Below are 118,555 nucleotides of genomic sequence, written 5' to 3'. Positions count from 1 at the left end.
CCCTAAACCCTAAACCCTAAACCCTAATAACCCTAAACCCTAAACCCTAAACCCTAAACCCTAAACCCTAAACCCTAAACCCTAAACCCTAAACCCTAAACCCTAAACCCTAAACCCTAAACCCTAAACCCTAAACCCTAAACCCTAAACCCTAAACCCTAAACCCTAAACCCTAAACCCTAAACCCTAAACCCTAAACCCTAAACCCTAAACCCTAAACCCTAAACCCTAAACCCTAAACCCTAAACCCTAAACCCTAAACCCTAAACCCTAAACCCTAAACCCTAAACCCTAAACCCTAAACCCTAAACCCTAAACCCTAAACCCTAAACCCTAAACCCTAAACCCTAAACCCTAAACCCTAAACCCTAAACCCTAAACCCTAAACCCTAAACCCTAAACCCTAAACCCTAAACCCTAAACCCTAAACCCTAAACCCTAAACCCTAAACCCTAAACCCTAAACCCTAAACCCTAAACCCTAAACCCTAAACCCTAAACCCTAAACCCTAAACCCTAAACCCTAAACCCTAAACCCTAAACCCTAAACCCTAAACCCTAAACCCTAAACCCTAAACCCTAAACCCTAAACCCTAAACCCTAAACCCTAAACCCTAAACCCTAAACCCTAAACCCTAAACCCTAAACCCTAAACCCTAAACCCTAAACCCTAAACCCTAAACCCTAAACCCTAAACCCTAAACCCTAAACCCTAAACCCTAAACCCTAAACCCTAAACCCTAAACCCTAAACCCTAAACCCTAAACCCTAAACCCTAAACCCTAAACCCTAAACCCTAAACCCTAAACCCTAAACCCTAAACCCTAAACCCTAAACCCTAAACCCTAAACCCTAAACCCTAAACCCTAAACCCTAAACCCTAAACCCTAAACCCTAAACCCTAAACCCTAAACCCTAAACCCTAAACCCTAAACCCTAAACCCTAAACCCTAAACCCTAAACCCTAAACCCTAAACCCTAAACCCTAAACCCTAAACCCTAAACCCTAAACCCTAAACCCTAAACCCTAAACCCTAAACCCTAAACCCTAAACCCTAAACCCTAAACCCTAAACCCTAAACCCTAAACCCTAAACCCTAAACCCTAAACCCTAAACCCTAAACCCTAAACCCTAAACCCTAAACCCTAAACCCTAAACCCTAAACCCTAAACCCTAAACCCTAAACCCTAAACCCTAAACCCTAAACCCTAAACCCTAAACCCTAAACCCTAAACCCTAAACCCTAAACCCTAAACCCTAAACCCTAAACCCTAAACCCTAAACCCTAAACCCTAAACCCTAAACCCTAAACCCTAAACCCTAAACCCTAAACCCTAAACCCTAAACCCTAAACCCTAAACCCTAAACCCTAAACCCTAAACCCTAAACCCTAAACCCTAAACCCTAAACCCTAAACCCTAAACCCTAAACCCTAAACCCTAAACCCTAAACCCTAAACCCTAAACCCTAAACCCTAAACCCTAAACCCTAAACCCTAAACCCTAAACCCTAAACCCTAAACCCTAAACCCTAAACCCTAAACCCTAAACCCTAAACCCTAAACCCTAAACCCTAAACCCTAAACCCTAAACCCTAAACCCTAAACCCTAAACCCTAAACCCTAAACCCTAAACCCTAAACCCTAAACCCTAAACCCTAAACCCTAAACCCTAAACCCTAAACCCTAAACCCTAAACCCTAAACCCTAAACCCTAAACCCTAAACCCTAAACCCTAAACCCTAAACCCTAAACCCTAAACCCTAAACCCTAAACCCTAAACCCTAAACCCTAAACCCTAAACCCTAAACCCTAAACCCTAAACCCTAAACCCTAAACCCTAAACCCTAAACCCTAAACCCTAAACCCTAAACCCTAAACCCTAAACCCTAAACCCTAAACCCTAAACCCTAAACCCTAAACCCTAAACCCTAAACCCTAAACCCTAAACCCTAAACCCTAAACCCTAAACCCTAAACCCTAAACCCTAAACCCTAAACCCTAAACCCTAAACCCTAAACCCTAAACCCTAAACCCTAAACCCTAAACCCTAAACCCTAAACCCTAAACCCTAAACCCTAAACCCTAAACCCTAAACCCTAAACCCTAAACCCTAAACCCTAAACCCTAAACCCTAAACCCTAAACCCTAAACCCTAAACCCTAAACCCTAAACCCTAAACCCTAAACCCTAAACCCTAAACCCTAAACCCTAAACCCTAAACCCTAAACCCTAAACCCTAAACCCTAAACCCTAAACCCTAAACCCTAAACCCTAAACCCTAAACCCTAAACCCTAAACCCTAAACCCTAAACCCTAAACCCTAAACCCTAAACCCTAAACCCTAAACCCTAAACCCTAAACCCTAAACCCTAAACCCTAAACCCTAAACCCTAAACCCTAAACCCTAAACCCTAAACCCTAAACCCTAAACCCTAAACCCTAAACCCTAAACCCTAAACCCTAAACCCTAAACCCTAAACCCTAAACCCTAAACCCTAAACCCTAAACCCTAAACCCTAAACCCTAAACCCTAAACCCTAAACCCTAAACCCTAAACCCTAAACCCTAAACCCTAAACCCTAAACCCTAAACCCTAAACCCTAAACCCTAAACCCTAAACCCTAAACCCTAAACCCTAAACCCTAAACCCTAAACCCTAAACCCTAAACCCTAAACCCTAAACCCTAAACCCTAAACCCTAAACCCTAAACCCTAAACCCTAAACCCTAAACCCTAAACCCTAAACCCTAAACCCTAAACCCTAAACCCTAAACCCTAAACCCTAAACCCTAAACCCTAAACCCTAAACCCTAAACCCTAAACCCTAAACCCTAAACCCTAAACCCTAAACCCTAAACCCTAAACCCTAAACCCTAAACCCTAAACCCTAAACCCTAAACCCTAAACCCTAAACCCTAAACCCTAAACCCTAAACCCTAAACCCTAAACCCTAAACCCTAAACCCTAAACCCTAAACCCTAAACCCTAAACCCTAAACCCTAAACCCTAAACCCTAAACCCTAAACCCTAAACCCTAAACCCTAAACCCTAAACCCTAAACCCTAAACCCTAAACCCTAAACCCTAAACCCTAAACCCTAAACCCTAAACCCTAAACCCTAAACCCTAAACCCTAAACCCTAAACCCTAAACCCTAAACCCTAAACCCTAAACCCTAAACCCTAAACCCTAAACCCTAAACCCTAAACCCTAAACCCTAAACCCTAAACCCTAAACCCTAAACCCTAAACCCTAAACCCTAAACCCTAAACCCTAAACCCTAAACCCTAAACCCTAAACCCTAAACCCTAAACCCTAAACCCTAAACCCTAAACCCTAAACCCTAAACCCTAAACCCTAAACCCTAAACCCTAAACCCTAAACCCTAAACCCTAAACCCTAAACCCTAAACCCTAAACCCTAAACCCTAAACCCTAAACCCTAAACCCTAAACCCTAAACCCTAAACCCTAAACCCTAAACCCTAAACCCTAAACCCTAAACCCTAAACCCTAAACCCTAAACCCTAAACCCTAAACCCTAAACCCTAAACCCTAAACCCTAAACCCTAAACCCTAAACCCTAAACCCTAAACCCTAAACCCTAAACCCTAAACCCTAAACCCTAAACCCTAAACCCTAAACCCTAAACCCTAAACCCTAAACCCTAAACCCTAAACCCTAAACCCTAAACCCTAAACCCTAAACCCTAAACCCTAAACCCTAAACCCTAAACCCTAAACCCTAAACCCTAAACCCTAAACCCTAAACCCTAAACCCTAAACCCTAAACCCTAAACCCTAAACCCTAAACCCTAAACCCTAAACCCTAAACCCTAAACCCTAAACCCTAAACCCTAAACCCTAAACCCTAAACCCTAAACCCTAAACCCTAAACCCTAAACCCTAAACCCTAAACCCTAAACCCTAAACCCTAAACCCTAAACCCTAAACCCTAAACCCTAAACCCTAAACCCTAAACCCTAAACCCTAAACCCTAAACCCTAAACCCTAAACCCTAAACCCTAAACCCTAAACCCTAAACCCTAAACCCTAAACCCTAAACCCTAAACCCTAAACCCTAAACCCTAAACCCTAAACCCTAAACCCTAAACCCTAAACCCTAAACCCTAAACCCTAAACCCTAAACCCTAAACCCTAAACCCTAAACCCTAAACCCTAAACCCTAAACCCTAAACCCTAAACCCTAAACCCTAAACCCTAAACCCTAAACCCTAAACCCTAAACCCTAAACCCTAAACCCTAAACCCTAAACCCTAAACCCTAAACCCTAAACCCTAAACCCTAAACCCTAAACCCTAAACCCTAAACCCTAAACCCTAAACCCTAAACCCTAAACCCTAAACCCTAAACCCTAAACCCTAAACCCTAAACCCTAAACCCTAAACCCTAAACCCTAAACCCTAAACCCTAAACCCTAAACCCTAAACCCTAAACCCTAAACCCTAAACCCTAAACCCTAAACCCTAAACCCTAAACCCTAAACCCTAAACCCTAAACCCTAAACCCTAAACCCTAAACCCTAAACCCTAAACCCTAAACCCTAAACCCTAAACCCTAAACCCTAAACCCTAAACCCTAAACCCTAAACCCTAAACCCTAAACCCTAAACCCTAAACCCTAAACCCTAAACCCTAAACCCTAAACCCTAAACCCTAAACCCTAAACCCTAAACCCTAAACCCTAAACCCTAAACCCTAAACCCTAAACCCTAAACCCTAAACCCTAAACCCTAAACCCTAAACCCTAAACCCTAAACCCTAAACCCTAAACCCTAAACCCTAAACCCTAAACCCTAAACCCTAAACCCTAAACCCTAAACCCTAAACCCTAAACCCTAAACCCTAAACCCTAAACCCTAAACCCTAAACCCTAAACCCTAAACCCTAAACCCTAAACCCTAAACCCTAAACCCTAAACCCTAAACCCTAAACCCTAAACCCTAAACCCTAAACCCTAAACCCTAAACCCTAAACCCTAAACCCTAAACCCTAAACCCTAAACCCTAAACCCTAAACCCTAAACCCTAAACCCTAAACCCTAAACCCTAAACCCTAAACCCTAAACCCTAAACCCTAAACCCTAAACCCTAAACCCTAAACCCTAAACCCTAAACCCTAAACCCTAAACCCTAAACCCTAAACCCTAAACCCTAAACCCTAAACCCTAAACCCTAAACCCTAAACCCTAAACCCTAAACCCTAAACCCTAAACCCTAAACCCTAAACCCTAAACCCTAAACCCTAAACCCTAAACCCTAAACCCTAAACCCTAAACCCTAAACCCTAAACCCTAAACCCTAAACCCTAAACCCTAAACCCTAAACCCTAAACCCTAAACCCTAAACCCTAAACCCTAAACCCTAAACCCTAAACCCTAAACCCTAAACCCTAAACCCTAAACCCTAAACCCTAAACCCTAAACCCTAAACCCTAAACCCTAAACCCTAAACCCTAAACCCTAAACCCTAAACCCTAAACCCTAAACCCTAAACCCTAAACCCTAAACCCTAAACCCTAAACCCTAAACCCTAAACCCTAAACCCTAAACCCTAAACCCTAAACCCTAAACCCTAAACCCTAAACCCTAAACCCTAAACCCTAAACCCTAAACCCTAAACCCTAAACCCTAAACCCTAAACCCTAAACCCTAAACCCTAAACCCTAAACCCTAAACCCTAAACCCTAAACCCTAAACCCTAAACCCTAAACCCTAAACCCTAAACCCTAAACCCTAAACCCTAAACCCTAAACCCTAAACCCTAAACCCTAAACCCTAAACCCTAAACCCTAAACCCTAAACCCTAAACCCTAAACCCTAAACCCTAAACCCTAAACCCTAAACCCTAAACCCTAAACCCTAAACCCTAAACCCTAAACCCTAAACCCTAAACCCTAAACCCTAAACCCTAAACCCTAAACCCTAAACCCTAAACCCTAAACCCTAAACCCTAAACCCTAAACCCTAAACCCTAAACCCTAAACCCTAAACCCTAAACCCTAAACCCTAAACCCTAAACCCTAAACCCTAAACCCTAAACCCTAAACCCTAAACCCTAAACCCTAAACCCTAAACCCTAAACCCTAAACCCTAAACCCTAAACCCTAAACCCTAAACCCTAAACCCTAAACCCTAAACCCTAAACCCTAAACCCTAAACCCTAAACCCTAAACCCTAAACCCTAAACCCTAAACCCTAAACCCTAAACCCTAAACCCTAAACCCTAAACCCTAAACCCTAAACCCTAAACCCTAAACCCTAAACCCTAAACCCTAAACCCTAAACCCTAAACCCTAAACCCTAAACCCTAAACCCTAAACCCTAAACCCTAAACCCTAAACCCTAAACCCTAAACCCTAAACCCTAAACCCTAAACCCTAAACCCTAAACCCTAAACCCTAAACCCTAAACCCTAAACCCTAAACCCTAAACCCTAAACCCTAAACCCTAAACCCTAAACCCTAAACCCTAAACCCTAAACCCTAAACCCTAAACCCTAAACCCTAAACCCTAAACCCTAAACCCTAAACCCTAAACCCTAAACCCTAAACCCTAAACCCTAAACCCTAAACCCTAAACCCTAAACCCTAAACCCTAAACCCTAAACCCTAAACCCTAAACCCTAAACCCTAAACCCTAAACCCTAAACCCTAAACCCTAAACCCTAAACCCTAAACCCTAAACCCTAAACCCTAAACCCTAAACCCTAAACCCTAAACCCTAAACCCTAAACCCTAAACCCTAAACCCTAAACCCTAAACCCTAAACCCTAAACCCTAAACCCTAAACCCTAAACCCTAAACCCTAAACCCTAAACCCTAAACCCTAAACCCTAAACCCTAAACCCTAAACCCTAAACCCTAAACCCTAAACCCTAAACCCTAAACCCTAAACCCTAAACCCTAAACCCTAAACCCTAAACCCTAAACCCTAAACCCTAAACCCTAAACCCTAAACCCTAAACCCTAAACCCTAAACCCTAAACCCTAAACCCTAAACCCTAAACCCTAAACCCTAAACCCTAAACCCTAAACCCTAAACCCTAAACCCTAAACCCTAAACCCTAAACCCTAAACCCTAAACCCTAAACCCTAAACCCTAAACCCTAAACCCTAAACCCTAAACCCTAAACCCTAAACCCTAAACCCTAAACCCTAAACCCTAAACCCTAAACCCTAAACCCTAAACCCTAAACCCTAAACCCTAAACCCTAAACCCTAAACCCTAAACCCTAAACCCTAAACCCTAAACCCTAAACCCTAAACCCTAAACCCTAAACCCTAAACCCTAAACCCTAAACCCTAAACCCTAAACCCTAAACCCTAAACCCTAAACCCTAAACCCTAAACCCTAAACCCTAAACCCTAAACCCTAAACCCTAAACCCTAAACCCTAAACCCTAAACCCTAAACCCTAAACCCTAAACCCTAAACCCTAAACCCTAAACCCTAAACCCTAAACCCTAAACCCTAAACCCTAAACCCTAAACCCTAAACCCTAAACCCTAAACCCTAAACCCTAAACCCTAAACCCTAAACCCTAAACCCTAAACCCTAAACCCTAAACCCTAAACCCTAAACCCTAAACCCTAAACCCTAAACCCTAAACCCTAAACCCTAAACCCTAAACCCTAAACCCTAAACCCTAAACCCTAAACCCTAAACCCTAAACCCTAAACCCTAAACCCTAAACCCTAAAACCCTAAACCCTAAACCCTAAAACCCTAAACCCTAAACCCTAAACCCTAAACCCTAAACCCTAAACCCTAAACCCTAAACCCTAAACCCTAAACCCTAACCCTAAACCCTAAACCCTAAACCCTAAACCCTAAACCCTAAACCCTAAACCCTAAACCCTAAACCCTAAACCCTAAACCCTAAACCCAAAACCCAAAACCCAAAACCCTAAACCCTAAACCTAAAACCCTAAACCCTAAACCCTAAAACCCTAAACCTCATACCCTAAACCCTAAACCCTAAACCCTAAACCTAAAACCCTAAACCCTAAACCCTAAACCCTCAACCCTAAACCCTAAACCCTAAACACAAAACCCTAAACCCTAAAACCCTATACCTAAAACCCTAAACCCTAAACCCTAAAACCCTAAACCCTAACCCTAAACCTAAAACCCTAAACCCTGAATCCTAAACCCTAAACCCTAAACCCTAAACCCTAAAACCCTAAACCCTAAAACCCTAAACCCTAAACCCTAAACCCTAAAAACCCTAAACCCTAAACCCTAAACCCTAAAGCCCTAAACCCTAAACCCTAAACCCTAAACCCTAAACCCTAAACTCTACACTAAAACTAAACCCTGAAGCCTAAAACCGTAAACCCTAAAACCATAAACCCTAAACCCTAAAACCCTAACCACAAACCCCTAACCCTAAAACCTAAACCCAAACCCCAAACCCTAAAACCTAAACCCCAAACCCTGAACCCTGAACCCTAAAACCCTACACCCTTTACCCGAAACGAAACCCCAAACCCAAAGGGAGATTTTTTTGCTTGTTGCAATGTAGCATCCATTTATTTACATTTCTTACCATACTGCTCGATTCAAGCAATACATATCAGTTCGCTAGCATATTGATATGTGAACCACCCGCTATTAAATTTAAATTTAACTAATTCACTCTCATAAATTTAACAATCCAATGGTTTATAGATTGATTCATATTTAAGAGACTAATTTGAAAGCATTAAGAGGAAGAACTTCTTAATAGCATGTCAGACTTGGCATTAGGTAGGAAATTTCTCACAATAAAATGTAGTATGCATGCAAAGAATTAGCTTAAATTTGTAGAGAATTCCAAAATGATAATAGCATGTCAAACTCGTCCAGTTAAAAAGTGTGGCAAGAATGCAAGAAATAGCTAAATGTTGCTTGAATTAGTGTAAATTATGACCTTTCGTGCATAGCCGCAATAAGCTATTCCAGCAATATATGCGGACGAGCTACTTTATCCTCGTTACTTTTCTCTGAAGAGTTCCCTATAGTAAATACAACAAATAGATAATAATAGGTCATCACATATGTCATGCATCTGATGAAACTGTAAGCAATGAACTGCTAATTGCTAGTGTGCAGTCAATAAGCTACAATAACAAATTAATAACCAAGACAACCCAATTATTTCTTGTCTTTTGTCACAGAGCAAAGTATTCTGCTTTGATCAATTACATTGGTTAAGAGTATGTAAAGAAATATCATAAAGCAGAAGGCATAGAACTAAGATGCTTCCAGCTAACGCTAATTACTTTTGTGCAGTTGAAACCAGAATAAGTACAAAGGAGCCTACCATCAATGGTCATTGTCTGGAAGAGCCCTTGTTTCTTTAAACTCTTGATAGTGAAAGCATTAATGCCACCAGCCAACTGATAAAACTCTTACAAAGCCAAATTTGGTAGAATTATTGATCTTTGATCCTGCTTCAGAAAGGTTTATGTCGATCACTATTTACCTAATCCATGTGTTATCCTGCATATCTACCATGAGGTTTGTTACTTGCAGCAACCAAATGAACAGCAAAGTCAAATGCCTCTTTTGTTGCACCTCTACCAATGTGTATATGAAAGGCATTATACACATGTACATGAGTACAGAGATAATTTCGAAATAGCAAAACACAAAACAGAACACATTGCAAGCAAAAGATATATACAAATATATCTGGTATATCCTAGTAGAATTTGATAGGACCATTGTGGCAACATGTAAATATAATTTTAAACAAGAACAAATGACTCACATGGATATCGAATATGACAAATTGTATGACTTGTATGTATACATTCTAGATCTCCATATGGCCATTCATAAAAATCTAACAAAGTCTTGCTAATGTATAAAAACAATGATATTCACTTTATTCTGCATTTTTATCAGACTGCATGTAGTTCAATATTTTCTCATAACACTTTAATCAAATTAATTTTTGTTCCTAGTTAAATTTTTTTGTTGTTAATGATACTTTGTCTTCTTTCTCTATCTGCCTAATTTCTTGATACTTCACCTAGGTTTAATAGGATATAGGTAGGAGCATTTGCTTTATCATATTTAAGCTGTCTAACTAAATCAGGCTAAGATTTAGAGGTGAAAATATAATGTAACATGGAGATCATCATGTCCATTTCAAAACATGCTTGAAAAGCTTTAATCTTGTGATCCAGTAAAACTTGTGAATGACAACCTGGACAAGGATGCAAAAACAGCAAATACGAAATATTTAATGTTACACTTACAAAATCACCATTGTATACTGACCTTCCATAGATTGTAGCATTTAATATAAGGCAGCATTACTGCATATATCAGATTCACCAACACTGGGCAAACTAACCTGAAATGTAAAGCATAAAAAGTTAAAAATTATTGTTTTTGTCCATTGTTATCTGATAATGTATCAGAAAAGACAAAGGCTAAGTGAATTGCATTTTAATCAGATAATTTACATCATCTGTTTTAAACACACGTTCAGATTATCCATATGAATCATTTAAGGAGTTTTCTTTGTCCAACCAAATTTAAAACCCATACTTTCAGAGAATCTAAATGACTAGCACATTGGTCAAAATGAATTGCACTTGGTAGTACTAGCTACCCATAGGGACATATTATGAGTGGATGATGTGTCACACGAAAGACAACATTTCAAGGAAAAATGAAAAAAGGGAAAAAAAATTTCTATTCTGATGGTCTTAGTCGTGGTTTTTTTTACCACAGCTAATAGCGTCACTTAAAAGACAACATTACACAATGAAGAAAAGAGAAAAAAAATCTTAACAAGAACTGTCATGTCTATTCTGATAATTTTAGACGTGGGTTTCTCACCCAAATAATTAACCATACAATTTTACACATGACATTTGTTTTAACTTTAGCATGATCTACTAGTAGCCATTAACTTGAGTAGAGTAATAAATAATATGTTCCGAGACTCCTCTTCTTGTTATAAGCCTTTGCCACAGAAAAGAACAATAACCAAATACTGCTTCTAACGACTGAAAAACTTTAGATATGTTCCAAATTCATTCTTGTCATAAGAACTTTAAAATTAATTGCAACTTCCTTCTCTCAATTTGCATCTTCTTTCCAAATCTGTAAACCTAACCGACAAATCTCTAGATAAGGAAAACTTTGATATAAAAACTTGTTTCAATTTAAACATGTAATATCAGATCCTAGATTTTTTTTTTTTTATCACATCTTTCCACACATTTAAAGCTAAGTAGAACATCACTTTATTCATCATTTATAAATATTTATTATAATTAATTTATTCATCAAATCATAAGTAGAAAAGTAAACATAGTGATGTTAACTCCAAAAATCATCCAAGTGGTTCTACCTAGCGGTAGAGGAAGGTCAGCTCTCCACTAGAATCCGATTAACTACTAGAGGGGCGACTGTGAAAATAAAAAATAAAGAAAATTCAACAACGCTGAATTAGAACCCAAAAAAGTCAAGTCAAAATGAGTAAAAAATCAAAATTCAATCATCCCATTAATTTATATCAAATACCCGAAGGAGCACTCCCTCAACAGCGGATGGAGAGGCTTTATTCTATGTGATGAGTTTACGTTCTCCCAACAACGGATGAAAGCAAACTCATATCGCACTCCTAATTGCAAATGGAGTGGTGTCCCTCACCCGCCAAAGTGGGACACGTTCCTGCAAACAGCGGATGGAGTAACCGTTCAACCGTCACGTCTAACGACCCGCTAATCCCTATAGGGAATCGCCCTACCTGCCCTTGGGAGGGAAATAACATAATCTCACACTGGTCATGCCTATATTGAGATGAATTAACGTATTTAAAACATCTTATTCAAATATCATCAATATCAAAAAATATAAATTAGCCCTCAATTGACTTAAAACATAGTTCAATCGATCCAACTGAACTCGATTTACTAGAACCTACCTGAACGGATCTGTAATCTTCATTTAACTGGTCTGGACCTACCCTATACGAGTATAATTTGGACTTAGTTATGTTAATTTAGGTTAAACTGATTTGAATAAGTTAACAAATTCAGAATCACCATGAATCGAAATAATCCAACTTAGTCCCACATAGGTTGAGGAGTGGGGGAGCCAAGCGCTCATAAGGCAGCCAAGCCTCCCATACCCTCAAAGGCGCCTTTTGGAGATCTCCGGCTCCGAAAGGACAAAACCCTTTGGCGCTCATACGCCCAAAGCTGACAATACCTCGCACGCCCACGGGCTGCACCGAGACAGACTAATTGGTCCCCTATTAGATTGGCGCTAGAAGAAGGGCCCGAGCGGCCCAACCCACCTGAGCCGTTGGCTCCCTTCGAGGGGGGGTAACCTGATAGGGCCAACTTAGTCCCACATCGGTTGAGGAGTGGGGGAGCCAAGCGCTCATAAGGCAGCCAAGCCTCCCTTACCCTCAGAGGCGCCTTTTGGAGCTCTCCGGCTCCGAAAGGACAAAACCCTTTGGCGCTCAAACGCCTAAAGCGGATAATACCTCGCACGCCCACGGGCTGCACCGAGACAGACTAATTGGTCCCCTAGCACGCCCACGGGCTGCACCGAGACAGACTAATTGGTCCCCTATCAGATTAGCGCGAGAAGGAGGGCCCGAGCGGACCAACCCCCTTGATCTCTTGGCTCCTTGCGAGGGGGGGTAACCTAATATGGCCAACTTAGTCCCACATCGGTTGAGGAGTGGGGGAGCCAAGCGCTCATAAGGCAGCCAAGCCTCCCTTACCCTCAGAGGCGCCTTTTGGAGCTCTCCGGCTCCGAAAAGACAAAACACTTTGGCGCTCAAACGCCCAAAGCGGATAATACCTCGCACGCCCACAGGCTGCACCGAGACAGACTAATTGGTACCCTATCAGATTGGCGCTAGAAGGAGGGCCCGAGCGGCCCAACCCCCTTGAGCCCTTGGGTCCCTCCGAGGGGGGGTAACCTGATAGGGCCAACTTAGTCCCACATCGGTTGAGGAGTGGGATAACCAAGCGCTCATAAGGCGGCCAAGCCTCCCTTACCCACAAAGGCGCCTTTTCGAGCTCTCCGGCTCCGAAAGGACAAAACCCTTTAGCGCTCATACGCCAAAAGCGAAAAATACCTCGCACGCCCACGGGCTGCACCGAGACAGACTAATTGGTCCCCTATCAGATTGGCGCTAGAAGGAGGGCCCGAGCGGCCAAACCCCCTTGAGCCCTTGGGTCCCTCCGAGGGGGGTAACCTGATCGGGCCAACTTAGTCCCACATCGGTTGAGGAGTGGGGTAACCAAGCGCTCATAAGGCGGCCAAGCCTCCCTTACCCTCAGAGGCGCCGTTTGGAGCTCTCCGGCTCCGAAAGGACAAAACCCTTTGGCGCTCATACGCCCAAAGCGGACAATACCTCGCACTCCCACGGGCTGCACCGAGACAGACTAATTGGTCCCCTATCATGAACCACCCGCTATTGGGCGGTATGAATGATATAGCCCCGTATAGGATGATGCGGGGCTATACCGGCCGACAACGATCGAGATTTTGATCGTTATTACCTGGTACAGGTCGATAATGGTCGAAATCAATCGTTACCGGATGTAACAATGCTCCAACGATCAATTTGACGGTTGGAGCCCTTCTCAAGGGTTTTTAAACCCTTCCCCCTATTTCACTCTCATAAACTCTCTCAAGCTTATTTTTTCCCACATTTTCTCTCTTATTCTCACATTTTCACTCTCCTAAACTCAACAAACCAACGGTTTGTGGATTGATTCAAATTTACGAGGCTAATTTGGAAGAATTACAAGAAAGAACTTCTTAATAGCATGTCAGACTTGGCATTGGGCAGGCAATTACTCACAAAAATCAACAAGAAAAACATGAAAGGAACATTATGCTATTAATGCTTGAAAGAAAAACATGAACAGGAAAATTTTTGTTACCTATATTAGAGAGAATTCCATGTGCTGGTGCTACAACAAACGTGGCATAGTTTACTCACATTAGTTTCTTCAGAGTGCAGATTGAATTGGGGATGAATTGGCATTAACCAGAAAGTTGTGTGTTCCCACCTCCTCTGGGTTATCAATGTGTTCATGCTTTACTAGTGCACGTTCATTCCAAATAATTTGAAAACCATAAACGCTTAGTTGAAAGAAAAGATCTACAAAAAAAAAGACAGTAATTCTTGCAAGTAAATTTGGCAACATAGAAGCTCTCAATTTAATCTAAGGCAAGAGATAGGGAGTTTTCACAGACAATGGAATGTAAAGTTACAGAATTGTTTTCATTGATTTCATGTTAAAAGTGGTTACTCGAAGAGTAAAAAACTACAACTATAAAACTTTTACAAACTCACCAACTATATAAGATTGTAAGCATTCGATTTTAGTTGAAGAAGATGCTGATTGATTATACACTATATTGACAAACTTCAAACAACAATATAATTCATGTGAAATAAAGCACAAAAGCTATTTAGGGAAATAGTTTCATTCCATTCATTTTTATTTTTTCAACTCATCATAGTTAAGACAATAGTGCTGCGATATAATTGTTACTAATCATTTGGCAAACATTGTTTAAGATGCACCCAAAGTCCCTTCTGCAATGTTAACTCAGATCGCTAATTGATTATGCACAAAAAAACCAAGATAAACTGAAGGTTTGGAGTTCGAAAAGTGACAATGATAATATATATTCTCTCAAACAAAGAGAAGAAAATTATCTATGTATATATCCATCATTCATCGTCACGATTTAAGATGCACATAGGTCAAACATCACCTTTCTTTAAATAACATAGGTATAAATGTGTCATTTATCAACTTACATTCACAACTGAAAGAAATGAGGGGTGCTATATGATAAATTTAAAATATGAACATTCAAGAATTGCTCACGTTATCTGAAACTATACTATCTCAAAGACGATGCATATCAACTTATTTTTTCTTGTGGCTGAATTTGAAGAAACATGACACCCCAATATAAACATATAACCAAAAGTACTATTATCAAGACCAATTTCTAAAAATAGTGGTTGTTTGTTCAAATGAACACTGAAGTCTTGCATGGCCTTTTTGTCATCAGCTAAACCATGATACATTGGCTAAAGAAAGACAAGTATTGTCCTTTTCTTTTAAGCATTCTGTTGAAGAACTGTAATGGTCTTACCAGGCAACATTCAGCAAAAAATATATAAATATTTGAAAAGTTGCAAAACAAGGATGTAGGTGGAGGAAGTCCAAAACGTTATCCTGCACCTAGTGACATCAGAACCAAGCACATGCAAGAATAAGAAAAAGGTGAATCTGGAAGCTATCACAGAACATATGGTCGAAACTTCAATCCTCCCAAGTTATGAGCTCCAAGTTCCATAAATTGGAATGAGCTAGCTTACATAATTAACTTGAAGGAGGTCATAAGGATGTAAAATATTATTGTTTTGTAGTATCAGATACACAAATTGTTCTGAGATAAAGAAGTATAGCTAACATTTGGATGAATAATTCATTATATACAATGTTTGTAAAGTCTTTCGATGCATCTACCATTATGAAAATATAGAAAAAAGACAATTGAACTACTTGACAAATTGATGGAACAAATTTGAGAGAAAAATGCTGTTTATTAGACAACAAAAGCAAAAAATTGTTAAAAGTTACACCATTATTGTTATAAATTTCGAAATTCTAGTTCTTCTATTGTCCTTTGGCAGTATCATTTGTAAAATGATTTATTTTATTAGTAAATATATTACAAACAAGAAGATCACATTTATAATGAACTACTTGACCAACTCATTGTGTTGATTTTACATTAAAGGATAATAGAAAGATATCAAAAATAAGTAATGCAATTTCAGGTACCCTATGTGGGTCCATGACCCATTTGGATGTATCATGTGTCGATACTTCAGAATGTATCATGGCATTAATGTGCCGATTACAAGGGAAAGAGGAAGAGGAAGGAGAAGAAGACGAAGAAAAGGAGGGAGAGAGCAAGAAGAGTAGGCTTAGGAAGAAAGAGAGTATCTAAAGGGCGATGATTTTAATTTCTTACCGTACTGCCCGGTACGAGCGATACATACCGGTTCGCCGAGAGAATGGTATATGAACTGATAGGGGACCAATTAGTCTGTCTCGGTGCAGCCCGTGGGCGTGCGAGGTATTGTCCGCTTTGGGCGTATAAGCGCCAAAGGGTTTTGTCCTTTCGGAGCCGGAGAGCTCCAAAAGGCGCCTTTGAGGGTAAGGGAGGCTTGGCTGCCTTATGAGCGCTTGGCTGCATTATGAGCGCTTGGCTCCCCCACTCCTCAACCGATGTGGGACTAAGTTGGCCCTATCAGGTTACCGCCCCTCGGAGGGAGCCAAGGGCTCAAGGGGGTTGGGCCGCTCGGGCCCTCCTTCTAGCGCCAATCTGATAGGGGACCAATTAGTCTGTCTCGGTGCAGCCCGTGGGCGTGCGAGGTATTCTCCGCTTTGGGCGTATGAGCACCAAAGGGTTTTGTCCTTTCGGAGCCGGAGAGCTCCAAAAGGCGCCTCTGAGGGTAAGAGAGGTTTGGCTGCCTTATGAGCGCTTGGCTCACCCAATCCTCAACCGATTTGGGACTAAGTTGGCCATATCAGGTTACCCCCCCTCGTATGGAGCCAAGGGCTCAAAGGGGGGGGGCCGCGCGGGCCCTCCTTCTAGCGCCAATCTGATAGGGGACCAATTAGTCTGTCTCGATGTAGCCCGTGGGCGTGCGAGGTATTGTCCGCTTTGGGCCTGATGAGCGCTTGGCTCCCCCACTCCTCAACCGATGTGGGACTAAATTGGCCATATCCGGTTACCCCCCCTCGGAGGGAGCCAAGGGCTCAAGGGTGTTGGGCCGCTCGGGCCCTCCTTCTAGCGCCAATCTGATAAGGGACCAATTAGTCTGTCTCGGTGAAGCCCGTGAGCGTGCGAGGTATTGTCCACTTTGGGCGTACGAGCATCAATGGGTTTTGTCCTTCGGAGCCGGAGAGCTCCAAAAGGCGCCTCTGAGGGTAAGGGAGGCTTGGCCGCCTTCTGAGCGATTGGCTCCCCCACTCCTCAACCGATGTGGGACTAAGTTGGCCCTATCAGGTTAACCCCCCTCGCGGGGAGCCAAGGGCTCAAGGGGGTTGGGCCGCTCGGGCCCTCCTTCTAGCGCCAATCTGATAGGGGACCAATTAGTCTGTCTCGATGCAGCCCGTGGGCGTGCGAGGTATTGTCCGCTTTTGGCGTATGAGCGCCAAAGGGTTTTGTCCTTTCGGAGCCGGAGAGCTCCAAAAGGCGCCTCTGAGGGTAAGGGAGGCTTGGCTGCCTAATGAGCGCTTGGCTCCCCCACTCCTCAACCGATGTGGGACTAAGTTGGCCCTATCAGGTTACCCCCCCTCGCAGGGAGCCATGGGCTCAAGGGGGTTGGGTGGCTCAGGCCCTCTTTCTAGCGCCAATTTTATAGGGCACCAATTAGTTTGTCTCGTTGCAGACCGTGGGCGTGCGAGGTATTATCCGCTTTGGGCGTATAAGCGCCAAAGGGTTTAGTCCTTTCGGAGCTGGAGAGCTCCAAAAGGAGCCTCTGAGGGTAAGGGAGGCTTGGCTGCCTTATGAGCGCTTGGCTCCCCCACTCCTCAACCGATGTGGGAATAAGTTGGCCCTATCAGGTTACCCCCCCTCGCGAGGAGCCAAGGGCTCAAGGGGGTTGGGCCGCTCGGGCCCTCCTTCTCGCGCCAATCTGATAGGGCACCAATTAGTCTGTCTCGGTGCAGCCCGTGGGCGTGCGAGGTATTGTCCGCTTTGGGCGTATGAGCGCCAAAGGGTTTTGTCCTTTCGTAGCCGGAGAGCTCCAAAGAGCGCCTTTGAGGATAAGGGAGGCTTGGCTGCCTTATGAGCGCTTGGCTCCCCCATTCCTCAACCGATGTGGGACTAACCCGATAGAGCCAACTTAGTCCCACATAGGTTGAGGAGTGGGGGAGCCAAGCGCTCATAAGGCAGCCAAGCCTCCCATACCCTCAAAGGCGCCTTTTGGAGATCTCCGGCTCCGAAAGGACAAAACCCTTTGGCGCTCATACGCCCAAAGCTGACAATACCTCGCACGCCCACGGGCTGCACCGAGACAGACTAATTGGTCCCCTATTAGATTGGCGCTAGAAGAAGGGCCCGAGCGGCCCAACCCACCTGAGTCGTTGGCTCCCTTCGAGGGGGGGTAACCTGATAGGGCCAACTTAGTCCCACATCGGTTGAGGAGTGGGGGAGCCAAGCGCTCATAAGGCAGCCAAGCCTCCCTTACCCTCGGAGGCGCCTTTTGGAGCTCTCCGGCTCCGAAAGGACAAAACCCTTTGGCGCTCAAACGCCTAAAGCGGATAATACCTCGCACACCCACGGGCTGCACCGAGACAGACTAATTGGTCCCCTATCAGATTGGCGCGAGAAGGAGGGCCCGAGCGGACCAACCCCCTTGAGCTCTTGGCTCCTTGCGAGGGGGGGTAACCTAATAGGGCCAACTTAGTCCCACATCGGTTGAGGAGTGGGGGAGCCAAGCGCTCATAAGGCAGCCAAGCCTCCCTTACCCTCAGAGGCGCCTTTTGGAGCTCTCCGGCTCCGAAAAGACAAAACCCTTTGGCGCTCAAACGCCCAAAGCGGATAATACCTCGCACGCCCATGGGCTGCACCGAGACAGACTCATTGGTCCCCTATCAGATTGGCAATAGAAGGAGGGCCCGAGCGGAACAACCCCCTTGAGCCCTTGGCTCCCTGCGAGGGGGGGTAACCTGATAGGGCCAACTTAGTCCCACATCGGTTGAGGAGTGGGGGAGCCAAGCGCTCATAAGGCAGCCAAGCCTCCCTTCCCCTCAGAGGCGCCTTTTGGAGCTCTCCGGCTCCGAAAGGACAAAACCCTTTGGCGCTCATACGCCCAAAGCGGACAATACCTCGTAGGCCCACGGACTGCACCGAGACAGACTAAATGGTCCCCTATCATGAACCACCCGCTATTGGGCGGTATGAATAATATAGCCCCGTATAGGATGATGCGGGGCTATATCGACCGACAACGATCGAGATTTTGATCGTTAGTACCTTGTACAGGTCGATAATGGTCGAAATCAATCGTTACCGGCTGTAACAATGCTCCAACGATCAATTTGACGGTTGGAGCCCTTCTCAAGGGTTTTTAAACCCTTCCCCCTATTTCACTCTCATAAACTCTCTCAAGCTTATTTTTTCTCATATTTTCTCTCTTATTCTCATATTTTCACTCTCCTAAACTCAACAAACCAACGGTTTGTGGATTGATTCAAATTTACGAGGCTAATTTGGAAGCATTACGAGAAAGAACTTCTTAATAGCATGTCAGACTTGGCATTGGGCAGGCAATTACTCACAAAAATCAATAGGAAAAACATGAAAGGAACATTATGCTATTAATGCTTGAAAGAAAAACATGAACAGGAAAATTTTTGTTACCTATGTTAGATAGAATTCCATGTGCTGGTGCTACAACAAACGTGGCATAGTTTACTCACATTAGTTTCTTCAGTTTGCAGATTGAATTGGGGATGAATTAGAATTAACCAGAAAGTTGTGTGTTCCCACCTCCTCTGGGTTATCAATGAGTTCATGCTTTACTAATGCACGTTCATTCAAAATAATTTGAAAACCATAAACGCTTAGTTGAAAGAAAAGATCTACAAAAAAAAAAGACAGTAATTCTTGCAAGTAAATTTGGCAACATAGAAGCTCTCAATTTAATCTAAGGCAAGAGATAGCGAGTTTTCACAGACAATGGAATGTAAAGTTACAGAATTGTTTTCATTGATTTCATGTTAAAAGTGGTTACTCGAAGAGTAAAAAACTACAACTATAAAACTTTTACAAACTCACCAACTATATAAGATTGTAAGCATTCGATTTTAGTTGAAGAAGATGCTGATTGATTATACACTATATTGACAAACTTCAAACAACAATATAATTCATGTGAAATAAAGCACAAAAGCTATTTAGGGAAATAGTTTCATTCCATTCATTTTTATTTTTTCAACTCATCATAGTTAAGACAATAGTGCTGCGATATAATTGTTACTAATCATTTGGCAAACATTGTTTAAGATGCACCCAATGTCCCTTCTGCAATGTTAACTCAGATCGCTAATTGATTATGCAAAAAAAATCCAAGATAAACTGAAGGTTTGGAGTTCGAAAAGTGACAATGATAATATATATTCTCTCAAGCAAAGAGAAGAAAATTATCTATGTATATATCCATCATTCATCGTCAAGATTTCTACAAGGCAATTAGAGAGTTCTGATTATTGACACATAGGTCAAACATCACCTTTCTTTAAATAACATAGGTATAAATGTGTCATTTATCAACTTACATTCACAACTGAAAGAAATGAGGGGTGCTATATGATAAATTTAAAATATGAACATTCAAGAATTGCTCACGTTATCTGAAACTATACTATCTCAAAGACGATGCATATCAACTTATTTTTTCTTGTGGCTGAATTTGAAGAAACATGACACCCCAATATAAACATATAACCAAAAGTACTATTATCAAGACCAATTTCTAAAAATAGTGGTTGTTTGTTCAAATGAACACTGAAGTCTTGCATGGCCTTTTTGTCATCAGCTAAACCATGATACATTGGCTAGAGAAAGACAAGTATTGTCCTTTTCTTTTAAGCATTCTGCTGAAGAACTGTAATGGTCTTACCAGGCAACATTCAGCAAAAAATATATAAATATTTGAAAAGTTGCAAAAGAAGGATGTAGGTGGAGGAAGTCCAAAACGTTATCCTGCACCTAGTGACATCAGAACCAAGCACATGCAAGAATAAGAAAAAGGTGAATCTGGAAGCTATCACAGAACATATGGTCGAAACTTCAATCCTCCCAAGTTATGAGCTCCAAGTTCCATAAATTGAAATGAGCTAGCTTACATAATTAACTTGAAGGAGGTCATAAGGATGTAAAATATTATTGTTTTGTAGTATCAGATACACAAATTGTTCTGAGATAAAGAAGTATAGCTAACATTTGGATGAATAATTCTTTATATACAATATTTGTAAAGTCTTTCGAAGCATCTACCATTATGAAAATATAGAAAAAAGACAATTGAACTACTTGACAAATTGATGGAACAAATTTGAGAGAAAAATGCTGTTTATTAGACAACAAAAGCAAAAATTTGTTAAAAGTTACACCATTATTGTTATAAATTTCGAAATTCTAGTTCTTCTATTGTACTTTGGCAGTATCATTTGTAAAATGATTTATTTTATTAGTAAATATATTACAAACAAGAAGATCACATTTATAATGAACTACTTGACCAACTCATTGTGTTGATTTTACATTAAAGGATAATAGAAAGATATCAAAAATAAGTAATGCAATTTCAGTTACCCTATGTGGGTCCATGACCCATTTGGATGTATCATGTGTCGATACTTCAGAATGTATCATGGCATTAATGTGCCGATTACAAGGGAAAGAGGAAGAGGAAGGAGAAGAAGACGAAGAAAAGGAGGGAGAGAGCAAGAAGAGTAGGCTTAGGAAGAAAGAGAGTATCTAAAGGGCGATGATTTTAATTTCTTACCGTACTGCCCGGTACGAGCGATACATACCGGTTCGCCGAGAGAATGGTATATGAACTGATAGGGGACCAATTAGTCTGTCTCGGTGCAGCCCGTGGGCGTGCGAGGTATTGTCCGCTTTGGGCGTATAAGCGCCAAAGGGTTTTGTCCTTTCGGAGCCGGAGAGCTCCAAAAGGCGCCTTTGAGGGTAAGGGAGGCTTGGCTGCCTTATGAGCGCTTGGCTGCATTATGAGCGCTTGGCTCCCCCACTCCTCAACCGATGTGGGACTAAGTTGGCCCTATCAGGTTACCGCCCCTCGGAGGGAGCCAAGGGCTCAAGGGGGTTGGGCCGCTCGGGCCCTCCTTCTAGCGCCAATCTGATAGGGGACCAATTAGTCTGTCTCGGTGCAGCCCGTGGGCGTGCGAGGTATTCTCCGCTTTGGGCGTATGAGCACCAAAGGGTTTTGTCCTTTCGGAGCCGGAGAGCTCCAAAAGGCGCCTCTGAGGGTAAGAGAGGTTTGGCTGCCTTATGAGCGCTTGGCTCACCCAATCCTCAACCGATTTGGGACTAAGTTGGCCATATCAGGTTACCCCCCCTCGTATGGAGCCAAGGGCTCAAAGGGGGGGGGCCGCGCGGGCCCTCCTTCTAGCGCCAATCTGATAGGGGACCAATTAGTCTGTCTCGATGTAGCCCGTGGGCGTGCGAGGTATTGTCCGCTTTGGGCCTGATGAGCGCTTGGCTCCCCCACTCCTCTACCGATGTGGGACTAAATTGGCCATATCCGGTTACCCCCCCTCGGAGGGAGCCAAGGGCTCAAGGGTGTTGGGCCGCTCGGGCCCTCCTTCTAGCGCCAATCTGATAGGGGACCAATTAGTCTGTCTCGGTGAAGCCCGTGAGCGTGCGAGGTATTGTCCACTTTGGGCGTACGAGCATCAATGGGTTTTGTCCTTCGGAGCCGGAGAGCTCCAAAAGGCGCCTCTGAGGGTAAGAGAGGTTTGGCTGCCTTATGAGCGCTTGGCTCACCCAATCCTCAACCGATTTGGGACTAAGTTGGCCATATCAGGTTACCCCCCCTCGTATGGAGCCAAGGGCTCAAAGGGGGGGGGGCCGCGCGGGCCCTCCTTCTAGCGCCAATCTGATAGGGGACCAATTAGTCTGTCTCGATGCAGCCCGTGGGCGTGCGAGGTATTGTCCGCTTTTGGCGTATGAGCGCCAAAGGGTTTTGTCCTTTCGGAGCCGGAGAGCTCCAAAAGGCGCCTCTGAGGGTAAGGGAGGCTTGGCTGCCTAATGAGCGCTTGGCTCCCCCACTCCTCAACCGATGTGGGACTAAGTTGGCCCTATCAGGTTACCCCCCCTCGCAGGGAGCCATGGGCTCAAGGGGGTTGGGTGGCTCAGGCCCTCTTTCTAGCGCCAATTTTATAGGGCACCAATTAGTTTGTCTCGGTGCAGACCGTGGGCGTGCGAGGTATTATCCGATTTGGGCGTATAAGCGCCAAAGGGTTTAGTCCTTTCGGAGCTGGAGAGCTCCAAAAGGAGCCTCTGAGGGTAAGGGAGGCTTGGCTGCCTTATGAGCGCTTGGCTCCCCCACTCCTCAACCGATGTGGGAATAAGTTGGCCCTATCAGGTTACCCCCCCTCGCGAGGAGCCAAGGGCTCAAGGGGGTTGGGCCGCTCGGGCCCTCCTTCTCGCGCCAATCTGATAGGGGACCAATTAGTCTGTCTCGGTGCAGCCCGTGGGCGTGCGAGGTATTGTCCGCTTTGGGCGTATGAGCGCCAAAGGGTTTTGTCCTTTCGTAGCCGGAGAGCTCCAAAGAGCGCCTTTGAGGATAAGGGAGGCTTGGCTGCCTTATGAGCGCTTGGCTCCCCCATTCCTCAACCGATGTGGGACTAACCCGATAGAGCCAACTTAGTCCCACATAGGTTGAGGAGTGGGGGAGCCAAGCGCTCATAAGGCAGCCAAGCCTCCCATACCCTCAAAGGCGCCTTTTGGAGATCTCCGGCTCCGAAAGGACAAAACCCTTTGGCGCTCATACGCCCAAAGCTGACAATACCTCGCACGCCCACGGGCTGCACCGAGACAGACTAATTGGTCCCCTATTAGATTGGCGCTAGAAGAAGGGCCCGAGCGGCCCAACCCACCTGAGTCGTTGGCTCCCTTCGAGGGGGGGTAACCTGATAGGGCCAACTTAGTCCCACATCGGTTGAGGAGTGGGGGAGCCAAGCGCTCATAAGGCAGCCAAGCCTCCCTTACCCTCGGAGGCGCCTTTTGGAGCTCTCCGGCTCCGAAAAGACAAAACCCTTTGGCGCTCAAACGCCCAAAGCGGATAATACCTCGCACGCCCATGGGCTGCACCGAGACAGACTCATTGGTCCCCTATCAGATTGGCAATAGAAGGAGGGCCCGAGCGGAACAACCCCCTTGAGCCCTTGGCTCCCTGCGAGGGGGGGTAACCTGATAGGGCCAACTTAGTCCCACATCGGTTGAGGAGTGGGGGAGCCAAGCGCTCATAAGGCAGCCAAGCCTCCCTTACCCTCAGAGGCGCCTTTTGGAGCTCTCCGGCTCCGAAAAGACAAAACCCTTTGGCGCTCAAACGCCCAAAGCGGATAATACCTCGCACGCCCATGGGCTGCACCGAGACAGACTCATTGGTCCCCTATCAGATTGGCAATAGAAGGAGGGCCCGAGCGGAACAACCCCCTTGAGCCCTTGGCTCCCTGCGAGGGGGGGTAACCTGATAGGGCCAACTTAGTCCCACATCGGTTGAGGAGTGGGGGAGCCAAGCGCTCATAAGGCAGCCAAGCCTCCCTTCCCCTCAGAGGCGCCTTTTGGAGCTCTCCGGCTCCGAAAGGACAAAACCCTTTGGCGCTCATACGCCCAAAGCGGACAATACCTCGTAGGCCCACGGACTGCACCGAGACAGACTAAATGGTCCCCTATCATGAACCACCCGCTATTGGGCGGTATGAATAATATAGCCCCGTATAGGATGATGCGGGGCTATATCGACCGACAACGATCGAGATTTTGATCGTTAGTACCTTGTACAGGTCGTTAATGGTCGAAATCAATCGTTACCGGCTTTAACAATGCTCCAACGATCAATTTGACGGTTGGAGCCCTTCTCAAGGGTTTTTAAACCCTTCCCCCTATTTCACTCTCATAAACTCTCTCAAGCTTATTTTTTCTCATATTTTCTCTCTTATTCTCATATTTTCACTCTCCTAAACTCAACAAACCAACGGTTTGTGGATTGATTCAAATTTACGAGGCTAATTTGGAAGCATTACGAGAAAGAACTTCTTAATAGCATGTCAGACTTGGCATTGGGCAGGCAATTACTCACAAAAATCAATAGGAAAAACATGAAAGGAACATTATGCTATTAATGCTTGAAAGAAAAACATGAACAGGAAAATTTTTGTTACCTATGTTAGATAGAATTCCATGTGCTGGTGCTACAACAAACGTGGCATAGTTTACTCACATTAGTTTCTTCAGTTTGCAGATTGAATTGGGGATGAATTAGAATTAACCAGAAAGTTGTGTGTTCCCACCTCCTCTGGGTTATCAATGAGTTCATGCTTTACTAATGCACGTTCATTCAAAATAATTTGAAAACCATAAACGCTTAGTTGAAAGAAAAGATCTACAAAAAAAAAAGACAGTAATTCTTGCAAGTAAATTTGGCAACATAGAAGCTCTCAATTTAATCTAAGGCAAGAGATAGCGAGTTTTCACAGACAATGGAATGTAAAGTTACAGAATTGTTTTCATTGATTTCTTGTTAAAAGTGGTTACTCGAAGAGTAAAAAACTACAACTATAAAACTTTTACAAACTCACCAACTATATAAGATTGTAAGCATTCGATTTTAGTTGAAGAAGATGCTGATTGATTATACACTATATTGACAAACTTCAAACAACAATATAATTCATGTGAAATAAAGCACAAAAGCTATTTAGGGAAATAGTTTCATTCCATTCATTTTTATTTTTTCAACTCATCATAGTTAAGACAATAGTGCTGCGATATAATTGTTACTAATCATTTGGCAAACATTGTTTAAGATGCACCCAATGTCCCTTCTGCAATGTTAACTCAGATCGCTAATTGATTATGCAAAAAAAATCCAAGATAAACTGAAGGTTTGGAGTTCGAAAAGTGACAATGATAATATATATTCTCTCAAGCAAAGAGAAGAAAATTATCTATGTATATATCCATCATTCATCGTCAAGATTTCTACAAGGCAATTAGAGAGTTCTGATTATTGACACATAGGTCAAACATCACCTTTCTTTAAATAACATAGGTATAAATATGTCATTTATCAACTTACATTCACAACTGAAAGAAATGAGGGGTGCTATATGATAAATTTAAAATATGAACATTCAAGAATTGCTCACGTTATCTGAAACTATACTATCTCAAAGACGATGCATATCAACTTATTTTTTCTTGTGGCTGAATTTGAAGAAACATGACACCCCAATATAAACATATAACCAAAAGTACTATTATCAAGACCAATTTCTAAAAATAGTGGTTGTTTGTTCAAATGAACACTGAAGTCTTGCATGGCCTTTTTGTCATCAGCTAAACCATGATACATTGGCTAGAGAAAGACAAGTATTGTCCTTTTCTTTTAAGCATTCTGCTGAAGAACTGTAATGGTCTTACCAGGCAACATTCAGCAAAAAATAAATAAATATTTGAAAAGTTGCAAAAGAAGGATGTAGGTGGAGGAAGTCCAAAACGTTATCCTGCACCTAGTGACATCAGAACCAAGCACATGCAAGAATAAGAAAAAGGTGAATCTGGAAGCTATCACAGAACATATGGTCGAAACTTCAATCCTCCCAAGTTATGAGCTCCAAGTTCCATAAATTGAAATGAGCTAGCTTACATAATTAACTTGAAGGAGGTCATAAGGATGTAAAATATTATTGTTTTGTAGTATCAGATACACAAATTGTTCTGAGATAAAGAAGTATAGCTAACATTTGGATGAATAATTCTTTATATACAATATTTGTAAAGTCTTTCGAAGCATCTACCATTATGAAAATATAGAAAAAAGACAATTGAACTACTTGACAAATTGATGGAACAAATTTGAGAGAAAAATGCTGTTTATTAGACAACAAAAGCAAAAATTTGTTAAAAGTTACACCATTATTGTTATAAATTTCGAAATTCTAGTTCTTCTATTGTACTTTGGCAGTATCATTTGTAAAATGATTTATTTTATTAGTAAATATATTACAAACAAGAAGATCACATTTATAATGAACTACTTGACCAACTCATTGTGTTGATTTTACATTAAAGGATAATAGAAAGATATCAAAAATAAGTAATGCAATTTCAGTTACCCTATGTGGGTCCATGACCCATTTGGATGTATCATGTGTCGATACTTCAGAATGTATCATGGCATTAATGTGCCGATTATAGGGGAAAGAGGAAGAGGAAGGAGAAGAAGACGAAGAAAAGGAGGGAGAGAGCAAGAAGAGTAGGCTTAGGACGAAAGAGAGTATCTAAAGGGCGATGATTTTACTTTCTTACCGTACTGCCCGATACGAGCGATACATACCGATTCGCCGACAGATTGGTATGTGAACTGATAGGGGACCAATTAGTATGCCTCGGTGCAGCCCGTGGGCGTGCGAGGTATTGTCCGCTTTGGGCGTATGAGCGCCAAATGGTTTTGTCCTTTCGGAGCCGAAGAGCTCCGAAAGGCGCCTTTGAGGGTAAGGGAGGCTTGGCTCCCCCACTCCTCAACCGATGTGGGACTAAGTTGGCCCTATCAGGTTACCCCCCCTCGCAGGGAGCCAAAGGCTCAAAGGGGTTGGGCCGCTCGGGCCCTCCTTCTAGCGCCAATTTTATAGAGGACCAATTAGTCTGTCTCGGTGCAGCCCGTGGGCGTGCGAGGTATTGTCCGCTTTTGGCATATGAGCGGCAAAGGGTTTTGTCCTTTCGGAGCCGGAGAGCTCCAAAAGGCGCCTCTGAGGGTAAGAGAGGTTTGGCTGCCTTATGAGCGCTTCGCTCACCCACTCCTCAACCGATGTGGGACTAAGTTGGCCATATCAGGTTACCCCTCTCGCATGGAGCCAAGGGCTCAAAGGGGTTGGGCCGCGCGAGCCCTCCTTCTAGCGCCAATCTGATATGGGACCAATTAGTCTGTCTCGATGCAGCCCGTGGGAGTGCGAGGTATTGTCCGCTTTGGGCCTTCTGAGCGCTTGGCTCCCCCACTCCTCAACCGATGTGGGACTAAGTTGGCCCTATCAGGTTACCCCCCCTCGGATGGAGCCAAGGGCTCAAGGGGGTTGGGCCGCTCGGGCCCTCCTTCTAGCGTCAATCTGATAGGGGACCAATTAGTCTGTCTCGGCGAAGCCCGTGAGCGTGCGAGGTATTGTCCACTTTGGGCGTACGAGCGTCAATGGGTTTTGTCCTTTCCGAGCCAGAGAGCACCAAAAGGCGCCTCTGAGGGTAAGGGAGGCTTGGCCGCCTTATGAGCGCTTGGCTCCCCCACTCCTCAACCGATGTGGGACTAAGTAGGCCCTATCAGGTTAACCCCCCTCGCAGGGACCCAAGGGCTCAAGGGGGGTGGGACGCTCGGGCCCTCCTTCTAGCGCAATCTGATAGGGGACCAATTAGTCTGTCTCGATGCAGCCAGTGGGCGTGCGAGGTATTGTCCGCTTTGGGCCTTATGAGCGCTTGGCTCCCCCACTACTCACTCGATGTGGGACTAAGTTGGCCTTATCAGGTTACCCCCCCACGGTGGGACCCAAGGGCTCAAGGGGGTTGGGCCGCTCGGGCCCTCCTTTTCGCGCCAATCTGATAGATGACCAATTAGTCTGTCTCGGTGCTGCCCGTGGGCGTGCGAGGTATTGTCCGCTTTGGGCGTATGAGCGCCAAAGGATTTTGTCCTTTCGGAGCCGGAGAGCTCCAAAAGGCGCCTTTGAGGGTAAGGGAGGCTTGGCTGCCTTAAGAGCGCTTGGCTCCCCCACTCCTCAACCGATTTGGGACTAAGTTAGCCCGATCAGGTTACCCCCCCCTCAGAGGGAGCCAAGGGCTCAAGGGGGTTGGGCCGCTCGGGCCCTCCTTCTAGCGCCAATCTGATAGGGGACCAATTAGTCTGTCTCGGTGCAGCCCGTGGGCGTGCGACGTATTGTCCGCTTTGGGCGTATGAGCGCCAAAAGGTTTTGTCCTTTCGGAGCCGGAGAGCTCCAAAAGGCGCCTTTGAGGATAAGGGAGGCTTGGCTACCTTATGAGCGCTTGGCTCCCCCACTCCTCAACCGATGTGGGACTAAGTTGGCCCTATCAGGTTACCCCCCCTCGGAGGGAGCCAAGGGCTCAAGAGGGTTGGGCCGCTCGGGCCCTCCTTCTAGCGCCAATCTGATAAGGGACCAATTAGTCTGTCTCGGTGCAGCCCGTGGGCGTGCGAGGTATTGTCCGCTTTGGGCGTATGAGCGCCAAAGGGTTTTGTCCTGTCGGAGCCGGAGAGCTCCAAAAGGCGCCTCTGAGGGTAAGAGAGGCTTGGCTGCCTTATGAGCGCTTGGCTCACCCACTCCTCAACCGATGCGGGACTAAGTTGGCCATATCAGGTTACCCCCCCTCGCATGGAGCCAAGGGCTCAAAGGGGTTGGGCCGCGCGGGCCCTCCTTCTAGCGCCAATCTGATAGGGGACCAATTAGTCTGTCTCGATGCAGCCCGTGGGCGTGCGAGGTATTGTCCGCTTTGGGCCTTATGAGATCTTGGCTCCCCCACTCCTCAACCGATGTGGGACTAAGTTGGCCCTATCAGGTTACCCCCCTCGGAGGGAGCCAAGGGCTCAAGGGGGTTGGGCCGCTCGGGCCCTCCTTTTAGCGCCAATCTGATAGAGGACCAATTAGTCTGTCTCGGTGAAGCCCGTGAGCGTGCGAGGTATTGTCCACTTTGGGCGTACGAGCGTCAATGGGTTTTGTCCTTTCGAAGCCGGAGAGCTCCAAAAGGCGCCTCTGAGAGTATGGGAGGCTTGGCCGCCTTATGAGCGCTTGGCTCCCCCACTCCTCAACCGATGTGGGACTAAGCTGGCCCTATCAGGTTAACCCCCCTCGCAGGGAGTCAAGGGCTCAAGGGGGTTGGGTCGCTCGGGCCCTCCTTCTAGCGCCAATCTGATAGGGGACCAATTAGTCTGTCTCGATGCAGCCCGTGGGCGTGCGAGGTATTGTCCGCTTTCGGCCTTATGAGTGCCTGGCTCCCCCACTACTGAACCGATGTGGGACTAAGTTGGCCCTATCAGGTTACCCCCCCCTCGGAGGGACCCAAGGGCTCAAGGGGGTTGGGCCGCTCGGGCCCTCCTTCTAGCGCCAATCTGATAGGGGACCAATTAGTCTGTCTCGGTGAAGCCCGTGGGCGTACGAGGTATTGTCCGCTTTGGGCGTATGAGCGCCAAAGCTTTTTGTCCTTTCGGAGCCGGAGAGCTCCAAATGGCGCCTCTGAGGGTAAGGGAGGCTTGGCTGCCTTATGAGCGCTTGGCTCACCCACTCCTCAACCGATGTGGGACTAAGTTGGCCCTATCAGGTTACCCCCCCTCGTAGTGAGCCAAGGGATCAAGGGGGTTGGGTCGCTCAGGCCCTCTTTCTAGCGCCAATTTGATAGGGCACCAATTAGTCTGTCTCGGTACAGCCCGTGGGCATGCGTGGTATTATCCGCTTTGGGCATATGAGCGCCAAAGGGTTTTGTCCTTTCGGAGCCGGAGAGCTCCAAAAGGCGCCTTTGAGGGTAAGGGAGGCTTGGCTGCCTTATGAGCGCTTGGCTCCCCCACTACTCAACCGATGTGGGACTAAGTTGGCCCTATCAGGTTACCCCCCCCTCGGAGGGACCCAAGGGCTCAAGGGGGATGGGCCGCTCGGGCCCTCCTTCTAGCGCCAATCTGATAGGGGACCAATTAGTCTGTCTCGGTGAAGCCCGTGGGCGTACGAGGTATTGTCCGCTTTGGTCGTATGAGCGCCAAAGGTTTTTGTCCTTTCGGAGCCGGATAGCTCCAAAAGGCGCCTCTGAGGGTAAGGGAGGCTTGGCTGCCTTATGAGCGCTTGGCTCCCCCTTTCCTCAACCGATGTGGGACTAAGTTGGCCCTATCAGGTTACCCCCCCTAGCAAGGAGCCAAGGGCTCAAGGGGGTTGGGCCGCTCGGGCCCTCCTTCTCGCGCCAATCTGATAGGGGACCAATTAGTCTGTCTCCGTGCAGCCCGTGGGCGTGCGAGGTATTGTCCGCTTTGGGCGTATAAGCGCCAAAGGGTTTTGTCCTTTCGGAGCCGGAGAGCTCTAAAGGGCGCCTCTGAGGATAAGGGAGGCTTGGCTGCCTTATGAGCGCTTGGCTACCCCATTCCTCATCCGATGTGGGACTAACCTGATAGAGCCAACTTACTCCCACATCGGTTGAGGAGTGGGGGAGCCAAGCGCTCATAAGGCAGCCAAGCCTCCCTTACCCTCAGAGGCGCCCTTTGGAGCTCGCCGGCTCCGAAAGGACAAAACCCTTTGGCGCTCATACGCCAAAAGCGGACAATACCTCGCACGCCCACGGGCTGCACCGAGACAGACTAATTGGTCCCCTATCAGATTGGCGCGAGAAAGAGGGCCCGAGCGGCCCAACCCCCTTGATCCCTTGGCTCCCTGCGAAAGGGGGTAACCTGATAGGGCCAACTTAGTCCCACATCGGTTGAGGAGTGGGGGAGCCAAGCGCTCATAAGGCAGCCAAGCCTCCCTTACCCTCAGAGGCGCCTTTTGGAGCTCTCCGGCTCCGAAAGGACAAAACCCTTTAGCGCTCATACGCCGAAAACGGACAATACCTCGCACGCCCACGGGCTGCATCGAGACAGACTAATTTGTCCCCTATCAGATTGGCGCTAGAAGGAGGGCCCGAGCGGCCCAACCCCCTTGAGCCCTCGGCTCCCTGCGAGGAGGTGTAACCTGATAGGGCCAACTTAGTCCTATATCGGTTGAGGAGTGGGGGAGCCAAGCGCTCATAAGGCAGCCAAGCCTCCCTTACCCTTAGAGGCGCCTTTTGGAGCTCTCCGGCTCCGAAAGGACAAAACCCTTTGGCGCTCATACGCCCAAAGCGGACAATACCTCGCACGCCCACGGGCTGCACCGAGACAGACTAATTGGTCCCCTATCATGAACCACCCGCTATTGGGCGGTATGAATGATATAGCACCGAGTAGGATGATGCGAGGCTATATCGGCCGACAACGATCGAGATTTTGATCGTTAGTACCTGGTACAGGTCGATAATTGTCGAAATCAATCGTTACCAACTGTAACAATGCTCCAACGATCAATTTGACGGTTGGAGCCCTTCTCAAGGGTTTTTAAACCCTTCCCCCTATTTCACTCTCATAAACTCTCTTAAGCTTATTTTTTCCCACATTTTCTCTCTTATTCTCACTAAATTCTTACAGTGACTTTTCTTTAAGCTGCAAAGAGAAATAACCTCCATAAAAACCACAGTCGTAATCAACTCTGTCCAGATCACTGCCTGTGAAGCAAAGAATTCAATGAGTTTCATATAAGAATTTAGTCTCTAATGATTTGCAATGAGCGTAAAAAACCATGGAGGGTTCAATGATATTGGAAAAAAAATTTTAATTAAAGAACCTGGGAACCTCAGGATATTGAATAATTCTTAACTATTAGCATTGGTAGTGGAGCTAGCTTTTTATTTCATGTAGATTTATTTTGGAGATAATAGTAGAAAATTCAATCTGGGAAACTCTTTGATGTAGTTGACACCTTAAGTAAACAGAGAAAGTACTACCATTAACTAAACAAACCTGAGAATATACATAATATCCCATATGAACAATCAGAGATTTCTGAGTAACAACTTCGATGCGATTCAATAGGAATTTACCAAAAGTTCAAAATGAGCAGACAACTCATGACAGATGTGATCAAGTGGATTCGTACAATGTGTTGGAGGAATCCACACAACTGTAATCCTTGTGCTCGGATGGTGCAATGTTCATGACTCACTGAAAAGTGATCTAAAGAAATAATATTGCTGTGCTCGGATGGTGCAATGTTCATGACTCACTGAAAAGTGATCTAAAGAAATAATATTGCAGTCGACTACAATAGAGATTCAATAATCTTTAATCACTAGTGGCTATTTTTTCTTCAAAGTTATGGCCACTTAGTCCCTATTTGTTAACCACCATCCTATAATTCCATAAATAATACCGTAATCAATCTCCCTTTCCTATTGAATAACAGATATTCCTTAACTGTGCTAGATTAAACTACCACATTATCACGGCCTTCGCTGGAATTGCCTAAGGCGTGAGGCACCCTTGCGGCCAAGACGCGAACTTAGCTTGCGTTGCCTAAGTCGCGCATCGCCCTTGCGATATTGCTCCGCAAAGATCAGCCCACTTGCAACCTCTCACAGGTTCCGAAGGACCTGTAAAAGAGAAAGTTGATTAGTTCGAAAGAACGAGCGACGGACAAGTCCCGACGTCTCGCGAAAAGGGGAAGCTTTACAAGCAATTCAACAAGCACTTTGCGTGCACAAGAGAAAAGAGGGAGAGGGGGAAAACAAGGGCTTTAGAAGGTTGAACGAACAGCTGCAAGCCCACAAACAACTGCTCACCGGGTCCCGGGCGCGACAACAAATTCCCGTCAAGGCAACGTGTGAACTTGCGAAAGAGTGTTCAACGTCAGGTACTATACCGAAGCCCCATCCAATCCTGTGCCACCCGGGGGGTTCAAAGGGGCTGAGATGGCTGACGTTTTAGTGAACGGAGGCGAACTGCGAAATACAGCCCGTGGCACACGAAAACGGAGTTGTTTTAGGCTATTTTGGAGTTGTTTTGCTCAGTTCGGTGAGCGGTCGCTTTGTAGCACTGCAACTTGTTCGAACTTACATTTTTACAAGCAAAATGACTCAAAACCAAGGCAAAACATGCTGCCGAACATCTGTACATGCAGATGAGAGCAACGAATGGTTCGTTGAACGAAGTTGTTGCGGGTGCGCGACGAACGTTCGTGACAACATGGACCGCCCTAAAGATTCAACCTTCAATCAATTCTTAGTCCAAAGGAACAACAACTGAAAGAGAAACAAGACACCTTCAAGAATTGGTAACAACATGACACACGCCTTCAGAGATACCTGAATAGTCTTGGCATCGTAGTCATCGACCCACTTTCCGCCGACAAGCCCCTACGTCCTCAAAAGTTTCCTCAATCGACCAACGACCTCTTGCGGCTCCTCGCTCATCTGGCAACCAAAAAAAAGGACCATTAGGAAATTTACGGGAAGAAGTTTGATGGAAACCCAACGATAACCTAGAACTCAAGTCCTTTTAGAAACCAAAACAATAGAAGAATGGAAAAAAAAAAGAAAAAAAAGAACGAAGAAAGATGGTCAAGAAAGAGAGGAGCCCAATATCTAGCGATTTGCGAGGAGAGGGACAAGAGGAGGCGATGTCTTGCTGCATCCAAATTCAGCAACATGAATAATTGGAGCACATTTTGCAGATCCAAATTCAGGTAACAATTAATCACTATAGTCAGGGACGTCTTGAAGCATCAGGGATGATCAGAAACAACTGCAGGAACTACAGCAAACTCCCATAAGGTGCAGTTTTGGCCTTCCCAACAATTAATCACACCTAATATCACTGTAGTCAGCAGCAACAGTTAATGTTATTCGTTCGACACTCGATCAGAGTATGCAATGAGCAGGGTTTATAATAAAGATCCTGCTCACTTTCCTTACGAAATATTGATGAGGGAATGGACCAATTTTTTCATTGAATGATTAACACGTTCCTTTTATTTCTTTTATTAGCATGTTCCTCTGTTTTGCTAGCATGCTCTTCAAGGGCTTGCTTCTTGTTGCAATCTCATCTAAGTAGGTTACAACAACTTTCTTTGGAAGAAACATTAAAAAAAAGAATAATCCAAAGCAGCTCTTAATAAAATTTTAGCTTATCATGGCGTTGATGGAAGGTGTAAGAAAAGTTGAGATATCTTATAGTTATATGGTAAACAGTCAATGACTCCACTAAACATAGCATCATAGTTCTATCCATTTACATCAAGACTCCTGTTTAAGCAGGCTGATAAGCTACCTCCTAGGCACCAGAACAAGCATCTGTCCTCCAAAAGTAACACATACAAGGTAAATTGAAGAGCTTATAGCCAAACCCAGTCCAGGTGAGTACCCACATTGGTGCCAAAGATATCTATTGAAGCAATGTCTGACAAACTTTGTATAGTTTTAACAATGCAATAAATGCCTCTATATGTATCCAACTCAAAAGGGTCAAATTTAAAACAGTTCATATATCAAACAAAACCATCCTAACTTATGTTTCATATTCCACAAAGTCTACACTCTACAGAAACACCTAGGTCTTCTCAAACCTGAGCCTTGAGAGCTTGTGAAAACTTCATAATCAAGTATACAACGTGTGACAAAGAATTTATATACGTGAACATGTATCACTTGAATATCACTTGTAGGATATTATAGGAGATCAATATTCATGATACCTTGGCAACAAGGACTCGAAGGGTAAGAAATGCCTCTTTCCGGAGATTTGCACATCCACGGTGTCCTCTCAGTGCCTCAAGTTCAGCAGCCTTTAAGAGAACAAGAGAAATTATTTTGGACAATTATTTACAACAAAATAACCAAAACAAACAGATCCGAAGAGTGACACAGATAAGTAACTGAAATTAGATTACCAAAACAATGCAACAATAAAATAAACTGAATAAAAACTAAGCATATACGACTTACTTGGAGAAGAAGTGATAGCCAATGCCCTACTGCAGCTTAAGCATTTTGAGATTGGAGAAATGCTAGCAAACATTCTAGCGATTCTACACAATTCCTCGAGAGAGTATTATGATACACAAAAGAACCATCAATAGGTTTGCATGTAGGCATGATAACCCTTCGCTTGCATGAACAGCAACTAACAGCAACTTACCTGAATAAATATCACATTCATTTACTGGTTGTGGCCGGTGCCCTCCTTTGCTTGCCATAAAGAATTTCCCACACTCGCTAAACTGATCATAATATTATAAACAGATTAGCTGGATTTATCAAACACTAACGGATAAACTTTCCCAGCCACTTAATGGCAACCAATCCAATTATCTCTTCTTCATCCATAAGAAGCACAAACAGCATGATCATAACAACACTATGACCAAATAATCTACTCCACCTCAGGTCCCCCTATCAATGCAATTATGCCATTGACAGAAGGTTTCCTTGCCAGTGGGCAGAAATCCATCACGAGGCAAAGGAACACTCGATGTCCAAAAGAACCAACCTACTGACTCTTCTCCTCCGGACCAAGAAATCAAGAATCTGCGATCAAACAGCCATGATAGGGCTGGAAGCAAGAAAAAGCATCACTGGCCTAATGAGAGAAAAAAAAACCTCCTCGTCAATTGCCATCTTCATTGCAAGCTAGGCGGCAGCAGAGCTCGCCATGAAAATCTGTGGCCAAAAGAATCTATTCAAAAGAATCCTTGTACCGACACTTCTCTGCACCAAGGATCAAGAATCTGCGATAGAATGGCCACCATAGGACAGGAAACAAGCGAAAGCATGCGATCACCATCGATGCAACTATAGAAAACCCTCCTTGTCGATCGCCACTTTTGTTTTTAGCCTCTACCAAGGAAGCTAAGCTGGCGATGGAATCTACAGCTAGGTTTTCGCCACCGTCGAGGAAGGGGCGGTCATGAAAATAGACCAAAAGAATCTTTCTCAAAGAATCACCGTACAGAACCATCTTTGGACCAAAGATCAAGAACTTATGATGGAACAATGACAATAAGGATGGAAGCAAGCAAAAGCATGCCATCGTTATCGAAGACCGATGCAACGAGAGAAAACCCACCTCCTCCTCGTCCATGAAAACTAGGGTTGCGATGGATTCAGCCACCACGCTGTCGCCACCATTGAGGAAGTGGTTGGGCAGCCTGAAAATTGACCAAAAGAATCTTTCCTAAAGAATCCTCATAATGACCCTTAATACTTGGTCGTCGTTCATATAGAGAACAATATCCCTTGCTATCAACCACACTAAAATATATGTCATCTCTAGACAACAAGAGAAGGGAACAGTAGCTTTCAAGATATTCCTTGCTGCCATATATAATCTGAAGAAAATGAAAGATGAGCAGTGTTCAAGCATGGAAAGTTAATTCTGCAAAATAAGTACCACAGCTAATTCCTCAGCTGTCACTGTCCTTTTATTTTCTGAAAGCTCCATCCAAGAACACTCCAGAATCGATGGATCCTGTGGGAAACCAATAACTAAAAATGTCTCCGAGTTCTAATTTTCTGACACTTACTAAGACCTGAGCTTTCTGAACAAATTCAGAGATATCTGTGTGGTCAAAGTCTTCAATATCAGGTACAACGTATGTGACTTATTGGGGCTTTATTGAGCAACTCACTCCATTCTTCTTAAAAATTAAATACTAAACTAAATTGGATACCTCAGAATCAGTAATATCAAATATAACATAGAGTAGTCAGAGGAGATATAACAGATAAACAAAGACCTAGATATCTATTTAGCAGCAGAAGTTGTTTATAGGAACCGGATCACAAACCATCCAGTTTTTCTTCCCATCAGGCTTTTGGACAACTGGTGGCAATGTCTTTTTGGGAATCTTTCCTAAACTCAAGCAATAATCCTGCAAGTTTTCTTCTCCAATTTAGCATCAAATAACTCCTTACTGCTTGGTAATCCCACTCTGGAAAGATAGCAAACATAACAAAAAACAAATATTCAAACTAATGAACAAATAAAGAAATGCCAACTTCAACAAAAGTAAAAGAATGTCCTACTGGTTTCATAAAACAAATTAACCTTTGAGAAAAATTCGATGATCCTCGCTAAATAAGATTAGAGTTGAAACTTCAGTTTTGAGCGTCAGAACAAGCTTGACCAGAGCCTTATATCTGGGATGTATAAGTCGTTGAAGGTCTGCTTGTGCATCCTTACCAATCAGTCAACATTGCACAAGGGAACATATAGCTTGTGCCATTTCATGCAACTAGTATGTACTAATCTAACCGAAGACTTGTATGGTAAAAAAAAATCATAAAAGGGCAATCCCTAAATACAAATGAACTTCAAAATATTTCTATACCAAGCTATCGATGACTATTTGGGCCAAACGATTAAGCTAACTGATCTTCACTAGCCTTTAGCCTTGACAGATCAAAGCCAATGGCTTTAAAAAAATTGAGATCATCTGAACCTTTTCTAGAGGAGTGAATGACACAATGACATTTCAAGGTTTGAGATATATCCTACCATTTATATCTAGCATAATGACATTCACTTTTGAAAATTTTCATGTCTGGAAAAGATTTCCAACATTAAAATTGAACATAAAGATGCTTGATAGCCTCTATTTCTGTGCCATGCAGTCACTTCATCAATGATATGACAAGAGATGCACGTTACACATCGTACATTCACATTTGACCGATAAAGCTAGATGATAAACAGTATGACCTTTCTATGTTGCACCACAATATCTCAAATAGAACATGGGTCAAAGATGTCAGATGCACCAATGAGGACTACAAGACAGGCAATTTAAGGATGGAAAAATAGAAACATAAATCTCAGTAAAATGCTTTTCTTGTAGTGTTTAATGACCAATCACACTTTATCAAGACAACCAGAACAGTTTAAGAGGACTCTAACAGTTGTAAAATACCTTAACTTACTCATATGAAAATGATACTGTGTACCTTGGTTAGTCATATGTGCAAAAAAAACCTAATTTGAAACCCAAAATTGCAAAAATTAGTTTACAAAACCTGTAGTTAAGTTAAAATCCAAAACATGTTCAGATGCTTCAACAATACCTACATTACACTGGAGGTATTTCAAGCTTACAATGATGGCTTGGGTGGTCAACCTATAAAGCACATCGTATGCATGCATCAGCAGCCACATACTTCTGCAAAATCACTAGAATTCCTATTTGGAACTCTATTCAACCTTGTGATATTATCATTCTTATAGCATCTGACAGTCTAATGTGTCATTAATGTGAATTCAGAAAGTGCACCAAATGTGGCCACTTGCTGTTCATAAGTGGAACAATGATAAAATATTTTGGAGACACCCAAAATTCCTTTCCTTACCTAGCCTTAAATGTTTAAATGTTTCAATTACTTTCCCACTATCCACTGATATATTTTCTTAGATGAACAATATATTTGATTTGTTTAAACATCCCACTATCCACTTATATTTTCTTAGATAAACAATATATTTGATTTGTTTAAACATCCCACTATCCACTGGTATTTTCTTAGATAAACAATATATTTGATTTGTTTAGACAACCAACAAACCCATATTTCATCCATGATCGAGTCTTGATGTACCATCAAGAATGAACTTGTCACCAAGCCAGTGTCATCAAGATCCACTTCCTCCAACAGCTTCTCTGTTAGAAAAAAAAAGGTACACTTTTCTATATAACCACACATTTATAAACAAGTCTGTGTGCCAATCTACAACAAAAAGAGGACGAAAGAACTTGTACCCATAATATTATTTCTTTTTAGTTTGCATCAGAAAGAATCTAAAGTATAATATAAACTTCAAAACCAAAATATTACAAAAAAACATACCATAGTAACTGTACATTTGAACTTGTTTAATGTGTGTCTATGCAGAATATAATTAATGTTCCTTGTTTCGCATGGCTGGCAGATCCATTTCTTTCCACAGCCCATAACCAAAGAAATGCCTTACAAATTGTCTGTTTCCTTCTTTCAAAAAAAAGGAACGAAGAGGAGAATACAGAACAACTCTACTCTTGCTTAAACATGAATAAATTTAATAAAGACATCGCCAAGGTCTGTTTCCACTCTCTCTATAATTTGTTAAAATTATAAAAAAATAAAGCATGCCCACCCAGTTTCTAAGATCAACAAGACCACCAAAGCGGTAATGTTCGTGATATCAGCTTAGAGTAAAACCAAGAATGAAGAACCAAAACCTTAATTCCCAACTTCATCACAATCTAATTCCTCCATCAATTTTAGAGAGAAAGAATGAACAGAAAAGAACATAACACTCAATCATTTTCTAAAGCCACATGAACCACAAGACCCTAGTAGTGAGACACAAATACAGATTTAGGGTTGGCATGAGCATCCATAAATAGAATAAGCTAAAGCAAAGTGGAGAACTATGCAATATTTCAAAAGACCTAGACTCAATCATGAGACTAGAAAGTCCAATTAGTTTTATTGATATTGTTAAGTGCATAAAGTCGCTTCTTTTTTAACGAAATAAACAAATATTACAATTTAAGATAAGGATAATTTTAAGTAGCACTAATTGAATAAGTTGGTAAATAATCCTTTCAAATGGTACAAAAGCTTATAATAACAAAACAATGTACTACCAGCAAATTAGGAAATGAAAAGGATGAAAAGAAGAAGACCTTGTTGAAGTTGTAACATCACCATCTATAAATGTGCTTAGATAATTAGAAAATAGAATGATATAACAACAAATTGACAAACAAATATTTTCTTCGCATTTGACATCAGATACAAAGACATCCTTTTGTTAGAATTTAGCTCCCTACAGGTTGTATTCCAGCATTACACCACTATATAATGATGCGTGGAACATAAAAATGACCTCAAAATTAATACTAGTCAAGCTATAGGATGAACTGTTGCTAAACCAATGTTTGTGAACAAGTGTATACAACCAAATGAGTCAATTAATACTATCATAAGTAACATAGTAGAAAATTACAAGATCCATTATATCATACTCTGAAAAGTCCCATTAATTTGTTGTTACCCAATTTATCATGAAAGAGAAAGCCATACAATATAGTTTTTACAAAAAAGAAAACAAAGAACAACTAAAATCACTCAAGTTCAAGATGTGATACTTACTGCAAGACATAGTGTACACCTAAATCATCACAAACACCTGATTTTCCTGGCACTTGATGCCTGCCAAAAAAATATATATCAAAATCAGAACAAAAAACCAAATAAAAAACCTTAACCCCAGATATAAACCTTAAAAACACCAAAAATCTTATATACAAGAGTGGGAAAGGTAAAATCTAGACGGACCAAGAGAAGTTTCTTCGATAAAAAGAATCTGATTTTGGTCTTCCACTTCCTAGCAATAACAAGAAAGGTGGGTCCCCTGCCGAGACTTTTGGCGTTTGACAACATGGTCCAGCACGGTCCTTATCGAGCCATTGTTGAGGCACTCCATGATGGACCTCTACCTTCTGGCGACGACCTTATTGGCATATATCTTGATCATACCCTAAACCAGGTGAGGAGCTGCAACAAAAGGTGGAAGAGGGAGGGGGAGGGACGAGAGATCGGGGAAGGGATGCTGTTACTGCCGTTTCACCGATGGAGAGGAAGACACAACAGCCGTTGTTCACTGAGGAAAACGCTGCAATGTCAAGAAGTACCTGGAGGATCCGGAATAACCTATATTGAAGATGAGGTGGTGGAGAGAGGATCTGGGATAGGGGACAGAATTTTGGAAGGGAGGGGGAAAGGAATCATTGAAATAACTTAGGAATCCGATTTGACTACTATTGAATATTGTCTACAAATCCACACACAAAACAAAATCCACAAATCATTGAATCTTGTCTACTAATAACCTTATTTGACAACCATCGAAATACCCTAGGAAACTTAGCATCTATGCCGATCACTTCCCTAACTGTGTCTGCACTGAACTATCATAACAATGTTGACACCTTTATACTGTGTATTCACACAACTAAAAGACGTCTTTAGACGCATAAAACTTGAAGAAAAACAAGAGCACCGTTAAAGGATCAGAACAATATATGTAGGCCTCGAAAGATACCTGAATGGTCATGCCATCGTCTGCGTCTATCCACTTTCCACTAGTAAGCCCCTGAGTTCTCAGAGACCCGATTCCATCGTAGTCAGTCATGAACAGCCCGCTGCAATTCCATACTCAACTGACTTCCAAACAAAATGCCAAGACTCAGAAGATATCATGAATCGACACCACATGGCAAGACCGAAGACGAGGAAAGATCCTTTCAAGAATCGAAACGACAGGAAAAGGAGGAAAACGAGGAGGCAAGATTGAACAAGAGAAAAGATAGCTTCAAGAATCAAACTATACGGCAAGATTGAAGACCAAGCGAAGAAGAAAGATGGATCCGAAACGAGAGCGACCAAGAGCTAGGGCAAGATTGAAGACGACGAAAAAAAAACCCATCAAGAATCAAAACTAGAGGACAAGATTGAATACCAAGCGAAGCAATTGATCCGAAAAAGCAGGGCCGTGAGCCGGGGACTGACAAGAGCAAGAGAAACGCTCGAGGAGAAACCTAATAGCTTGCTTAGCGGCAAGGTGGAAGACGGAGGGGGAGCGAGGAGGGATCGGGGAAGGGGGGGCGACGGCGAAGGACGAAGAAGAGGAGAAAGAGAGAGATACCGGGGGGCAGAGACGCCGCCTCTGCCGTTACACAGATGGAGAGAAAGACGCAGCAGCCGCCGTTCACCGAGGAAAACGCTGCAGCGACAAGAACTAGCCGGAGGAAGACACCGCCATTGCTTCCGCTGTTCGCTGATGGAGAGGAAGACAGCCGCCGTCCGCCGAGGAAACGCCGCTGGGATAACAGCCACCGCTTAGGGCACGGGAACGCCCGCGGAGTGTGTCGGGGGGTGACTAGTGTTAGTTATCTTGACCCAGGTTTGACCCAGCATCGTTGAATCAGGCCGAAGCCAAAGCCCAGCACTGATTGGTCCCAAACGAGCGCATGGGCCAAGAGCCCGCCCAGCCGACTTATCGGGTGATCGGGCATCAAGAATTTTTTTTTTTAATTACCAAAAATAAAAGAATAATTAAGATTTAAAGTAATTGACACGGATACGTTTGTAATAATTAATGTCTGTCTGGGCCCAATATCGAATTGGGCCCAATATCGAGTTGGACGTACTATGTTACTACACCGCAATCTCCATACAGAAAAATCCAATTATTTGAACTTATATATCCTCGATTACCATCAACGATTTGGATACGTCGACAATAGTTAGGCTCAAACAGATTCTCCTTGAGTCTCGTTATAATTGGATTCTTCCGAATAACTCTTTCTCTCTCAATCTAAATGATTTTAGCTAATGATTTGTTTGAGCAATAATTTACAAAATAACCGACTATACTAGATCTGAAACTTTCAAACTTATAAGTTTAGTATCAAAGAGTGGGGTACTCATACAGGACATCCTTGATGTCTCACATCTATGGATTAGATACACCACTGAGATTATGGAATAACTATCAACCATCCAATATTTCATGAGTGGATCAATTAGTAAACTCGTACTCCAATGAGCACTTAAATTGTATCCTTAGTGTCCCCACATGAGCAGGAGACAAACTACCTCCTCCCCCTCTCCACATAACCTGGAGTTTTGAAGAGTATCGTCGTAGTCCTACCGTGTGGATTTCTATTAGAGATGAGGACGCTTGACCTCGTTCACCCTCTCATAGAGATCTGTATGGACTGTTCTTTTGCTGCGCATGTGATGTCACCCTCAAGATTTCCTAATAACCCAAACCCCTAACCTCTAACCTCTAAATACTAAGCCCATAAAACCCTAACCAATAAACCTTAAACTCTAAATTCTAAACCCAAAATGCTAAACCCCTTCATTCAATTTTTTTTTCACTTTCGACTACAAATTTCACTTGTTTTTAATTCATCCAAACCCCAAACCCATAATTCCTAAACCCTAAACCCTAAAATTACATTTAGATCAAGATCAATCGACAAAACATCATGGACGGCCAAAATCCATCTCAAATGAACTATCATAACTAATCGACAGTCCCTGATCGATCTCTAATAAGATGAACGGGTATGATCAAAATCAAGCTGGAAGCGTTCCCCACTTACCGGGCTTTCGTTCGGCCCATTCAATCGGTATCTCAAGCCCAATAACTAGGTGGGAGCCCATCTAAATAAGATGCGCGCTTCAATTAGAATTCTCTAGAACGTCTCTCGATCCCGAAAAAACCCCGTGGGCGGGAAGGCCTAATGCTCGTCTTATTTCGCCTTAACCCTACCGCCTCGACCTCCTTCGCAACCCTAAGAAGGATGCCTCCTTCCTTGCCGAGATGGCCGACTTCCTCCGAAGCGCCCCCGCCGTCGCCTTGCAACCCTCTCTCGAGTACGCTCTCTCCTCACATCCCCGACAGCATGTCACCCTTTTGACTCAGAGCGCCCTTGTCTCTAGTGTTTTGACTTTTGCGTCCAAGAACTTGGGTCGGAGTTTCCTGTTCTTCTTGATGGTTTATTTGATCGGGTTGTTTTCTATTGTTTGCCCAGTTATGCCTTATTCCTTTTTCTCCTTTTGCTCGATGCGGCGGTGTAGTGTAGAGAAGAGAAGAAGGCTGACTCGGATGGGGGTTTTGGGAGTGGCGGTGCCCCATTAGGTGGGCATGCGATCGGTGATTCTGCGGCAGAAGGGATTCTAATGTGCCTACAAGAACTTTGAAAGAAATGCCATCTTGGGTCTGTGGATCAGGTCTGTGCTTCTTGATAATTGTTGGTTTTTTACCTTTTAGTTTATCTAGACGACCATTATCGACCTGTACCAGGTAGTAACGATCAAAATCTCGATCTTTGTCAAGATTTTGATGATAGGACCGAGATTTTGGGTCTGTGGATCAGGTCTGTGCTTCTTGATAATTGTTGGTTTTTTACCTTTTAGTTTATCTAGACGACCATTATCGACCTGTACCAGGTAGTAACGATCAAGTGTTCCTTTGCCTCGTGATGGATTTCTGCCCACTGGCAAGGAAACCTTCTGTCAGTGGCATAATTGCATTGATAGGGGGTCCTGAGGTGGAGTAGATTATTTGGTCATAGTGTTGTTATGATCATGCTGTTTGTGCTTCTTATGGATGAAGAAGAGATAATTGGATTGGTTGCTGTTAAGTGGCTGGGAAAGTTTATCCGTTAGTGTTTGATAAATCCAGCTAATCTGTTTATAATATTATGATCAGTTTAGCGAGTGTGGGAAATTCTTTATGGCAAGCAAAGGAGGGCACCGGCCACAGCCAGTAAATGAATGTGATATTTATTCAGGTAAGCATTATCTTGATTGAAGCTTAATTAGACTTTCGTAGTTCTAATGCTTGAGTGAATATTCTTGTCCAATTTAGTTTAGTCTCCTTTCATTTTTTTATGGCATGTTATACTTAGGTTTGTATCACATGATATTAATTTAGTAATCTCTTTTTAAGTAATAGAAGCTATATAATCGATTTGCATTTTCTTTCCATAATGCATTTTCATTACTAAATCTATTACATCTGTCATCTGATATGTTTTACATGTCAATACATCATCTTAAATAAAACTTTTGGTTGGCTTGACGAATATGCATTCATGAATCTAAGATTTATATTTTTCCCTAAACCCGAATATGCATTCATTAGCAGGCTTTAAAGCAGCTGCAGATGGCCTAAAAATTCCCCAAAATATAGATTGGTTTGATGTTAGATAGTTGTTGGTTCATTCCTTACTCAAAAGCTTGAAATAAAAGTTTACAAAGATTGTGATCTATAAGTCAAAACACCCAAAAGTTTAGTTGCATAAGTTGGAAATATGATTGTTCTTGTGTCGGCAACCTAACTAGGTTTATAGCTATCAAATTTGGATTGAATTAAAATATCCTCCTCTTTTGGTTCTATTATAGGATCCAATGACAAGGATGACCTCTGGTATTTATTAGCATCAATGTCATCATGGAACGAGGTGGCACTTTTATTACAATATGCAATAAGCCAACTCTGTTTTTAGACAGAAGACATTGTCCTTTCCAAATTGGATTAATTCTTCCTGAATAATGTCTTTTTAGCTTATGGAGATATTTTTGCAAAAGCATATAATTTGATAATTTTATCCAAAGCTGGTCTTTATGTTCTTTTAGAACTTCACTCATGTTTAATTATGTACAAAATTTGCTGTTATTTTACCTTGGTATCCATAATTTATATTCTCCTTTCTGAATTTTGCGTATTATTTTCCCAAAATTGTTGTAGGCTACTTTCTAATACTCTGTGAGTCTATATTCACGTGAGATTTTCAGCGAGAATTTATTAAACATGACATCTAGATCCTTCCTAGAATTATTTTTGTGCATGTTTTTTGTAGGAGGTAGATCCTTTACTAAAAAACCTACTTCGTTTCATGAATCCGCAATTTAAACCTGCATTTGTCTTATAATCATGTGTCCCTGGCCGCTATTATGATTTCATATGGCTTTGTTTTTTTCCTTAATTTTAATTTCCATAAGCTAATTATATTTTGTATTGTATGATGCCTATTGATGATTGGTCTTGCTTGATCAAAGCTTTGGAATCTTTATGAATTTGTAAAGCAGTATTTCCTATGTTAAAGGAAGATCTTATTATCTCTTTTCATGTTGGCCGAGTGGACATTTGTGTTGTCTACCATTTAATTTTTGGTACGTCCTTAAACTTTGAACATTTCTCCACTAGCCATTGTGATTTATTCTCCTTGTTGTATTCCTTATGTGCATAATATTTTATTCTAGAACATGTGTTTTTTCCTTAATATAGGCATTCCAAGTACTCCTAAAACAACTTAAAAGTTATTTGTTGAGTACTCATGTATGAAACTATACTTACAACTCAGCTCATATATGAAACTATAGCTAGTGGTCCATCATCGATGGAGGAGTGTAACTAGCAATCACCAAGGTCACATCTCCAAGAAGCTTGAGGAAGCAACCAATATTTGATTGCTTCCTTAGGGTTTGCTAGGGGCGAGTTGAATTTGGAGATGTTTAATCTTTGACCATATGATTTAATGATCTTATAATATAAATTTTTAACCATAGAATTTGGAGATGTTTGATCTTGGCTGAAACATGCTAAGAAGGGGAGAAGATAAAATGGGGATATGCTGCCAGCGAGAGTAGGTGTGACAATAGTTGTTGCTTGTAAAGGGAGAAGATAGTTTGGAGAGGAGAAAGTGCGACGACTCATATGAAAGGGAGAAGAGGGTAGAGAGAGGGGGTTACCACCAGAGGGGAGGGGTTGTTGGTCGTAGTTTGTCGATTGCTATTCGCCAAGCACTGTTGATCGCCAATCACCATTCACTACTGATTGCCAATCATCCTTCATTGTCGATTGCGAGGAGAGTCGCAAGGAGGGCAAGCCAATTCCTTCATTAGGCAAATCATTTCTTATTTAGGGATTCTCAGCTTCAATGTGTTTAATTTAATATATATAATCATATATATATATATATAATTAAATATATAAATTAGTGGCAAAACATACGCTGTCACTAATATAGATTTTGATGACAAATGAGAAAATATTGTCAATTAAGATATTATTTATCATAATATATTTTTTTATCAAGAATTAAAAACTTTTGTGACATAGTTGGTAATAATATCGTCACTAATATCCAAATTTTAAGGATTTAGTGATAAATTATGGTTTGTCATCAAAATTTTATTTAGTGATAAAACTAAATATCTAATGAAATGTTTTCTTGTAGTGTTCTTGAGCATTAGCTTGGACTTCTTGAGCTTACTAGCTCGGCTTCTTGAGGCTTCTATTACTATCACCTCTCTCTAATTTCCCTCCCTTGCTTAGCCTTTCCTTGTATAGCTGTAGAGGGGTAAAACTCCTTACTAGAGAAGCACTAGAGTCTAACTCTCAGTCCACACAAAGGACTCATAGATTCTCAATTGGAATCTAACTCTGAGTCTCATGTAGGGACTCCTACTCAGTCTTCTCAACTCGAGTCAAACTCCAGTTGAGCTCGGGCTTGTCTTTGGGTTGATCAAACTTAGAGTTGAGTTGTGATTAGGAATTTACTAACAGTTGACATGTAGTTACCATGTGTCATCCAAGTCATCCTCCAACGTATACAAAGATTCAAAACAGAGAAACACAAGCTTCCTTCTCGTTCATCATGGTAAGGAAGATAATCACTAAGTTCCTTCTCTCCCATTATGATATGGAAAGCAATCCTAAACTCTCTTTTCTTCCTTTATGACAAGGAAAGATATTATAAACTTTTTCCTCCCCTTAAAGATATAAAAACACATCCTAAACAGTGAAATGAGAAGAATCTCTCTCAACTCTCCTGAGCTCTACAAAACCCCCTCCACTTTGCTAACTTGAGCATCAGAGGGGTTGGGTCAGAACATCCCCTCGACGTTGGCTGCTTGTGTAGGACCCAGGCGCGTTTAAGGAGCACCTCGGAGTGGCACCAATGTGCACCTCGAGTGACCCCGAACTTCCTCCAACAGACAAATCGCACCTCGAGGTGATGCGGAGCATCAATAGACAAGACCAAGGCGCACCTTGGGACAACTCAGAACATCCTTCAGCAAAACCTCAGGAGTCCACTTGTCACCCCAACCTCACGCTCGAATCACACCCACGCGATTCGCTTAGGTTTCTGGACGGGTCCGCATTTTCGAAACAGAACCAGGCCGTGTTGGCTCTTTAGTCAACGACACTCGAGGTCACAACAAGTTGGTTTCATCATCTCTAATCATGGTTCTCCTTATTTGGAGTTGAATATGAAATTGAAGATGGGGAAACTCTGGTTCATTGGCTTCTTTTGTGAACCGCTTTGTTGAATCAGATTCTACCCTTTGTGTCCTACTTGACTATTTTGCGCCAAATGTCATGGTACTAACCTTCTTTTTAACAATGGTGTATTCATCCAAAGCCTTCTCTTGGTCGATCACCAAGTCATACATCAAAGGTAGTATCGATGGATCAAACACATTCAAGTTCTCCGTACATCTCTATGTATAGAGGAAACCGTATGAGTCTGATAGCACCATGACCGGTATACGATCTCTGGATATTAGATAGATGAGGGACTATAGGTACTTGGTAACTAAGAACAAACAAGTCCAATGGATTGAATTCCCCTGTATCGTCTGGGGACTATAGCGTAGTGGCCTAGTACGTCCGCAGTCGATGAGTCGAGTGAATTATTATGAGGATAATAATTCGTTGAGCTATAAGTAGTTTTGATAGGTATGACTCACGGCTAGCTCGATATTTGGCCTAGAGGGTCATACACATATGGTAGGCATTGCGATGAGTATAGGTTCGAATATGAGATATATGCTGGACCCCTCATCTTATTGGATATCTAATAAGCCTCATAATTATAGGATCATATGGATGAGATCCAATAAGAGCCGATGAGAGATTATTGGATAGAGATCCACTAATCTAAGAGGCTTTAGTAGTTGAACGAAGATCCAATACCCAATAAGGCAGGATCCATTAGGGTTAAGTTGACAGGGGACCTCTATAAATAAGAGGGAATCAGTGGTTCATAGGCTAGAGCCTTTGCTTGCCTCTTTTATTCTCCTCCCCCTCTCCACCTCAGAGCAGACTTGGAGTTTGGAGGAGCGTCGTCGTAACCCTGCTATGTGTATCACCGCTAGAGAGGAGGGTGCTTGACCTCCTTCACCCTCTCCTAGAGATCTATAGGGATATACGATCTCCGTAGGTAACATAATCTATCTCACACATGGTTTTCTGTTTCGTAGATTTTGCGCACCAATCTTCCCACGACGACGAACATATCTTTGGGAATTGAGGATTTGTTTTCTGTTCTTCCGCTGCGCATTTGATGTCGCTGAAAAGACCCTAAGCTTTTATCATAAAAGAAAGAAGGGAATAGGGATTGATCGCTTCGAGGGGATCAGCCTCCTTGATCACTTCAAGGGGATCGGCCTCCTAGGGTTTGTCCATAGACTGGAATAATATTTCATTGATTGATTGATTCATTGATTTCCAAAAAGAAAGGTTTACATCACTATTTATAGAGTTCCACCCAGAGTCCACCAGGACTTAGACTCTAATAATAAATAAATATTAAATAAATCTTTACCTGACTCTAGCTGAACCAAATAGACTCAATAAATAACTGAACTAAATAGACTCAATAAATATTATTGAAAAGCTCAAAAAAAAGGTCCTAACAATTCCTCCCTCTTCAAATCTGCCTTGTCCTCAAGGTTGAGTAGCATCAAACTCGGGGTGCTTCTCTTTTAGCACTTTAGTCTTAGGCTATCTATAACGCATCACAACCCGTTGATCAAGTAAGTATGGTCTCCACTTTCTGACAGTGTATACAACAGGTTGGTCTTTTAGTGTAGTAATTGTTGCAAGAAACTCGTGGTCCTGTATAATCAAATTTTTCTTTGAACATTTGCTATCATAAGTTAAAATTCGTCCATCAACGATCTTTACTTCGAATCTGTCACAGCCTTCAATGTGGTAAGCTAATCGAGCTGCAACTTTCTTGTCCATAAAATTATTAGTGCTGCACGTATCAATCAAAATAGTGACAGACTGATGCTTCAAAGTTCCTCTGATTTTCATAGTTTGTGGGTTAGCATAGCCAGCCAATGTATGCACTGTATATGTGATGTCTTTAATATCTTTATCAGTTTCCGCACCTTCATGATCGAAGTCCAACTCTTCTGCTTCTGGTTCCTCCTCGATCGACTCAATTATCATAAGTTTTCCCTGTTTGCATCGGTGCTCCTTACTCCACTTTTCATCGCAATGCCAGCATAAACCCTTCGCTAATCTTTCTTTAAGTTCTTCTCGGGTTAGTCTGCAAGTGATAGGATTTCGACTGGGAGTAGATGGGGTGTGTTGCTTGCTGATTACCTTTTTATTGACACCTCTGTTTCGACGTTATTCCATGCTGATTTTTTCCTCATGCAGGCATGCAAATGAAATCGCAGCTATCATGGTGCGGGGTTGACGAGCCTTAACTTCACACTGAATCTCCGAATTAAGCCCTTCAATAAATGTATCCAGAAGTTGTCGTTCCGACTAATCTCTAGCTTGATTTGACAATCTTTCAAACCTGCTCTGATATTCCAACACTGTAGAAGTCTGACAAAATTTGGCGAGCTGCCTATCAACATTCTCGTATTCAGATGGTCCAAAGCGAATAACAAGTCTTCTTTTAAATTGCTCCCACGAGCAGACTCCGTGGCATGTTTTGTACCAATCATACAACTGGATTGCATCTCCCTCTAGTTGGATTGAGGCTATTTCCACCTTGGATTCTTCTGGAGTTCTGTGAAAATGAAAAAAATTTTCTGCCCTAGAGATCCAATTGGTCAGATCTCCATCTTCCTATCGTGGAAATTCTACCCTAATGCGTGGGTAGTGTGTTTCACTTTTCCTGTACCTCCCAATCTGTTCAACGTATAACTTGAGCTCCCATCTTGTTGGAACCCTCTAAAGTGCTCCAACAAGCTCTTTTTTGTTGCCGATTCTTAATTCTGGTTTCCAATGCTTCCATTTGTGCTTTCGCTGAATTATCGGCAGTCATTGCGTACAATTGCAAATCGGTAATCCCTAGTTATTATTTCTGATGTCTGGTCCAGGGCATCCGCACTGTGGCCGTTGCGGTCGCTGCAAGAAGGAAGAGGTGCTACCCTATGTTTCAGTCGCTGAGTGAGATGAGAGCGCCGGGGCCTGGAAGGCGACGACTGCAACTGTTGTGACTCACGGCAGCGATCGCCGAATAGTTAGGTTGAGGCTGCGATGATGGCAACCGGCGGCATCGGCAGCGGAGGCAGAACAAGAGGGAGCGGTCGTTGAAGTGGTCGGGGTTGAGGTTGCAGTGGAGAATAGGAATCGACGGTGGCACTGCGAGGAACAAGGGCAATCGATGATTTGCCCTGTTTCCATCACTAGAGCAAGGGGAAGGCTGCGAGTATCATAGCTGGGCGGCGAGCGGTGTCGTCGCTGGCTAGGCAGTAGCAGCGACGGTGGTGGCAACCGGCGTTCGCAGCAGCAAGGGGATCCACGACTGCGACGATGGTTATTGCCCTATTTCGGTCACCAAGGATGCAGAGCAGGGGGAGCAGCGGTTGGGAGGCGAGCGGTGGTCATCGTACGGTGGCTGGCAGCAGTGGTGGGTTGGTTGGAAGGCGACGACGATGACGCTCGAGGCGACGACGATGGTTGGAAACAAGGGCAGCAAAGGTGAGTTGCCCGTGATTGCCCTGTTTTTGTTACAAAGGATGCAGAGCAAGGGGGAGCGACAGCTAGGAGACGTGCGGCGGTCGATGCACGCTCGTTCTTTCGAACTAATCAACTTTCTCTTTTACAGGTCCTTCGGGACCTGCGAGAGGTTGCAAGTGGGCTGATCTTTGTGGAGCAATATCGCAAGGGCGGTGCGCGACTTAGGCAACGCAAGCTAAGTTCGTGCCTTTGCCGCAAGGGTGCCTTGCGACTTAGGCAACGCAAGCTAAGTTCGCGTCTTGGTCGCAAGGGTGCCTCACGCCTTAGGCAATTCTAGCTAAGGCCGTGACATTGTGGTATCAGAGCAGGCAAGCACTTCGAGCGAGCAGCGAAGGAACTTCGCAGCTTCGCCATTGCAAAGCATCGTGTCGAATCAAGCAAGACGAGGCAAGCCGAACCCTTGCCCCAAGCAGCCGCAGGTGGGCTGCATGTGCACACTCGCTCTCATGCTGTTGGAGTTGCTCAAGAGGAGCGCGGCAACGAACATGATGAGCGAGAAGTTGGCTACTCTCCGCGAGTAGAGGAAGCGCAATCTGGAGCGCTAACTGGGAAAAAGAGTCACAAGGAGAGACTCACAATGACGGAAACCCGCCTGGATGTTCTTGAAGCGAGCATGGAGGAACTCTACCATGGCCAACAAAGGCTTGTCGGGGTAGAGAGCTCGCAAGAGGAAGCAGAGTCCAGGATCGATAAGGTCGAGGCCCTAGTCGACCGACTGTGAGATGACACCAAAGACTCCGTGCAACACCTGCAGGAAGTTGTGGCGGAACTCACTTCAAGGGTGGCTATGCTCACTAGAGCACTAAATGCGGGAGGAAGCAACACCCGCGTTGCACCACCACAAAATTTGAGGGCACCCGAGCCTCACGGTTATGGAGGGGCCAGAGATGCCAAGGAGCTCGAGAACTTTCTGTTCGACATGGAACAATACTTTCGAGCTACGAGGCCTGATTCTGAAGAGACCAAAGTTTCGATAGCGACCATGTATCTTAACGGAGATGCAAAACTTTGGTGGCGAACCCATTGGGAGGAGGTCCAACAAGGTCGGTGTTGAGTCGACACATGGGAGGACTTGAAGCGGGAGTTGAGAACTCAGTTCCTACCGGAGAACACCGAGTTCGTCGCAAGAAGGAAGTTGAGAAAACTCCGCCAAAATACTTCCATCTGAGACTATGTGAAGCAATTTTCTGCACTAATGCTGGACATCCATGGTTGCAACTTGATGTTAGTGTTGTTAGTTCCATTAAAATTTGAATTGAAACAACATAAAAATGTAATGTTTCAGATGGTTGTGGTGCTAAAGAAAATTGCCACTAGAGCTTTGCTTTCACATTCTGAGGCATCGGAAGAATTTCATGAAGGAATAATAAGATGCTTTAGGGCGATGCTTCTCAATTTGCAACCTTGCTCAATTAGTTCCTGTTCATGCAAGCAAAGGGTTATCATGCCTACATCCAAAAAGGAACATGTTAATCATTGAATGAAAAAATTGGTCCATTCCCTCATCAATATTTCGTAAGCGAAGTGAGTAGGATTTTTTTATAAACCCTGCTCATTGCATACTCCGATCGATTGCCGCACGAATAACATTAATTGCTGCTGCTGACTATAGTGATCTTTGGTATGATTAATTGTTAGGAAGCCCAAAACTGCACCTTATATGAGCTTGCTGTTGTTCCTGCAGCTGTTTCTGATCATCCCTGATGCAGCAAGACTTCCCTGACTATAGTGATCAATTGTTACCTGAATTTGGATCTGCAACATGTGCTCCAATTATTCATGTTGCTGAATTTGGATGCAGCAAGACATCGCCTCCTCTCGTCCCTTTCCTCGCAAATCGCCAGATATTCATCCCCTCTCTTTCTTGACCATATTTCTTCGTGCTTTTTTTTTTTTTTCCATTCTTCTATTGTTTTGGTATCTGAAAGGACCTGAATTCTAGGTTTTCGTTGGGTTTCCATCAAACTTCTTCGTGCAAATTTCCTCATGGTCCTTTTCTTTCTTGATCAATATTTCTTCGATCTTGTCCTGTCGAATGGGTTCTTGACTTGATTTAAGTTTTTAGGTGTTGTTTTTTTTGGTGGCCAGATGAGCGAGGAGCCATAGGAGGCCGTTGATCGATTGAGGAAACTTTTGAGGACGTAGGGGCTTGTCGGTGGAAAGTGGTTTGATGACTACGATGCCAAGACTGTTCAGGTATCTCTGAAGGCGTGTGTCATGTTGTTACCAATTCTTGAAGGTGGCTTGTTTCTCTTTCAGTTGATGTTCCCTTGGACTAAGAATTGATTGAAGGCGTGAATCTTTAGGGCAGTTCACGTGGTAGTTTAATTCAGTACAGTTAAGGAATATCTGTTATTCAATAGGAAATGGAGATTGATTACGATATTTTTTATGGAATTATACGATGGTGGTTAAGAAATAGGGACTAAGTGTCATTAGTGAAAGTAGAAAGAGGTGGGTGTTTTGGGGGTGGGGGTAGTGCGATGGTTAAGTTATAAAAATAAGGGGGATGGTTTAGTTATGAAAAGAATTAGGAATTGTAATTTAGGGTGGAACTATATGGTATTGTTGGTATTTACTGATCTGATCGTAGCTCCACTAATGGACCACCTACATATTGGGCGATTCATGCCTGGTACAAGAGTACAAAGTAACTACAAGTGCATGATCTTAGAGGACATGGAGGTGTCAGCTTGCTTTGTCTGTGTGTTCGTTTAGGTACAACATATACAACAACTTGTTGGATCTTCTGCTTTCAGTAATTTTGAAAGCATTCAATATTTGATGGAATAATTTTATTGGATTTAATGTTGACAATTACCAATGGATTTTCTTATATTGGATTTAAGTTTCTCGAACAACAGAAGGATGAATCTAAAGTTTCTACCAGTGATAACTTAATCTCCTCTGGTTTTGCAGCACCTTGCTGATTCTCCTTCCAAACAAATCGAGATATTGGACCCAAATCAATCAGCATCTTCTTCAACTAAAATCGAATGCTTACAATCTGATATAGTTGGTGAGTTTGTAAAAGTTTTATAGTTGTAGTATCTTACTCTTTGAGTAACCACTTTAAACATGGAAACAATGAAATTAATATATTCCTTAGCCAATTAATTTTTACTGATATATGCAAGTCTGTAAATTTACATTCCATTGTATGTGAAAACTAACTATCTTCACATCTTTGTGGTGTCATCTCTAGCCTTAAATTAAATTGAGAGCTTCTATCTTGCCAAAGTTACTTGTAAGAATTACTGTCTCTTTTTTGTAGATCTTTTCTTTCAACTAAGCGTTTATGGTTTTCTAATTATTTGGAATGAACATGCACTAGTAAAGCATGAACACATTGATAACCCAGAGGAGGTGGGAACACAACTTTCTGGTTAATGCCAATTCAACCCCAATTCAATCTGCACTCTGAAGAAGCTAATATGAGTAAAATATGCCACGTTTGTTGAAGCACCAGCGCATGAAATTCTGTTTAATATAGGTAACAAATATTTTCCTGTTCATGTTTTTTTTTCAAGCATTAATAGCATAATCATAATGTACCATATATTTGTTGATTTTTTATTAATAGCATACTGTACCATATAACTGTTGATTTTTTTTCTAGTTCACATGTCAAGATTTTCTTTGTAGATTGCAATAGAAGTGATGATATTCTTGTGTTTGCTTTAGTTGAAAGGGTTACAAGATTGGAGTATAACTATCTTCCTTAAATGAGCGTGGGTGTAATATGCCCTCCCACATGCTAAAGAAGAGTTAAAATACATTTAGTTAGCATTGTCTTCCTTGTATATTGGCATTCTTGACATAGAAAGCTAATCGTTTTGCTTTGAGCAACATGCATATATGACCCTTATCGTTGAATGACCAATATCAATTATTATTCTTACTGCAACTCAATCACTAGTTAGGATAAAGAATGCCTCTTATGGTATTGCAGCAAGGTGTTACCAAGCTGGTTTTGCCTAAATTGTGTGATACCCTTGCGTGTCTGTCTACAAAGGGGCAGCTTTCCTAAAACCACTTATGGTCCCTTAAGGATAGAAGATGGGTTAAAAAAAACATTTAACTTTCGATCCACAAGCAATCATTTTAGTAAACACATAATAGACAATGTAAGTTATAAACACAGACTTCGCAAGCTTTGAACGGTGGTTCACCATGGTCCAAAGTCCTGATAAGTGCCCACATGACATTACTACTGAATAAGGCAACGAACCAGCCTTAGATACTACCCCAAAGACCCATCTAGTCATGTGTCACCCGGGTAGCTCCTAGGTGTTGTATTAGTTGACACTCTACATCACTTCGCGGAGCTAAAAAACCCTAAAAATAACTACTTGGATGGCTTGTTTCTAGGTAATTTTGTCTTTACGTGATGATTGCACATAACTTGCATTTATAAGTCTGAAATGATCATAAAAGCCAACCAAATTGGGGTTATCAAATCTACTACAAGCATTCTACATGTGTAAAGCATCAACACAGTCTTATGGATTTGCATTTGATATGTTTTTTTCTTAATTTTGCCTCAACTATTGCACTCCATTTCGAGATGGACGAAAAGCTTGATCGCATGGTGACTCACCTTAGCCTCAGGATGAAGATATGCTCGAGCCCTTGCTTGCTAAGATACTCCCTTATTATATCTTTTCTTCTGCCTCTCCTAACACATTGTAATCATTATTTTGTTGATTTTGTTGTATCGAAAGTGATAATGATGGAAAATAATAATTCGAAATGGCAGACGTCACATGATCTGTATTATACCCTCCTTTATCGATTGGGATGAGATGATCGATCGCATTCTCACTCCAGTCTTGCTGATGAGAATATGCTTGAGCCCTTACTATGATCCTCCCTTTCTCTCTTCTCTCACCTCTCCTTCCCAGAGTCTTGATCACAATTAGGTTTAAACTCGATTGGAATCTGAACTGAACTGACCCGGTAGTTCATTAGTTCTAAACCGAACTGGAACTAGTCCTGGGTGGTGTGGTTCCCATTCCTCGGTTTGGGAAACTAGAACTAGCAATTCCGGTTCCAAACTAGTGGTTATGGATTCAAATCGGTTAAATAGGAAAGAAAACAAAATGAAATCACATTTAAAACTTATGATATAGTGGTTAATTTTTTTATAATTTATTTTTTTATATCAACATTTTTGTCATTGCATTAACTATAATTATACATCTATTTTTTAAGTTTTAGAAATAAAATTATGAATTTCTTTTTCATATTTTTAAATTAGTTTTAATTAAAAATATTAAAAATTTGTCGGTTCAAATCGGAACTGCCCAAATCAGAGTCGAAATTGAAATCGGTGGTAAGTGCTGCCCCCTCCTATTTATTTTCATTGTTTTATTTTGGAATTTTGTAGCTAAAGAGGGTAAAGTAGTATTAAAAATTTTTGCTTCGTCTGCCTGTGGCCCTCCCTAATACCAAGAGGGAGGTGATCCTCCCATTTCTCTTTTCTCCCCTTTCCCTACCATTTGTTATAATTATTTGTTTGGCTTTCTTGCAAGCGAAGTCATATTTAAGAAAAGAAGCAATCAAAAAATAATGTGCTAAAACTTGTTCTCATTATTTACGACACCCTTTGAAGCTACGAGGGAGGAGATGTTTGACTGTAGGCTCATTCATCTCGCCATTGCTGACGAAAACAAGCTTAGGCCCTTGCTCATCAAAATCCTCCCTCATTGTTTCTCCGTTTGTCTCTCTTTCCCCATTGTACTCCTTGTTTTATTAGCTTTCTTGCAGGCAAAGTGACTAAGACAATTGGAAATGATAGAATTTGCCTCATTTGCTACCCTTCGTTGTCGAGATGGCCGAGAAGCTCGATCACATTCTAACTCACCTTGGCCTCGCAATGAAGATGTACTTGAGCCTTTGCTCTTCAAGATCCTCCTTATTGGACTTCACCTCGTGTGTTTTACACCCTTTGTTGTTGAAAGGGATGAGATGCTTTATCGCTTTCTCAGTTGCCTTAGCCTTATTAATGAAAACATGCTCGAGCTGCTCGTCATCCTCCCTTACTCTCTCTTCTCTCGCCACTCCATCCCCTCTTTTCTTATTAGTTTCTACATTTTTTTTTTGCAGCTAAAGAGGGGAAAGTGACAATTGAAAATTATGTTTGTCGCCTCATCCACTTATGTTACTCTCTCTTGGCTACTTTTACCTAAGTTGTGCGGCACCCTTATGTATCCGTCCGCAAAGGTCAATATTCTCTAAACCTCCTATAATCTCTTAGGACCTACAAAAAAGAAAATGAGTTAGAGAAAACGTTTCACTCGAGATCCACAGCTACTTGTTGTGCCTGTTGGGGCAAGAAAGGGGCGATTGCTGGCATCATACAGACGAATATTTGTACTTGATGAGTGAGGCCTAGGAAGGTATCAGACGGGACAAGTATATGCCCCGCGTTCGGCCCTGGAGGGAAAAAGTTGTGGTCATTGAATAGATATCAATAGCATCCCAGGGTTTACATCGATGGAGGCGTCTACTTGTTTGAAGGGGGGTTAGTGCCCTCTTAATCAAATGAGTTGGGTGTCGGAGGTGGCGCCTCCTCACTAGAGCACTCATTGGGAGGAATTATGGATGAATGTTCTTACGACATTCAGGCCCTTTCTATAGTGCCAAAATGTTATTGTGTTGGTACCATTGACCAAAGAGTTAGCATCGCCTAGTTTGGTCCCAAAGGTGTAAGTCCAAAGGGGGTCCGTGCGGGTCTAAGGGAATGACCTAAGTGAGAAGCTGAAGTGACAAGCGAATTCCCAAAGTGCTGCTAGCCTGTTGAAGAGGGTTTGACGCTATCCAAGGGCATGCCTTGACCTTGCCAGAGGTTGCTCTACATCTTCTCGAGGAACAACTTAGCGGTGTTTGAGGTCTTGCATAAAGGTTAGTGTTAGTGGGGATATCTCGATCCGATCCTTTTGATGTTTATGTTAGTAGCGTGGAAAAGTAGAGAGGGTTTAGTAGAGCTTACAAGAGCACAGATAGAGCCCCCTTGTTTGGCTTGGGGGCTTGACTTTTATACTTGAGTAGCTAGTGGCGTGAAGCTAATGGCAGGTTAGGATACTCCTTACCCTACTTGGGGGATAAATAATGGTGATCGATGAGCACATCCTTCGAAGGATGGCTTTAGGATGAGAAGTATCTTTTGGCCTATCCAAGACAAGCAAGGGATGATCCTCTGCGTCGTTTATCTCGAAGGAGTTGAAAAAGTCGAGCCATGTCGTCGAGCTTTAATGCGTGCATGCGGGTTTTCCCTCGATCATGATTGGGGATGCTAACAAGCAAAAGGTGAGAAGTGAGCCTTGTTAGCCTTTTTCTATGGGGCGAGACAAGCGGGGCGGAGGGATTATTCTCACGTCGGCGACTAAAGAGGATTGATGGAAGTTACCCATCCCTTTACTTATGTAGTTTCGATAGCCTAAGTGACAGAATGAGTTGACAATATTGTCAATTTTTTTTTATCAATTTTCATGGCCGAAGTAGTCATATTGATCACCTACCCATCTACTGCTGCATGTTGAAGAATAAGATAGTCTCGAAAGGGTCGTCATGACTCATTGGCATGCCATTGAAAAGTCGCAAGTTCACGGTCACAACGATGGATCGGCTATCCCCTTCAAACCCGACACCTTTTTTCTTGGAGCCAACCGGTGCTTGAAAACTCCAAAACCGTCAGCAAATTTCAATCACTGTAGCATCTAATCAATTTAGTAATATTCTGACAGCAGAACATTGAGATTTTTTTTTTAGTTAAATCTCTGAGCTTTTCAATTGATTTGGATCACCAATTCAGTTACGATGCTTTTGGCACCTCTATACAATATAGTATTTTAATATAAAACTAATATTAGTAAGGTATAAATAGTTAAAATAAAAAATACAAACTAATATATTATTTTTTTTATGATATTTTAAATAGATATTCTTATTGATTTGGGTAAAAAAAGATGCAAAAGAAATTGAGTTTAGCAGAGATAATATTTTTATCACATATAAAAAACACTATAAGACTACACAAAAAAAAAAACTTTATAGCTGAAGAACAATGATTTAAAATCCAATACAATTTACTTATCGTCACATATTTTATTAGTTTGTGAAGAACAACATATGGGAAAAAAAACCTGGATTTCTATGTCAGGTAATTATAATATTTCTGATACGTCCATAAAATATCATATATCTATACGAAACTCTGTTTACCATATAGATCAATAAGATAATCTGTCAAGATCATTTTCAAAAATAAATAAAAAAATACTGATGAATAAAAAAATAATGTATTCTGCTGGAATTAGAATGTGATTATGGAAGTTGCTTCACATATCACAAGCACAAAACATATTATTTTTTTGGATAATTGTCTCAAAAAAACTCTAAATATTATTATTTTTCGTTTATTTATTTCTGTAGAGAGTTTCATTTTATCTCAATGAATGATTTTATCCTTATATTTAAACTATCAAAATTTTACCAACTAAGCTAGCTAATCTTACGATTATTTTTTATTTTTCAAAAATATAAAGACTCTATCATATTATTATAATATTTTAAGATCAAATCATGCCTTCCTCGCTTGTAAAAAAAAAAGTATATACACATAAGGAAATACATCCTATAGAATACATGGATGTAGATGATTGCGTCATCATTGCACATCATTGAAGCTTCAAAATTAGCATATACATAGGTTAACAGTATATATACTATTTGCACATCATATAGGTTATCAAGAAATAGTATTTTCACATCATATATAGGTTAACATTATATATGATTATATGATGCTATATTTCTACCACAACCATGATTATTAGCACAATTAGTATTTGTTTTCCGCTAACCATCCCATCATGTTGACGGAAGAGGTCCTTTCTGTAGTTCCTTGACGTTTGCATCCACCAACAGCAATACACAGCGACAAATTTTTATTCTATTAAACTTGTGCGAGTTTGACTAGTTGATCTGATGTGAAAGGAAATTATTTTGGTAATGTTATAATTTAGAATTTCAATGCCAGATAATTGCAAGCATTGACCGTATAACATAAACACGTAACGCGTAAATTGGAAGAGGCAATCGGTGAGGATATGCATCTATTCCCCGTTCTTTTTTTTTTGGCTAAACGTTCCAGTTTCTTCTGGCAATGAACCACTTAAGAAAGTCTACATTCTCGATCATCATTAGCGTGTTTCTTTCCATCTCGTTTTTCTTCAAAAAAGTGAATCTATTTGACGTTTTATACATGAGAATCTGAAATGTTAAATTAAATATGATTTTGGTTTAAAAGTCTTAGTTAAGATGGGAGATTCTATGTAGGCGGAGTTAAAATTTGAGTTTATTTTTAATTAGAAGAAGACATGAGGTAGAGTTAAAAAGACTCAGATAATCTATGAGTTATCATTCGAGTTTTAGCTTTGAAACTTCTCTATTCTTCTGTGTAATCACTCCTCTATGATTTTTCGATATCCACATCTTTTTAGAGATTTTTCAACAAGTTACTCGATGTATAGCTTCACAAGCAGGCAGACATTTTGTTCCGCTTTGGATATACTTCTGACGCAGTAGGTGGCAGGGGAAGTTGGTGACCGGAGTTTGGTAAAGCTTTCAACTCCAACAACCCTTGTGCTGCGCAAAATTCCAATATGTCGTGTGTGCTGGTCAGCATCAGGCAGCAGTTGAGTGAATCGGTCTTACTTAATAAAGACAAGCCGAAGTAGTGGATGACCAACGGCACTTGGAGTGTGTTGAATGCATGAGGTCGATCGATCAAAGGCGTACCAGACTGGGGTTCAATCTATTAATTTACCAGTCGATGGTAGGTGAGTTCAATGCAATATCTTATGATGCGACATTGCGGTCTCTTCTACTATCCAAGAGCATGATCTGGAGCATGGTGGTAGAGGGAGACGCTATATAAGCCGCCCAAGGACGTGCTCTTGCCATTCATCACCCTTAGCGATCCTGTAACCTTCTCTTCTACGACCTGCAACAATGGCCGCCATCCACGCCTCCCGCAAGACCACAAGATCTGAAGGTCCGGCCACCATCATGGCCATCGGCACCGCCAATCCCCCCAACCTCTACGAGCAGAGCTCTTACGCGGACTTCTACTTCCGGGTGACCAACTCGGAGCACATGCAGGAGCTCAAGCAGAAGTTCCAGCGTATCTGTGAGTCATCTGATTATTCTTCTATGAAGAGTGTGACAGGGAATGAAAGTGTTGCTTGTTCTGTGTGTGAAGGTGACAGGACCATGATCAAGAGGCGTTACATGCTGCTCACGGAGGAGATCCTCAGAGAGAAACCAGGGATGTGCTCTTATATGGGGACCTCCTTCGACGAGCGGCAGGACATCGTGGTGGAAGAGGTGCCGAGGCTCGCCAAGGAAGCCGCCGCCAAGGCCATCAAAGAGTGGGGCCGCGACAAGTCGGAGATCACCCACTTGCTCTTCTGCTCCACTAGCGGCATCGACATGCCCGGCGCCGACTACCGCCTCATCAAGCTCCTCGGCCTCCCGCTGACTGTCAACCGCATCATGCTCTACAGCCAGGCCTGCCACATGGGTGCTCAGATGCTTCGCATCGCCAAGGACATCGCGGAGAACAACAGGGACGCCCGCGTGCTCCTGGTCGCCTGCGAGGTCAACACCCTCATCTTCCGAGGACCGGACGAGCGCGACATCCAGAGCCTGGCAGGCCAGGTCGCGTTTGCCGACGGAGCAGCAGCGGTCATTGTCGGCGCGAATCCAATCCAAGGCGTCGAGAAGCCCATCTTCGAGATCATGTCTGCTGCGGAAGTGACGGTGCCGGAGAGCGACATGGCCGTGGGAGGGCAACTCAAGCAGGTCGGCCTCACCTTCCATTTCATGCGCCAGCTTCCCATGCTCATCGCCAACAACCTAGAGAACTGCCTCCAAGAGGCATTCAAGCCCCTGGGCATCACTGACTGGAACGAGGTCTTCTGGGTTTCGCACCCGGGGAACTGGGGGATCATGGACGCCATCGAGGCCAAGCTGGCGCTCCAGAAAGGGAAGCTCCGCTCCTCGAGACATGTGTTCAGCGAGTACGGGAACATGATGGGCGCCACCGTTCTCTTCGTCATGGACGACGTCAGGAAGCGGTCGACGGTCGAGGAGCGGACAACCACCGGCGACGGGCTCGAGTGGGGATTCCTCTGCGCCTTTGGACCTGGGCTGTCCATTGAGACTCTGGTGCTCCACAGTGTACCGCTCTAGGGTTCTTAGCCGCAAAAGAGCGAGAGAAAAAGATCCAACATTACCTAAAATTATTAATCCTCGTTCTATATAGTTTTGCTTTTTTATTTCTAAGCCTGCAAGAAAATAATGTAAATTATATCTGATATATATGAACTACAATATTCTATTGGATATCTTAAACCAAAAGTGAATATATATATATATATATATATATATATATATATATATATATATAATATGAAAGTGTTGAATAGGCAATAAGACTTTGTTAGCTATACCAAACTAACATATTGAGGGTGATTTATAGATTCATTAAGAATAGAAGCCTTGGAAGGTAAATGCATTCTTAAGTATACTTTCTATAAGCTCCAAGTTAATAATATTATAAGGGTATCCTGAATGGCTGTTGTGCCCACCAATAGAGCTGTCTTGTGTAATATATTTCTTCAACTTATAGTATTAATTGTGAGCCTCCTTCACCTTTTATCATCATGTGAAGTTTTATTTGTCTGTCTTATGTCATCAACCAATTTTATTTTTCGACTGGCTGGCACATTCCTCCGCCCCAAGCACTATTGTAGTTGCACGAACCCAACCTTCCTCCATTGTGCACTTTTGCCTTCTTCGGTGTCACACTCCACGGCGTTTTGCCAACTAGTAAGTAGCTTCTCCTTCTTGACCCTTTTTTTTAGGTCTATATGTGGTAACAATAACTTTTATTAAATGATTTTCTATTTTCCAAACTAGCTTGAGAAGTTTATTTAAAGATATCTTATTTTCTTGGTTTTGTTATATTATTATCAACTTATGATTAAGTAGGTACGAGTTACAACATCATACTACTAGATAGATAATAAGAATACCTCGATTTGCTTGCTCAATATATATTTTTTAAATTATAAATACAATAATATATTTTAATATTTTAATATTTTAATATTTGCAAGTGCTTAGCAAGCATTTCACACATTTAAGGTTTTGGCACCTTTGTGCCTTTAAAGTTTTAGATTGATGTACTCATCTTCTAGATTAGTAGTAGTAATTATGATGATTAAATTAGCATAATTAGTTAGATAATAATTGTTAGGAGAAAAAATTGTTAACATGTTGATTTACCTGATTTGAACTCACACATGTACAAGATTATCCGATATGTCATCAAGGTAAAAATATTGATCTTTACTAAAGTCAAAAAAGGTTTTCGGACTCCGTTTTCACGTCCAAATTAATAATTCAAAATGTGTAAATACGCACATGAGTGGTCTAAAAAGATGTCCTTGTAGTTAATAGTCCCTAACAATTTTTTTCCTAACAATAATAAACCTTCGACTATCAATTTTAGATATATATTTTAGATATGCTACCTGAGGCTATAAATTTTTGTCGTCGGGGCTTAGTCTAACGTATCACAATGCTTATTTAATAAATTCTGCAGCACTAGGAGGACTACTACATGCTTGACAATTTACCTAAGCCAAAATTTTAATGGGCACGAAATTTTAATCTGTCCGTTTAGCGTGCCAAATTATAGTCCACTCTCGTCTGGAATTGGGCTAAACTTGACATATGCTGCTATCTAGGCCTAGAAGAGATACTTTCATGTTGTTATCATTTTACTTATGTCTGTCAGCATAGTGGCTTCTTAAGCAATTGAATTATATATATATATATATATATATATATATATATATATATATATATATATATATATATATATAATGCTGAGTACCGCACACTCATAGCTTCCTTCATCACTGAGCTTTCCACTTGGAGCACCAGGATCCTGTAGCACCTTTTTCTGTCCTGACAATTCATCACTTGGAAGCATAATAATCAACCATCATATTGGTGGAAGACATTTTCCCCCTAAATATCAAGTAAGAAAAATTGTCTCATTCAAATATAAGATATGATTGCATATCTTGATTGCCTCCGGAAGCAAGAAGATGCAGCTGTACTGTTGAAGCTTTGTATTTTCGGCAGTCACCGAAATCAGTTTCCTGAGGAAGGTGCTTTGCGTCACTGGAATTTTTGAATCGAATAAATAGATTCGTCGAAGGCTTGAAAACTATTGTTTACAAACAAACAATATAAGCCTTTTGAAAGTCATGAACAAGTTTATGATGGTTATAAACATCTATATCATGATATTATTGGAGATATAACTGATGATGGTGCACCACTAAGAAGAGTCCGAAAGGTTTATAGAGACAATATATAAGATGGATAAGTTAATGCAAGAAACACATTAGGTATAGATAAAATTTATGTGATGATTAATTAAGGCATTCGAAGGTGAGCTAGGATTAATGAAAAATATATCTGACTGTTGGAAGGTATATTAATCTAAAACTCTGAGGTTACTTCATATGTAAATTCGATATCTAACTGTTGGAAACACATATCTTACTGTGTGTGGGATCATTCCTCCATATGTTCCGATAAAAAACTAGGACATCCAGGTCCCATTTTTTTGTGACAATTTTTCCTCCTGAGTCGTGTAATTTTGTTGTTACCTCCGATGCAGAGCAGAGATTTTAATTTTAATTTTAATTTTTTTTTGGGAGGGGGAAGGGGGTGGAAAAGAAATCGGGTGTGGAAGTTTCCAATCCCTGGATCATCAAACGACCAACTAAAGGAATTATTCAGACATCGTGCAAATAGGCACGTCACGTTGTTGTCTAGCAATATAAGTTGTTGGAATTCTTTGCCCTTTTATCCACCTGCATTCTAAAAATTATTAAATGGCCGTCACCTGCGCTACCCTCCCCAGTAGAGTCTCCGCCTCCGCCTCCGCCTCCGCCTGTTTCCCCTTCAGCTATTCCTTAAATCCCAGTCTTAATCCCCAGCCGAAAGCAAGGAAACCCCCTCCACCCATCACCATCTCCGCCAACCCATCCCACGTCGATCCCTTCCAGCTACGGGACCTCCTCGCCGCCGCCAACCACTCTTGCCACCGCTTCCCGGCCCTCACCCCGGACGGCCGAGCCGAGTCTGCCGATCCGGAGAAGCTCCGCGTGGCCCTCCACCACAGTTCCGTTGTTGTCTCTGTCTTCTGCCGATCGAAATTCTTGGCTGAGGACGGCTGCGGCGAAGGCCGCTATGACGTCTCCCCTTTTACCTTCGAGAAATTGTTCGACAGGGTCATGCCTGCAGAGCGGGACCGACGGTTGGTGGGCTTCGGTCGAGCAGTTTCGGACGGTGGATTGACAGCTTCCATTCACGATGTCGTGGTAAGGTCGATCAAGTGTTTGCTTTTGTTCACGAGATATAAGGGTTCAAAAAAATACAACTTTTAAAGAAAAATGCAACTATTTGTAGTTGTCTGACCGCTTATTTCACTATGTTGCTCCGAACGTTATTAGCAAGCCGTCATTTTTTGCAATCACATCGGATGAGTATTATTCTTTAGAATTTAACCAAATCAAATGTCTTCGTTTGCAATTTTGTTGCCGGTGACAATTGTACAGGATGAAAACATGTTCTCTCTCAAGTGAAACATATTTAGGCATCTAGGTGTTTGATTGTACAAGGAAATGCCATCTTCTTGTTCTGCATTATAACAATCATGTTAAAACCTCAATGAAAATGTCTAAGCTATCACAACACTAATTGAAGCGGGTTCATGTTTTTTTTTTTAATTTGTTCAGTTGCATAATTCATATCTTGACGAAAGACATAATAACCTTCCATAGAATTCGTACATAAACCCTTTTTGTTAGTGTTGTGTTTCTTGTTTTATACTAGCTCTTTATCTTCATCTTTTACTTAGCAAGATCCGAACTAGTTTTGTACTTGCTTCATCATTTGTTATATAATGTGGATATGTAGAGATATTTTATTTGAAGAATTACTATATCAAATGCATTCTAATCTTACTACCATATTTGCATTTCCAATCTCATGGAACGTCATAGGTTACCCTAGATAAGGAACTGTACAACACAAAAATAAGAAAATTTCTAAGCCATGTTAAAAATGAAAAGTAATTCCGTGAAGAAGTTTCTTTTGGCTCCCTTAAGGTTGCAGCTCTATCAAAAGCTTAAGTTGATAGGAAAGGTCCCAACTTATATCTAACCTCTAATGTACCCACGGTGCACATACCAACAAATTTTGCACATCAGATGAGGAAATTTGGGGCTTAACAATGTGGACTAGCCAAGATAACTTTGCAAACCAAATACCAACAAGTTTTGCACAAAGACTCATTTGCCAATGAGTTTAACACTAGGTACTGTAAAATGGGGCAAAGCTAACATTCAAACTGACGACTTACTCCAATACCATGATAAATTATTAGTTGGGTTATCATTATTCCCAAAGGACTTAGCTAATAAGAACGAGCCCAACTAATTTAAACTTCCAATTCTTAGCGTGAAATCTTTCACTTTATAAGGAAGTGAATTTCATTCGGTGAAAAGACCAACTAGAAGTACCAATGATCATTTCAATAATGTTTGTATGGATGTTTTAATGGCTTTAGCAGATATATTATTTTAAAAGGATTCTTGCTCCCATTGTTTGAATGATCAATCAACAGCTTAGTTAATTGAGTTCCAGACCTTGTATCACATTATTATATGGTACCATCTAGACTATTACACTATTGCAAATATTCATGTCATTTATATTAAGTTCCTTTCAGGTTGTCCCTTCTTTACAGGGGCGGGGTATCGGACGAAAGATAGTTGAACGAATCACAAGGTAGGAATATCTAAATTCTAAACTTGTAAATGCTGTTTGAAGTGTAACTTGCTTCAGCATTTGGAATTCTTTGTATGACTTATATCCCACTTCGGCAACTAATAGCATGGATTCCAGACAACTCTGTTATTGTTCAATTTCAGATATAACCATATTCAACAGCGTGTAAGTCATCAAAATCATTGCTTTAGGTTCTGAATCTGTGAACAGCTTTTTGAATGTTTATTGCATGCCCTAAAGTTTTGTTGTCACACTTATATTTTGATAATAGAAACTTACACACTTATAATTTGACAATAGAAACTATTGATAGAAACTTACATATTTATAGTTTGACCGCCATTTGACAACAGAAACTTACACACTTTTACTTTTCCTGTCACAATATGGGAAGTCTCAGATCTCACATGATATTGAAAGCTTTAGTTGCTTGTAATAATTGAATCATCCTAACATTATTTGCCTATCTACTAGTCCATACTGTTTTTTTATAATTTTGAAATTGTTTATCTACAGGATTATTACTGGTAGAGGCATATATGATATCTCAGCCTTGTGTTCAGAAAATGAGAGGTACATCCATTATGTTTCTTTATACTTTGTAGTTTCATCCTGCTCAAGATCAAACATGATAGTTTCTTCTGTTGGAGGGTGGGAGAGTTACATAATCCGATGGATGAAATAGTCTTTCTTCAATTGTTGCTGCAAATGCTTGATCAGTATTAAGAATACATCTATTCTTTTTTGTTGTGTCACTATCCTGATAAACTTTCCAACAAATATTCTTAATTAAAATTTCACTTATGGAAAAAAAAAGACTTTCCAACAAATATTTTTCTGTTAGAATTACTAATTCTATGTTTTGTTCTTGGTTTCTAATTCTGTTAGACTTACAAATGATATGGAGTTTTTTACTATTATTACTATACTGCAGACATGTCTTCTAGAGAGAAAGGAGAATTTCATATATGATGAGGACTTGAGGCCATCCTTTTGTAATGCTTTGATGAATTCCATGAATTATAAGTTTGTCAGATCTCTCTTGGACAATTTTAGGTTCTATAAATTACATTGCATGGTATACAAATGATGATATTGATAAGATGGCTCGTCACACCACCATTAGATAAGCATTGTGTATGCCTAATGTTCAAACAGCAAGATACTAAGTATCACTTGAGTAGCGGATCCTGATAGGCTGTTAAAATTTATTTACATTGGATGATAGCTTTTCTGTATTCTGCTCACCTGAACATAACAGGGTCACTAAATAGGAAATAAAAAATTTGTGCGTTCTTGTTGAGTTGTTTCTCTCTTTATCAGGAGAACAGGAAAATATCACATACCACTTTCTGATGGTTGACAGAAGCTCCTTTCAGGCAGATCATTCGTGCTTTGTTTAGTGTTCAATGGGTAGTGTCAGAGTGCTGCAATTACATGGAGATGCTATATCTCCCGTTGGAAGTCTTGATTGCATCTCAGTTTCAGAATGGGAGATAAGAGAGTGCTTGTACAACGGAACAGTGGTTGGTTTATTTAATTCGACTCAGTTCAGGTCTACTCAAACCAGTTAGGATTAAAACTCATGGACACAAGAAATGCTTTTATTGCTCATCAACACTGAACCCAGTGCTAAGGGTCTTGTTTCTGGAAGCATGTCCACAAAAAATTGCCTGTTTTATCAGCATAGGCTAGACTTAAATCCTTGATTCAAAGGTTAGTAGCACAGGTTATCACTTTCGAAATAGTGAGGGGAAATTATGGAAGTTCATATATATTGCCAATGAAAGATGTTTTCTGAAACAACTTGTGGATAAGAGAGGTGGACATTTGTGTGAAGTAATTAACCTTGTTTGTACCATGAAATACTTGTAGTGTATGCTAGTACAGCTAACTAGAAGTTGGTTATCCTCGGACTAACTAGTTCTTGTGCATCAAAGGATTCTTGTTGAACTAGTGCACAAAACAAAAATATATAGTCATCTTCTTCTTGCAACTTTGTGTAATATCATTTTATAACCGTTCTTTAGGAGTAAATATTCATATTTGCAAAATATCTACACTCAAATGATTGCTGAACTGAGACATATGATCCTGTGTTCAAGTATTTATATGGGGCCAAGGGTGTAGCAGTACCCTTTTGGCAATGTGGTTGGCTCATGCCAATCAACACGTGGATTGTGTCATACCACCAGTACATGTTCTGACCAGGAACATACTGGGAGTGGTATACAAAATAATCCTTGTTTGCATTTTAGTCCTCAGCATCTTTCTCAAATCGATGAGAAATGTGCTTCTGATAATCTTAACTTTAGGAGCTAGAGTAGCACTTGCCTTTTGCCTAATGAGTGACACATTATTTTGTCAGCTATCAAAAGAGAGATTATTAAATAGAATGGCATATTCTAGACATCTGTCTAGCTTAAAGCTGAATGGCATATAACTGGTCCTGGTCTGGCTCTTCACTATAGACTGCTGATTTGGTGCTACAAACATTTTAACAGATGTTGTTTTAAATTAGTTTAGGAGCAATGTATCTAGAGCATTCGGTATTGGCAGACAAAAAATAAAACTTTGGCAACCATCTCTTCTTGTTCCTTTTTATTTTATTGCAGTACTTTCTGTAATTATCTTGGCTTGTTATTATGGGTGATTTTTTATTTGATAGGGCGAACAGATTGAGAATGTATCTGTAGGCACTTGAGTGGTTTGCTTTCTTTTCTTTTAGTGGCCGTTTGTACGTCAAATCAAAATGCTATCATTTGCATATTCAGGACAGCAAAGGTAGCTTAAGAAACAGATCAAGAGCATATACAAATATATAAAAAAATGATTCTTCTGATGGATTTTCTTATTTACCACATTAATAAAGCCACTAAAGTTTCTTTTCCTGCCAAACAAAATATTCTTTCATGTTTAGAATTTCTTTATCAAATCATTTTTGGTTTGTTGTGCTTTATGAATGCAGAGCAATTGATGTGTCTCCTTAATCACTAATTGATGTTCATATGCTTATGTGTAATATCAGCCAACTTGGTGAACTGGATCATCAACTTCTCTAAAATCTTGTATTATATCAACTATTATAATTTTTACATAATAGCCTAATCAAGCTATCATATTTGTCTGTGCTTCTTTTCCTAACATTATGGTTTCTGGTACCTTGATCAGTAACTGAGCAACATTAGTTTGTACATAAAAGAATTGGGATATACTTGTAGCTTTTTTCTGATGCACTATTACAGGCAAGCCTTCCCATTTGGTTGTTTTCACTCTTGATTGTATGGTAATGTGCTAGCAATTATGTTATGTATGGCTTGGGAAAAAGCCAGCTGCAATGTTAGTGTGCAATTTTTGCAGCTTGTTTTTTAAGGCATGCGGATTTGGAGAGGATTGCCTTGGGTCTACTACGATGATGTATACACGAACTGCCACGGGATTCCTGACCAACAATCAAGCAATCCAACCTGCTGGTAGAATGCTACTTTTGGTTCCTCCTGCTCGAGTCCCATGCCATTGTAAATAGAATTCAGCCGGAGAATGTATGAGGTAGAAAGTTATCTTCAACAACTCTTGCTATTTAACTTGTTCTTATTGGCATGCTTTATGTAGGGGGCGAGAAAAACGTGCATGGACCAACTTTTGCCTCAGCTTATCTCTAACTGCTTCTGGTGACCATAAATTGTTGGTAACATCAGTGGGGAGGTAATGAATGGCTATTGGCTGCAAGAAATGATCTTCCTATATTTATATAGCAAAAATATATACAGCGGACAGAAGGAAGGAAATTTGCTTCCTTTTTTGACTTGGTGAAGTTGGAATAGTTTCTTATTTGTTTTCTCCTGCGAGAGCCCTTTCTGAAACACATCGTTTGTTGCAAAAAGGTCCAATTTGCTGCTTTGTTGCTTCCTGAAGTAAAAACTCGGACTGGAATTATTCCGGAGTTCAACTGTCAGCAAGACCTTGGATTGAGGGAGGTAGTTTACAGTGGCATTTCCATTCTTGTCCGAGGAAACATAAAGATTTTATATCAAATCCATGTGGCATGACTGATGGTTGGTACCGCCTTTAAAGAGAGGTCAAAATACGATAATGTTTCTCACAATTTTCTACATGGTTTGTTTTGAATCCTCTCACAGGAGACCGCCTCCCCCACTCCCCACCTTCCCACCACTGCCACCGGTTGTTGTGGACATTGTCCTCGAGTGCTTTTTGTTTATTTTCCTTTTGTTTCGCTTCCTCTTGGTGATTGGTGATGGGAGGAGAAGAGAATAAAGTAAAAAACAAAAACAAAAACAAGAAAACAAAAAGAATAATATCGGTGTCACTTTTAGGTTGACCTAAATCTATTTCGTCGGCGAATTGATAAAAATCGGATCTTTTGCCAGCAGTTCACATCATATTTACCATCCCGAGTTTTCAACTCTTTAGGTTACTTACATTCTCGAAATGATTAATCTCTCATAGACTTGTGTGATGGATGGACTGATAGATATTAGATAGTCTACGCATATCAGTTGCATGAAATATTTTTGGGGTGATAACAATCAAATTTTGGAGTAAATAAATTAAATAATAGTGCAGTCCCACCACAAAAATCAATTATTATTATTATTATTTATAATCTCCTTTTTTATTTTTTATAATTTTATTTTAAAAATATTTCTAAACAACCTTGCAACCTAAGACTTTTCTTTTCCTTTCCACCTTGACCCATTGGAATTAAAGCTATCGAATAGCAATTTCTTTTTTTCAAAAAATGAGAGACCCGCAGCTTGTTTAACGTAATCAATCCTTCCAGCACTAATGGATCACATCTCGAAGAACACTCGCACTGGAAAAAAAATCTTCAGCCAATGCACACGATGCAGGACCCGCCTAAGGTCATACGCACAGATGCAACGCACTAAGCAATAATCACAAAAGAAAAGCTGCAATGAAATCTTTTGCTGCACAATCCATCCAGCTAATAATGCAAGACTCATGTGCTATTTGTTTACGGAAGTCAACAATGAAAGTTTAAGAATAACATCAACACTTATAATGACTCGAGCCGAGCTTGATGGGCTAACTAACCTATCAACTTCGTTTGGTCTAAACCACTGACCAAAATACTGAAATTGATAATAGTACACTCATCAGACCCTTATAAGTCAATTTTAATCTTACTCACTTTCGATGTGGGACTAATCAGGGGTGTTACAATCACCTTTCCTACTCGAGTCCCGTCACCATACCCAAATGCTAGGTCGACTCTGATACCAAATATAATGACCCGAGCCTGATGGGCTAACTAGCCTATCAACTTCATTTGATCTAAACCATTGACCAAAATACTTAAACTGAAGTTGATAGTAGTATACTCATCAGACCCTTATAAGCCAATTTTAATCTTGTCCATATTTGGCAAGATTGTTACAGCACTCAGTATGGATTTTCATGTTTGGCTTTTCAATAAATTCCATCCATCTAAAACAAAATCATCTAAAGAACGTTAAGTAAACAAATAACAATAAGACCACTTGCATGAGTGTAATGATGCACAGCATCAAAAGCCATGAAAAATAGCAAGACATACATGGAAGTCATCAGTTTTACAAGGCTCAAGTATCACATCTATTAGTACTCCCAAGTATTTCTCAGGACGCTTCACATGTAATTAGCAAATATTCGGACTGGGACAATAGAACTGATTATCCACTTGGGTGTAAGAAAGATAAAAGGCATAATGGAACTATAACTCCCACCTCGTTTAGACATCTTTTCTGGGAACATTAACATCCATGCTGAATGTCTGTCAAAAAGACAGATCTCTAGCAATCTACACAATGAAGCTTCACCCGACATCATGAGAATGAATTTTAAAATAGCAAAATTAACTCAAACAACGTTCATATACTTACATAATTGTAATAGCACCATTACTTTCAGACAGCCCATGTAATTTCTAGTACCCAAAACACATTTAGAGACCATGGAGTCATCGGGATCACTAATATCTTGGGTACCAGAACATGCCCTTGATACCTTCAGGATCAGCTTCAAATCCCAAATTCTTGTAGAAATCCACCACTGCAGTTAATAACGGCATGACAACATAATGAATTTCAAAGTTTGTAGCATTATAAACAAAATACCTGAAAAAAATGCCATGCATGTGGTTATAAATGAAAGGAACACAGTACGATATCAGAAACCTCAAGACAAGATCCAAAATCATTGATGGTTACAACCTAAAAATAGCTATTTTTTCAAGGAGACCTCACATTTGAGTTCTTTCATGTATTATGGTTAAACAATTTAATAGTATTGGTCGTCTTTTTTATATTTCTTTTGACAAAATAATATTGGCAGTCAGGAAAGTTAAATCTTGCAGCAGTTGTTATTTAAACTAACATGTTATAAGTCAATATACCCAGAATCTGGAAGCTAAATAGCCACACATCAGGTGGAAACAGGAAATCCTTCATACTTATGCACATTCGTAGAAGCTAACTGAATGATGATAGATATCAACCAAGATGAAGTTTTGCAACACTTCTAGCTTGATAAATTTATGAACTGTACGCAAAAGATACCACTTGTGACCTTTTAACTAGTACCTTTATTATCTGCAAATAAAGTTATATTGCCAATATCTCTTTGCAGCAACACCCGGATTAGCTGCTCCACAAGTGCTTTACCTAGACCCTGCCCCTGAAAAAGCATCAAAGTTTCACAAGCTTTGTGCACATTACAAGGATTTTCCTAGGTAAATACATCCGAAACGAACAATGTAACTGCATATGAAGATTTTGACAAGATCTTCAGTTTAGTATTAACAAAATGAAAATATATGATTGTGCCTCACCTGATAGGAAGGATCAACAAGGACATCCCATATTGTCGCATTAAATGCGTGGTCAGAGGTGGCACGAGCCATGCCAATAAGTTGCTTCTGATCAATCCCCTCTGTGAAATATTTGATTGAAAAAATCACAATATAAAGTTGTTGTAAGTCTACAAACAAGCACAAGGTATCAGCAAAGTTGATTCTGAAAACAGCAAGTACCTGTGCCTGGAGACCTACTTATTAAATGAAGTGTAGCAACCAGATAACTATTTTTCAAAGATGCTGCTATTTTTGTTAGTGGTCTTCGGGGCCATCCTACCTGTCAGATCAAATTATAGGAAGAACAGGAAATATAACTAGTTAGTATAGCCAAACCAAGATAGTTGTTAAAAGCTTTGGTAAGACCTGGTGTATCTGATCCACCACCTATAATATCTCACCTCGTGTTTCTAGTTTAGATTTTTTTTTGTCTAAGTTTGGGCAAAAATAACCTAGTTTTCAATCTTTAGGTTCAAATCTTGAATAGATTTATAAGGACGTATCCAATACACAAAGCTCCTACCAATGTGGGGTCTGGGGAGAACTAATATCCAATACAAGAGGTTGTTTTTTGGCTCGAATCCTGCTTTCAAAGGCATAATCTTATCATTGTACCAAGTTTTGCCCTTAGTATTGTCTCATTATTTTTTATTCTCATTCTTTCATAATAAATTATTATAAATATTATAGGATTTTAAAAATATTTACACCTAAATTTAAGACAAAGTGAAATTTATAATTCTTATCATGGTTTATTTTGAAATATGTTAACATCTTCATAATTTTCATTCAAAATCATTGAAATTCTCATATTAATATTTTTATAATACATCCAAACATATTGTAAAATTGATATTTATTGTTAGTGAAAATTTCAATTAATTAAATAGAGTTACAATGTTTTTTTATTTGAGTTACAATGTTTTATTTTAGTGACAAAAACCTTGTAAGTCTATTAAAAAACATTCTAATGAGAATATTTGTTTGAATATAATTCTTTTTACTAAATAAAATAAATATTATAATATTTTTCAAAAATTATAGACCTAAATTTAAGGTTCCATAAAAAAATAAGGATTTGTCATCCTTTATTTTGAAATATGTCAAAATATTCTTAATTTTCATTCAAAATCACTTAAGAACTCTAAATAAAATATTTCATGAAACCTTAATACATATAATAAAGTTAATATTTAATATTTATGAGAATTTGAATTAATTAAGACTGAATTGCATTGTTTTGAATAGGGTTTCAGTGTTTTTAGTTCAATAAGAAAAATATCTTTTAACCCAATTAAAAACATTGTAACCGATTGGTTTATCATCGATTGAATGTTTGACTGATTTAGTTTAGCTGGGTTTAGCTGTTAGATATCAATAAGGGTATTTTTATTGTCTTGAAAGATAAGAGAAAAATGAAGGATGTTTTCTGAGAAAAACCCAAAACTTGGGTCTTTTCTTGGAAAATCAATGAATTTCTTATACGTTATGAAGTTCCAAATATCAAATAAAATGATAGCTATACTATGTTTATCTACAAAAAGTCAATGGCTTAAAAAGCAAGAGGGAAAATCACAATATTAGGTATTAGAAGCAATACACAGTTTATACTTTATACAGTATATAAGAAACAAAAAAATGAAAGAAAATTAAAAAGGGTTTATGTCTAGAACATAAAAATGAGACAATATTTTTTAAGTACCTTATCACATAAAGCTTGCACATCATATACATCAACGTCTCCAGCTGAAGAAAAGATGATCTGCTCAAATGTTCCGTCAGGTTGGGTCTTTTCAAGAAGCACTATATCTTGTGGAAAGGGGTCTTCTTCCATAAAAGTTGAAGGTGGCTCAACAACTTGTGTTGAGTTGTTATTCTTCAAGAAGCTGCATAATCAAATATGAGTTAGTTGAATATGCACTAAGTTCAAAGAAGCAGAATTTCACATGCAACATCATTTGCTATGTCAAGGAAGGTGATACCTCACAGTCCAACAATAAAAAATAAATAAATATAGCAATACAGTGGTTGTTGCCTACTTATGTATGCATGTTTGCAAATGTTGACATATGTCCCTAATATTTAACTAGGTATGTACAAGCACATTTAGCTCTGTACAAGAATAAATGTTGAACCCCTCCAGAGTTGCCTTAATTAAATATATATCTTTTTGAAACAACTTTCAGCATTACTCAAAACCCCTCAAAAGGAGACAGAGTGAAGCACCAAACATCATAAGCTAGCAATTAATAGAATATTAATTATCCTAGCCAGTAATTTTTCACTTGCCAACCAAACATGACTGCAAACAACCTCATTATTTCCCAGAAGATTAGTAAAACATGAAGAGGCTATATTGTTGATATAAGAATGCCTTGTTAAGATTGCAAGTCAAAAAAAAATACAAGTCAAATTGATCCAAAAATCTATTTTCCCAAATTGAAACATAAAACCATAGTGAAGATGAGTAACAAGTTATAGATTGCAATAAAATTTATTTGATTCCAGTAAAGTTTGAGAAGAATAAAGGAATTGAAAATTTAGCATATAACATCAAGTACGATGAGAATCCTCAAAAAACATATATAGATCATATGAATGAAAAGTTAATGTACATTTTCAGTTACCCAGATTTAATGGAATCCCAAAAGCTAGCCCTCAAAGGCAGAACCATTGCCCTTCTTTTTGCTGCAAAACAAATATGTGCATCATTGATTCCTAGTGCCCAAAAAAAGGTAAAATGCTTTTAATATTGAAATTTAACATGGCAACAAAGATATGATACTAAAGAAACAACAAATTAGAATTGTATATCATGCCTATACAGAATTGCTATTGGATTTTGCTTTACTCTTCCTGGGCCAAGAAAAGAATTATGTGGATCAAAGTTTAAGTGTGAAACAATTCAAAGGTGTTCATCATGTTACCGCAAGATACAAAGAAACAAGCCTCCATTACACTAAATTTCATTGATTTACAGACCTTTAAGTCTTGAACTTTCTTTAGATCTTGAAGAATGGTTCGAGACTTCGATTTGAAAATTAAAAAAAAAATGTTACCAAGAAAGAAGACTGATCAAGAAACAACATGAAAGTGGAATGAGGGAAAAATAGCTAATAAAAATGTTTAAGAAACCAAGAAACACTAAACAAATAACACAATAGATAAAATATTGATTGTATAAATTTGTCAGGACAAAGAAGTAAACAACACAGACATAAGCTTTTGGTCATATACTCTAATCAAAACTTTCTTCCTTGATAAATCATTTCTCTTTTTTAGAATCACAGTAACACTGAGAATCATATCATGAGTTCAACTGGACAAGTATCAGGCTTTCCAGTTTCCTAAAAGAATAATCAAATTGGTTTCACAATATGGCTTCCATGGAATTTCAAAGCTTGGTGGGATTTAGTTTCCTAGTACTAGTGGTACCGACTCATACAGTTTAGTCAGGCTATGAAACAACAATTATGCTGATCTCCCAGTTGGGTGGTCCTGCCCATGACTTAAGTGGTGAGACCCATGGGGGTTAATTAAAAAACCCTAACCCTAATCTTATATGAGTTAGATAAGAAAAACCTAAAAGATGGCCGTCATAGGAAAGAAAAGAGCTTTCATCTAGGAAGAAGAAAGATTTGATTATTGGTTAGTGAAATTGGTTCCGATTATCATGATTTTTTTTATGTTGATCTAGACACCATGCTGTTTAAATTGATCGGTGTAGATCTTTAAGGTTTCTTTTTCTGTTCAGTTTTTTCCCCTGGTTTCGTAAAACTCATCTAAATGTCTAGTTTTCATATGATATTGATATCCTCTAGTTACTCTAGAGAGAGTAACATTATAGTCCTATTATTTTATAGTGGAAGATTGATCTAGTTTGCTCGTGATTTTTTTCCTTCACGTTGAAGGACCTTTCCACATAAATCTTGTCTCGTGATTTACATAGTATTCTATCACTAATAGGATTGGCTTGCACTATTAGAATATTAACAATATATTTTATATTAAATTATATCTTATTTGATTCATATAAAGAGAAAAAAAGAATATTATAGTGTTTGTCGCTTCCGCATATTTAGGACTCTATATATAATCTTTTCCCAACACTCCCTTATGTGCATATTACCCCTCTTTTTCTTTTTCCAAAAAATAAGAAAATTATATAAGTTTAACTTGATACAAAAGGAGCCCTGGGAATCAAAGCTAGGTAAGACAAGCAAATTGGAAGGCCAGTTGCCTTCCAAAGAAAAACTTTGATCTCTTAGCAAAATTGGCTAACTAGTTAATTGGTTTGTTGCCCTACCTAAACACAAAGCACTTTGAAATCCATACATTGATTGAGAAAACATTCACAGTCCCTTACTAAATTTATGAGTTGTCATAGAGAGGATCACACTCTTTGTTGAGAATTTGACTACAGCCATAACATCTGATTCAATCAGAATTATTTATAAACCATTAGCTAAGGCCTGTTCAGTGCCCTCTCTGATTGCAATTAACTCCTAGAGCAAACGTTTCCCTTGCTGTATACATTTGCAGCCTGTCATAATACATCGACCATAGCTTAAACAAACCACAAAACCAGCACCACCACCAAAGTTTGGCTCCAGTATCCATCTACATTGATTTTACACCATCCAGCATCCGGAACTTGCCACTTAACCAAGACTTGCCTTATGTCTTTGGTCCCTTCAGATATGCATGAATTCAGAGTATATATCATAGTGGAAATCCTGTAGGGAACTAGAGGAGTGCATCAAAGGCCATTAAACAAGGCATCATCATGCACCTTCCAAGTCATCCAAAAAGGGTTAAGGATTAAAAGGGAAAATACAAAGAACAAAAAGACATCCCCCCTTTTAGGAGTCAAACCATAAAGAACAAAAGGACGAAAAGGAAAACAACTACTGTAATATGAAAAGGGAAGAAAATTACAATGCCAAGCCATGAGTTGTGAAGGCCCAAAGGTAGCATCACACTAAGTCACCAATAGTTTAACAATTGCATAGGAAGCAAATCACAGAACTTTAACCATATTACAGTAACAATATAAAGCCAAAGATAGTTTGACAACAACTGTTAATAAAGATACATATTTCTCTGCTAGCACAGGTAGTAATATAGGCGTGATTCTTTTGATTATGTAATATAGCAAAATTCATTCTGATTACAGAGTAAATACAAAAAACATACTAGTTTTAATTTTAAATGAGTAAAATATGCATAATTTACTTCGAATACAATGTGATTATAAATGTAAAAACCATTTGAGTGACTTAAAATGAAGGTGCTTAACCTGGAACGAACCCAGAGAGTCCATTATGAATCCAGCACTTGTTTGAAACTTGAAACCAGCAAGCAAGGTGATGAACCAAATATCTGAGATGGCCAAGATATGTAACAATAAGAAGACAATAGAATCATTATATCTTAAAAACCTTCATTCAGGAATTTAGCTTATCTGATTCCCAATGCCATATCATATAACACAGTCCATCTGAAGATTTATGTAACTTGAGAAGTCATATGCAATCAAACATATACCAGGATCACTAAAGCAATATTACAATTTTACATTTTGCACTTCAAATTCCAAGTAGCATTTTCAAGAAATGGTTAATAAATTTTCATAGTTCTTTAAGAGGTAATATCACACTTATAGTAGAATGTAGATATTTTATATTTTTCTCAATAAAGAAGTCATATATCATGCATTAGATAATTCCATCCTCAATATAGAAATGATATATCATGTGTAGGATAATTCCAAGCCTAGAGAGTGAGCCTTGGTTCAATGGGAAGCGACATGGGTTCAGGTCACTAGAACAGCCTCTTTGTGTATTTAGATGTAAGGTTGCATATATTGATCCTTCTCAGACCTCGTAGTAACGACCTGCAAACTTGCATAAATGCAGTGTAAACAATTGCAAGTGCTAAGTCCTAAATTTCTATACTTGCAACTAAAACTAAACAAATAGTTAGGGATATTACATCTTGTTTTTGGTGGTGGCAATTAAAAAATGAGATCATATCAAGTTATTCGCACCTAATAAGTTAAAAAAATCCGTCAGGGCAGAGGGAGGACTTGAAGCTCACCAAGGCAGGAGGAATCAAAATCTGCCATGGTGGAGGAAGGACTTGAAGCTCGCCAGAGCGAAAGGAGGACTCAAAATCTATCACGACGGAGGAAGGACTAGAAACCCACTACGACGGAGGCACAAACCGAATGTGCACGAGACGCATGAGTCGAAAAAACCAGACTTGCGTGAGAAGAAATCTGCCATAGCGAAGGCACAGGCCAAATGTGCTCAAGACGAGTGAGTCGAAAAAACCCGACCTGCGTGAGAAGAAATCCACTATGGCAGAGGCACAGGCCAAATATGCCCGAGACGTATATGTCGGGCAAACTTGACCCACATGAGAAGAAATCTGCCTCAACAGAGGCACAGGCTAAAATGTGCCCGAGACGCGTGAGTCGGGAAAACCCGACCTGCGTGAGAAAAAATCTGCCATGACGGAGGCACAGTCCAAATGTGCCCGAGACGAGTGAGTTGGAAAAACCCGACCCGTATGAGAAGAAATCCGCGACGGTAGAGGCACGAGTCAAATGTGCTCGAAACACATGAGTCGGGAAAACACGACCCGTGTGAGAAGAAATTTGCCACAACGAAGGCACATGTCGAATGTGCACGAGACACGAGTTGGGAAAACCCGACCCATGTCAGAAAACACCCATCACGGCGGAGGCACAGGACAAATGTGCCCTATATGCGTTAGTTAGGAAAACCCGACCCGCGTAAGAAGAAATCCGTCACGGCGGAGGCATAGGCCAAATGTGCTCAAGACGTGTGATTTGGGAAAACTCAACTCGCGTGAGAAGAAATCCACCACAGCGGAGGCACAGTCCAAATGTGCCAGAGACGCATGAGTCAGTAAAACCCATATGAGAAGAAATCCACCACGGCGGAGGCATGAGCCGAATGTGCCCGAGACACGTGTGTTGGAAAAACCTAACCCACGTGAGAAGAAATCTACCACGGTAGAGGCACAGACTGAATGTGACTGAAACGCGTGAGCCGTAAAAACCTGACTCATGTAAGAAAAAATCTATCATAACAGAGGCATAAGCCAAATATGCTCGAGACGCATGAGTTGAGAAACCGAACCTCCACCGTCGTGCGAGGTGTGGAGGTCGGGACACCCGACCCCTGCCTCCGCCCGAGACATGGAGGTTAGGATGCTCGCACGGAGGTCGGGCGAGGCGTGGAGGTCGAGCCGCTTGACCCCCACCTCTGCTCGAGATGTGGAGGTCAGGAGGCCCGACCTCCGCCTCCACCAAAGGCACGAATGTCGAGAAGCATCGCACGAGGCATTTGTCGGGAAAACCCGACCCATAAGAGGAGATCTCGAATGATCTCGTATCGGATGAATTAAATGCTACACTTTAAACCCCTCTCATAAGAGCCCCGAAGCGCACCTTTGAGGAGATAAATGATAGGGAATATACTAATAGTCAGTCCGACAATTAACCACCATTTGCAAGCCATCGTGAAAGAAAAAGGTCCAAGTCACCCTCCATCCATCTGCCCGTGTGGACATAAAACCAAGGCAGACAATTCGGGACTATCTCCCCCTTATCGCCCATGTGAAAAAAAGGCCAAGAGGAGGGACATTGGAGCGGTTATAGATTGTCTCTTCCAAGATCAGGTATAAAAGCTAATCCCTAATGTTACACCAGGGGAGCTCTCTTCCCAAAAGAAAAATCCACACCCACTAAGAGACCTCGATCATTAACTTAAGCGTTAGAGGGATTGGGTTAGAAAATTTCCTCCGACCTCGGTCTTAGTGCAAGTGGTGCCTCCGAAGCTCAACACTTCCATCTCGAAGCCACCTCAGACACTTCTGTGCCCTCGGGTTTAGACCATGTCGGGTTGACTTAGACGTCGATAATAATTTCCTAGTAGTCTGCAAAAAAATTTTTTTTTTTTTTCGAAGTATGCATCTTGTCAACGGTTCCAATGGCTCACCGGGGCAGCCAATTAAATAAAACATGGGTTACTGAAATTGTTTGGAAATCCCCTTTCATGCTACCAAACTGAGGTGATTAAAAGGGATTGGAGCACAATACTGAGTCAAAAGCCGAAAGCCTCAGAATCTAATGCTCTTCTGTACGTGGATTGATAAACAAAATTCAGAGCAGCAAAATTGAAAGAGGACAGAACTAATAAGTGGAATATTGCTAAGCGAAAGAGGAGAGAAAAGCTTACGTAGGAGGAGGCGAAGGGATGGAAGCGCCGAAAGGCATGGTTCGTTCTGCGTTTATGTGCCCTAAACAACGCCTTATTCTTCTTAGTTTGATTCCTCCTATTTTTGTTGTAATTGTAAATGGGTGTCTCGCAAGAGAGCGAGGGAGAGATATGAGATAAGGAGATGGAGAGTGAGGGGAGAAGACGAGGGATTCCAGACACTTCACAGCAGGCACCATCAATCGATTATCGACCGCTTCAGTGCGTCATCTGCGTCGATCACGCGTTGCGCTGCGCGCACGAGAGTCGTGATTTGCGGCTCCTGCTGCGAGGAGAGGGAAGGATGGAACCGATTCGGTGCAATATTTGGGCCCCCACCAGCAGATCAGACATCGGCCGAGTCCAGCGGCCACACTCCATGTTGGATAACCAACGTCGGATTCGTATGCGAGGAGCAAGTCTGGTTGTCACGATCTGGACCGTAACATTGCAGAACCTTAGATCAGGCCTGGCAAATCGGATGGGTCGTATCGTGGTCTCGAGTCGAGTATCCGAGTTGACTCTAGTTTACTATGTCGATCGAACGGGCCTACTCTCGCATTTCTCCGTATATGCTCGAGCCCATATAAGTCAATCATAATCATATTATTTTATAAAATTTTTCGTTGAAAAAATATACATAGATATCTTGCAATGTATGGCTACCATTTCTAAGGTTAATGTATAACTTAAAAAAAAATAATTATCAATGAATCCATTTACAACGATGAAAGAAGATCACGATACAATGACTTCATCCACGGGTAGCTCTTTCCTACTCGAGCCCTCTCATCCTACCCAAATGTTAGATCGGCGTTGATACCAAATGTCACGACTCGAGTTTGATAAGCAGCCAATAACTTCATTTTGATTCTTCAACCATAGATCAAAATACTTAAGCGAAAATTATCATAGTACACTCATCAGGCCCATATAAGCTAATCATAGTCATTACCCACTTCTGATGTAGGACTAAGTGGGGTGTTACAATAATGATGCCAACATCTCATATTTAGTTGAGTAGGGCCATCACATAATGATTGAGTAGGGCCATCACATAATGATTGTACTGTAAAGAAAATACGAGTATATTAGTCATAGGTGCCCTATAAGTCAATCACGTGAGTGATGGTATGTGACATGATATGTACTCTTTTTACTTATTATTATTTTGGTATTTTATCATTTTATAGTTGCTTATATATATATATATATATATATATATATATATATATATATATATATATATATATATATATGTGTGTGTGTGTGTGTGTGTGTGTGTGTGTGTGTGTGTGTATTAGGAGATCAAATCAAAATCTCTTCTTTTGATAATATTAAGTCAGTAAACGTGAGACAATTAGATTGACCCAAGTGGCCTTCCATCATTATAGGTAGGAATTAATTCCCGATGTAGGTTGAATTGGTCGAGCCCCTTGAGACTCACCTATATCGTAATTCGATATCTTACCTACGACAGAGAGATGTCACCGGTGACCTAAGAATATAGTATGCTTAGTCGAGTTCCTCGAGAGCATATCATCGAATCAAACTCATCTTGTAACAAAGGTGATAACTTAACCGAATACTATAGTTGGTCGAGTCCCTTGAGGCCATGGTGGTTCGGAGGCCGAATAGGATAAGAATCACAAAGAGTTGTGATCGACAACAATTATCTATATTTACGGGCTAAGCATGATTGGTCGAGTCCCTCGAGGTTACGTTAAGATGTTAATTAGATCCCGATCCCCACTAAAGATTCGTCGGGGGTCTTCGATTCACATACTAGATGGAGTTGTATATTTCACGAGAAAATAGTATGAGTATATTAAGATAGAAGTCCTTATCTTAATTATTTATTTTTATAAAATATGTATGTTATTTATTTATACTATATCTTTATTTTAAAAAAAATATTATGTTCAAATCACTTATGTGACGTACTTGATGTTAATCACCTCATTGATCCAAATTATACGGATTGGCTCCACAACTTGAGAATTGTTCTCACGGTGGAGAAAATCACATATGTTCTTCATATAGTGATGCGTATGCTCAAAGAAGGGGCAAGCGAGGATAAGATCACTCACTACGTGAAGTACATAGATGACTCCACTCTTACTCAGTATTATATGTTAGGCTCCATGACTCTTGAGTTATAGAGATAACATAAAAAGATGGACGATAGATCCATTCTCCTACATCTTCGCAAATTGTTTGAGGAACAGAAAAGGGCTCAGCGATATGAGATATCCAAGAGTCTCTTCCGTACCACAATGACTATGGGGACACCGGTTTAGAACCATGTCCTAAAGATGATTGAGTAGATAGAGAAACTCACTAAGTCTAGAAATAGTCCTAGAGGATGACCTATGTATGGACCTTATGCTTTAGTCCCTACTAAATTTTTTTTCTTAGTTCATAATAAATTTTAAATGAAAAAGCTTGAGGTGACTCTCCCTAAGCTCCTTGAAAGAGGTATAGAGCAATATCAAGAAGAAGAAGCCAGTTCTCTATGCTAGTGAGACCAGAAAGAAAATGAAAGCAAAAAAGTCCCTTAAGAAGGGAAAGGGCAATGGCAAACCAAGTAAAGCAATTGTTGCTAAGAAAAACCTGACAAAAGACAAAAATCAGTGCTTCCACTGCGGCAAAGTTGGGGCTAGAAGAGGAACCGCAAAGAGTACCTTGTAGAGAGAGTGAAATAGAAGCTTGAAGAAATTTCAGGTACGTTCATGATCAATCTTCATTTGTTAGAGTCTTATGATAACACATAGGTATTTGATACCGATAGTGCTTATCACATTTGTAAGTTATTGTAGGTTTTAGCAAGACCTAAGAGATTGACGAGAGATGAGATGGACCTCAAGAGAGGCAATGAAGCAAAAGTTGCTATAGTGGCTATTGGTGATGTCTTCCTACATCTGCTTGGTGGAGCTATTATTATATTGGATACATGTTATTTTATTTTTTATATTATCAAAAATATTATTTTTATTTTATGTTTAACAATTAATGGATATAAATTAGTTTTGAAGAATAATGATTGTTCAATATTATTAGTTGATAAGATCATCACGAAAGGAATATTATATATTGGTTTGTTTATGTAGACACTATCGTACATATCATGAATGTAAGTGAGTCTAAGAGGAAACAAAATGAGGTGAACAATGTATACCTATGACATTGTAGGCTAGGTCATATCTATGAAAGAATGATTCAAAAGTTGTTAAAAGATATATACTTAGATCCATTCGACTATGAGTCATATGCAACTTGTGAGTCTTACCTTCGTGCAAAATTGACCAATTCTGTATTTAGTAGAACCGGAGAGAGAGTCATTGAGTTGTTAGAACTCATACATAGTGATATATGTGGCCCCATATCAACTCAGGCCATAGGTGGTTACTATTACTTTATTATTTTTATTAACGATTTCTGTATGTACGGACACATGTACTTGATGAAGTACAACTCTAAAGTCTTTGAGAAATTTAGAGAGCATAAGAATGAAGTAGAGAACCAGATTGAAAAGAGTATCAAGACTCTTCAATCAAATCGAGGAGGTGAATACATTTTTCACCCAGTTCCTGAATGACCATAAGATTCTGTCCCAATTAATACCTCCTTATACACCTCAGCTTAATGGTATTTTCAAAAGGAGAAATTGCACACTTTTAGACTTAGTACGATCCATGATGAGTTTCACTAACCTACCCATCTCGTTCTGGGGATATGTCATAGAGACCATAGCTTACGTTCTGAATCGAATTCAACTAAGTCGGTAGTGTCTACTCCATATGAGATATGGAAAAAGAAGAAGCATAATCTTAAGGTTGTTAAGATTTGGGACTGTCCTGCCCATGTTAAGAGACACAACCTGGACAAGTTGGAATCTAAGATGGAGCAGTGCAAGTTCGTAGTATACCCCAAGGAAACTTGTGGGTATTATTTCTATTACCTAAAGGACGAAAGAAAAAATCTTTGTAACCAAGAGAGCAATATTCCTTGAGAATGAACACATTCTTTGTGGAGATAGTAGAAGCGTGATAGAGTTGAGCGAGGTTAGAGAATCTAGCTCAAGTACCACTCCACAACCCGAGTCTATTCAAGTACCTAACACATATATTCTAACTTTACATAGGTTCGATAGAGTATCTCATCCTCCTAAGAGATATGTGGGACATATTAGAAGAGATGACGTTAATGATATTGATCATCAGACCTACGATGAGGCTATTGCGAGTATAGACTTCGGGAAGTGATAAGAGGCCATGAATTCAGAGATGGATTTCATGTACTCCAATAATGTTTGGAACATAGTTGATGCACCCAAGGGTATTATATCCATTGATTACAAATGGATTTTCAAGAAGAAGATTGGAGTAGATGGAAAGGTAGAGAATTATAAAACAAGACTATTGGCAAAGGGGTATCGTCAAAGGTAAGATGTTGACTATGATGAAATATTCTCACCCGTAGTCATGCTAAAATCCCTTCTAACCTCCATCCATAAGGCACTTCTCAAGGAGTTGGGCTCAACTCGGCCTGACCATCATGCTAGTGTTGTTTGACCGAAGAAGAAGTACAAAGTCATTATAAAGAGGACATTTTGTCCCCCAAGGGGGAAGGGGTCCAAGGAGCCAACTGTAGGTGGAAGTCCTACTTCAATAACACCGAAGCCTTCGGAGGGTCTGAGGAGCTCAAGGTCTCCCTCGAGACAAGGAGGGAAAAGGTCGAGATCAATAGTTGACCTATGCATGGGGAAGTCTCGACCTTTTACGGCTTTGACAATAGTTGATCTACCTAACTTGACCCTAAGCATACCACTACAACCGAGATGGGAGGGCTTGCTGGAGGGGCATAAGGTGTGGGATGACAGTGAAGCCTCATAGTGGTACTGTTATTAATCGTATGTTCGGGGGCAGCGAAATATATTTACCTCTCCCCCTCGGAGGTGCTGCTCGACTAGGGCTATGGAAACGAAGTGCTGGTAAGCCAAGTCATAGTTGGCTTTCTCAAAAAAACAAAAAAATTTCATTGATTAACCACTCATCTCTGCTTTTGTAGCACCATCATTATGTGACGTCCCTGCTCGACCGAATATGAGATGTTGGCGTCATTATCGACTAACAAGCTTGAGAAAATGATGACATTCAAGCATAGGTCGAGAAGTTAAAGAAGGTGAGAGTAGACCCTTCTACCACTACCGTTGCTAAGGTGGAGACTCGAGGGGTCAAGTTGGCGTGGCAATTGGAAGAAGCTAAGCGAGGGCTTACCACCCTTGCTAAATAGCTGAAGGAGGTTCAAGGCAGTAACCAGGTTATGAAGGATGAGCTGTTGTAATTTCACAAATGTCATGTAAGGCCCGTGGGAAGAAGAGGCCCAAACAACCTGATACCTACTTGTCTACGTTGATAGGAGTCCAAGAGGTGACTTAGGTTGATTACCAACTGTCTCCTCTATGAAATATTTATAGGAATATTTTCGAAAGTCTAAAGGTATTTCGAGTCAATTACCAACTGCTTTCCTTGTGAAATATTCACAAGAATATTTTCAAAAGTTTATAGAGTAGCTCGGGTCGATTATAAACCACCTCCCCTATAAAATCTTGACAAAACATTCCATCTCTTCAAAGTTAGGTATAAAAAACACACCCTTAACTACAGGTAAGGGGTAGGAGTCGAGAACTTAGAGCTAGAGAAGTTGACTTCAGGGTTAACTTAAGCATAAGTATAAGAGTGATCAGCTCGAGAAGCTTCCCTTGATTTCGGTCTTTGTGCAGGCGATAAGTCGGGAGAATATGTCTTCTATCTCCAGGTAATAAATCGGGAGAATATAGTTTCTATCTTGAATGACTCCATGCATACGGATCAGGACCATATCGTACTAACAAGAATGTTAACAATATTTTTCTCTAATAATAATAAATATTTATCTAATGGATGGCCACCCGCTAATGATCGTGGAGATCTGGCTAACTCTACTGCTGATATATTAGAAGCAGCCATGTTCGAGTTCACCAGTACAGATATCCGACAGAGTACTGTCAGTTGGCCAAGAAATTAGCTTCTTCCAGCGTCAGCCCTCCATCAATCGAACCACACAAACTTTCCAGGCAAACAACAAGAAGGGGTGGTTTAGCTTCGTTTGCCAGAATGCACAGTGCAACTTGTTTGTTCTCATAACATTCCGAGTCTTTTCAACTTGATCCGCTTGGTCAAAATAAGACAGAGGGACGCCATCGTTTCCAAGGGTTGTCGCTGTCTTTGAAGCCCTAATCTTCAGTTCTACCTCTCTTGTGTCAATGAAACTTTGGCAGTAAGTATCCAACCGACTTGAAAGAGATGGGAGGAACTTCACTTTCAGAGTAACCCATGTGACTCGAGCTAATCTTTACTGCTCTTTTCTTATCCTTCTGCATGAGCATGATGTCTTTTCGTTGCCTTCTTGTGAACAATCTAAGAACCTAGTACCAAGTATTGTCCATCCGTCCCCGCTGTTTAATAAGATATCTAATATACTTGTCCAGGAACCGTCACCCAATTTTCTAATTCTAGCTTTCAAGTTATGCCTTCAAATTTATCGGTACTCTTTTAGTTTCATATTGGTCACTATGAAAAAACTAGTGGCTTGAGAGAGAGCAAATAATGGAATATGCAGAAGGTTTCATATGTATGACACAGCAGCAGTGTCAAAACATGCAACTACCTTCACATGCTACATCTGTTTTTAACTAGTAAGTAGGCGCTTAGAAATGGTTGAAGCTACGTTTTTATTGTGACGTAATACAGTTTAATTTGTGCCAGAGGGATGTGAAATGATTCTAAGAAAGAGATGTTTGTTCCTTCACTTGAGTGAACAATCGATTATGACGTCCAAACCGTGCAAGTAGTATCTGATTTGCGCTATACTTGAAAAGATGTAGAGAGTGTCAATCCAATTAATTCGTAGGCATAGGGTGTCCAATGATTACCGAGTATGAATTACTGGAGATAAATCTAAACGCAAAGTAGGGGCTCAGCATGCATTCATTCCGGTAACGGGTGATGCGCGCTTCCTCCAGCAGAAGAAACAAGGGTTGAGATTAATTGAAGTCCAAAGGTTGTTCCTCGTTCAATTAGAAAATGCTGGTAGAGAGCAAGCTTGCATGTTTGTCTGCGTGTGGCCATTATTCACAAACCCTTGGGACCGGTACTCAATTTGTGATGAAAGAGTTAGCGAAGGTGGCTTTTAAGAAGCCTAATTAAAGAAGTCTAGCATCGGTGCACCAATGATCATCGCAAAACAGTCAGAGAACAATTCGTGCAGACGGATGCATCGCTAAGCTGGGACCTACATGGCACAAGAATTACATGCATGTATATACGTAGGTACGAAAAGAATTCGTGCAAGTGCATCCTGCCACATCGATCTCACGTACATTTGTACTGTTCGATGCCCTCGCCACTCGAGGTCATCACCTACATCTAAACGTGTGACGGAAGCAGCTCCACACGTCTCTCTCGATCTCTTTTTTCGCCGTCAACCTCCAACTTGGAACCGGAGCGAGAGCTACGCCACACACCACCGACCCTCTGCGGCGGTCCGTGAATATATATACCCATTATGTTTCTCGCTGAGCGCAAAAGTATCGCCGGGGTCATCGGGAGAGCTAGGATACACGTGGAGGGAGAACGTTGGCCGACACGTTACCAAACGGATTGCGTCGGGTCCCACCATGTTATCGCTTGTTCCCCCGCCAGCTCGGGACGGTGACGTGGCGGGACGTCCACCACGATAAGCATTTCGTTTGGTGGTGGGGTTCTGCGTCGGACCAGCCTCGTGTGTGGTGCGCAGTACTGATGAAGACACGGAACTCGTTTAGTCGACATCACGTGAGATGTTGGATCTCCCCCAAACCCCAGAAAAGGAATAAGAGATTCAATTCCATGGACTATCTTTCGAGGCAATGGTTATCCAAATCCCGAGGGATTTCGTTGCAGCGTTTGTTTTTGAATAATATATATATATATCATACGATATCGTCTTATATGTACTGCGCTTAGTCTTCCCCTTTACATCCACGATTGAAACTAAACAAGTTACAAGCAAAGTGTTGGTGAATTTTTGCATTTTTGGTGGCTAACAAAACATCTACATACACCTTTAAAGCTAGATATGATGGATGTCTATTAAAATATATCATCGGAGGAGAACGGCAATTCCCCTCTTAACGTACACCACGCGTTCGATGAGCTTAGTTTTGTGTTTCCATATATCTTTCGAGTCTTTTTTTTTTTTTTTTAAATTATAAAAGATAAATAATGAATATGAAACCTTATGATATAGTGTTAAGGTCTTTATTGATTAAACTAGTTGATATCTTTAAAATATGTCAAATATGACTTCAAGCTCATAACTTCTAAAAGGCTAGTCTGATATATCATCACATTACTGATAAATGTTTAAGGTATTCCATGCGTCTCATTACTGTTTAAACTCTCATCGTTATTGTTAGGAACTAAATTGTTAGATAAAAATTATTATAGTTATCACATCAATGTTATCCTAGGATTCGAATAAAAAGCTACTAGATTTTGCTCAGTTTCTCACCTATGTTGGGTGAATAAAATTACTTTGTGCTCTTTCTTGAATTAGTCAAGACTCACATACAAAATCAATGACTTATTTTAGATATTGTATTTATCTTCTATTAGATTATTATTATTAGTCGTCGTCATCATCATCATTTACATTAATATTTTTTTCAGAATTTGAATTAATTCTTCGTATTTGATTGACTAATTTTCTATTCCGGGTATTCGAGAAAAAAAAAAAAAAAGTTGCATTCCTAAACAAGAAAATTGTGACCCGGGTGCAGCACAACCAAGTGAAGTGGGCTGCGAGTGGGGCCACAGTGCAACCGCAGCCACTCCTCCAATCGGACAAGATGATCGAAGCTTGGAATCGACGGATTCCAAATACCAAAACAAGAAAAAAGAGACACACCATTACATGGAAGAAAAGAGAGGAAATTTTGGATCTAAGATATGGCTAAGAAGTCTCCAAGTGAGCTGCTATATATCCACGCAAACCAGTGGTCGACCTGTTTGACCGGGGGAGAAGTTCAGCTTTGTGCTTGTCATGGCGTCTTCCACCCCCAGCTCTCGTCTCTGTGCAGCCATGGAAAAGACCAGCCAATGGTACTAATTCTTCTCTCTGTTCCCCATGTAGAACTAGTACTCCTCCTGCTATCCGTGGTCAGTGGTCTTCATCTATTAATCCGTTCATCATCGATTCTTTACTCCTTCCAAATTCCAGGGTATTGTCCCAAGATATCCCAAGCGACATTATCGTCCAGGTCGGCGACGACACTTTTCGGCTCCATAAGGTACGTAAAATCTTTCTCGGTCTATATTCTTCAACTACAATTATATATGACTTGTAACTTTTTTTTTTTTTTTATTTATAGAAGAATTATTGCCCCCTTTGATATTGGACATGATCTGATGCAGTTCATGCTCGTGGCGAACAGTGGTTACATCAGAAGGAAGGTGATGGAGTCAGAGAGGGCGAACCTTGGCTGCATAGATCTCTCCGATATGCCTGGCGGCGCGGAGGTGTTCGAGAAGGCGGCCAAGTTCTGCTATGGCATGAATTTCGAGATCTCGGTGCATAACGTGGCGGCGCTGCGATGCGCGGCGGAGTACTTGCAGATGACGGAAGACTACAGCCGTGGCAATTTAGCAGAGAGGGCAGAGGAGTTCATCAACCAAGCGGCGGTCAAGACGCTTCCAGGGGCGGTGGCGCTGCTCCGGTCGTGCGAGGGCTCCCTCCTCCCCATGGCCGAGGAGGTCCGGATCGTGCAGCGCTCTGTTGATGCTATCAGTTTGAAGGTTTCTTCTGCTCTTGATATATATATATATATATATATATATATATATATATATATATATATTCATTCAACCAGAAAAATTATGCAGTTTAATTAATAACTTGTGGCTGCCTTTTTCTGTTGTTTCTTCCAGAGATAAACTCATGCATCGATTTTCAAGATGTCACAGAGTATATTTCAGAAAGATCTAAGCCAACCAATCCCACAACTACATACCAACTTGTTGGAGTGTTTGTTTTTCTTTACTAGTATACAAATGTAAGATTACTTTTCGTCTCAAGAAGCCCATTTTCAGTAGATAATACATCCAAGACTAAAAGAGTCAAGTGGAGTTTTTCTTAGATAATACACGTGTGCGCATCACATCTTTAATATCTCTTTTAGAAAATTTGATTGAATCAACTTCAGATTAGCTTTTCTTTTTAGTTTATCCATCTATAAGTTTCTGTTGAGGTAAAGGGTAGAGATATCTTGGCTCTCGAAAATGTGACCTTCTTTTATTATTATTTTGGTTTCGGAAAATGTTTAATAGAAACTTCATCACCTCAATTATGTTAATTAATTCAGGAACGGATCTTTTTTAAACCTTTTGTTTTCGTTATTGAAGGCATTTAACGAGGCTAACATCCCGACGCGCTCCCCGCCAGATTGGTGGGCCGGTGAGCTCTCCGCTCTCGCCCCCGCTTCCCTCCAGAAGATCCTCTCCGCCATGAAATCCCGCGGCGTCGCCCCAAAATCCCTCGCTGCCGCCGTCGTGGTATACGCCGAGAAGTCCCTCGCCGAACTCCTTCCCCTTTCCTCCGGCGCCCCGGCCTCCAACCACAGCGGCGACGCCCGCATCCGGCAGTGCGGTCTCCTCGAGTCCCTCGTTCACGTCCTCCCACCTCACCCCGACGCCCCCCTCCCCGTCGGTTTTATCTGTTGCCTCCTCCGGGCCGCCCTCTTCCTCGAAGCCTCCGCGGCCTGCCGGCAGGAACTCGAGCAGCGGGCCTCCGCCTCTCTCGAGCAGGCGACAGTCGCCGACCTCCTCACTGTTTCTCTGGACTATTCCGGCGAGCGAATCGTGGATCTGGACAGCGCACGGCGGATCGTGGCAAGCTTTGCGGAAAGGGAGGCTGGTGGCGGGGGTGCGGCGCTCTACGGAGGCGGTGGCGGCGTCGCTTGCTGCTCGGCGGCAGTTCAGAAAGTTGCGCGCACGGTGGACGGCTTCGTAGGGGAGATCGCGACGGACGAGGAGCTTTCGGTATCCAAGTTCGCGGGTATTGCGGGAGCTCTCCCCAAGTCGGCGCGCCGCTTCGACGACGATCTCTATCGCGCTGTCGACATTTATCTCAAGGTAATATATATATATTATAGCATTGACTTCAACACAAGCTAATTAAACTCGAATTTCAAATGGATAAAAATATTGCACAGGCGCATCCTGGGCTGGCTGAGATCGAGAGGGAGAAGGTATGCAGTGTGATGGACCCGCTGAAGCTGTCCTACGAGGCCCGGCTCCATGCGTCGCAGAACAAGCGGCTTCCCCTGCAGATTGTCCTCCATGCGCTGTATTATGATCAACTGAAGCTAAGGAGCGGGATAGACGGGGAGGCAGCGGCTGGAGCACTGGGCGTGACGTTGGGACGAGACGAAGGGCTGAAAGCCGACGTCTCGCTGATCAGGGAGAACGAGACCCTGCGATCGGAGCTGGCGAAGATGAAGATGTACGTGTCGGAGCTACAACGAGGAGGAGGAGAGGGAAGCGGCGTCAAGATCGGGAGCAAGAAGACCTCGTTCTTCTCCTCAGTTTCTCGGACGCTTGGGAAGCTTAATCCTTTCAAGCAAGGATCCAAGGATACTTCCAACATAGACGATGGGGTCGGAGTGGATGTGACCAAACCCAGGAGGAGGAGGTTCTCGATATCTTAACAAGTGGAGATATCCACCGTTGTGGTATATATCTTGTGTTGATAAGGTTAATTAGTGCTTTACTAGTGCTGGTGTCATTCTGGACAATACTATTGCTGTGGTGTATATGTCTGCTCGAGATCTTTCGGTTTGTGCCTGTATTATAGTGTTTCCAGTGTGTCAATGAGAAGCTCTACCTTTCACATAGGTCTAATAGGAAGAAGCTAATCAAAACTTGTTTTATGTTGTTCGGATTTGATGTGAAACCTATATTTCCCAATCAACTCAAAGAGTAAGCAGACAACCAGCATCATGGATGCTATCTCATAGATTATGGTTGCATTGTACCACCACTATGCCCAATGTTAGGTCCAAGTTTGAGTTTACTGTGTCCATGCTCGAAAATGAAAACGGAAGAAACAAGAGCATTGGTGCTCTTTTCGCGAGCAAAATCATTCCACATATTCATTCAAATATACATTTTGTACATAAAGAAAGTTATTAAAGACATCATCCCATTCTTGACGATTCTGTGCAAGCTTCTTGTCACGAAGCGACCTTTTACTAACAGATTCACTTGACTGCTATGTACATTGCTGAAAATCCCCTGTGCTAGCTAGCTACGTGAGAAATATAGATAGTCTATTCTTCATGTGACATTTTGCTGAGAAATATGAAACCTGTTTCAAACAATATTGAACATCCAATTCAATTCTAAACACGGATGGAATGAAGTGATGCCACTCAATGAAGGGAAGAATGATGACTCCCGTTGATGTTCTGGCCCTAAGAGCACTGTCAACAAATGGCTTTGTGGATGATATGAAATAGAGGTCCACCGGTACGTTCTATGAAGTAATTGTATATAGTTGAAAGAAGGGAAGGATGATGATTATATTGACGTCCTGACTCCAAGAGCTTTGTCAGCAAATGGCTTTTGGATGTGGATGATCTGAAAAATTAGGAACTGAGATGAGGGTCAATCAGGTGAAACTATAGGAAGGAGTAGGAGAGAAGTATCATATTTCTGTTGATTGGTCAAAACATAGAAATAGCTAATGCAAACTTAACATAGATGGGGGCATTGTGATGAAGAATGCAGTGAGTTGGATTTATATTTGAAAACTATGATGAGTGTTGTTTGATCTCTGTGGCAAGTACATGTATATATATATATATATATATATATATATATATATATATATATAAAAGGTTCGAGAGCAAGATAAGAAAATATTATAGTCAAGAATGGTCTACAGATTTTAATCAAGGAAGGGATTACGAAACTGATGATAGAATATGATGATGCCAATCTGAGGACATTCTTAAAAAATATTAATAACATATAAAATATTTCAAAGGCATAAGAGATATTTCAGAATATATCGATAGCATATAAAATATTTCAAAAGTACATCAAAAGAAACAAAAGCTCAAATGCCAACGTTGCATTTATTTTATTTTTATCCAAAATATATATACAAACTCATAAGCAATATTTTGTATATCATATGAAAAATATAAAAGGTATAGTGGAATCATAGACAGAATATGGTCTATTCATTTCTGGATGATCATCAGATAGAAACCTCTCACGTCTGAAAGCTCCATCTACCCACGTCCAAGTGAAGTCATAGGGGATCGACAAAATATCACGAGCTCTAAGCATAACTTCTTTTACAATTTCTAGTAAACTAAGATACGAGTATTTACATAGTTCAATTACGATAGAAGATTCATGTAGTTGGTCGAAATAATTAGAATTCTATGAATTTGTTATTGTTGTTGTTAATTGAGAACTTATTCAAAGTATCATCATAATCCTTTAAAAAGAGATAATAGTGTACAAACAGCCAAGCACGACATTGCATGTGAGTGAAGGCCTAAACGATGAATGGCATTATTATTATGCCCCATATGTAATATTAATGAGATAACAGTAATGTTGAGATGATATTAATGCAATGGAATTATGAGAAACATATGTGATCATGTTTCCATGCTCATGCATATTACGTATCAACAATAGATCTCATATGTACAATGACATTGCATACTGAGACCATAGGTTTTCCTCAAAATTGACATATGACTGCATATGCGAATGAGAATAGACATACGGCCAAAAGTCATTTGGCTTCATATCACGGCTAACTAAGGATGGTCTCGAGGGACAATGCTTTCTTTGAAATGGTCTTCATGCATAGATGTGGTGGATTTAGTTTGCCCTTTATTTTTGTCAATCATACTTTGTGAATATCTCACGATTTATCATCATGAATCCTTGCAGCTGAGAAGAAGAAACATGAATTTTGGACGAGGGATCCAGATTCAGTTATCTCAATTCTCTAAGATGATCACTTGCTATGGTAAATCGGTGGCTTATGGCATGGAATTCTGGCCCTTAAAGTTGTTTGGCGTTGGTTAGACTACCAGTGGGTCTAAGAGGTGAAGCGCTATTGTATTACCAGTAGACGTCTGACAAGCATGAACGTCGTCTCAAATCTGGATTGCTTACCAGTCGTGCAGTAAAATGAAGATGTTCTGCTTGTTACCAAAGAGGTGGGGATGTAATATGCGGTGTGGTGTTGCCACCCTGGCCTGTACTTTGAAGAAGGCTTACCTTCCATCGTGCAAGTGTTTTTTTTTCTTACGTATACTTCCCACCTCGAGCTCTCTCTCTCTCTCGTAGGCTAAAAAGGTAAATGGATTGCTGTTAAGACGGGCTTCGCCTCTATTTGTGAATTATAGTGGTCGGCGTTAATGGACCAAAAGTATTTTGATTATAACATGTTCATGTGTAAGAAAACTGAGTGGTGAACCTGCCTAGATTATGTATTATCACATCTAGAAAACTTGCTGGTGACCTGCCTAGATTAGATTGGGTGCCCTTCGTTTTGGAATACATGGGTTATTGGAGGTGAACGTGATGATCAATCTCTGTTTATATTAATAATTTATCATCTTTTTTCTAACTATGACGACCAAAAGGCCAACCGAAAAGAGTGCAGAGAGAAGATAAGATAAAAGGAGGGAGCAGACGATGAAGGGCGAGTGTCGGTTACGTCGGATCCTTCTGCCTAATGGTGCCGTGCGCAGGTCATCGTGAGGGCAGGTCAGTTGGGAACTGCCCTAGCAGTTTCTACGGCAGGGACTTGTGTTGTCCTGGCCTTTTGCCTTATGTGAACACGTCTCCCATTAGACGTCGCAGTTTCTACGGCAAGGACTCGTGTTGTCCTGGCCTTTTGCGTTATGTGAACACGTCTCCCATTGGACGTATGACGACCTATCTTATTTGACCAGGAAGGAAGGTGCTGGCGACATCTTGGGCTACGACCACACGAATTAATCGGCCGAGCTTCACGTCATCTCCATCGACGTCATTCATTCATTCTCATCCTCACCTTGTGTAGGCGTCAGCTTTCGCTTTCATGAGCCCTCGCGAGCCATCTTCTATAACGAGAAACAAGTAGATGCAAGGTAAACATTCAACCGAGTTTTTGTTTCTAAAAGAAAAAAGATTTAGAAACGTGACCTTTCTTGAGCATGCCACTACGCGAGAAGATGTCAGCTGACTCTTTGACTGCTACCTTATCTGCACCCACCACGAGTCATACTATATTCGCATAAATGCATGTATATCCCCATTTGCATATTACACCGCTAATACATAAAAGTACACACACAGCCATGAGTCAAGTATTCTTAGCTTCTTTCCCTTCCCCTCGGTGATCATGATATTGGATTTAGGGCTCTCGGGTCTGAATATAACCTATCAGCCTTAAATACAATAAATGTATAACTAATTTATTATTTTCCATTCGACTTCTTCCAAGTTTTAGATCATCTTTTGCGCGCGCACACATACCAAAAAAAAAAAAGAATTTAGATCATCATCATCTAAGCCCACCGTCATAACCTTTGTGATTAGTGGACCAAGATAACGCCACAATCATCTCCACTGCAGCAGTCGAGGCAGGAGAGACGAAAGTTGCATAATAGAAAGCCTCTGCCTTCCTAATGAGAGGCAGCGGAGGCCGTGGAGTGACATGCCCGGGGTTTGCAACCGCCACCGAGCTTGACGGCCGCCAGGACAACAATAACACTGCGGAGCCATCAAATCACGTGCTTACCATATTCGCGTCCCTCTTCTTACGAGTTTCATCGTTGCTGACGAAAGCAACATTTCGTCAGCTCACTGTCACAATCAGCTAACGCGCTAGCCGGAGAAGCAATTAATACTTTCATCCTCGAGGTATAATTTTAACTTACATACGTACATCATTTGATATAGTCAACGACGAGTTGCGTCTATTTAACTTGATCTAAAAGGACGAAGAGTGACTGAGAGAGAGAGAGAGAGAGAGAGAGAGGGGGGGGAGGTGGGGAAGTGCGGTGGTATGCAATTGCTCTCATTAGAGGAGCTATTTCAACGGTTGTCCAACTTTGACCGTTGAACGCTACGATGCATCCTTTGACAAACGTGGCATTTTTCTTTCTGTATTAAAGACTAACTTCGAGAGGACAAAATGATTATAAGGTGATGATAATTGAGCACGTCACCGTTTTGAATATAAGAAACATTTTCAGACCTACTAAAATGGGTTAGAATAATATCTTTTTATTATATTTTTATAAAAATAAGATTGATAAGTATTTTAAAATTTCTAGAACTAATGTCTCAATAATGAATCATAATAAGATTTAAATTTTTTTATAAATATCTCATATATTTTTAGGTCTTATAAGGGGAGAACAAGATATGATGAATATTTTTGATATTCTTGGGTTTTTCTCTAGGGTGTCAAGGGAGATTATACTATAGGATTTTTAGAGAGGGAGAGAAAAAATATATAATTTTTTTGAGATTTATATGGGAGAGTATAGAAAGAAATATATAGTTGAATAAAGATAATTCAAGGGCTTTATAATTGATTTAACATTGTGAAAATTTTGATTTTTGAATATAGGTGAGATATATCAAACTATATCACATTTTGTATCGATTTTCTAGTGAATTTTTTATGATTGATCTATGTGATTCTCTCTTGGTTTTTAAAAGTTTTTCTCTTATCCTTTCCCAACAAAGTAATATGAGAGCTCAAAAGATTCCATGGTCGAAGATTTAATAAGAATAAGTGATGAAGATCCAAAGGAGCATAAAGTAAAAGTATTTTCTTTCAAGGAGACATAAAAGTAGATAAAATATTCACTAAGTGAGAAATTCTTAGGATTAACAAGTCTTTTTGGGATTCCTAAAGCTAGTATCCTAGTGAGATAAGAAATTCTAGTACAAAAAGGGATCTTCATAAAAGAAGAAAATCCTTAAAATTAGGGTTTGATTATTCTATAAATATATCATGTATCTCTAGGTTTTGATGGGGAAAACAAGATGTGAGAAATATTTTTGGTGCTCTTGAGTTTAGTATCTGAAGATAGTAGTACTCTTTAGGGTTTTTAGAGATAGTGAGAGAAAAAGATATAAATTCTTCAAAATTTATGTGAAAGGGTGTATAAAAAATTTATGCTCGAGCGAAGATACCTCATGGGTTTTATAATTAATCTCACGTTGTGAAATTTTTTATTTCTGCGTAGATGTAAGCTAGATTTGCTAAACCACAATATATTTTTCATTCGCTTTCTAACGTGTCTTTGGATATTGATCTCTACGGTTCACTTTTGATTTTTAAAAATTTTCTTTTCCTCCTCGCTAACAAAAACCACATTTCGTAAGTGACAACTCGTTATAATTAATGCTATTTAGTAATTTCAAAGCTGGTAGGGAATCTGTACATTCCTGAAGCCCTCCTTCAGTAGCAAAATAGAGGGCTTCCAAAATTGCCTCGTACTCAGCTTGCAAGATAGTGCAAGCTGTGGTTGCTTTACAGCCCGGAACCTCCAAGCTTTTCTGCTCGTCTTTGAGAATGAACTCCAACCCTGCAAGATCATTAGGACCGAAGAGAGATGCATCAGTTTCAATAGATAAATTAAAATTAGCAGGGCAACACATGAGTTCCTGCTGGATCCAGTGTGCCTTAGCTTTCTCTTACGCCGATGCATGACATTCATATCCTCACTAGTTAAAACACCAATTATTTTACGCTATAATGACTTGACTTGGGTCATATGGTTGTAAAAATTGACAATCGTTTCCATATTGTTTTCACTATTTAATACTGCACAGTGCAAAGGACATATAGCTTCGCCCTCTTGTAGATGCATAAATGTATATGCTTACCACAACACATAGTTATGCGCTTTGGTATATGTATGAATGCAATATGTACACGTGCTTGTTTTTTATGTATTTATGTATGCGTGTTATGAGTTCGTCAGCGGTGCATGTTTACGCATGTATGCATCCACTCGGAAGGAACCCCAGAGTTAATTTATCGGTTAGCGTCCTGGACTATCAAACACCCCTCGCTAGATATTAACGATTACCACATCGATCGGATGGGACCTGATAGCCTCCCGCTGTCCTGAGACATAATCTAACATCATCCTCTGAGGACGACTTCATGCATCTATAGCCGCCTTTGGCGTTTAAAATGACCATCAACCTCGGGGGGGGGGGAACGGGGGGAACTTGAATTGATGGTCGCAGTCAACTGGAGATTCTGCCGAACACGTCCGACTGCCGAGCGAGAGAGAGAGAGAGAGAGAACCACCACAGGAAACAAAACAAAAACAAAAACAATGCGTATCTAGCGAGTCGTCCTTTTTCCCTTTCCACTCGAACGCGGCCGGACACCACGAGAAAAAACCAGCTATACATCAAAGCGAATATGGTTGCATGCCATATATATCATGCTATTCTTCCGTGTGCCATTCTTTGGTTGATGTCAGTCAACCTTCATTTATTACCTGTGGTTTATTTATTAATGTTAGAATTTTAGTAGCATGCCATGGATCGACTCGTATTCTAGATAAGGAGCCTGGAGTACCATAAGAAACAGCCTCTAAAAGCTTAATTTGATCTGCACCATGCACGACAAGTATCTACCTTATCTGTCGATAGATAGATAGATACTTGTGCTTAGTTGTGAAGGTAATATGTGTAGATTTATTGTGAATTCATGTTAAATCCAATTAGTGGCTAACGAGTATTAGTTTGCAGCAATATTCGCGCGTCATCTTTGAATTACAAACAAATGTAGCGGCATCTTGGATCAACAACGCGTTACCTCCGTACCCTCAAGGTTTTACACTGCTTGTTTCCCGTCAACTGATACATTTCAACGCGACCATTATGATCAGAGGATTTCGTATGACAGGCAATCGACAAAAACATTCGAAGAAATCGATCTGAAGGTACCTTGTTCGGATACCAGTCTGTTGGAAACACCACCGATGCACATTTGAGATTTCAAAGTCATCGATGGGCACTGTACCTAAAATATCAGTCGATGAATTGGACTATAATTTGCATTGTAAGCTTTGCCCTCAAATTGTCTCGGGGCATTGCAAAGACTGTTCTTACTATTTTCAGTCTAATAAATATATTGTGCATGATAAAATCTGACCACAACCGGTAAAAGCTTAAGCGGTATAACCTAAACTATAATCTGGCTTCCACATGAGGGGGGGGGATGCTAAATCTGAGACTTTATCAATATATGATACGAGATGAGAGCAATCTATTCAAATTCCCGCTTGAAACTTGGGTGCAATAAATAAATATTTGTGCAATGTCAAAGCTTTGTTTTGTCATCCAATCAAGACTTTATTGTTGATGATGTCTGAATTAAAATTATATATATATATATATATATATATATATTCTTTTATATAAATATTATATAGTGTGCATATACATATATCTCCAGGGAAGACGATGCACAGAATACAGGATCCTGGAAGTAGCCGACTGATCGGGTAGGCATTCTGCGGCCTTCGTCTTTGAGCTGACCGAAGACTGCAAAAGGAGAAAGAGTTGACACAACCACCGTGGTGTGGTATGATTGACTGGGGGTGGTAGGGGCCGGCCCCTCCCTCCTCTTCCGCGTAAGAATTATCCGTGGTGGTAGCATGTAATAATGTAAATTACATTCCATGGGTCCCCGGCGGCTGTGGTATACCCCACGGCCACATTTTAGAACCGTTGCACGCCAGCCCTTGGACCCCCAATCCAACGAGGTGACGCAACCCGGAGCTTTTGCTGCAGCATCGTGAGGGAGAAGCGCTCGATTGTATATCACGCATGCATAACCATGTAATGTAACTACGCGCGTCTACCGTATACACTCACATAAAACTAATTAATAACCAAACCCCCAACTTCAACTGCTGCCCACAAGTCGCGGTGGTTGGATCTATCTATCTCTCTATTATATATAAACTGCGGTGCCTCAAACACAGGCTCCATCTCATCTCTTATCCCACCTCATTTGCATCTGCACCTTCATCTTCATCTGAAGATCCAAGATGGAGATGCTCGATCAATGTTACACAGCTGCTCATGGCCTACTACTCTCGCCTGCATGCAACCACGCGATGGTAATAGAGCAGCTCAATCGTGCGCATGAGCTCACAAGCCAACTGCAGGCTCTTCTTCTGCCGTTACTTCCTGGCTGTAGCTGGTCGGAGCTTGCTAGGGCTCAGATCAGAGAGATGCAACAGTGCTATACCTCCGCTCTCTCCAGGCTCCAGTCTGATGCCGGTAGCTGCTGGTCAACGCCTTTGGATGTACGCAGCGTTGATGATCGGAGAGGTTCTGGTTATTCTTCAGAGGAGAAAAGGAAGAACTTAGACGGGGACTGGCCTGATAATCGCAAGCGAAGGTAAAACATCAACATAGGATAATAGCATCGATCGATTAGCCTGTTCATCCTTGCATCCTTCCACTTGCTAAATAATCTGCCACATATGGTTTTACTGCAAATGGCAGATTCACCGGCGTCGACTCCCCTATTCCTCTCTCCTCTCCGGCCCATAGAAAAATAGCTACGTACTTGTTGCTACATCCTTTGAGAATCTAGATATCTGGGAGCTCAGGCGCTTCTGCGAAAACTCTAGGATTACGAATCAGCTTTCGTTCATTGTCACCAGTGGGACATCCAGCTTTGACATCTACCAAATTATGGTTCGTTGTCACAATAATACATCCGATGAGGAAACGCGTTTTTAATCTTTAGATTGTTAGACTAATTGGTGTCCGTAGAGACGACATCATATACTTGTACCCCACACCAATTCTTAATGCTTTCTATCTGGAAAATGAATAGAACCCAAGAAATAGCACAGAGAATTAGTTAGAGGTGGGTTTTGACCCCCCTGCAGTCACAAAACCTATTTCCAACCTTCATGTACGGTTTGCCATAGTCACGCACCTCGATTGCTTGGCCTAAAATATCTCGAATAGTTCAATGTAGAAGGAAGTTAAATGGTTGTGATAAAGTTCCATTTAAGATAATATAAATCGAAACAATCTCCTTATGACCTCAAAGGAGAATAAGAAGGGCAAAAAAAAGGGATCAAGCAAGCGCTCACGGAAGTTTCAACTTGTTCTTGCAGGAGGAAAGAAAACTCTTACTCGGTAGTCACATCAGTCCAGTATGATGGCCATCAGTGGAGGAAGTATGGGCAGAAGTTGATCCACGGTTCCAAACATCCAAGGTAAGCTCATATTGTTGGCTTCTTTTCTTTAATCCATAAAAATACACACCCCTGTCCACCTAAATTATACTTGAAGCGTTGGAAAGAAAGAAAGAATATGCACGTAGCGTTTGGTCCAGCGTGAACTAAATCTAAATGAGAATCTGAACTGAAATTAATTGGAACCGGAATAAGAAAAAATTTGTCGAAACATACACACAGAGAGACATATGACATATACAAGTCTTTTTTTTTTTCACAAGGCTACGCATATACTTTCATACGAAAATTGCTACTCAAAAATGATTTTGATATGCAAACAAATATAATTAATTATATTACTGAAAAGCTCTTCCGCCGAGTTTTTGTCGACTCGTCTCATTAGTTGGAATTTCAATTCCCCTTCAGAAAGGGAGTTTCTACATCTCCTCGTGAACGGCAATTGCCATATGATTCTATTTCATAATGTTTCCGATTTCAGTGATGCAATTTCCCTGCTCGCGTGGTTTCCACAATGCATTTCTAATCGGTTCATCCTAAATATACACTTCTCTACAGAAGCTACTTCAGGTGCACTTACAGCACAGATCAAGGGTGCCAAGCAAGAAAGACGGTGCAAAAGGATGATAGCGATGCAGATCCACCCAACTATCTCGTAGTCTATACCATGACACACACCTGCAAGAACGTCGTCGAGACCAACTTCCCTTCCGTGATGGAATCACTTGTTGAAAACTCAGCAGCGTCGTATGACCACCGTAGACCGAGCTCCTTCGTCATCCAAGACCAGCACCTTTGTCCTCCATTGGCTGCCATGCCCAACCATAGCCAGAGTCGTAGCATCCCATTGTTCGGTGATCAAGAGCTGGTGCATCTGTTACCCTCCGAAGTGACAGGATCAGTTTTCTCTGGCACATTTGATATGAAGGATGGGTTATTGAACTTAGAATCAACGTGGGAATCCCTTGAACTGGATGCATATATGAAGACGATGGTGGAGAGTATGTACTAAGAGATAGCAACTGATCGATGTGTGAGCGAGAGGCATCTTTAGAGTTGGTCGAAGACATGAAACTCGCTTATTCTAACTAGTGAATAATCAATTGATATGCTTCTTTTTGTAGAACGAATAATAGTACTTGAATGACGAGTTTCTATTCTAAGATGCTTTACATAATTTTATAAATACGATTCTTGTTTGTATTCTGAGATGCTTGATAGAATATCATAGATGTGATTTTGTTTCACTTTTCTCTTACTAGAAAACAAAAGATGCAACTATTCCCTTCTCACTTGACGAGAGCTTCATCATAAAGTTAACTGTCACTTCCTTTGAGAAATTTATACGAAACATTTATCAACTGATTAAGTTTGCGATGTTTTGAAAGCTCAGCTAATTGCGACGGTGGTTGAAAACTAGTCGATGCATGGTGAAGATAGCCGAAAGAACGCAAATAATTGGCCCAAGCAATGGGTGGCCTACCACCTTATCGACAGCAATTCAGCTAATGATCGAAGCGATCAGCCACACCCATGGGTACAAGGGTGGGTGAACTCTGCCTTATAACTCAATTACTCTTTAAATTTGGTAGGAAAAAATATTGTTTTTGATCAGTTTGATATGGTTCAGATTGTCCGAGATATCTCTGAGATAAAAATACCATGCTGCTAAGGTAAAAATACCATACTCCCGAGGTCTCACTGTATGAAGATCGAGGTCGAGAAGGATTTCCCGACTAAATCTTTTTGATGCTTAATTAGTAATATAAGATCCTCAAATATTGATTTGAGTAGTTCAAAAGGAGTGAGTTCCTCTCTTTTTCCCTATAGGGTGTGCTTTTATACCTTTGAAGGAGGGGAAGAAAATTCGTAATGGCCTTCTTTTATTATAAAGGAGGAGAAGAGAGTTTAGAATTATATTCCTTATCATAAAAGAGGAGAAGGGGGTTTAGAATTATCCTCCTTGTCATAAAAAAAAAAGAGACTAGGGTTTAGGATTACCCTTATTGTCATAAGGAATAAGAAGAAAGCTTATGTTTCTCTATTTTGACTATTTGTATACGTAGACAGATGGAGGATGACTTAGATCTCGCATGACAATCACATGTCAACCGATCATAGATTCTCTATTATTTGTCCCCTCCTAAGACATGCTTTAAGGCTCTTACAAGAGAGATTTGAAATATGATGATCGATTTTTTCTAACATGGGAGTGTTCAGGATCTCATTTTACAAGTTGGGTTTTTCTAATTTAGGTATCTTGGATACATTAGGCTTGTGCACTGGTCGAGTTTCCTAACTTAGATGCCTTCGACATATTTAACTTGTGCCTCCATCGTAGTGAATTTATCTCAAAGTCGAACGAGTTTCCAGACTCACGCACCTCAAGCACATCTGACCTATGCCTCTACTATAGTAGATTTATTTAAGTTCCAATTGGGTTTTCTGACTCACGCGCCTTAGGCACATTTAGCTTATACCTCTACCGTAATAGATTTATATCGGCGCTAGTCGTGCTTTCTGACTTATATACCTCAAGCATATTTGGCTTTGCACCTCTACCATTATGAATTTATCTTGGCATGGATCGGGATTTCTCAACATACATATATCAGGTACATTTGGCCTTATGCCTCTACAGTAGCGGATTTATCTTGGCACGAGACAAATGATATAAGAGCGAGATAAATATACTTGAAACACTTCGCATATAACATGCGGGACCTATTGGGAAGCTTGAACAGAGTATCACATATACAGTAGAAGAACATAAAACAAAATCCCAGATTTTCTAAAGAAAAATATTTTCATCGTCATACAAAGATTGGTGAACAAAACAAAACATAAAATAAAAAAATCATGCATATCAAGATAGATTTATTACCTAAGAATATCATATATTCCTAAATTTTTAGATCTATAGGAGTGGATGAAGGAGGTTAATTGTCCTCTTCTCTAATAGTGATCCATATGGCAGATGCGATTAAGACACTCCTCAAATTATTACATGATCTTTCTATCCATGTGCACCACATGATCAAGAAGGAGCCAACTCTTCTTGTTGTCCACACACTCTAAACTGGGGCTATCGGCTAAGGAAGAGAGGGAGAGAAGAGAATATAAGGTGGCAACTAAAAAAGGTTTCGCTTATACCCCTTTGGTTCCATTCTATTTATAGAGGTCCTTGTCAATTTAACCATAATGGATCTTGTCCTATTAGGTACTAGATCTTCATTTAACTATCCAAACATCTTGGATTAATGGATCTCTATCCAATAATCTCTTATTGGCTTATATTGAGTCTCATCTCGAAGATTCAATAATTCAGGGGTTTATTGGATATTCAATAAGATATAGGCTCCAACGTATATCTCATATCTTAATCTCTACTTGTCGCAATACCTACCATATATATGTGACCCTCTAGGCCCAACATTGAGCTAGCCGTAAGTCGTACCTATCAAAAGTCCTTCTAACTAAGTGAATTATTATCTTAATAATAATTCACTTAACTCATCAATTATGAACATACTAAGCCACTACGTCATAGCCCCCAAATACCATGTATCTATAATCTCTTATATATTTAATATCTCAGAGACCGTATATTGGGTATGGTGCTATCAGACCTATACGGAATCTCCTTGAGTTTCGCTCTAATCAAATTCTCTCGGAGAACTTTTTCTCTCTCAATCCGAATGACCCTGGCTAGTGATTTTCTTAAGCAAGAACATATAAGATATTCCTCTCATGACACAAGGGCGAATAATCCTCTATTGATACTCAATTGCTATCGAAAAGATCAGCTATCACTCCCGATGATCGATTGTGCTAGATTTGGAACTTCCAAACGAATAAGTTTAGTATCAAAGAGTGGAGTACTCATACAAGACATCCTTGGTGCTTCATGTCTAAGGATTAAACACATAATTGAGACCGCGAAACTATTGTCAAACGATGAGGTATCATTAACCATCTAACATTCCGTGAGCATATCAATTAGTAAACTCATTCTCTAATAAGCATATGCATTGTATTCATAGTGTCTCCACATGAGCAGTTATGAGACTAAATATCTCCATCAAATAGATGGGTATACAATACATAAGTCTATTCGATTATCTTGATGTCCCTCACGTATAACCTATGATTGGAATTACTTAAGATTTATGTTTAAAGACAAATCGATCTCATTATCATGATCTCATCACTATCCGATTTTCATTACATAAATTTATGGACATCATAAGATATGCAATAAGCAACATAAAGTAAAAAAAAAATATCAATAATAATATACAAAAAAAACTGCACCATATATCACACGTGTCATCACTCATGTGATTGACTTATAGGGCACCTATGACTAGCAATCTTCCACTTGACCTAAAGTCAATCACCTATATGTCTGATCCCCATTAGACCCCTATGACGCTCAAAGATAATATGAGATGACAGCGTCATCAATGGATCTAAAATATTATCCTGAGATGAAATTGTTTCCATTGCTACATCTTCACGGGCCACGTTTTCTCTGATCAGGTGGAACCTCCTCAGAATATGCTTAGATTTTTTATGAGACTTGGGTTCCTTCGCTTGAGCAATCATCCAGTTATTATTGCAATATAAGATAATCGACTCCTTATTACTTGACATGACTCTTAGATCTATGATAAGCTTCTTCATCCAAACTCCCTCTTGTGCTACTTCTGTCGTAGCAAACTACTTCTCTATTCATGGTGAACACACACCCTAAGTTAGACTTGCTATCATCAACATTGGATTGGAAACTGGAGTCCATGTAGCCCTAAACCCTATGGCTACTTCCTCCATATACCAGTAAAAGATACTTAGTTCTTCTCAAGTACTTAAGCACTTAAGTACTTAAGGATATACTTTACTCTCTTCTAATATTCTAAACTTGGATCCATTTGATATCTACTCGCAACAATTAGAGCGTGCGCTATATCAGGTATGGTACATAGCATAGCATATATAATAGATCATGTCGCCGAGACATAGGATATCATATTTAAGTTTATCCTTTCTTTAGGAATCTTTAGGGATATAGTCCTAGAAAGTGATATTTCATATCTCATAAGTATAATACCTCTCATAAAATTTTTCATGTCAAACATTTTAATAATATAATAGTCATAGGTACTCTACAAGTCAATCACATGAGTGATGACACGTATGACACGATACACACTTTTTTTACTTATTATTATTTATTAGTATTTTTCTCACTTTATATTACCTATTACATATATTATTATATCCATGGATCTATGTAATGAGAATCGGATCGTGATGAGATCACGATAATGATACTGATTCGTTTTTATACATATATCCTAAATAATCTCAATTGTAGGTTACTCGAGAGAGACATCGAGATAACCAAACAGATTAGTGTGCTATATTATTATATAACCAAACAGATTAGTGTGCTATATACCCATATTATTATATCCATGGATCTATGTAATGAGAATCGGATCGTGATGAGATCACGATAATGATACTGATTCGTTTTTATACATATATCCTAAATAATCTCAATTGTAGGTTACTCGATAGAGACATCGAGATAACCAAACAGATTAGTGTGCTATATACCCATTTATATAATGGAGGCGACTGATCTCATAGCAGCTCATGTAGAAACACTAGGGATATAGTGCAAGTGTTCATTATAGAATGAGTTCATTGATTGATCTACTCACAAATTATTGGATAGTTGATAATACTTTATTGTCAGTTAATGATTCTGTCATCCTAATCGTGTATCTAATTCTTAGACTTGAGACACTAAGAATATTATATATGAGTACTCCACTCTTTGATAATAGACTTATAGGTCAAAAAATTTCAGATCTAGCATAGTCAACCTTACGAAGGCAATTGAGTATCGATAGAGAATTATCTGCTCTCGGTGTCATGAGAGAAATATTCTATATGTTTAAACATAGGTAAATCCCTAGCTAGAGTCATTCAGATTCAGAGATAAAGAGTTCTATGGGAGAATTCAATTAGGGCGAGACTCAAGTCAAAATTATATGGGCTTGATAGCACTATACTCGATATACAGTCTCAGATATTAAATAGATGAGGAACTATAGATAAATGACAACTAAGTATAGACAGGTCCAATGGATTGAATTTTCCTATATCGTGTAGAGACTACGATGTAGTGACCTAGTACATTCGCTAACCTTATGAGGGTAATTGAGTATCAATAAAGGATTATCTGCTCTCAATGTCATGAGAGGAATATCTTATGTGTTATTGCTCAAGCAAATCCATGGCCAGAGTCATTCAAATTAAGAGAGAAAGAGTTCTCCGTTAGAATTCGATTACAGTGAGACTCGAGCAGATTCCGTATGTGCTTAGCACCATACCCGGTATATGATATTTGGGATATTAGATGGATGAGGGACTAAGCTATACGGTAATTAAGAATAGACAGGTCCAATGGATTGAATTCTCCTTTATCATCTAGGAACTATGGTGTAGTGGCCTAGTATATCTGTAGTTGATGAGTCGAGTAAATTATTATCGAGATAATAATTCACTGAGTTAGAAGGAGTTTTGATATGTATAACTCACGGCTAGCTTGATATTCAGCCTAGAGAGTCATACACATATGGTAGGTATTGTGACGAGTAGAGATTCAAATATGAGATATCTGTTGGAGCCTATATCTTATTAGATGTCCAATAAGCCCATAAATTATTAGATCCTAGTGCCCTTCTTGCTATCGCTGCGTAGCTGCCACTTCCTATTCTCCTCCCTCCCTCTCATTCTCAATCGATAGTCTTAGTTTAGGGCGTGTGGATAGTAATAAGGGCTGACCCCTTCTTGATCACATGGTGCTCATAGAAAAAAAGATCGTGCAGTGATTTAAGGAACGTCTTCATCGTATCTACTATATGGATCACCACTAGAGAGGAGGACAATTGACATCCTTTATCCACTCATAGATCTAAAATTTTTTAGGGATATACGTGTTTGGAAACCTAAAGCGATATCACATGCATAGTAAAAAGATATAAAATAAAATTTTCATATTTTCATAGAAAATAGTTCATTCGTTGCGTGAAGAACCGGTATTTCACTGTCTTCTAAGCTGGGCAAATCCATTATGAGACTGAATGGGACACTGGAGTTTGAATGTCATGATTGATGTCAAACAAGCAGCATTGATTACCCTTGCACTCACATTTACAAAAGCCCGTCCCCATCCCTCGCGTCTGACCCAGACCAAATCTGTACAATACTCGAGTCATCAATGAGTGCTCAGACCGGCAAATGAATCATATCGCCTCTGCGACCTTCTCTCAACGGGCCCTACCGTCATGTTTGACTGTGTCGCAATACAACATGCGCTACTGGTAGATTGATTTGATTTAATCATCTATTGTACCAAATGGTAAGTCAACGGCGAGGTGGAGGTTAAGGGACAGTGAAGGCAAAGAAAATGATAAGACATGCAAATAAATTGAAGATAGAATATCACCTAGATTGATGTCGTGTTTCTAGATTTTTCTTTCAAGAGAGTATGGCTCCTCCGGTTTAGTTCCATAGAATCTTCCCAACAGCAAAACGACATACCATGAGAAGACAAGCCACTTGGTCCTGTGGGTGATTTGGTTCTTTCTTTACGTTGTCCCTGAGAGAGAGAGAGAGAGAGAGAGAGAGAGGAAGAAGAATGACTAACCGTCCCAAAGTTTGCGCCAGACAAAATTGAACCCTTACCTCTCTCTCTCTCTCTCTCTCTCTCTCTCTCTGTAAATAGAAGGAACCAACGAAATTGAAATAGCAAGAGCGGCGAGCTGCATGTGCGGGGTTGCCTTTTGCTCCGTGACCCGGTGGAATGATAATAACCGGCCCGGCCCGGCCCGGCCCGTCACACCAATGGTACCGGTATCGAACGAATGCTGCCTACCTACCACATGACATGCATGATGCCATGCTGCCAGTGCGTTTTGCTACGGCTGCTCAAAAACTGGAATCCACGAGCGACACACATGATAATACAAACTGCCCACACGATGGTGTCATCATCTATGCCACTTGCCACCTTCTGCTACGTTTGTTATTCATAACCCAGAATGGTGTCGCGCGTGCCAGAGACGCCACACACTCGGATGACTGTGGGCGGGAGCATGTCTTGTACCAACAACCCTTTGTTTCCGATCTACCTTACCCCTCGGTCCTAGATGGGATTAACTATTCTTTGATGACGAGGCCAGATTTTTCTGTGATATAGACGGACGGACGGACGGACGGACGGACGGACGGACGGAAGTTAGAAAGAAATGTGTTGCGTTAATAATCAACGACATATCGAAAAGTGAGACAATACATTTAACATAACTTCCGTCATGTTAAATGTGTTGTCTCACTTTTCGATATGTCGTTGATTATTAATCTTAAATATTTTTTTTGATTTAGAAATTTTGTTTACTTCTCTCCCTCGCCCAACACGTGACAAACCACGTCACGAGTGATTCGGTTCGACCAGCCAAACACGTTCCGGGTACACTGAGGCAGCCGACGAACCGTCTGCCTCTGCGCACAGTGCCCCGAGGAAGAAGACATGCACCATTTATTGCATCCATCTAAAGCCTCTTTATTTGGGTGGAGGAGATATTTAATAGGGGAAGCAGGCCTCATTTATTGCGTCCGTATTTCTTGCACTGCAGTGCATCCGACGTGGGAAGCCTTACCTCGGAGACAAACACCCACAGAAACACCTCCAGAGACCATCATCACCCAGGCCGGTCCATTGGGTGTTCAAATTTTAAAATCTGGTGTCAGAAAAGGGTGAGAACGGGAGACCAAAGAACGTTGTTGTAATCATTAAAAGGGTGAATCGAATGCCCTTTAGCAAGGGAGAATTGATTGATTCACAGGGAAGGATGCCTCACAAAAGAAGGGATCCCATCCGAATAAAGGTTCTTATAACGCACCCAGAAAAGAGAGGGAGAGGGCTCTTCCTTCTTTCCAGCTCCTATCGCGGGTTACTTTTCCTTTGTGCCCGCGACGCTGCTGCAATCATGGTGTCCGACCAGAATAGGGAGGAGGATATAAGCTGCATTTATCCACCCATCAAATGCATCTCCGTCGGTTAATTGATTCATAATGACCCACCGGGGAGGGCTGAAACGAGGGAGCAGATTGGTTTGGGTTGCGCATCCCCAGTCACCATTTGCTATTAAACAGTCTACCTGACGAACAGCACTCTGCATCTCAGGCTGTGTTGTTTTGTTTGGACAGGTTTCCGCACGCATCTTAGAGCGCCATGGCCAATCTGAACCCTTTACTCTTGCCAACCTACAAAAGGGCGCATCCACCGTGTCCGTCAGATAGTATTCCACGGACCTTGGCCATGTATCCACCGAGAAAAGAGACCTTCCTCTGTGGCTCTCTCTCTCTCTCTTCCCTCTTCCCTCTTCCCTCTTCCCTCTTCCCTCTCTCACTCTCTCGTTCGCTCGCTCATTCACTCACTCACTCTCCGTCAATCTAACTTTTCCTTGGTAGCATAAAAAAGTGCGAGTAACAAAACCAACCTTTGGCACTCAGAACAACAGAGCTAACACTAGTGCTGATAGATAGCATTTAATAGATTCCGAGAAGAGCCAACCACCCGGCCCCCTTCATCATGTCAGGCCAGAGTTCCGGCGAGGTCTCCCCTGATTCCCCGCCTGATAAGTGTTCACCGCTTCCCTATTAATGGTAGATCCGCCACCGCCCTCATCCCCTCTCCGAAACCGCACCCCCGTTTACGCGGCGATCATCGTCGCCCGGGGTTCCTACTTCATCCATTGCCTTTAAGTTTCTTCGGCAGGAACCCAAGCCTTTCGCATCTTCTTGCTCGGTCCTCATCATGTATCTCCTCCCTCTTTCTTATCTTCCCTCGAGTCCCAAGGTGGCGGCCGTCTTGGGGGGGGACCCGATCATCGACCTTGTTCCGACCATCCAGAAGCAGAGAGCTGCATCGACGGCCATTTCATGAAATCTTGGCTAAGTTCCTTCATTGCGGTTTCTCCATCCGCTGTAATCCCCAGCCACCGATAGTCGGCATCGTGCGCATTCTTTTTCCTCCATAAATCCATAGGAAAAATTTGAGAGCAGACAAGTCGATCAAAGGACCAAGAAGGCTGCGAATTTGAGTTTACGAGGCCTACCATTTCCTCCTCTAGTCTCGGAGGCATTACCCCGAATGTTATTGGGCAGGAGGATGAGGAATCTGGCGTTCTGCCTGGCGTCCTTGCTGTTGTTTTGCCCTCTTCTGGCCAAATCAGGAAGCCCTGGTCTAAACGACGACGTGCTCGGCTTGATTGTCTTCAAGGCCGACATTCTGGATCCCCTGTCCAAGCTCGCTTCTTGGAACGAGGACGAAGACGATCCCTGCGGCTGGACCGGCGTCAAGTGCAATGCAAAGACCAACCGAGTCACTGAGCTCTCCTTAGTTGGCTTCTCCCTCTCGGGAAAGATCGGACGGGGCCTCCTCCAGCTCCAATCCATCCAGAAGTTGTACCTCTCCAAGAACAACTTCTCCGGGAGCCTCAATCCCAAGCTTTCCCAACTCGAGAGCCTTCGGGTTGTCGACCTCAGCGAAAACAACCTCTCCGGTGTAATCCCGGATGAATTTTTTGGGCAATGTAGGTCTTTAAGATCCCTCTCATTGGCGAACAACGCCTTCACAGGGCACATCCCACCGAGCCTCGGCTCTTGCTTAACGTTGGCGGCTTTAAATCTTTCCTCAAACCGGCTGTCCGGTTCTTTGCCCAAGGGGCTCTGGTCCTTATATGGTCTTCGATCACTTGATCTATCCGGCAATTCTCTGGTCGGCGAGATACCTGGCGGAATCAGTCGGCTATACAATCTGAGGTCAATCAGCTTGCGACAAAATCATCTCTCTGGTCGGTTGCCTGATGACATGGGCAGCTGTTTGCTGTTGAAATATCTGGATTTTAGTGTGAATTTTCTCACCGGGAGCCTTCCTGATTCTATGCACAGGCTCTCCATGTGCAGTCACTTGAGGCTGGCGTCGAACTTGTTCTCAGGCAAAGTTCCAACATGGATCGGAGAAATGAAAAACTTGGTGTTCCTTGATTTGTCCAGAAACTGGTTCTCCGGCAGAGTTCCTGAGTCGATTGGCAAGCTGCAGCTTCTTAAAAGTCTGGATTTGTCACGAAATAGGCTCACTGGAGGCTTGCCGGAATCAATTGGTGCTTGTAGAAGCCTGACGGACTTGGATTTAAGTGATAACTCTTTGACTGGAAATCTTCCATCCTGGGTTTTTGAGTTGAAGTTGCAGCGAATTTCAGTGTTCGGGAACAAAATGAGCGGCTGTATCTCCGTAGGAGTTTCCGCAACCAGTGATCGGAGTCTGAGTTACTTAGATTTGTCGGGAAATGCTTTCTCTGGTGCAATTCCATTGGTTCTCGGGAATCTTCTGAGCTTGCGGCAATTGAACCTGTCCTGGAATTTGCTTTCCGGATCTATACCAGCAAGTATTCTGGCGCTGGAGACAGTGGAAGTCCTTGATCTTAGTAGGAACCTGATTAATGGGAGCATTCCACTGGAGATTGGGAAAGCAGTCTCTCTGAAGGAGCTGAGGCTGGAGAAGAACTCTCTGACTGGAGAAATCCCAGTACAGATAGGGAATTGCTCTTCCCTCACAACCATGTAAGTTCTTTCTGCTTGTTAGTGCTTGGTGGTAGATAGGATATTTCCAATTGTTGGATCTGGAATTATGGTATTTGTTGCCCTTATCATCATAATTGGAGGCGGCCCTCCGTTGATCAACCTGTCTTCGTTCCTGCTTTTCTGTATAAATTCTCTGCCAAAGGGCACTTATGCCTTGGTCACAGCAGCGTGGATTATCCATTTGGTTTTGGAGTAGCTTTCTTGTTGCTTTTCTTAATATGTATGTCCCTTTCCAGTTGCTGCTCTTAGATGTTACTTTGGTTAGTTTATCAGGAGTGGTTAAATAACACAAATAACTGCTTACAACGTAATGTTTCTTTTCTCTCTGAAATTGATAATCCTGTCGCATGAGATACTATTTTGTTTCTTCCTTGACATAGTCGGTATTATTTCAGCTTTCGGTTTGACTTTGCCTGCGAAATCAGAGGTGATTTTTGTAATTCACTCTTTTGTATCATTGTCTCAATGTAAATCAGATTTCAGCGCAAACCTGTTCTAATGACTCTTTTGTTTAAATTGTTTCATTTTAGGATGCTCTCGCAGAACAATCTCACGGGTCCATTACCCCAAACCATAGCCAACCTCACCAACCTTCACAAAGTAGATCTTTCGTTCAACCGACTAAGTGGAAACCTCCCAAAGCAGCTCTCCAATCTCCCCCATCTCCTCTCCTTCAACATATCCCACAATCTCTTCTCTGGGGACCTCCCTGCTGGAAACTTCTTCAATGCCATTCCACCTTCCTCCCTCTCTGACAACCCTGGTCTCTGTGGCTCAGTCGTGAACCGTTCCTGCCCCACTGTTCTTCCCAAGCCTATAGTCCTCAATCCTAACTCTTCCACTTCATCTGCCAATACCTCCCTTTCATCCAAGAACACCCGCCACAAGAAAATCATATTCAGCATATCTGCTCTTATTGCGATTGGAGCTGCTGTTGTTATTGCACTTGGTGTCATCACAATTACCATCCTTAACATGCGAGTCCGGGCCTCCACTGACCCCCATTCTGCTGCTGCCCTTGCTCTGTCTGATGGCTACTACAGCAATTCTCCTTCAACCGATGCAAATTCTGGCAAACTTGTAATGTTCTCCGGGAGTGATCCTAATTTCAGCACCCGAGCACATACAATCCTAAACAAGGACTGCGAGCTGGGTCGAGGGGGCTTTGGTACGGTCTATAAGACGATTCTCCGGGATGGGAGGCCTGTGGTCATCAAGAAGCTTACAGTTTCAAGCCTGGTGAAATCGCAGGAAGATTTCGAAAGGGAGGTTAAAAAGCTGGGAAAACTAAGACATTCTAATCTGGTGGCCCTTGAAGGTTACTATTGGACGCAATCATTGCAGCTCCTCATATACGAGTTTGTCTCCGGTGGGAGCCTATATAAGCACCTGCATGAATGTTCCACCTCGAACCCCTTCTCGTGGCAAGAACGGTTTGATATTATTCTTGGGATCGCGAGAAGCTTAGCTTACCTACATCGGCTGAACATAATCCACTACAATCTCAAATCAAGCAACATCCTTATCGACGGCTCAGGTGAGGCCAAAGTTGGGGACTATGGACTGGCAAAACTATTACCGATGCTGGACCGCTATGTGCTTAGCAGCAAAATTCAGAGTGCACTTGGTTATATGGCACCAGAGTTTGCATGCCGGATGGTGAAGATCACCGAGAAGTGTGATGTCTACGGATTTGGAGTGTTGCTGCTGGAGATTATTACAGGAAGGCGACCTGTGGAGTACATGGAGGACGATGTGGTAGTGCTTTGTGATGTGGTGAGGGTCGCATTGGAAGAAGGAAGAGTTGATGAGCTAGTGGATGGGAGGCTCGGTGGGAAGTTTCCAGCAGAGGAGGGTGTGCCGGTGGTGAAGTTGGGGTTGATCTGTACATCGCAAGTCCCATCAAACCGGCCTGGCATGAGTGAAGTCGTAAGCATTTTGGAAATGATCAGATGCCCACAGGAGCACCTCGAGAACGAATCGACTTGAATTTCTGAATTTTTTGCCTCTTCATTTTGTTGCTTTTCTTGAAGTCCAAGACATGAGGTGAGTTACCTCAGCATAAGATCGTATGGAAGATTGAGTTCTATGGCGAAAAGGAATCCGGCTTGCTTATTGAAGGGGAGGAGAGTAAACTATAAAAGTAGGAGTGAAATGCAAATGCCTTGTGTTCCCTTTTGTTTTTTGGTCGTTTCTTATGTTGGGCAGAATGTGAAGTGTTTAAATTGTCTAGCTGGACTTTCTATCGCCGGATTCCTGTTCACCGGGCTCTTGTATTGTCAAAAACTAAAAGTCAACGTTTGTTTCTTCATGTGATTTAGATAATGGTGGTGTTATATTTTCTCATTGCAACTATTAGATGGTTGTTTCTTATTTAGGCTGGATTTGCACTAGTCTATTTGTTTCAATCTAAGTGGCAGAAGATGATTCCCGTGGCCATCAAGGCGTGGATAAGATCCATCCTAGTTGTATAACAGTTGGTCGATAAGTATTAGTGGACTAGGAATTCTTATGAGTTTCGATGAGAGGGAGAGAGAGAGAGAGATATATATATATATATATATATAATTTTGAGATATTTCGGTTGTATGTATAG

The 118,555-nt window shown here is 41.2% G+C and overlaps 6 protein-coding genes and 2 long non-coding RNA genes across 36 annotated transcripts; 6 read left to right on the top strand and 2 right to left on the bottom strand.

Moving 5' to 3' along the window:
- Positions 1–8,479: 8,479 nt before the first annotated feature.
- Positions 8,480–42,336, bottom strand: LOC135637529 (uncharacterized). Of its 17 annotated transcripts, none has more exons than XR_010496299.1 (11): positions 42,120–42,336; positions 41,517–41,638; positions 40,565–40,624; positions 37,485–39,087; positions 35,384–37,368; positions 35,134–35,223; positions 33,746–33,853; positions 13,930–14,150; positions 10,286–10,361; positions 9,321–9,499; positions 8,480–9,012 (listed from the first exon to the last, which is right to left on the bottom strand). It is a non-coding gene; the product is annotated as an uncharacterized LOC135637529 (long non-coding RNA). The 17 variants fall into 17 exon arrangements; XR_010496306.1 differs by having other exon boundaries at positions 9,321–9,447; XR_010496314.1 differs by having other exon boundaries at positions 9,321–9,447; positions 13,989–14,150.
- A 1,363-nt stretch (positions 42,337–43,699) lies between these two features.
- Positions 43,700–56,537, top strand: LOC135637962 (uncharacterized). Of its 8 annotated transcripts, XR_010496437.1 has the most exons (7): positions 43,700–43,861; positions 44,066–44,218; positions 44,700–44,781; positions 53,452–53,963; positions 54,687–54,786; positions 54,973–55,260; positions 56,335–56,537. It is a non-coding gene; the product is annotated as an uncharacterized LOC135637962 (long non-coding RNA). The 8 variants fall into 8 exon arrangements; XR_010496436.1 differs by having other exon boundaries at positions 55,042–56,537; XR_010496434.1 differs by having other exon boundaries at positions 54,973–56,537.
- Positions 56,538–61,722: 5,185 nt separating this feature from the next.
- On the top strand, positions 61,723–63,181 carry LOC103986053 (curcumin synthase 2-like). Its single transcript, XM_009403924.3, has 2 exons — positions 61,723–61,962; positions 62,035–63,181. The coding sequence occupies exons 1-2, from the start codon at positions 61,785–61,787 to the stop codon at positions 63,024–63,026; spliced, it is 1,170 nt and encodes a 389-aa protein (XP_009402199.2). The 5' UTR covers positions 61,723–61,784; the 3' UTR covers positions 63,027–63,181.
- Positions 63,182–65,716: 2,535 nt separating this feature from the next.
- Positions 65,717–71,555, top strand: LOC135639197 (GCN5-related N-acetyltransferase 3, chloroplastic-like). Of its 4 annotated transcripts, none has more exons than XM_065152998.1 (5): positions 65,720–66,241; positions 67,672–67,712; positions 68,229–68,285; positions 71,073–71,261; positions 71,325–71,555. In XM_065152998.1, the coding sequence occupies exons 1-4, from the start codon at positions 65,753–65,755 to the stop codon at positions 71,236–71,238; spliced, it is 753 nt and encodes a 250-aa protein (XP_065009070.1). In that variant the 5' UTR covers positions 65,720–65,752; the 3' UTR covers positions 71,239–71,261; positions 71,325–71,555. The 4 variants fall into 4 exon arrangements, with proteins under 4 accessions (XP_065009072.1, XP_065009070.1, XP_065009069.1 ...); XM_065152997.1 differs by having other exon boundaries at positions 65,721–66,241; positions 67,654–67,712; XM_065153000.1 differs by lacking the exons at positions 71,073–71,261; positions 71,325–71,555 and adding an exon at positions 69,036–69,215 and having other exon boundaries at positions 65,717–66,241.
- Positions 71,556–73,239: 1,684 nt separating this feature from the next.
- LOC135637625 (histone acetyltransferase TAP1-like) lies at positions 73,240–83,165 on the bottom strand. 3 transcript variants are annotated; one of them, XR_010496340.1, is made up of 9 exons: positions 82,854–83,165; positions 79,883–79,965; positions 77,211–77,271; positions 76,286–76,469; positions 74,764–74,863; positions 74,563–74,663; positions 74,315–74,408; positions 73,616–73,784; positions 73,240–73,546 (listed from the first exon to the last, which is right to left on the bottom strand). XR_010496340.1 is itself a non-coding variant. In XM_065150282.1 (8 exons), the coding sequence occupies exons 1-8, from the start codon at positions 83,069–83,071 to the stop codon at positions 73,705–73,707; spliced, it is 921 nt and encodes a 306-aa protein (XP_065006354.1). In that variant the 5' UTR covers positions 83,072–83,165; the 3' UTR covers positions 73,240–73,704. The 3 variants fall into 3 exon arrangements, 1 of the variants encoding a protein (XP_065006354.1); XR_010496339.1 differs by having other exon boundaries at positions 73,240–73,533; XM_065150282.1 differs by having other exon boundaries at positions 73,240–73,784.
- Positions 83,166–91,852: 8,687 nt separating this feature from the next.
- Positions 91,853–94,845, top strand: LOC103986057 (root phototropism protein 2). The gene is made up of 5 exons (XM_009403930.3): positions 91,853–92,056; positions 92,175–92,244; positions 92,369–92,749; positions 93,356–94,084; positions 94,165–94,845. Exons 1-5 carry the CDS (start codon positions 91,998–92,000, stop codon positions 94,657–94,659), a joined length of 1,734 nt encoding a protein of 577 aa, XP_009402205.2. The 5' UTR covers positions 91,853–91,997; the 3' UTR covers positions 94,660–94,845.
- Positions 94,846–103,019: 8,174 nt separating this feature from the next.
- LOC103986058 (probable WRKY transcription factor 70) lies at positions 103,020–105,375 on the top strand. The gene is made up of 3 exons (XM_009403932.3): positions 103,020–103,421; positions 104,155–104,256; positions 104,794–105,375. The coding sequence occupies exons 1-3, from the start codon at positions 103,066–103,068 to the stop codon at positions 105,245–105,247; spliced, it is 912 nt and encodes a 303-aa protein (XP_009402207.2). The 5' UTR covers positions 103,020–103,065; the 3' UTR covers positions 105,248–105,375.
- Positions 105,376–113,628: 8,253 nt separating this feature from the next.
- Positions 113,629–118,305, top strand: LOC103986059 (probable LRR receptor-like serine/threonine-protein kinase IRK). Its single transcript, XM_009403933.3, has 2 exons — positions 113,629–115,938; positions 116,490–118,305. Exons 1-2 carry the CDS (start codon positions 114,467–114,469, stop codon positions 117,946–117,948), a joined length of 2,931 nt encoding a protein of 976 aa, XP_009402208.2. The 5' UTR covers positions 113,629–114,466; the 3' UTR covers positions 117,949–118,305.
- The last annotated feature ends 250 nt before the right edge of the window (positions 118,306–118,555 follow it).

The sequence above is a fragment of the Musa acuminata genome, chromosome BXJ3-5 (genome assembly GCF_036884655.1).
Source record: "Musa acuminata AAA Group cultivar baxijiao chromosome BXJ3-5, Cavendish_Baxijiao_AAA, whole genome shotgun sequence".
In the NCBI taxonomy this organism is placed as follows: domain Eukaryota; kingdom Viridiplantae; phylum Streptophyta; class Magnoliopsida; order Zingiberales; family Musaceae; genus Musa; species Musa acuminata.
This window is presented reverse-complemented; position numbering and strand designations above follow the sequence as displayed.

Bases quoted from the DNA above. Each gene is read 5' to 3' on its own strand.
- LOC103986053 (XM_009403924.3), top strand. From the start codon at position 61,785: ATGGCCGCCATCCACGCCTCCCGCAAGACCACAAGATCTGAAGGTCCG. The intron at 61,963-62,034 runs GTGAGTCATCTG...CTGTGTGTGAAG, and splicing joins GCAGAAGTTCCAGCGTATCT to GTGACAGGACCATGATCAAG.
- LOC103986057 (XM_009403930.3), top strand. From the start codon at position 91,998: ATGGCGTCTTCCACCCCCAGCTCTCGTCTCTGTGCAGCCATGGAAAAG. The intron at 92,750-93,355 runs GTTTCTTCTGCT...TCGTTATTGAAG, and splicing joins TTGATGCTATCAGTTTGAAG to GCATTTAACGAGGCTAACAT. The intron at 94,085-94,164 runs GTAATATATATA...AATATTGCACAG, and splicing joins CTGTCGACATTTATCTCAAG to GCGCATCCTGGGCTGGCTGA.
- LOC103986058 (XM_009403932.3), top strand. From the start codon at position 103,066: ATGGAGATGCTCGATCAATGTTACACAGCTGCTCATGGCCTACTACTC. The intron at 103,422-104,154 runs GTAAAACATCAA...TTGTTCTTGCAG, and splicing joins CCTGATAATCGCAAGCGAAG to GAGGAAAGAAAACTCTTACT. The intron at 104,257-104,793 runs GTAAGCTCATAT...ACTTCTCTACAG, and splicing joins CACGGTTCCAAACATCCAAG to AAGCTACTTCAGGTGCACTT.
- LOC103986059 (XM_009403933.3), top strand. From the start codon at position 114,467: ATGTTATTGGGCAGGAGGATGAGGAATCTGGCGTTCTGCCTGGCGTCC. The intron at 115,939-116,489 runs GTAAGTTCTTTC...GTTTCATTTTAG, and splicing joins TGCTCTTCCCTCACAACCAT to GATGCTCTCGCAGAACAATC.
- LOC135637625 (XM_065150282.1), bottom strand. From the start codon at position 83,071: ATGGTGCCTGCTGTGAAGTGTCTGGAATCCCTCGTCTTCTCCCCTCAC. The intron at 74,664-74,763 runs GTACTTGCTGTT...AATATTTCACAG, and splicing joins AAGTAGGTCTCCAGGCACAG to AGGGGATTGATCAGAAGCAA. The intron at 74,409-74,562 runs GTGAGGCACAAT...ATGCTTTTTCAG, and splicing joins TTGTTGATCCTTCCTATCAG to GGGCAGGGTCTAGGTAAAGC.
- LOC135639197 (XM_065152997.1), top strand. From the start codon at position 65,753: ATGGCCGTCACCTGCGCTACCCTCCCCAGTAGAGTCTCCGCCTCCGCC. The intron at 66,242-67,653 runs GTAAGGTCGATC...AGTTCCTTTCAG, and splicing joins CTTCCATTCACGATGTCGTG to GTTGTCCCTTCTTTACAGGG. The intron at 67,713-68,228 runs GTAGGAATATCT...GTTTATCTACAG, and splicing joins ATAGTTGAACGAATCACAAG to GATTATTACTGGTAGAGGCA.